Source organism: Pongo abelii, chromosome 10, assembly GCF_028885655.2.
Source record: "Pongo abelii isolate AG06213 chromosome 10, NHGRI_mPonAbe1-v2.0_pri, whole genome shotgun sequence".
Classification (NCBI taxonomy): Eukaryota; Metazoa; Chordata; class Mammalia; order Primates; family Hominidae; genus Pongo; species Pongo abelii.
The window spans coordinates 55,693,886-55,832,622 of NC_071995.2; the positions used below are offsets into that span (position 1 = coordinate 55,693,886).

At 48.6% G+C, this 138,737-nt stretch overlaps 6 protein-coding genes, 2 long non-coding RNA genes and 1 other non-coding gene across 16 annotated transcripts; 3 read left to right on the plus strand and 6 right to left on the minus strand.

Annotated features, from left to right (window-relative positions):
* Nucleotides 1-668: 668 nt before the first annotated feature.
* Nucleotides 669-6,947, minus strand: LOC100443915 (25-hydroxyvitamin D-1 alpha hydroxylase, mitochondrial). The gene is made up of 9 exons (XM_002823441.5): nt 5,202-6,947; nt 4,369-4,559; nt 3,658-3,860; nt 3,372-3,572; nt 3,115-3,287; nt 2,712-2,884; nt 2,432-2,510; nt 1,946-2,143; nt 669-1,590 (listed from the first exon to the last, which is right to left on the minus strand). Exons 1-9 carry the CDS (start codon nt 5,394-5,396, stop codon nt 1,477-1,479), a joined length of 1,527 nt encoding a protein of 508 aa, XP_002823487.1. The 5' UTR covers nt 5,397-6,947; the 3' UTR covers nt 669-1,476.
* A 12-nt stretch (nt 6,948-6,959) lies between these two features.
* On the minus strand, nt 6,960-10,857 carry METTL1 (methyltransferase 1, tRNA methylguanosine). Of its 2 annotated transcripts, none has more exons than XM_002823442.5 (6): nt 10,357-10,857; nt 9,479-9,642; nt 8,154-8,338; nt 7,947-8,060; nt 7,685-7,786; nt 6,960-7,533 (listed from the first exon to the last, which is right to left on the minus strand). In XM_002823442.5, exons 1-6 carry the CDS (start codon nt 10,464-10,466, stop codon nt 7,378-7,380), a joined length of 831 nt encoding a protein of 276 aa, XP_002823488.1. In that variant the 5' UTR covers nt 10,467-10,857; the 3' UTR covers nt 6,960-7,377. The 2 variants fall into 2 exon arrangements, with proteins under 2 accessions (XP_002823488.1, XP_054383298.1); XM_054527323.2 differs by lacking the exon at nt 10,357-10,857 and adding an exon at nt 9,865-10,316.
* Nucleotides 10,858-10,946: 89 nt separating this feature from the next.
* On the plus strand, nt 10,947-20,901 carry EEF1AKMT3 (EEF1A lysine methyltransferase 3). The gene is made up of 3 exons (XM_002823443.5): nt 10,947-11,283; nt 11,399-11,510; nt 18,619-20,901. The coding sequence occupies exons 1-3, from the start codon at nt 11,107-11,109 to the stop codon at nt 19,008-19,010; spliced, it is 681 nt and encodes a 226-aa protein (XP_002823489.2). The 5' UTR covers nt 10,947-11,106; the 3' UTR covers nt 19,011-20,901.
* A 183-nt stretch (nt 20,902-21,084) lies between these two features.
* Nucleotides 21,085-42,846, plus strand: TSFM (Ts translation elongation factor, mitochondrial). 4 transcript variants are annotated; one of them, XM_054527320.2, is made up of 7 exons: nt 21,085-21,219; nt 21,471-21,644; nt 24,534-24,662; nt 25,412-25,534; nt 31,326-31,413; nt 33,584-33,705; nt 34,636-34,747. In XM_054527320.2, exons 1-6 carry the CDS (start codon nt 21,163-21,165, stop codon nt 33,691-33,693), a joined length of 681 nt encoding a protein of 226 aa, XP_054383295.1. In that variant the 5' UTR covers nt 21,085-21,162; the 3' UTR covers nt 33,694-33,705; nt 34,636-34,747. The 4 variants fall into 4 exon arrangements, with proteins under 4 accessions (XP_054383295.1, XP_054383296.1, XP_009246231.2 ...); XM_054527321.2 differs by having other exon boundaries at nt 21,092-21,219; nt 33,584-33,657; nt 34,636-35,197; XM_009247956.4 differs by lacking the exons at nt 33,584-33,705; nt 34,636-34,747 and adding an exon at nt 40,992-42,846 and having other exon boundaries at nt 21,092-21,219.
* AVIL (advillin) lies at nt 35,834-56,690 on the minus strand. Of its 2 annotated transcripts, XM_002823444.6 has the most exons (19): nt 54,462-56,690; nt 52,627-52,701; nt 51,700-51,896; nt 49,494-49,602; nt 49,291-49,401; nt 48,824-49,026; nt 48,284-48,362; nt 48,069-48,167; nt 46,836-46,989; nt 46,635-46,735; nt 46,031-46,168; nt 45,772-45,930; nt 44,799-44,978; nt 41,956-42,101; nt 41,679-41,823; nt 40,597-40,785; nt 39,590-39,658; nt 38,244-38,369; nt 35,834-36,446 (listed from the first exon to the last, which is right to left on the minus strand). In XM_002823444.6, the coding sequence occupies exons 1-19, from the start codon at nt 54,525-54,527 to the stop codon at nt 36,333-36,335; spliced, it is 2,460 nt and encodes an 819-aa protein (XP_002823490.2). In that variant the 5' UTR covers nt 54,528-56,690; the 3' UTR covers nt 35,834-36,332. The 2 variants fall into 2 exon arrangements, with proteins under 2 accessions (XP_002823490.2, XP_063568249.1); XM_063712179.1 differs by having other exon boundaries at nt 41,679-42,101.
* LOC112136047 (U6 spliceosomal RNA) lies at nt 44,593-44,699 on the minus strand. Its single transcript, XR_002917247.2, has one exon. It is a non-coding gene; the product is annotated as a U6 spliceosomal RNA (small nuclear RNA).
* A 1,738-nt stretch (nt 56,691-58,428) lies between the features above and the next one.
* Nucleotides 58,429-85,599, minus strand: CTDSP2 (CTD small phosphatase 2). Of its 2 annotated transcripts, none has more exons than XM_024257326.3 (8): nt 84,993-85,599; nt 67,910-68,058; nt 66,018-66,056; nt 65,462-65,563; nt 64,846-64,902; nt 62,721-62,813; nt 62,398-62,583; nt 58,429-62,221 (listed from the first exon to the last, which is right to left on the minus strand). In XM_024257326.3, exons 1-8 carry the CDS (start codon nt 85,054-85,056, stop codon nt 62,096-62,098), a joined length of 816 nt encoding a protein of 271 aa, XP_024113094.1. In that variant the 5' UTR covers nt 85,057-85,599; the 3' UTR covers nt 58,429-62,095. The 2 variants fall into 2 exon arrangements, with proteins under 2 accessions (XP_024113094.1, XP_024113093.1); XM_024257325.3 differs by having other exon boundaries at nt 66,000-66,056; nt 84,993-85,553.
* Nucleotides 85,600-108,419: 22,820 nt separating this feature from the next.
* LOC134759508 (uncharacterized) lies at nt 108,420-132,722 on the minus strand. 2 transcript variants are annotated; one of them, XR_010135781.1, is made up of 4 exons: nt 132,341-132,722; nt 125,149-125,397; nt 110,564-110,656; nt 108,420-108,991 (listed from the first exon to the last, which is right to left on the minus strand). It is a non-coding gene; the product is annotated as an uncharacterized LOC134759508 (long non-coding RNA). The 2 variants fall into 2 exon arrangements; XR_010135782.1 differs by having other exon boundaries at nt 108,420-110,032; nt 132,341-132,698.
* A 2-nt stretch (nt 132,723-132,724) lies between these two features.
* LOC134759509 (uncharacterized) lies at nt 132,725-134,357 on the plus strand. Its single transcript, XR_010135783.1, has 2 exons — nt 132,725-132,954; nt 134,267-134,357. It is a non-coding gene; the product is annotated as an uncharacterized LOC134759509 (long non-coding RNA).
* Nucleotides 134,358-138,737: the final 4,380 nt, after the last annotated feature.

The window sequence follows — 138,737 nt, forward strand, 5'->3', positions numbered from 1 at the left end:
GTAATCTGGGATGCAGAAGGAACTGTGCAGTGTGCTGAGAGATTTATTTGGATGGAAGATGAGTTAATCTGTATACATCACAAGAGGAGAGCTGTGCCCAGCCTCTGGGGGGCCAGAGAATGCTGACTTAGGGTAACAGGCTCCCTCTGCCCACCGCCCTTATCCTGCCTCAGTGCCCCAGGGCTTCTGGCCACCCCCATACTCAGCTTTCATTCTGTCTGTCTGATTCCACTTCTCTGCTTGTATCCCTTCCTCTGAAGGAAATTATCTTGGAACAACTTTTCCAGAGGGCAGAGTGACCAATATAGGACTTCCTTCAATCCTGGCAGTCCAAAAGCACTTTCCTTACCAGAGTCAGCAACCTCTGCCCATGTCTGCAAATCCCTAGCTCCGGGCCCATTTTACAGCTTAGCCCCTGCAGTTACTTTTCACCCCCCACCCCCTTAATCTCTTACAGGAAGCCAGACTAGACTTGGCTGTTCCCACTACAGACAGAAACACGTCTGGGTTTGTGTTACAAACTACTCTTCCAGGCGTCCAGACCTCCCATTGTTATGGGGGTCACCCCCAGGACCTGAGAAACCAAGGTGGGAGATGGGAGGGTTAGGGTCTTGCCTCCAGGTCTTGTAGGAAGTGGGAATATGAGAGAAATAAGTCAAAGTCAAGAATGGAATATTTGATTTTTTATTCTAAAATTTATGAATATTTAAAAATTTTCAATATAAAAAAGAAGCCAGAGGCCTGGGCAGGGACAGGCCCAAAGACATCTCTGCCTGAGAACTAAGTGATGGGGCAAACCCACTTAATAGTGGCCAGAGAGCAAAGGAGAGTTATAAGAAACCGTAAACCAGGCTAGGGCAGATTCACCTTCCTAGGAGCAAGACAAAGAAGGAAGGGGGTAGACAGAGCCTACTAAGCTGCTTATCCCTTCTGCCACATGGTTCAGATTCAATCTAAGAATGTGTATGGTGTCACCTAATCAGAGACAGGCCCTGGCAGGGGACATAAAAAACAAATAAGTCTTCACCCTTCCTCTCAAAGAGCTTACATGCAAAGAGGAAGGACCAACCAGGTACAGACCAGATGCACAGTTACTGAGCTTATGCTTTGATAAATGCGTAGCCAGCAGCATCAATGAACACTATGAAAGCCCAAAAAGAGAGGCAGTTGAATCTTTCCTCAGGCCATCCAGCATTATTAGTTAAAATCTGATTTCATCCTTGGGGGATGCATACATGATCAGAAGGGCCAAGCAAGCAGAGAGACCATGGTTTTCTCACTTGGCTTCCTGAGTCAGGCCAAGTGCATACGTCACACATTGGTCAGGGCCGCCTCACACTTCACTATGGTGGTTCTATCCAGTTTGGTCAGATAGACAGGCATTAGGGGAAGATGTATACCTTGGTCTTGTGCCTACAAAAAATCTTATCCCTATGATGAATGAAAGGGTGATGATGACAGTCTCTTTCCATGGGACTATCTGTCCAAAAACTGTAGGTTGATGCTCCTCTCAGGTACCAGGACAGTCCGGGTCATGGGTCTAACTGGGGCCACACCTGGCTCAGGCTGCACCTCAAAATGTGTCAGGATCTGGAAAGGGAAGAAGGTGAGCATTACTATGAAAGATATCTATAATGGGGGAATTCATTGGTAATCCAATTGGTAAAGGGCATGCATTATTAGTGTTAGAATGGTCAATGATTGGGTGGCACCTGTGGCCAGTAGGGGACTTCTTGGTTAATAAAGGTGAGGGATTATGGTAGGGAAAAAATAGTTTGAATACCCTCACTTACACTCCAGGCCTATAATGGGCTTATCATATTTCAGAAGATTCATTCCACCAGGTCTTATATGATTTCCTATGCTTGTCAGGGGAAAGAGCTCACAACTTTAGAGGGTTAGGGTCTCTCCAGTCTGGGGAAGGTATAAAATCTAGAGCACTCACCTGGGCCAAAGCCATTTGCAATTCAAGCTCTGCCAGGCGTCTCCCCATACAGCTGCGCTTGCCAAAGCCAAAGGGAAGAGATGCAAATGGGTGGGGGGTGGGACCCTCCCCCAGCCAGCGAGCTGGACGAAAAGAATTCGGCTCTGGGAACTGGGCAGGGTCCCTTGAAGTGGCATAGTGACACAGAGTGACCAGCGTCTGGTGCGAAGGAAAACAAACTTGTCAGTTTGGGCTCAGAATAGGGCAGGCATGAAGAAGAGGATATTCAGACAGGGACAAAGGCAGGTCCTGGTGGGTGATGGGGAAGTTTTCTGGGGCTACTTTTGGAAGATCTCCCCACTGTCCCATTACATCCTAGAAAGGCATATCCTAGAGAGGGGTAAAGGGGAGTGTTTGAAGGGCTTTTAGGGGAGCGTTTGAGAACAGGGCTGGGGCCCAAGATAGTGAGGAATGGCTCAGTAGAAAGGGTGCATAGGCTCTACTCACATTTTTGGGGATAATATAGTCACCCACATGAATGTCTTTGTCTGGGACACGAGAATTTCCAGGTACCACAGGGTACAGTCTAGGTTGCAAAGCACAAAATGGAGACAGCAAGATGAGGCTAGGGGCTGCAGCCCCCTTCTCATTGTTTCCAACTTCCAAACCCTTTTTGGTCAGGAGTAGAGGGCCATTTTTCTCTGCTCTCTCCCTGCTTCCATCCACTATTTGCTTCCCCAGCCCTTCCTTGGCATTTCCTCTTGTTCCTCCTCTCCTTCCCCCTCACCTTAGCACTTCCTTGACCACTGCCTTCAGCAGGGGCAGCTGGGACAGAACAGTGGCTGGGGGGTAGGCACTGGAGCCAGGGCTCAGGGCAGCTGTGATCTCGGAGTGGAGTGCTGTCTGGACTTCGGGGTGCCGGGAGAGCTCATACAGAGCCCAGGAGAGCGTGTTGGACACCTGAGAAACATGTGAAAGCAAGAGAGGTGTTGGGTGTGGGAACCCAGCAGAGGGTGCAGATTATGGAAGAGTCTGGGGCTACAGGATTATGGAAGAGTCTGGGGCTACAGGGTGCTTAAGCCAAGCTGGTCTACGTGGCCATAATGGATCCCCTGCAGCAGAAAAATGGCCCCGGAGTCTGGGGAGGCTAAGCCCTGGAACCAGCTCACAGCACGGAGGGAGAACCTCACCGTGTCCACTCCCGCCAGTAGCAACTCTGTCACATTTCCCAGGATGGACTGGGCAGGCAACTCTTCCCGGAACAGGAAGTGGGTCAGGTGCGCCCCAGATTCCAGGTCCTTCTCGGGCTGTCCTCGGTTCCTCATGGCTGCCTCTGCCTCTTGCCGCTCGACGTGCCTCTGAGCTGCGTGGGTAGAAGGCACGTGAATACCTCGCTACCCCTGGACAGCTTTACATTCCCCCCTTCCCACCTCGACCTGTGCCTTACCAAATGCAAACATCTGGTCCCAGTCTCGGCAGAGGCGGCCCCAGGGCCCAGGCACAAGGTGGCGCAGCCAGTGGGGCATCGCCATGGTCAACAGCGTGGACACAAACACCGAGCCCACAGCGCGGATGAAGGTCTCCGTATCAGGCGGCACTTGAGCCTCCAGGCAGCCCAAGCGCGAGCCGAGCAGAACCGCGGCGATGCCTTGTCGGGAGGGGGCGCCGTGAGGGTTCCGGGAGGCTCCCGTAGGGCGCCCCCGACGCCTGCCTAGCTCTGTCCTGGGACTCACCTTCCAGTCCGAACTTGTAAAATTCCCCCGCCACGTCCCGAACCAGGGCGGGCGGCCCCGTGCCACGTCCCCGCTGGCGCCTCAGACGCCGCACAAGGTCGCAGACTACGTTGTCCAGGGTTCCGGCGTAGCGGGCGGCCGCTTGAGGCCGGAGGAGGAGCGGGGCCAGGAGACTGCGGAGCCTTTGCCATTCTTCGCCTTCCCTGCAGGGTTGAGGAGAGAGTGCGCATCGGGAAGGTGGGGACGGCTCGACGGGACCGGCTGCAGTGAAGGAACGCGTTCGGCTGCGGTGGCCAGGAGAGGGATTGCGTCTGCCCCCTTGGGGTACAGAAACCTGCACCGGCCTGCGCCTGTCTTCCAGCCCCCTTCCTCTTTACTCATTTCCTGCCCGCAGGGGCCGGGGTTTCCGGGTAACTTGAGTCACAGAACCTTACATTCATTCCATCCAGATCCTTGTACCCTAGCCCAATTCCTCCGGTTCCCCCAGTTCCCAGGATTCTGGCCTCAAAGGATTAAGGAGGTAGGCGGGGAGTGAGGTTGGGGCTCAACCCGAGTGTGGGTGAAGCAGACTGGGATGGGAACCCCAAGATGACCAATGGTAGAGTGGGACAGCCGACCTCCCACCATGCCCCCAGATTGATAGTTTCGGGACCCGCAGCAGGAGAGGGCCGCTGCAGGGCGTCTGGGCTTCTGGGGGCAGAGAAGACTCACGCAGTGAGCAGTCCGCAAGCCCGCTGGCGGCAGCGGCGGTGCTCCGTCCAGGGCGAGAAGCTGCAGCGCTCGGGCCGGGGTCCCTCCTGTCGCAGCAGCTCCTCGAAGAGTGCAGGGGCAGCCACGTACACGGTGCGCACTGTCCCAAAGCTGGCTAGCCACACCGGCCCGAAGCGCGCGGCGCCCTGCACCTGGGGGAGCGGACGCAGCGGACACTTGGATACCTGGGCGGGGACTTTCAGCTTGACCTGTGCCCATGCCAAGGGCGTTGACTGGGCTTGGGAAGAGGGAGCTTCTGCTCCTTTTCGGGTGCCCAACTAGTGTATGCCTTTGATACTGCAAACTTCTCCTCTCTCATTTCCCATCCCTAGAAAGTTTGAGTGTGATGGGCAAAACAGGAACTTTGTGCAAGGCAGACATTCAGGACCTCTCTGATCATCTCGGTCGAGGAGAAATCTCTAAAAGTTCCATGTCTGGACTGTCCATCTCAGGACGAGTCCTCAGTGAATGAAAAGGAACCCGTGTAGCTTTAAGCCGCACGCAGGCGGAGGGTACCGCGCACTCCGGCCTCCCGCGCACTTGTACTAATCTGCAGGATCTCCACACCTCAGGACAGCGAGAAGGTGCTTTCCCAGCGCCCTCTGCTATGAGTCGGGACGGACTCTGCCCGAGTCTAGCCACACCGCCCCCAGCCTCAACTCGCCTTTTCCTTAATTCATGGGCATCCGTTCTCTCTGGCTCTCCCACATTTGCTCTGCACTAGTCAGTCCTTTTTGACGCTGTCAAAACCAGTTTCCCCAGCACTCCGTCTCGGGAAAGGCGTCCCTTCCTACCTGCAGCTCGTGTAGCCTCGACAGCCCCCCCTTGCAGAAAAGTTCGGCCAGGAAGCTGGGCGTAGAGGGGCCTGGGATGTCTGCCAGGCTCCGGCGTGCTGAGTGGTACTCTCGGTAGCCTAGGGAGGCGCCCAACTCGGGCGCCCAGCGGACGCGATGGAACACTCTGGAGGCGTACTTGAGGGTCTGGGTCATGGTCTGGTTCAGGGTGCTCGCGAAAGAAAGCGCTTCTCCTGAGCATCTTGTCTCAACCCCTATTTAACCTTTGGGTGAGGTGATGACGCCCCCTCTCTAAGCTCCTCAGCCAATCCCTCCTCCTGAGTGGTCTGTGCTGGGCATTAGCACCCAGGAACAGTAGGCGGGGCTGGGGCTGACTTCGTAACTCCCTTGGATCTCATGTTGCAATGACCCTCATGGGAGGGAGGGCCTAAGATTTTCCTCCTGGGAGAGTGCCCTAGTCTAGGAACCTCAAAGTCTCATCCTAGGAAAGGCTATAAGGCTTTTTAGTAGGGACTAGGTGACCAAGCTACACTAGTCAGTCTCTGATATTCCCACCACTTCTACCAGTGAGCCCAGCCCCTTTAGGCCCATCCTCAGGAATTCCCCATCTTTCAGCTCCTCCGGGAAGGGAAGCAGGGGAGGCACAGCTGTAACTGTCCCTACATTCTTGGCTTAGTGGGTTGTATCTTCTCTGCATTATTTTCCTGCACCAGCCACACTTCCTCCTCCTCCTGTACCTAACATATACTGGGCAGATGGCAGGTGGGTTAATGGGCTAAAATGGCTCCTAGAACCTCCATCTTTCTTTCTTGAGGATAAGGGGGTCTCTTGGGTGTACAAACCCCCTCTTTCCAGACATGGGAATTTGCGGCTTGAGAAGCAGAAATGAAGAAACTTTTTGTACATTAGTTAAGTTCAAAGATTGTCTGTGGGGTGTTAGAGAAGCTAAATGGATGTGGATGTTCTAATTCCCCAGCTGACTCGGTCTCCTCTGGGGGCTTTCTGGTTAGCAGCCCCTTTCTACTTTTAGCCTCAGAATCCTCCACAGGGCCAGGCGTGGTGGCTCATGCCTATAATCCCAGCACTTTAGGAGGCTGAGGCGGGAGGATGGCATGAGGCCAGGAGGTTGAGACAAGCTTGAGCAACATAGCAAGACTGTCTCTACAAAAGAAGTTTAAAAATTAGGCTGGGCACGGCAGCTCATGACTGTAATCCCAACACTTTGGGAGGCTGAGGTGGGCAGACTGCTTGAGCTCAGGAGTCTGAGACCAGCCTGGGCAACATAGTGGAACTCTGTCTCTACAAAAAATACAAAAATTAGCCAGGCATGGTGGCATATGCCTGTAGTGCCAGCTACTTGAGAGGCTGGGGTGGATTACATGAGCCTGGGAGGTCAAGGCTGCAGTGAGTTATGACTGTACCACTGCACTCCAGCCTAGGCAAGAGAGAGAGGGCCTGTCTCTTAAAAAAATTAAAATAAAAGAATCTCCTACAGTTTACCTCTCTGCTCCTTACTCCCTCATTCCCCACTCCAACTCTATCAGGCTCTGTGCCAGTAAGTCAGCTCTGAAGTTCTGGAATTGAAGGTCAATGTGAAAAAGGAGAGGGTCTCCACCCCCACACCTTCCCGAGGACTCTCCAGAGACAACATTTAGGGAACACAGATTCCCCAGGTCAAGTCTTATGCAGGGAGAGGACAGGAGGATGGCAGAAGGCATATGATACATACTCTACCCTTTCCTGAGAAATGGCAGAATAGGCATGTGTACACATATACATGTTATCGCAGGATCCACAAAGCAAACAGAAGTGGTAATTGAGCCTAGCAAGCAGTTTAGATGGACTACATTCCTCATTCCAGCTGAGGAGAGATCTCACAAGGAGAAGGGAGTGCTAAGGGAGAACAAGACCCCACAGCCTTCCAAAGATCCCCTATGGTCCAAAGTCCTTTGACCATCTCAGTCAGCTGCTTTGTTTTCTGTTGGCAGTGGAGGGACAAGGTGAGAGGAGCCAGGGGTAGTCATGAACACCAGTGGGTTCTGCCCTGGGCAGCTCCCCACCTTCTTTAAGAGAGTACTGTGTCTCAGCTCCAGCAGTCTCAACTGGGAAGGCCCAGGACTCCTGCTCTTTTCTCTAGTCCCTGGGAGACGAGGTCCAGCTAAGGTAGAGTAAGCAGTCAGTGACCAGGCAGGCTGGTTTGGGGGGTCACTGCCTGGAGGATGGGATCTTGTATTCTTCGGAAGATGGCTGGGAAATTCTTCCCTCCATTACGTAGAACTTTCTTCCCCTCCTCAGTTGAGGTGCCTAGATGTCCCACAATGGGGTCTTCACTCTGGGAGAAGGAAGGGTCCAATAAGTCCTTGCCCACTGTTCAGACTGCCCCTGGCCCTTAGACACCTATCTCATCCTCCTGGCACTGAGTTAAGTTCAAATACAGAACCACTCTGGAAAGGGCCTCCACCTCCTGTAGGTCCCCTACTCACCAGGTCCTCCAGAGGCACACGCTCAAACAGTGGGTGCTCTTCGAAATGAGTGCACATCCAGTCGTGTAGCTCCAGCACATCAGTTATGGTATACACCAGCCCCTGCATAGGCAAAATCACCCTAGACAGGAGACTGCATGCAACACCAGCAGCCAGATGATGGGAGTGGTGGTGTGAGCCCCTAAATGCACCCCCACTGAATTCTTAGTGAAGGGCCCCTGAGTAGGCCACTCACCCCATCATCCCTCCCATCCCAACTCACCCCAACTCTTAGCACGTAGGCATATTCTGCTAGCAGGGTGGGACTGATGATTCGCCACTTGTGCTTTGTCCGCTTGAAATGTGGGTCGGGGAAGAGGAAGAACATCTTTGTCAGCTGTGAGATAGACACGCACCAACAGGGTTGTGAGAGGCTGGCCTCCATGCCCCCACCTGCCTACCAGCCTAACCCACCAGGGCCCCTCCCCACCTGGCCCTTGTAGAAGAAGTTAGGAAGGTGCTTCATGGCATTGCTACGGAGACAGGCGATGTTCTGGAAGCCACCTGCAGGAGCTGCGCGTAGGGCCCGAATCCGGTCTTGTACATAGTCTGAGACCTTCACCCGGATCTCCAGGCCCAGAATAAGTGTGTCTGGGAACAGCGGTGACAGTTCCACTAGACACAGAAATAGCAATGGAATCATCAACCATATACTTGTAGGAAGTGCAAAGGGGTCAACACAGGAAAGGAAGCCTCAATCTGCAACTACCAAAGTCCAGAACGGCAAGAGAGGACAGAGATACATATATGGATAGTTTTATGCTCAAGAGGCTGGGGGAGAAATGAAAATTGTCACCAGGACCAGAATGGGAGGGCTGAGAATACATGTATATTTGTCATTGCTTTAGAGTTTTCCACAGTGTTTTCACACATTGTGTTATTTCATCCTTATAACACTCTGTGGTAAATTGTGAAGATGAGGAAACTGAGGGTCAGATATGCCGAAGATCATAGAGTTAAGAGGGGGCAGAACTGGAACTTATTTATTTATTTGAGATGGAGTCTTGCTCTGTCACCCAGGCTGGAGTGCAGTGGCACAATCTTGGCTCATTGCAATCTCTGCCTCCCAGGTTCAAGCAATTCTCCTGCCTCAGCCTCCTGAGTAGCTGGTCTTGAACTCCTGGCCTCAAGTGGTCCACCTGCCTCAGCCTCCCAAAGTGTTGTGATTACAGGCATGAGCCACTGTGCCCGAGCAGAACTGGACCTTAAACCAAGGTTTTCTGCCTCTATGTACCATGCTCTTCTTCTCTATCAGGCTGTTATCTGTTTGGGAAGATCTAAAAATAGGGAGTGGCTTGGCATGCATGAGTGGGACAATACAGACAATACAAGAGGAACCCAAAAAACAGGAGAGTGGGGCAGAAGGAATGAGATCTGGCGAGGGAGGGGCAAAGGGGAGGGGAGATGGTAGAATCCCTGAGAAAGACAGTTCAGGATCACTGGCCACAATGGCTGATCTCTGACGCTTGTGCTGACCAGCTCACTGACCCGGAACCTGGCAGATGAAATGGCTCATGTAGGGACTGAAGCCAGAAAGGACAACCCAGGTTTTAAGAAGCATTTGAGGCAGCCCCCTCCACTCTCCAGGGCAAAGGTCACAGACCCAGAGTAGAGGGTAGGTGGAGACTCTCCATGCTGATGTCACCAGTGTCTGGACGAAAGGGGAAAGGCCAATTATGACCCCCCACAAAAGCTGCTGAGGCAGCAGAAGCTACTAGGCCTCTTCTCACCCTAGAGAGAGGGCCTGAGTGTTACCTAACAGGCCACCATAGCCACAGCCTATGTCTGCAAACTCCACTTGGGCCTGAGCTCTCTTTTCATTCTTATCCTTTGGGTCATCGTGGCTCTGATTTTGAGTGAGTGGAGCGAAGAACTCTGGGTATAGCTCAGACCAGTCCATCTCCTCTGGCTTCACAGGGCTATTGGAAAGAAGACATAAGAAGCATGAGAAGGTTGGTCACACTATTGCAGAAGTGGTACTGTGAGAGTGTGTGGGTGGGTGAGGGTGGGAGGTAAAAGGGAGGAGGGTTTCTCAAAAATTCTGTAACGCTGGGCCCTGTGGCCTCTAAGAGGGACAATGGAAACCACCCTTAACTCCCAGTGTGAATCATAGACCCATCATGAGGCCCATAAACGCTGACCTGCCCAACTCCACTTCTGGCGGTTGATGTGACCCTGGCCGGGTAGCTGCCCTTTCTGGGGCACAAGTTCCCCTTCTCCCGAGACTGGCTGCCTAATGCCCTGGGATCCTACTTTGTGTTTGTCCTCTGCGGGGAGGGAAGCTAAGGTAAGGCGCGGGCAGGATTGTGTATATGTTTGCCTTTTTATTAAATCCAACAAACAAAAGCAGAAGATGGAAACGACATTCTGCCTCTATCACTTCAGTCTCAGTAACAATTTATTTCTCTTCCCAAACTTAGCACGGCTACCCAGACTTAGGCCCGAACGCCACGCCCACTCTCAACCCGCCAACTCCTCTCTGGTCGAATCTCCCGGTCCCACCCCCAAAACTGACGTCACCCATCTGATCCTCCCGGGTCTATCCCAAATCCTCCCAGCAGTCGCAGCACAACTGCTCTCCCGGCTGCTTTGAGAATCCCGCCCTCCTCTTTCTTCCTCTGCCCACTCCTCACTAGCGCAGCGTGTGGTCCGCCATGGGGTTGGAGTGAGCACGTTGCCGGTAGTAGCGCTTCTGGGGCGGCGGGGCCTCTGCTCCGGCCACGTTCCAAGTCTCGGCTGCCATGATCCCAGTCCGGGGTTTCTCTACCAAATCCACGTGGAGGCGCAGGCCAGAGGCGCAAGTTAATGACGCAGCCTTGCGCGTTGGTGGCAGTTCCCGCCCCTTAAAGACCCAAGAGCAAATTCGGCTGGGCTGGGCTGGGCTGGGCTAGGCGGGGAGGGCTGTAAGGAGCGAGTGCTGGAGAGAACCTCCGCACCGTTAGCCTCCAACTGGGAGGGCGAGGCCAGGCCCAGGGACCCAAAGTTTTCTCTAAGCTTGCTTCTGCCTGGTCTGGGTTACCATCCTGGTTGCAGGCACCTGTGCACCCCACAGGTGAGAGGGGTCTAGAGACCTCGGCTTCCACAGTGGCATCAGTCCTCGCTCCTCTCCCTCCCCTTACTCCTGGTCTCGGACCAGTCCGCCCGGTCTGACTCTTGTGGTCCCGTGTGGATTTCGTTAAGTGTGCGCTCGGGGCCGGGGCGGGAGGGGCGGCTCCTCATTCCACCTCCAGGAAGTCGAACTGGAGGAAGGAGGGCAAACTCAGGGAGGCGGGGCTCGTGCCACAGGGACACCACGGCGGCTCGCGGCCCCCAGCCTCTACCCCGCTCCGGATCCGGGATCTGAGCGCCGGCCGCGGTGCCCGGGCACTCCCTTGGCGGGCCGGATGGCGGACCCCGGCCCAGATCCCGAATCTGAGTCGGAATCGGTGTTCCCGCGGGAGGTCGGGCTCTTTGCAGACTCTTACTCGGAGAAGAGCCAGTTCTGTTTCTGTGGGCATGTGCTGACCATCACGCAGAACTTTGGGTCCCGCCTCGGGGTGGCGGCGCGCGTGTGGGACGCGGTGAGGAATGGGCTGCGCCGGGTGAGGGTCCGTGGGAGGTCCAGATCCCGGACTCCGCCTCTCCCATATGGAGCCATCCTCACTACTGTCTTTTTCTCTGTCTTTTCTCCCGTAGGCCCTGAGCCTGTGCAATTATTTCGAGAGTCAAAATGTGGATTTCCGAGGCAAGAAGGTGATCGAACTGGGTGCGGGGACAGGCATCGTGGGGATCTTGGCAGCGCTGCAGGGTGCGTGAGCTGGCTTTTTGCGGGAGAGAGTGGGGACCCAGGGGCGCGGAGAAATGGTCACTTCGTGGATCTTTGGGGGACAGGGGAGAACTTGGGCCCAGTCCAACCCCTTCTTTTTAACAAACTTTTTTTTTGTTTGTTTTTGTTTTTATTTTGGCGCCTACTTCTGCGTGCCAGACAGCGCGAATTGCCTGTCAAAGCACCTGGGGTGGGTGATTGGGGAGGGCAGGAAATAAAACTCAGGCAGGCCTATAAGAAGGAGTTGTTTCTATCGTGTTGCTCTTTTTTTTTTATTTTTATTTTTTTGAGACGGAGTCTCACTCTGTCGCCCAGGCTGGAGTGCAGTGGCCGCGATCCCCATTAACTGCAACCGCCGCCTCCCGGGTTCAAGCAATTCTTATGCCTCAGCCTCCGAAGTAGCTGGAATTACAGGCTTGCGCTACCATACCCGGCTACTTTTTGTATTTTTAGTAGAAGACGAGTTTCACTACGTTGGCCAGGCTGGTCTCGAACTCCTGACTTCAGGTGATCCAACTGCCTCGTGAGGCACCTGGGATTACAGGCGTGAGCCACAACACCCAGCCTTGTGTTACTGTTTGTGATTTTATGGAGAATGCTGTCACTTAAAAGCGCCTTGGCTTTGGACATGGTCTTCTGTCAAGATGCACATATGGGGGTACTCTGTAGGGAGACTTGCAGACATTGAACTTCGTGAGTGCTTTATAACTTTATTATGAATATGTTTCAGATTCCTTAGGTTTTTATTGCTAAGAGAAACAAGCTTATGAGTTTCCAAGGGTTAGGATATGTTTTGTAGGAAGCAGGGGTAGGAATTAGACACTGCAGACTTGGAAAAGGAAAAGGTAAGGAAAAATTTGCTTCTCTTTTGTCAAGAACCAAAAACTACAGAGGAAACAGTTTCACAAATTATAATCTAATGGGCAGACAAAATCTCAAACTGAAAGCACTCGTTTAAAAATTCTTACAATGTCATCTCCCTAGGAATGTAAATTAACATGTCTTTGTTCATAGGGACAGAACTAGGTCACATTAGGGGAAGCCTAGCCAGGCGCGGTGGCTCACGCCTGTAATCCCAGCCCTTTGGGAGGCCAAGGTGGGTGGATCACCTGAGGTCAGGAGTTTGAGACCAGCCTGACCAACATGGTGAAACCCTGTCTCTACTAAAAATACAAAATTAGCTGGGCATGATGGCTTATGCCTGTAATCCCAGCTACTTGGGAGGCTGAGGCAGGAGAATCGCTTGAACCCCAGAGGTGAAGGTTGCAGTGAGCTGAGATCACACCATTGCACTCCAGCCTGGGCAACAAGAGTGAAACTCTGTCTCAAAAATAAAAAAAGGGAAATCTTCCCAGAGGCAGGCATTCGTTCTTCTATTCATTCAACCAAAATGTATTTCAAGTCCCCTATGTACCAAGAATCATGCTAGGTATTGGGGATTCAACAATAAATAAGACAGATATTCTCTCCCCAAGGAGCTTATGGTCTAGTGAGAGAGACAGAGGACGATGTCGTAGAACAAGAACTCTGGCGAGGTATGTGTGGAGCCTGTGGACATGCTCTATCCATGTCTACCATGACTCCCTGCGAATCCATCAAGGGAAGCTCTGTCAGGTGAGGAGGAGGTGAACAGTGTGAACACAGCAGGCTCAGAAACAGTGGAGGGTGCCGGCCGAGCTCGGTGGCTCATGCCTATAATCCCAGCACTTTGGGAGGCTGAGGCAGGCGGATTACCTGAGGTCAGGATTTCGAGACCAGCCTGACTAACATGGAGAAACCCCATCTCTACTAAAAATACAACATTAGCCGGGTGTGGTAGTACATGCCTGTAATCCCAGCTGCTTGGGAGTCTGAGACAGGAGAATTGCTTGAACCCGGGAGGCAGAGGTTGCAGTGAGCCAAGATTGCGCTGTTGCATTCCAGCCTGGGTAACAAGAGTGAAACTCCATCTCAAAAAAAAAAAAAGAAAAGAAACAGTGGAAGGTGCCAACAGCGGTTTTTGCATGAAGCATGGGTGGATGCAGGCAGTTATGCTAAAAAGGGGAGAAAAGGCATGCGGTATGGATGGGAACACCTAGCTTCACTTGATCCCAGACTGGCTTCTCCTTCTTTGCCTCCTATTTAGCTGTCAAGTCAGAAAGCTGGATGTCATCTTGTCCCTCACTTTCTCCCCTCACATTCCAGCAATCACCCAGTACTATGAGTTAAATATTCTTTTTTTTTTCCTTTTTGAGACAGAGTCTCACTTTGTCACCCAAGCTGCAATGCAGTGGCATGATCTCAGCTCACTGCAACATCCGCCTCCCGGGTTCAAGCGATTCTCCTGCCTCAGCCTCCCGAGTAGCTGGGATTACAGATGTGTGCCACCATGCCTCTCTAATTTTTGTATTTTTAGTAGAGACGGAGTTTCGCCATGTTGGCCAGGCTGGTCATGAACTTCTGGCCTCAAGTGATCCGGCCACAACTTCCAGTTGTCTGGGGAAGTATTATCTTTTCATCATCTCTAGTTCAGGCCAGTGGCATCTCTTGCCTGGATTTTCACAAGAGCCTTCAAGCTTCTTCTGGGGAAGTGTGACATATCCAACTAGATCTTGTGACCTTCCCCCACCAAACACATTTCTCCCTCAGACTTCCCTATCTCAGTGAATCAAATCACTGTGCACCCAGTGGGAAACCTAGACACCACCTTTGACACGACCCTCTTTCTCACCCACATGTCCATTATTCAGTTTATCTCCTAAAAATCTCTTAAATCTTCTCATGTTTTTCCATCTCCACTGACAGCTCCCCAGTCCAAACCACCACAATCACTTGCCTGGACTACTACAACAGCCACACTTGTCTTCCTGTTTTGACTCCTTGTCCTCACCTAGACCTCTGCCCTTCCACCCAGTGGTCAGAGTGATCTTTTCAAAATAAAACTGTAATCGTGTATTCCCGCCCCAAATCTTTCAGTGGCTTCTTGTTGCTTTCAGGGTAGAACCAACACCTATGGCATGGCCTCCAAGGTCCTGCCTCCCTCTTTCTGTGCCTCTTTCTCTCTTGTTTTTCTTGGGCTGCCTATTGCCTGTCCATCAGTTCCTCAAACCTACTCTGATGTTCCCTTCCTTGGGGACTTCATTCAGGCTTACTTTCTGTCTGAAACTTTTTACCATCTGCTTAATGGCATATGCATCCCTCCTTCCTCAGCTCAAACATCACTTCGAAGGGAAGGCCTCCTTGGCACTCCCACTCCTAGGCTAACTTAGACCCTCCCAGTACATACACAACTGTGCTAACTGGGCTAATTTTAACTTTGTTACCATTGGCCTTAGGTGGGTCCTAAGTGCTTCCCAGCTAGCCTGGTACATTCTCTTGTCCACTTTTTCTGCCACTCTCCTGAACAACTGTTTCTTACCTTCTTATTCCTCAAACCTCCAAATGCCTCCTCTGCCATCTTCACCCTCACCTGATGATTTTGTTTCCTATCTCTTTCCTTTCTTTTCTTTTCTTTTTTGAGATGGAATCTCACTCTGTTGCCCAGGCTGGACTGCAGTGGTGCGATCTTGGTTCACTGCAACCTCTGCCTCCCAGGTTCAAGTGATTCTCCTGTCTCAGCCTCCCAAGTAGCTGGGATTACAGGCATGCGCCACCATGCGTGGCTAATTTTTGTATTTTTAGTAGAGATGGGGTTTCACCATGTTGGCCAGGCTGGTCACGAACTCCTGACCTCAGGTGATCCACCTGCGTTGGCCTCCCAAGGTGCTGGGATTACAAATATGAGCCACCGTGCCTGGGCTGTTTCTTATCTCTAATGATTGCTTCTGTTTTCTCAGAAAATGTCCACATATTCCTATCACAACATCTACTTATGTAACTGCATCTGCATCTCTGTGCAGTGCCTTCTCTCCTGTTACCATGGATGAACACATTGTGCTAGCTAAGGTCAAGCCCCCCACTTGTCACAAGACCCCAAATCTTTCTGCCTACTCAAAGACATTATTCCAGCAACACCCACCCCCATCTCTCCTGCATTCTCAGTTTTTCCTTTTCTTTGGATCATTCCATATATAGTAATATATGGAATATAAAATGCATATAAATATGCTATGATTTCTTCTATTTCAGAAAAAAAATCTTGATCCTACATCTCCCTCCAGCTATCACTCCATTTCTATTCTCCACTTTAAAACAAAACTCCTCAAAAGAGTTAATATTCAGTGTCTAGTTCCTCTCCTCCTATTCTTTCCTTCAATCCAATTGTTCTAGTTAAGGTCGTGAGCTTCATTTCCAACTCCAGGTTGTTAAACACAGGAGTCAGTTATCAGCCTACCTTTGATGACTTTGCATTTGATGCCGACACTCCCTCCTCCTTGGAACAATTCCTTTGGTTTCCAGGGGACCACACTTCTGGTTTCTGCGTACCTGGCAGGCACTCCTTTTCCATGCTCTCTTGTTGGTTCTTTTTCATCTTCACAACTGAAAATGTGACTGCCCGAGGGCTCAGAGGCAGTCCTTTGATCCCCTCTTTTTCTTGTCTACCTCATTACTGAGCAGCCCATCACCTCATGCCTTTAAATGCCCTGTTGAAGCTGGATGCGGTGGCTCACGCCTGTAATCCCAGCACTTCGGGAGGCTAAGGTGGGCGGATCACCTGAGGTCAGGAGTTCGAGACTAGTCTGACCAACATGGTGAAACCCCATCTCTACTAAAAATACAAAATTAGCCGGGTGTGGTGGCAGGCACCTGTAATCCCAGCTACTTGCGAGGCTGAGGCAGGAGAATCGCTTAAACCCGGGAGGCGGAGGTTGCAATGAGCCGAGATCGTGCCATTGCACTCCAGCCTGGGCAACAAGTGCGAGACTCCATCTCAAAAAAAAAAAAAAAAAATGCCCTGTTGATGATCATGACTGTAAGACTATCCCATTTCTATCTCCAGACTTGCTTGCGTAACCTAGTGCTTACTCAGTATCTTCATGTGGTTGTCTGATGTGATATAGATGTCCATGTCAAACTTAACGTGCTCAGAAAAGGAACTCATGATCTTCCTGTCCAAATTGCGCCTCCTGCAACCTTTCTCATCTAAATGAGTGGCAATTTGGTCTTCTAGTTGGTCAGGCCAAACACCCAGAAACCATCCTGAGCTTTTTTTTTTTTTTCTCGAGACAGGTTCTCGCTCTGTTGCCCAGGCTGGAGTGAAAGTAGCACAATCATGGCTCACTAAAGCCTTGAACTTTCAACCTCCCGAGGCTCAAGCGATCCTCCGACCTCAGCCTCTGAAGTAGCTGGGACTACAGGATGTGCCACCACACCCAGCTAATTTTTGTATTTTTTATAGAGACAAGGTTTTGCTATGTTGCCCAGACTGGTCTCAAACTCCTGGACTCAAGCAGTCATCCCGCATTGGCCTCCCAAAGTGTAATCCAGAGGGATTATAGGCGTGAGCCACTATGCCTGGCCCATCCCAAGCTTTTTTCTCTCTCTCATATTTTATATCCAATCTATTGGCAAATCCTGTTGACTCTACCTTCAAAATATATTCAGGATCTGACCATTTCTTAGCCATTGCTACTGCCCTGGTTTAAATCATCATCATCTCTCACCTGAGTCATTGCCATCACCTCCTAACTGGTCTCCTAGCTTCTGACCTTGCCCTCCTGTGCTCTTCTCATCATAGCAGCCAGCATGCTCCTCCTAAGGCATGCCAGCATGTGCCATTCTTTTTTTTTTTTGAGACAGGGTCTCGCGCTTGTTGCCCAGGCCAGAGTGCAATGGCATGATCTCGGCTCATTGCAACCTCCGCCTCCCAGGTTCAAGTGATTCTCCTGCCCCAGCTTCCCAAGTAGCTGGGATTACAGGTGCCCGCCACCACACCCAGCTAATTTTTTGTATTTTTAGTAGAGACGGGGTTTCACCATTTTGGTCAGGCTGGTCTGACCACTCAATTTAAAATTTCATTCTCCAGCCACTCAATTTAAAATTACATTCAGGCTGCCAAGACTTTGTCCTCTATGCCCTGAGGTCTCTGGACCTTCCAGGTAGGAGCCGAGAACCCTTGGTTGGTCCCTCTAACTTGCATTTCTCCCCATCCCTCAAGCAATTCTTATCCCCCTTCCCTGCTTGGGGCTTCACCATGGCATATATTACCATCTGATGTACAGTGTATTTTATTTTATTTATTTTGTTTGTTGTTATCATCTGTTTCTTGCCACTGGACCATAAGCTCTGTGAAGGGGGATTCTTATCTTCTTAGTTCATCATTATGTTCTCAGCACTTGGCATATAGGCACATAATAAATATGAATGAATGAATGGATTCCTAGTACTTCTTGCTCCTCTTTCTATCATAGTCATCATGATTATGATGCAGTACCTAGTGTGTCTCTACCTCTAGAATGAAACAAAGAAAGCTGTGTTTTTGTCTTGCTCACCTTATATACCCAGCACTTAGAAGGTTCTCCAAATTATATGTACTGCATGAATGAAGGTTTCTGAGATGCTAATCTGACCATCTTCACCCCTGTTTCTTCCCTTAAAGCCTACTGCCCTCAGTATCAAACCTGAATCTCCTTAGCATGTCATAATCACTTTCCCTTTGTCTCATGTCTTGCCACTTTTCTCCCCCTTTCACATCCTCTAAGATCCAGCCTTTCTTGAATATGCCATGCTCTTTCACTCCCAGGCCTTTGTACTCACTGTTCTCTTCTTGGAAAGCTCCACCTGACTAACTCCTACTTGTCCTTTAGGGCTCAGCTGAGGTCACATTTTCTGGGAAGCTTTCCAGACCCTTAAGGCGAGCTTGTGTCAGTGGGGGTGGGTACAGAACCCATCTCCAGCTTAGTCCTGCCCAGGCTTCTGCTGACATCTGATTGTTGTGTGTTGGCCAGAGAGGTTGAAGATTAGCTCAGAGAGAATGTTGATGTTGTAGAATGTAGAGTAATGAGAATAGCAGTGGGTGAAATGGAGGTTGAGGCAACTAAAAGCCAGTGTGGGCTCCGGGCTGTCAAGGCATTGTCCTCTATGCTCTGAGGTCTCTGGACCTTCCAGGCAGGAGCCAAGAACACTTGGTTGGTCCCTCTGACTTGCATTTTTCCTCCTTCCTCTCTCTCAGGGGGGGATGTTACCATCACTGACCTGCCCCTGGCCCTAGAACAGATCCAGGGCAACGTCCAGGCCAATGTGCCAGCTGGAGGCCAGGCCCAGGTGCGTGCCTTGTCCTGGGGGATTGACCATCATGTCTTCCCTGGAAACTATGACCTGGTGCTGGGGGCTGATATCGTGTACCTGGAACCCACCTTCCCTCTGCTGCTGGGGACCCTCCAACACCTGTGCAGGCCCCATGGCACCATCTATCTGGCCTCCAAGATGAGAAAGGAGCACGGGACAGAGAGCTTCTTTCAGCACCTCCTGCCCCAGCATTTCCAACTGGAGCTGGCTCAGCGGGATGAGGATGAAAATGTCAACATCTATAGGGCCAGGCACAGGGAACCAAGACCTGCTTGACATCACCCTTGCTGTTCTTCTCAATCTCTTGCTCTAATGAAGGAACTGTGTATCTCAAAAACCATATTTCCAGAGCCACAAACACGAGGACCAAAAAGGATGGATTTCCCTGGCCTCTCTCACTTTTCTCCTTCCCTCTTTGTTACCCCAGATACTCTTGGGCAGGTGCAGTGAGGTGCCTGCTTACAAGGAATCCCAGAGCTCTGGCAGCACTAGTGTTAGAACACCAAGGAGGTTCCTGGCTTCTGTTCTCAGAGGAGGAGGATGGTAAGGTATCCAGGATTTGTAGGGGGTAAGGGAGATATATGGGATGTGAGAGCAGTGGTTGTAGAGAGACTGTCACTGATCACTTCCATTCCTGTTGCTGTTTACAAAGAATGGACTGAAAAAAAATTCTGTGGGATTTTTTTTCTTTTTCTTTTTTTTTGAGACAGGGTCTCACTGTGTCATCCAGGCTGGAGTGTAGTGGCGTGATCACAGCTCACTGCAGCCTCAACCTCCGAAGGCCCAGATGATCTTCCTGCCTCAGCTCCCCAAGTAGCTGGGACTAGAGGCATGCGCCACCACACCCGGCTAATTTTTGTATTTTCAGTAGAGACAGGGTTTCGCCATGTTGCCCAGGGTGGTCTCAAACTCCTGGGCTCAAGTGATCCACCCGCCTTGCCTCCCAAAGTGCTGGGATTACAGGCATGGCCCACTGTGCTAGCCTAGGATTTTTTTTTTTTTTTAAGAAAGAATTAAGCCTTAAAAATCTATTGTGCAAGAACTCAACTTTTACTCAGGAGCTGAGAAGGAAGAAGCCTCAAACCACCCATTTCCTGCTTTTTAGAGATAGAGTCTAGTGGAACCATGGCTCTAACTAAGTCCTCCTAGCTCTGAAGCTAAGGCTGCAGAGCTGTCCTTTGGACTGTAGTTTCTTCATGCTTTCCAGAGTTAGATCCTTGATCACAGAACATCATTCTGTGCAGAAGAATACTGTACTTAGTACTAAGTTCTTTTCATCTTTGATTTTTCTTTAGCTTCATCAGTCCTTCTTTCCTAATCTCTAGTCCCCTGAAGCCTAACACAGATCCTAATGTGTTTTGCCTTCACCTCTTTTCTCTTCCCACATTGGTACTTCTGGTTGGGTCTCTTTACTTACTGCTTAGTCACATAGTTACCTTCTCTGGACTTCCTGTTTCCATGCTTTCTCCTTCAGTCCATTCCGCAAACTCTTATATCTTCCAAAATTAGCTCTGATTAGCTTTCACTGCCTGTAGAAGCAAGAACAGGCTCCTCTGCTTGGTACTTGGTCTGTGTCCATGTGATCCCAAATTACCTTCCTATTGCATTTCCTACTCCTTTGCTACGTGTATTGGACCTCTGGCCAAATTACAAAAGATGCACTCTTTGTTCTCTAAAACCACACTAAAGTTTTCTGACTTCTTTCACACTCTTTATGATAATCCTCTGCCTGAAAGGCTATTGCCACCTGTCAAAATCTTCATTATTCTTTGCCTCTTTCCTGAGCCTCTTGCTTGAATGTGATTTCTTTCTCCCTGAGACCCTTTAACTATTTGTTCATCTTATGGGACCTTAATTTGTCTTGCATGGACATTTGTGATTCTCATTTTCTCACCATTAAATTACCTTGGAGGGTAGGGCTGTGGTTTACTCATGTCTAAACCCCTGAAGCCTAACACAGTTCCTGGCACACAACAGGTGTTCAACAGATATTGTGCTCATTCAATAAATATTTACTCGCTTTGTTAAATGGATTCCACTCTTGCCTTCCTAGGTGACCTTGGACAAATTCTTGAACCCATTCACCAACCACACAAGTTTGTTGTGAGTCATAAATGGATAATGAATATAAATGCGCATTGAAAATAAACATAAAATGTTACCCACATTTCTTGTGTTGTTGTTTTGTGACAACTTTATTTCTTGGTTTCTGTTATTTTTATCTGGGGTGAGAGGTGGGGGGTAATTCCCGTATGAAATGCGTCGTCTCAAGAAATCAAGTAGAGGCGAGGACTGTGTTCCTCCGGCCAGCAGGTGGCACCATCCTCGTTTGGTGCGTTCCGCTGGAGAATTCTGGCCCTTCCGCCGCGTCGTAGGTTTGTTGCCTCACCAGTGCGCCCGCCGGAGGGAGTTTACTGCCGCCAGGGAGATGTCGCTGCTGCGGTCGCTGCGCGTGTTCCTGGTCGCGCGGACCGGGAGCCACCTGGTGAGAAGTCCTGGTCCTGGTACCGACCTGCTATCCCTGCAGCTCTCCTGTGCGCCTGTACCTTTCCCTTCCTCCCAACCCCTTTTGACTCCATCTCGTCTTCCCCGACAGCATTGCCTCTGCCCAGTCCAGCCCCGGTGCACCCCCATTTGCACACCTTCCGCTCCCTAAGGTCGCTTCCCTGCCCGTGTACCCTCCACCCTCTGGAGTTTGCTGCTTCCTGCTCCTCATCCCTTTCTTATCCCATCTAGGCTGGGTCTCTTTTGCGTCAGTCGCCCCAGCCAAGGCACACATTTCATGCTGGGCCCCGTCTGTCCGCCTCGGCCTCCAGCAAGGAGCTCCTCATGAAGCTGCGGCGGAAAACAGGCTACTCTTTTGTAAATTGCAAGAAAGCTCTGGAGACTTGTGGCGGGGACCTCAAACAGGTGTGTGTGTGTGGAGGGGTGCAGGGCGGAGTACTAGAGCTCGACCTCAGACTCTTGGGGCGGTCACGCTGGGAAGCATAAAGTTAGACTGCTCTTCAGTGACCATAATGACACAGCCCTAAGTGGAAACCTGGCTTAAATGACAAATGACAACCTTGGTCTTGACTTTGTCTTATTTGGAAGCAATTGAGTATCCCAGGATTAACAAACCAGACTGTTACGGTATTTTTTGTTGCCTGGAGCTGAAAGGGTTTGTGTGAGCTTTGGAGTCAGATTGTTCAGGAGTCAAATTGTGGGGCCCACACACTGTCTGACTTTAGACTTTTTTTTTTTTTTTTTTTTTTTTTTTTTAGACGGAGTCTTGCTCTGTGGCCCAGGCCAGAGTGCAATGACACGATCTTGGCTCACTGCAACCTCCGCCTCCGGGGTTCAAGCGATTCTCCTGCTTCAGCCTCCCGAGTAGTTGGGATTACAGGCGTGCGCCACCACACCCGGCTATTTTATTTTTTATTTTTTATTTTTTTTGTATTTGTAGTAGAGATGGGGTTTCGCCGTGTTGGCCAGGCTGGTCTCGAACTCCTGGCCTCAGGTGATGCGCCCGCCTCGGCCTCCCAGAGTGATGGGATTACAGGAGTGAGCCACCGCACCCGGCTGACTTTAGACATCTTAATCTTTCAGAGTTGTGTAGTTTTTGTCTGTACGGTCATGCGTCTTTTAACTAGGAAGATACATTCTGAGAAATGGCATCGTTAGGAGATTTTGGCTTATGCACATCATAGAGTACCTACACAAACCTAGATGGCATATTGTACTACAACCTGGGCTATTTGGAATTGCCAGTTACTCCTAGGGTACAAACCGTTACAGAATGTTACTGGACTGAATACTGTCGGCAATTGTAACACAGTGGTAAGTATTGTGTATCTAAACATAGAAAAAGTACAGTAAATAGGCATAAAAGATAAAAAACGATACATCTCCATAGGGAACTTATGTATGGAGCTTGCAGGACTGGAAGTTGCTCTGGGTGAGTCAGTGAGTGGTGAGTGAATATGAAGGCCTGCCTTAGGACACTACGGTACACTACAGTAGACGTTAAAACACAGTACACATAGGCTTCATTACATTTATAAGAAATTTTTTTCTTTGATAATAAGTTAAACTTAGTTTAATGTAACATTTTTATTTTATAAACTTTTAACATGTTTTAAACTTTTGGACTGTTTTGTAATAACAGCATAAAACACATATTGTACAGCTGTACCAAAATATTTTTCTTTATGCACTTTTTCTATGAGCTTTTTTCTGTTTTTAAAATTTTAAACTTTTTTTGGCTGGGCGCAGTGACTCGTGCCTGTAATCTCAGCACTTTGGGAGGCCAAGGCAAGCGGATCACCTGAGGTTGCGAGTTCGAGACTAGCCTGAGCAACACGGAGAAACCTTGTCTCTACTAAAAAAAATAAAATAAAATTAGCCAGGCGTGGTGGCAAGGGCCTGTAATCCCAGCTACTCGGGAGGCTGAGGCAGGATAATCGCTTGAACCTGGGAGGCGGAGGTTGTGGTGAGCCGAGATTGTGCCATTGCACTCCAGCCTGGGCAACAAGAGTGAAACTCCGTCTCAAAAAAAAAAAAAAAAAAAAAAGAAACTTTTTTTATTGAAATATCTTTTTTTTTTTTTTTTTTGTGACGGAGTCTTGCTCTGTCCCCCAGGCTGGACTGCAGTGGCGCTATCTTGGCTCGCTGCAAGCTCCGCCTCCCAGGTTCACGCCATTCTCCTGCCTCAGCCTCCTGAGTAGCTGGGACTACAGGTGCCTGCCACTACGCCCAGTTAATTTTTTGTATTTTTAGTAGAGACAGGGTTTCACCGTGTTAGCCAGGATGGTCTCGATCTCCTGATCTTGTGATCCGCCCACCTCAGCCTCCCAAAGTGCCGGGATTACAGGCGTGAGCCACCGCGCCTGGCCAAAACTTTTTTTTAACTTAAAAAATTGTTTTGTTAAAAACGGAGACACAAACACATACATTAGCCTAGGCCTACACAGGAGTGGGATCATCATTAACACTGTGTTCCACTTGCACATCTTGTCCTGCTGGAAGGTCTTCAGGGGCAGTAACGGGCATGGACCTGTCATCTCCTATGATAACAATGTTTTTTTCTGGAATACCTCTTGAAGGACCTGCCTGAAGCTGTTTTACTGTTAAATTTTTTTATTTTTTATTTTTTTGAGACGGAGTCTCACTTTGTCACCCAGGCTGGAGTGCAGTGGCACGATTGATCTTGGTTCACTGCAACCTCCGCCTCCCAGGTTCAAGAGATTCAGCCACCCAAGTGGAGTACACTCTAAAATAACAATAAGGTATATATATTATAGTAAATACATAAACCAGTAACATAGTTGTTCATTATTGTTTCAAGTATCATGTACTATATGTAATTGTATGTGCTATACTTTAATAGGACTGGCAGCACAGAAGTTTTCTTTACACTAGCATTGCCACAAACATGTAGGTAATATGTTGCCCTACAATGTTAGGAGGACTACCTTGTCACTAGACAACAGGAATTTTTCAGCTCCATTATAATCTTAGGGACCATCATCATATATGCAGTCCATCATTGTCTGAAATATCGTTATGTGGCACATAACTGTATAAGGAAAATACAACTGTGTGCCCCATAGGTTGTTGTGAAGATTAGATTCATCCAAGGCACCAGTTATAATAATACCTGGTATTTGGCATTTAGTGGTAGACTGCCAGTAAATGATAGATTACTTTAGTTTCTGTTAGAGAATTTAGAGAATCAGGAAACCTGAGTATATCTTAGAACTACATTTAGTTCTAAATTCTGTGACTTTGTTGTCTGCTCTTTTTCCTCTCAATTTATAGGCAGAGATCTGGCTCCACAAGGAGGCCCAGAAGGAGGGCTGGAGCAAAGCTGCCAAGCTCCAAGGGAGGAAGACCAAAGAAGGCCTGATTGGGCTGTTGCAGGAAGGAAACACAACTGTATTAGTAGAGGTGAGTTGCTGGAAATTCCAGATACCAAGAACAGCTGTCCCTTGAGCGTAAAGCTTGTAGTAGGCCCTAAAGTGGCCTGTTCTTGAAGAAGAGATCTGTTTAAGAACCATAAAGCGTAGTTGAAGTTAAACTCATGAAACCTTGGGTATTAGTTACGAATTCGTTTAAGTATAGAAATGTACTGGTGTGTTGATGAGAAATGGCCTGGCAGTCTAGAATATTACTCCTGAATGTGAGTCTGGTGCAGCCTTACACCTTGTCACTGATTGTTTCCTGGAACAGTTAGATTACAAAGTTAATTATATTAATTGTTGCTGAATAGAGAGTAGGTATTTTAGAGGAGGTTTGGGGGCCATAATTGGTGAAGAGTCAGATGTGGATTAGTTTAGAGTGAGAGATGGGGATAAACAAGATAATAGCATAAGTGGTTTGGAGTTGGGATGGCTGGAGAATGAGGTGATGATGGTGTGCAGACATAGGTAAGTGGTGAACTTGTGGTGAGTCCTTCAGGACATTATTGAACCATCTTCTGAATATACAGGCTATTGCTAACTCACTGGCCCAACATGAATCACTTCATTCTGTTCCAGGCTAGGAGAGGAACTGTAGCTTTAAAATTTTGGAGTCATTTTTTTTCTGTTGAGTCTGTAGCTTGTTCTATCAGTATCTTGATTTACTCTCCAGCCTTAAGGCACTTTTGGAAATTATCATTAAACAGCTTATACAGCTATATCAATTTGTTCCCACAGGTAAACTGTGAGACAGATTTTGTTTCTAGAAATTTAAAATTTCAACAGTTGGTCCAGCAAGTAGCCCTTGGAACCATGATGCATTGTCAGACCCTAAAGGATCAACCCTCTACATACAGTAAAGTAAGTTTGGGGTTTGTCTCCAGTGTGCTGAATTTGCTCTCCTCATTGGGTCTTTGCTGTTCCTATTTTAGACATTCTCATGTCTCATTCCGTTAGTTCACATCTCTGCTTAAATGCTATCTCTTTGCATAGAATTACCCTTCCCCCGTTGCTATATCCCCGTGTCATGCTGCATTTAAAATTTTTTATTATGGTGCTTATATATTACATTTTAATTTATCTGTATGTTGTCTGTCTTCCCCAGTAGAATGTAAGCTTTATGAGGCAGGGAATTTGTCTTTTCACTGTTGTATCTCTGGTGAAAGAGAATTGGGCCCACTACTTAGTTGGAGCTCAATAAATCTTTGTCAGATGAATGAATGAATGAATGATTGAATGCATGCATGCCAGTGAAATGGAGTTAGCCAGATCAAGTGAAGCCATTTGAGGCTTTGTGTTCAGAAATTTGGAATGGTCTTAGGAAAAAATTTCTAAATAGATTGGAGCCGGGTGTGTTGGCTCACCCCTGTAATCCCATCACTTTGGGAGGCTGAGGCAGGCGGATCACCTGAAGTCGAGAGTTCAAGACCAGCCTGACCAACATGGAGAAACCCGTCTCTACTAAAAATACAAAATTAGCTGGGCGTGGTGGTGCATGCCTGTAATCCCAGCTACTCGGGAAGTTGAAGCAGGAGAATCGCTTGAACCCAGGAGGTGGAGGTTGCAGTGAGCCGTTGTACTCCCCACTGGGCAACAAGAGCAAAACTCCGTCTCAGAAAAAAAAAAGAGAGAGAGAGATTGGAAAAGACATGGTTTAGGAAAATAAGCATATTCTTATCCATAGAGGGATCAAGGAAAGGAATTATGTCATTCTGCCTTTGACTCAGCCTTATTGCCAAGGCAAAAATGAACCAACCACTCAAAGTAATTTTTTTGAGTTTATTACCAACTTTTTTTATCTTCTTTATCCTTCTCTTGAGATGTCTTGGTAAATGTTAATTATTATTGGCATTACATAGTCATATGGAAAACAATGTTGAGATTATTTTTTTAAATTGTATTGAGTAGGTAAGTCACTTGAACTAGAAATTTTAGCTTTGATTTTGCCAGTAAACACCAGTGTACCCTTTTTTTAGTTTTTGTTTTTGTTTTTTGAGACGAAGTCTTGCTCTGTCACTCAGGCTGGAGTGCAGTGGTGCAATCTTGGCTCACTGCAACCTCCACCTCCCGGGTTCAAGCAATTCTGCATCAGACTCCCGAGTAGCTGGGACTACAGGCGTCCGCCACCACACACGCTTACTATTTGTATTTTTTGTAGAGACAGAGTTTCACCATGTTGGCCAGGCTGGTCTTGAACTCCTGACCTCAAGTGATTTGCCCGCCTCCGCCTCCCAAAGTGCTGGGATTACAGGCATGAGCCACCATGCCTGGCCCCGGTGTACTCTTTTTCCAGATTTGCCATTTATTAACATTTTGCTGTATTTGCTTTATCACTACTTTTTTTATTTTAGAGACAGATCTGGCTTTCTTGCCCAGCCTGGATTGCAGTGGCACAATCATTGTTCACTGCTGCCTCAAATTCCTGGGCTCAAGTGATCTTCCCACCTCAGACTCCTGAGTAGCTGGGACTACGTGTGCACGCCACTATGCTAGGCTCATTTTTAAGTTTTTTGTAGAGACAGTCTTGCCATCTTGCCTAGGCTGGTCTCAAACCTCTGGGCTCAAGAAATCCACCTGCTTTGGCCTCCCAAAGTGTTGGGATTATAGGCTTGAGTCACTACAGCTGGCCCTATCACTTTTTATATACATGTTATCATCGCTTTTTTTTTTTTTTTTTTTTTTGAGATGGAGTCTCTCTGTCACCCAGGCTGGAGTGCAGTGGTGCCATGTTGCTCACTGCAACCTCTCCCTCCCGGTTCAAGCGATTCTTCCACCTCAGCCTCCCAAGTAGCTGGGATTACAGGCACCTGCCATCATGCCCCGCTAATTTTTTTTGTATTTTTGTAGAGACGGGAGTTTCACCATGTTGGCCAGGTTGGTCTTGAACTCCTGACCTCAGGTGATGTGCCCACCTGGGCCTCCCAAAGTGCTGGGATTACAGATGTGAGCCACCGCACCCGGCCATCATCACTGTTTAAAAAAATATTTTTGTAAGTATGTTGCAGACATCAGGATCCTTTATTCCTTCGGCATGTATCTTGTAAAAACAAGGACATTCTTATATAACCACAGGACAGTGATCACATTTAGGATTTTTTTTTTCTTTGAGACGGAGTGCAGTGGTGTGATCTCAGCTCACTGCAACCTCCACCTCACGGGTTCGAGCGATTCTCATGCTTCAGCCTCCTGAGTAGCTAGGATTACCGGCATGCATTACTACTTCCAGCTAATTTTTTTGTGTTTTTAGTAGAAATGGGGTTTTGCCATGTTGATCAGGCTGGTCTCGAACTCCTGACCTCAGGTGATCTGCCCGCCTCGGCCTCCCAGAGTGCTAGGATTACAGGTGTGAGCCACCGCACCTGGCCAAAATGTGTTACTTTTAATAGTTGTCATTCTACTGTTAGAAATAAATTTCCCTTCTTTTTATTTAGTGATTTATTCAGCACTAACATTGACCCATGGGTTCTTATTTTACACAATAAGTTATAACTCATTATTCGTTTTGATGCTCAAATTATCTGCGGATTTGACCAATGCAAGCTGACTGTAATGTCCTTTGATATGTCCTTATTATTTTCTGAGTATTTTCTTACTTTTTGGCTTTTTTGTTTATTCTTATCTTTTGGGTTTATGTCATACTTTCCTTTCCCCAACTGTGGAATGGGCCACTTCTTCAAGGAGTCCTGGTCGTTTTTAGTTGGGGAATGGTTTTTATAAACTAAGATTTGAATGTTAGGTGTGCTGATTTCTTTTTTTTTTTTTGAGACAGAGTGTTGCTCTGTAGCCCAGGCTGGAGTGCAGTGGCGCGATCTTGGCTCGCTGCTACCTCTGCCTCCCGGCTCCCGGTTCAAGCAATTCTCCTGCCTCAGCCTCCTGAGTAGCTGGGATTACAGGCACGTGCCACCATACCCAGCTAATTTTTGTATTTTCAGTAGAGACAGGGTTTCACCATCTTGGGCAGGCTGGTCTTGAACTCCTGACCTCGTGATCCACCCATCTTGGCCTCCCAAAGTGCTGGGATTACAGGTGTGAGCCACTGCGCCTGGCCAGGTGTGCTGATTTCTGCTGAGGTGTCATTTGTTCTTTCAGCAGACGGTGCAGGTTTATGTGCTGTGTGCGTGTGGTTCAATCCTTCCTTTTTCATAGCAACTTCAATATGTTTATTGTTTTTACTTATGTACTCATATGTACTAAGTGTTACAATATATATGCAAAATTGTTTCAGAATTGCTACCCCTGACCACTGCAAATAACAAAACTGCTAAGGAGTTCAAGATTTATTTGTAGTTCTTTTTGTCTTTACATTGAAGTTAGGTGGTCAAATGACTCTGTTTAGTTACTTGGATTTTTTTTTCCTTCTGTGAGGTTATGTTACTCATTTGAAATATAGTTTTATATTTCTTTGTAGTCAGTATTTATTTTCACCCCAAATATGTGTTGATTTAATTTTATTTAAAAAATTTTTTTTTTTTTGGCTGGGCACAGTGGCTCATGCCTGTAATCCCAGCACTTTGGGGTTTTTTGTTTGTTTGTTTTTTAAATCTTTTTTATATTAATAGAGATGAGGTTTCACCATATTGGTCAGGCTGGTCTCAAACTCCTGGCTTCAAGTGATCTGCCTGTCTTGGCCTTCCCAAAGTGCTGGGATTATGGGCATGAGCCATGGCACTGGGCCAGATTTTTTTTTTTTTTTTTAAGATGGAGTTTCATTCTCATTACCCAGGCTGGAGTGCAATAGCGTGATCTCAGCTCACTGCAGCCACCGCCTCCTGGGTTCAAGTGATTTTCCTGCCTCAGCCTCCTGAGTAGCTGAGATTATAGGTGCCCGTCACCACACCTGGCTAATTTTTGTATTTTTAGTAGAGATGGGGTTTCACCATGTTGGCCAGGCTGGTCTCGAACTCCTGAGCTTAGGTGATCCACCCGACTCAGCCTCCCAAAGTGCTGAGATTACAGGCGTGGGCCACCGTGCCTGGCCGGCCAGGTTTAATTTTATTTTTGAATACATAAGATAAATTAAGAAAGTCCTCAAAGTTAAAACTGTCAAAAAAAAATATATACTCAGAGGAGTCTTACTGCTTCTCTCCCTTCTACCCCATTCCCATCCATCCCTTTATTTAGATAACCAGTGTCATTGGATTGTGGTTATCCTTCCAGTATTTCTTTTTGCAAAAATAAGCATATTTATACAAATAGTTCTTTGTTGCACAGATAGTAGTAGTAATATGCATATACACTTATAATTTGCTTTTTTCACTTAATAATATATCCTGGAAATACTCCATAGCAATTCATGAAGGTCATCCTTTTTATTTTTTCCAACTATATAGTATTCTGTTGTGTGGATGTGCTATAGTTTAATCTCCTGCTATGTTTGGGCATTTAGGCTGTTTTAAAAATTTTATGATTAAAAATAATTGTTCAATGAATAATCTTGTGCAGTATTATTGGAAGTATATCATCAAGGTGAATTCCTAGAGATAGGATTTCAGGGTCAAAGGATAAATGCATATGTAGTTTTATTAGATACTACAATTTCACACCATTGGATTTGTACCATTTTGCATTCCCATCAAAAATGTGCAAATCTAGCTCTAACATTTTATGATTTTATGAAAATATTGTTCTTGGCCAGGCGCAGTGGCTCACGGCCTGTAATCCTAGCACTTTGGGAGGCTGAAGCGGGTGGATCACTTGAGGTCAGGAGTTTCAAGACCAGCCTGGCTAACATGGTGAAACCCTGTCTCCACTAAAAAAGATACAAAAATTTGCCAGGCATGGTGGCGCATGCCTGTAGTCCTATCTACTCGGGAGGCTGAGGCAGGAGGATCGCTTGAACCCGGGAGGCGGAGGTTGCAGTAAGCTGAAATCATGCCACTGCACTCCAGCCTGGGCGGCAGAGAGAGACTCCATCTCAAAAAAAAAAAGAAAATACTGTTCTTGGCCAGCTTACGCCTGTAATCCCGACACTTTGGGAGACTGAAGCAGGAGGATCTCTTAAGCTAAGGGTTCAAGACCAGCCTGAGCAACATAGGGAAACCCCATCTCTATATTTAAAAGAAAAAGAAAATGATTGTTCTTGATTTCTAGGAAATTACATTCTAGGAAGTTAGGCTGGAGGATGAGAGTGGAATGTAATTGGGGGTGGTGCAGTGATAGAATAAAATGTTTATAAAGATGGAACTGTTACCAATTTTTAACATTCTTGACTTAATGAAAATGTTGTCTACACTTAGTTGTCTTAAATAATGTTTTCTTTCTTTCTTTTTTTTTTTTTGAGATGGAGTCTCAACTCTGTTTCCCAGGCTGGAGTGCATTGGCATAATCTCAGCTCAGTGCAACCTCCGCCTCCCAGCTTCAAGCGATTCTCATGTCTCAGGCTCCCCAGTAGCTGGGATTACAGGCATGTGCCACCATGCCCAGCTAATTTTTGTATTTTATTAGAGATGGGGTTTCACCATGTTTGCCAGGCTGGTCTCGAACTCCTGACCTCAGGTGATCCACCGCCTCGGCCTCCCAAAGTGTTGGGATTACAGGCGTGAGCCACCACGCTTGGCCAATAATTTTCTTAGAGATAGACTATTTTTGCCTATTCTTTTGATAATTTGAATATTACAGAATCAGTTCATGTTTGCTTTCTTTGTGCACTTAGGGTTTCTTGAATTCCTCTGAGCTTTCTGGACTTCCAGCTGGGCCTGACAGAGAAGGCTCACTCAAGGATCAGTTGGCTTTAGCAATTGGTGAGTATTTGTAAAGGTTCTGGAAACTGGAAATTAGGGACTGGATCTCTTGTTATCTTGTTCCTCCAAATCTAGATCAAGAATCATGTGCCTACAAGGGTCAGATGATACGAATGTGAGAAGTGGTTTGTGTGTTAGATGTTAGGGAACATTAGGCATCTTTTTTTTTTTTTTTTTTTTTTTTTTTGAGACGGAGTCTTGCTCTGTCGCCCAGGCTGGAGTGCAGTGGCACAATCTTGGCTCACTGCGAGCTCCGCCTCCCAGGTTCACGCCATTCTCCTGCCTCAGCCTCCCGAGTAGCTGGGACTACAGGCGCCTGCCACCACGCCTGGCTAATTTTTTGTATTTTTAGTAGAGACAGGGTTTCATGGTGTTAGCCAGGATGGTCTTGATCTCCTGACCTCGTGATCCGCCCGCCTCAGCCTCCCAAAGTGCTGGGATTACAGGCATGAGCCACCGCACCCGGCCACATTAGGCATCTTAAAGAGCTCATACGCTGCTGGAGGAAGTCCCATTGCCAAGCTCTAACCAATTGTTATATCTAGGGAAACGGAGTCCCGGGGTCATCAGAACTTCTAAATTCCTTAAAAGAATTTAGATTTGTATCCAAAATCTCACGGGTTTTGGCTGTTTGCAACTAATTAAAATTATTTTTATCACTGTGCCAACAAAACAAAGCATGTCTTTAGGCAGAGATGGCCTTTTGACTTCCAGCTGAGTACTTTAGTATATGCCGTAGGGAAAATAGTACATTAAAGATTATTTCGTCTTCTTTATAAAAGGTGGTAGGACAATTGAGGAGCATTGTTTTTAGGAATTTGATCTTTCTTTTCAAAAAATCTGGTTGTGAATTTGTAAAGATACATTCTTTTAGAGCCTGTTGGCTATAGGAACCACATCTGGATCATTGTGGTGGGACTAGCGGGGATCTTGCTTTCTTCCTAAGTATCCTTGATGGAGGGAGGGTGGTAGGGAAGGGTTGGAGCTTGCTGGGAATTTACTACTCATCTGAAGTTTCCAGTCAAGGCATCAATTCCGTTTTTATCAGGTCATCTTGTATTATCTATGATGTTTCAATGAGTCATGGGTGAGAAACCAGGCAGACAGCTATGTATGAGGCTTATTAAGAAATTCTGGAAGAGCTGGGTGTTTCAGCCTTGTCAGTTTCTGGGAATTAACTATTGGGTATATGCTTTGAGCTATTTTAAAATTTGTTTTGGTTTCTGGATTCTCCTTTTTCATGACTTTTAGATATGACTATGGCTAATCCAGGCATACTTATACAGACCCTTTTGTTTATTCTCCTACCCCTTTCTACCTTTTGGCTTATTTGGACTTCTGTTAGAAGAGAATAACATTCTGAGAGAAAGGGGAAAAACTAGTTACAGTCTGTTTATGGTTCTCATAAATAACTCTTGACAATGTTATGTTTTCTGATTTTGATGACATAGAGCTTTGAGCTGTGGACTTTTTCCGGATAGAAGGGATGATCAGGAGTTGTCTGTGTCAGTTATAGAGTATTCAGGATGGTGGGAAAAAGCACTTAATTGCTTTGGAGTCAGATCTGAGTTCTAATTCTAACTCTGCCTTGTGTTACTAGGTGGGTTACCTGAGTTCTCTAAGCCTAAGCTTATTGTAATAGTAGCTAGCATTTGAGTGCTATGTGCCAGATACTATAGTTAATGCTTTATTTATTTATTTAATTTATTTATTTATTTTTGAGACGGAGTCTTGCTCTGTCGCCCAGGCTGGAGTGCAGTGGCACAATCTCGGCTCACTGCAAGCTCCGCCTCCCGGGCTCACGCCATTCTCCTGCCTCAGCCTCCCGAGTAGCTGGGACTGCAGGCACCTGCCACCACACCCAGCTAATTTTTTGTATTTTTAGTAGAGACGGGGTTTCACTGTGTTAGCCAGGATGGTATTGATCTCCTGACCTTGTGATCCGCCCACCTCGGCCTCCCAAAGTGCTGGGATTACAGGCGTGAGCCACCGTGCTGGGCCCTAGTTAATGCTTTATATATATACACGTGTATATATATATATATACACGTGTATATATATACATACATGTATATATACACACACACATATACGTGTATATATACACGTGTGTGTGTGTGTGTGTGTGTGTATATTTATATATATATATAAATTTTTTTTTTTTTTCGAGATGGAGTTTCGCTCTTGTTGCCCAGGCTGGAGTGCAATGGCATGATCTCGCTCGCTGCAACCTCTGCTGCCCAGGTTCAAGTGATTCCCCTGCCTCAGCCTCCCGAGTAGCTGGGATTACAGGCATGTTCCACCATGCCTGGCTAATTTTAGTATTTTTAGTAGAGACGGGGTTTCTCCATGTTGGTCAGGCTGGTCTCGAACTCGCGACCTCAGGTGATCTGCCTGCCTCGGCCTCCCAAAGTGCTGGGATTACAGGTGTGAGCCACCGCGCCTGGCTGCTTTTACATATATTATTTATTTCTCCCCAAAACCCTGAAAGGTAGGTGTTCTCATCTCTATTTTAAAGGTGAGGAAACAAAGGCTTGATAAATTTAGTAAATGAGATTATGTCATTGAGTCACTTGCCCGAGGTCATATAGTCAGTAAAGAGGCAGAACTGAGACCTGAGTCACACATACTTGTGTCACCACAACCTATACAACCTATGTTTGTTGTTGTTTTTTTTTTTTTTTTTTGGAGAGAGAGTCTTGTTCCCAGGATGGAGTGCAATGGTACGATCTCGGCTCACTGCAACCTCTGCTTCCTGGGTTCAAGTGATTCTCCTGCCTCAGCCTCCCGATTAGTTGGGATTACAGGTGCACACCACCACGCCCAGCTGATTTTTGTATTTTTAGTAGAAACAGTGTTTCATCCATGTTGGCCAGGCTGGTCTTGAACTCTTGACCTCAGGTGATCCACCCGCTTCAGCCTCCCAAAGTGCTGGGATTACAGACGTGAGCCACCACACCCGGTCTGTTTTTAAGTACCAGAGTGCCTGGCACATAGTTGGTGCTTCATAAAGGTATTCTTCACTTCCCCCACTCCCGTTCCATACCCCTTTTCCTCTTTATACAAAAACTGAAAATGGTATCTCTTCATCTTACTGCATATCCTGTGTAAATGCAAAGGGACTGTCTTCCAAACTGGGCCTCTTCTGTGCATATTTTGGTACCATCACAGACATCACAGTTTGTTAGTGTGTTGGTTTTTTGTTTTTGCTTTTTTTAATAGGAAAACTGGGAGAAAACATGATTCTTAAACGAGCTGCATGGGTGAAGGTGCCATCTGGGTTCTACGTTGGCTCTTATGTCCACGGAGCAATGCAGAGTCCCTCACTTCACAACCTGGCGCTGGGGAAGTATGGGGCCCTGGTCATCTGTGAGACGTCTGAACAGAAAACAAACCTTGAAGACGTTGGCCGCCGCCTTGGGCAGCATGTGGTGGGCATGGCCCCCCTCTCTGTTGGCTCCCTGGATGATGAGCCTAGGGGAGAGGCAGAGACTAAGATGCTGTCCCAGCCGTATTTGCTGGATCCCTCCATTACCTTGGGGCAGTATGTGCAGCCTCAGGGGGTGTCGGTAGTAGACTTTGTGCGGTTTGAATGTGGAGAAGGTGAAGAGGCAGCAGAAACTGAATAGGTTCCAGAGACTTTTGGCCCAGGAGGAATATTTACTTTTAGCTCTGGACATCATTACAAAAAGGAATATTTCCCAAGCCTCTTCAGACCGAGAATGCATGGGTAAAATTATTAAATAGTTATATAATAAAAATAATTTTTTCCTTGTTTGTGTAATACTGGATTTAGCTTTTCTGTGCCTTCAAAAACAACAGATGGGCCTTATTGACGTGATAGTGTCTTGGAGAACAGGCATCAACAATACTGCTGCTCCCTTCAACATAGATTTATTATGGTATTTCTGAAATTTCTAACTTACATGTTCTGTCTTACACCTTTTATGACATAGAATTCTTTTGTTCTGTTTTTGCTTTGCGACACCGTGAACCGTGCTTCTGCCTCAGAACCTCTCTAGTTATATTACTTCTGCCACATGGATTTCTTTGGGATTATTGATTCAAATCTAGAGTTGTCTGGAAAATGTGGGTTCTCTTCTTTGTGATTGTCTGTAGTATGCTTTGAAGGCACTCTGCAGTGGTAGACACACTGGTTCTGGCCTCATTTAATGAAATTAATAACACATGCCCCTATTTCTCTTTTGGATAATGTGTGGGTGGGTGGGTACTGAGGTTTCCTGGCCAGCTGTAAGGCAGATTTTGACGTTCTTGTGCCAGAAACAGAAATTAGAGTAGTCCAGTTATCCAGAGAGCTCACTTTACATTGCCTCTTTACTTCCCCAGTACTGAAACATTTCTTCCAGTATAACATAAAATTACCATAACAAGCAGACCCAGAATACTGAAAATAACTCCATTTGTTCATTATAGGTATCTTTATTTGAAAAGTTAAAAATGCTTTGACACATTACAGATCTGGGCATTTGGATTTTGCCTATGGAGTATATATATGATTCCAATGATTTACAGGTTAAATAGATTTTAGAAATAATGATCTTAAAATTGAAAACAAAGGTAGGTCCTGGTATATTAAACATAAAGTTATTAAACATTTTAAGCATTGTTTTTTGGTTCTCTTTCTTTTGATTTCTCCAGATTTATGCAGTTTTAGTGCTTTCTGCTGAGGCTTTAGCTAGAGGGCCACAAAACCCAAAAACTATATGGTTAACATTTTAGGTATATAACAAGCAAGGAATGCAAGGATGAGAAAAAATGGAGAACATGCTGTGATTTGCAGACTCTATTATATCTAAAGTAGCTGAATGTGAGGCAGAAATTGGTGGATAAATTATTTCCTGATATTGGCACTATCTGCTCTTTTCTGTGGCCTTGCAATAGGTATAGGCCTTCTTGCTTTAGAAAAGCCCCTTTTCTTTCTTCATTTGGAGCTGTTTCCAGCCAGGCAGAGCTGCAAATTGCCCTCTTGTGATGCCAAACACAGACACAAAGTCCTGTTCAGAGAGGTAATTCTAAGAGAGAAAACAAAGTTTCTAGTTAGAAGGAAGACATGACATCATTGCCAACAGAAGTTGAGAAAGTCGGAGCAAGAGGGAGTTCTAGGTGGATCCTTGAAGAGGGAAGTAGAATGAATTTCTCAGAAAGGCTGTTAAAGATTTAAATTATTCATTGGAGAGGTGTTCTTCAGGTCAGGGAGTCCCATTTTGGCCTGTGGCAGAAGCTTACTGGATTCACTGCTCTCACAGTGCCAGCAAGCACCAGTTTCTTGCCAGAAGGCAATAAATGGGTTATGTATTAAGGATGAATTACATCAAATTTTGGCAGAATGAAGAATTAAATTGAGCCATGGTTTTCCAGTACAGGCATGTTCTGCCTGTAACTACCATTTTTACCCAGCAATTTTCAAATGCATGATTGGGTGGATCTTATTGAGCATAAAATTCTTCTAAACATTTACTTGATGATTTATTGAATATTTATATACAAGTAAAGATTATTAATATATGGGCTGTGCTTTCAAGAAAATTGTAGTCCAGATACTTGAGTTGGCTAGATAAGACATTATGGAAAATCCAGAGTCCAGAGTCCGTTCCCAAATCAACTTCTTCAAGGGGAGAAGAAATTTATTCTTTTTTTTTTTTTTTTTTGAGACAGAGTCTTGCTTTGTGGCCCAGGCTGGAGTACAGTGGCACAATCTCGGCTCACTGCAACCTCTGCCTCCCGGGTTCAAGCAGTTCTCCTCCCTCAGCCTCCCAAGTAGCTGGGACTATAGGCACCCACCACCACGCCCGGCTAATTTTTGTATTTTTAGTAGAGACGGGGTTTCACCATATTGGCCAGGCCGGTCTCGAACTCCTGACCTTGTGATCCACCCGTCTCAGCCTCCCAAAGTGCTGGGATTACAGGCGTGAGCCACTGTGCCCGGCCAAGAAATTTATTCTTTTAACTCAAATATGTTAATTCATTCAAGAAAAACTTAAGAATACTTGCTATCTGCTAGGCACTGTTGTAGGTGCAGAGAAGCTGAGAATATGATGGTGAGCAAGACAAACAAAGGTCCTTCCTTTTAAGGATATTACTAGAGGGGGAAATAGGCAATGAACAAGTATAAAGGGACTGGAGCAGGTATGGGAAGCAGTATTAGGGTCGTCAGGAAATGCCTCCCTGGGGAGGTGACATTAGAGCTGAGACCTACATGATGAGAAGGTGCTGGCGCTGTGATGATTTGGGAGAAGGATGTTTTTTCAGGCACGAGCACTAGCCAGTGTAAAGGCTCAAAGGCTGGAATAAGCATGTTTAAGGAACAGCAAAGCAGCCGCTGTACTGGCTGAAGGGTGGTGAGTGATGAGGGTATTGGTACATGAAATGAAATCAGAGAGCTAGGTAGGGGCCAGATTGTATAGGCCTTCACATTCTTTTTTTAAATGTAGTGGGAAGCTATTTGAGGTGTTTTAAACAGGGCTGTGCCATATATTTTAAAGATCTCTTTGGCTGTTGTGTGGGGAACGGATTGTAGGAACAGGTGGAAACCAGTTGGATTGTAGTAAGTAGTCCATGATAGCTGGACCAGACTAGTAGCAGAGAGATGGAGAGGAGTGAACAGAAGCTAGCTGGTAGACTGATGTAGGTGGAGAAAAAAGAATCAAGAAAGAACCCTGTTTTTTTTTTTGGTTTGAGCTCCTGGGTAGCTCAGATGTCCATTGAGCGGCTACAACGTGCCGGAACTGTCCTAGGCCATTTGCTGAGCTGAGTTTTTTTACTCACGGAGAGCTCCACTTCCAACAGACACAGTTCCTTCAGCCACTCACCTCCTTTTTGGCAGGGTTTACATCCTCAGGTAGCTCCTGATTCTGGTTTTTCAACAGAACTGCTATAGGGTAATATTTTGGCTCACTGTCATTAGAATTCAGGGAGAGGGTTGCATTCTTCATGTCCTAGGTAAGATAAGAATATAGGCACAGGGAAAAGACTCCTCAGTGTCTTGTGTGGTTACAGTTCTGAATGTGTATAATATTTAACATTTTGACTTATGCCACTTCACCCTCTGTAATCATCTTTGATAACAATGCTCCCCAAACCTGGCTGCATGTCAGAATCATCTGGGAATAGAAAATATTCAGATTTTGGGGTTGTTCTTGGGAAAGCTGATTCAGTAAGTCCAAGGCAAGTCCTGTATAGCTAGTTTGGCATACATATTGTGCCTGAATCTCATTTGAATATTGGGATCACATACCTTCTCTTGGTACTTTTATTTAGCCCTGCATTTCCAGCCTTTAAATGACTTTAGGTTGTAGTCCTACTTCAATACAATTTAAAGATACTACATCAACATTAGCTTTGGAATCTGAGTTTGTAGAGCACAAAGGACAGAAATGCCAGATGGTTTGAACACCTGGTGCCATGCACTCCTCCTGAGGTTAAAGAACTGCTGGATTCCTGGCCAGAGGCTCCACTTCTTTTAACCATTAAAATAGGTGTAAATGGTGTAAGTTTCTGTGGACTTCACTGTCAGAAATGAATAAAAATGTCATTTGGGTTAGAAGCTTATTTCTGAAAAATACTGCCAATGACTTTAATCTCTCCTAAATGGCAGAGTTGAATAATAAAACAAATTTTCATTTTTTTTTGTTGTTTTTTTGAGACGGACTCTCGCTCTGTTGCCCAGGCTGGAGTGCAGTGGCGCCATCTCAGCTCACAGCAACTTCTGCCTCCGGTTCAAGCAATTCTCCTGTCTCAGCCTCCCGAGTAGCTGGGACTACAGGTGCATGCCACCACACCCAGCTAATTTTCATATTTTTAGTAGAGATGGGGTTTCACCATATTAGTCAGGCTGGTCTCAAACTCCTGACCTTAGGTGATCCACCGGCCTTGGCCTCCCAAAGTGCTGGGATTACAGGCATGAGCCACTGCGCCCGGCCCCATTTTTGTTGTTTTTAAACAGCAAGTCTGTTTGAAAATCTGGAAGTCAGGAAAATAAGGAACTTGGCTTTGAGACCTGCTTTTCTATTGATGACAAAAAATCTTTGCATCAAAAGAGACAGCTATGGTAATACTAAGGACATGAGTTTTGCTCATGAGCATCTGTAGCATTTGTGGGTTCTCTGGCTCTGGTTGCCCGTGTGGCTGGCTTCTCCCAGGAGCGAACCCGACTCACAGCAGTGATTCGCATGATAGCAGCAGCATCTCCCAGCTCTTCTTTTAATTGTTGGTATGTTTTTCCTGCCTGAGAAGGAGAGAAAACACAGGATGAGTTCTTTCTTATAGGGGAGGGACATCTTAGGTCTGGTCTTTGTCTTCAGGAAAAGCAAAAGAGCCAGGGAGTCAGAAGACATTTCAAGGATAAGTAAAAATGAAAATCCCCCCTTTTGGGTCCATGCAGGCTTGAAAGGTGCTTAAACATAATGCACATTCTTTGATGGTAACCCCTCAGTCCTCCCTATAAGATTTAAGAAAGAGCAGTTGAAGGCCAGGCACGGTGGCTCATGCCTGTAATCCCAGCACTTTGGGAGACTGAGGTGGGTGGATCACCTGAGGTCAGGGGTTCAAGACTAGCCTGACTAACATGGTGAAACCCCATCTCTACTAAAAATACAAAAATTAGCTGGGCGTGGTGGTGCATGCCTATAATCCCAGCTACTTGGGAGGCTGAGGCAGGAGAATTGCTTGAACCCAGGAGGTAGAGGTTGCAGTGAGCCGAGATTGTGCCATTACACTCCAGCCTGGGCAACAAGAGCGAAATTCTGTCTCAAAAAAAGAAAAAAAAAAGTTGATTAGGAGTCAGGAAACCTGGCTTTCTGTTGATTAACTGTGACTTTAGACAACTTATCCTCTTAGCTTTCCTATCAATAAAATAAGGAGCAATACTTCTACTGGCTATCAGGATCATTGTAAAGATCAAAAAGATGTTGTGTATGGATACACTTTATGAAACTTTATACTTCACAGTGCTTATTGCTGAGACCTGCTGTAAATTGTCTACCTGGACTTACTGCTGTGGCAGGTGAAAAAGAGGAGAAAAGCAAAAGGCAGGGAGCGGAATGGGAGTAGGGAAATGAGGTCCTGGTTTCACTGAGCCGTGAATCAGTACCCCACCTTCCTGCCCTGTGAGCTGTTCTGAGCTACCTGGCAGGAAGTTAGAGCTTCCCTACTCTCTTTTCTTACACTCCAAATGTTAGGGTCCCAGGCTAGGAACCAGCCTGTGAAGATGGGAGGCTCAAACCCCTGCTTAATGATCAGGATTGGTGTGTCGAGATCTCGGCCGCTGGGGTGAGTGTGCAGGTACTGCTGCGCTGTGGCAAGGGCACTCTCCTTCTCTGTGGCATTGGCCTCAGCCCCAATCCACAAGAACACCTGTTATGGTGGAGATTTAATATATGTTACTGTGTTCATACCAAGGACTAAGTACTAGATCATACACATTACCCTATCTTTCCCCTTTCTTTCGTGAGCAATTCACAGCCTCAGAAAACTTTCTCAGCCTAATTTGTTCACTAGAGAAAGGTTTTCCCAGAATCAGCTTGATGTTTATCATTTTAATTGCTATGTGTATCTTCCAGGTCTGCCTTTCCAAATTGGAGCTATCTCTGAACTTCAGCTTCCGGAATCCAACTTCTTGCAGAACACCTCCTCTTGACTGCTCTAAGCACCTTAAAAATAACACCCTCAAGATGTAGCTCTTCTTTACTAAACTTGTATCTGAGTCTCCACTTTTGATAGGTGGTATCCATCTAGTCACCTAAGGCAGAAACCTGGGAGTTTCCCAGAAGCCCCCCATATCCAATGAGTCACCAGGGCTGACCAATTTTACCTCCTAAGCATTTGTCAAATCTGTCACCATCCCTCCATCCCTACTCCACTGCCCTTATGTGGGCCCACAGTAGCTCTTGACCATGACAATAGTCTACTGACTGCCTTTGTTCCCCCAAAGGCCCATATCCTCTGCATGTGGAGTCCGTTGCTATTGATCCTAAGATTAAAATGATGATAGGATGATGATAGGATGGCTGGATTTTTCCAAAGCAAGGTGGGAAAATGCCCAGGATGGTGAGTTTCAAACATCATTCTCAAACATCACCCCTGGAAAAAAACCCAGGCTTTCTTTTGGTCACTGCTGACAAAGGTTTGATTGAGCTGGGGATGGTCCAGGGCTACCCTGGGTTTATCCTAGGGTGGGGATACTACACAAAAACAACCCTTACTGTGGGAGTCTTTGTCATGTTCTGACTTGTGCAGCTGTGTCTTACCTGGTCCCAGGTATCTAGGAGCATCACGTCACCGGGGTTAAGGTCATCCTGGGTGAAGTCTGTGATCTCAGTGACAATGAATTGGCCGGTCTTATTGGAACATTCAAAGAGACGGGACTGGACATCTAGGATTTCCTGCTGAAGTCTGCAATATAGTCCATTTAAGGGCACCGAGCTGCTTAGAAATGTTTTTAAAACTGAGAGTTTAGCCTTTGTGCAATTCACAAGCCTGGCAGGCAGGGGGAGCCCAGAAGAGGGGGAGGCTGTGTTCCCATACCTTTTGTCATTGGCATAGGGAGTTTTCCCTCCCAGTAGGTCCCAGAACTCGGCCGGCTCCTGGCCCTCGGCCACAGTGTTCTCGCTGCCATCACAGAGAAGGCTGGCCAGCTCCTTAGCCATTGCCCGCTCATCCCCACTAGACCCCTGAGAGTGGGGCGAGGAGAGCACAGGTGTTAGTTGCACAGGGGCACTTTGATGTGGAAAGAAAAGCATCTGAGACTAATAACTCCATGTGCCAGGATCAGCTACCAAGCCACAGTCCCTCAGCCTGGGAAGACAGACAAGTTTGTTCTAGTGCTGGGGAGTGGAGAGGAAAACAGTGTGGGGCAAAGAACAGGACTAGGCTTTGAAACCCACAGTGGGTGTTGGCAAAAGTCACCTTTGTTTCAGCTTCAGTTGGAATTTAAGCACCTACTTTTGATTTTTATTTTAGAGAAAAAATTTAAATTTATTCTTAAAAGTAAAATATACTCTTTTGACATACAATTCTAAGAATTTTCACAAGCCAGAATCATGTTATTACCACCACAATAAAGGCACAGAACAGTTTCTTCCTCAGTCCGTCCCAAAATTATCTGGGGCTGCGACCCCTTTGGAATCAAAGCCTCCCTGAGTCCTTAACCTCTGGTAACCATGAATCTATTCTCCATCACTATAATTTTACCTTTTCCAGAATGCTATAAGTGGAGTCATACAATATTTAGCCTTTGAGTCTGGCTTCTTTCTCTTAGCAGAAAGCATATGAGATCTCTGTTGTGTTTACCAGAGGCTCATCCCTTTTTATTGCTGAGTAGTATTCCATCATGTGGATGTACTACTGTTTGTTTATCCATTTTTCAGTTGGGTTGTTTCTGATTATGAATAAAGGTGCTATAAACATTTGTGCACAGGTTTTTGTGTGAAGATAGTTTTTTGTTTTACTTGAGTAAATACCCAGGATTAGGATTGCTGGATCATACGGTAAGTGTATGTTTAACTTTGTAAGAAACTGTCAGCTGGGCGTGGTGGCTCCCCACTGTAATCCCAGCACTTTGGGAGGCTGAGGCAGGTGGATCACCTGAGGTCAGGAGTTCGAGACCAGCCTGGGCAACATGGCAAAACCTCGTCTCTACTGAAAATACAATTAGCTGGGTGTGGCGGCACATGCCTGTAATGCCAGCTACAGCTACTTGGGAGGCTGAGGCAGGAGAATCACTTGAACCCAGGAGGCAGAGGTTGCAGTGAGCCAAGATCGCGCCACTGCACTCCAGCCTGGGCGACAGAATGAGACTCTGTCTCACACAAAAAAAAAAAAAAAAAAAAAAAAAAGTTGAAACTGTCGAAATGTTTTCCAGAAGCTGTACCATTTTGCAGTCCTGCCAGCAATGCATGAAAATTCCTGTTGCTCTGCATCCTTGCTCATATTTTATGTTGTCAATTTTTTTTAACCATTCTAATAGATGTGTAGTGGTTATCTCATTGTGATTTTGATTTGTATCTCTCTAGTGACTAATGATGTTAAGCATCTTTTCCTATTCAATTCTTTTTTGTAAAACAATTTTAGTGCATTTCACTTTATCTTGAGAGGGAGTCTCGCTCTGTTGGCCAGGCTGGAGTACAGTCGCACAATCTTGGCTTACTGCAACCTCCACCTGCCGGGTTCAAGCAATTCTCCTGCCTCAGCCTCCGGAGTAGCTGGGACTACAGGCGCACACCACCATGCCCAGCTAAGTTTTTGTATTTTTAGTAGAGGCAGGGTTTCACCATGCTGGCCGGGCTGGTCTCAAACTCCTGACCTCAGGTGATCTGCCTGCCTCAGCCTCCCAAAGTGCTGGGATTACAGGCGTGAGCCACCGCGCCCGGCCTTAGTGCATTTTAATCCACTATTGCAATATGAATTGACATATTTTGTGTTTTTGTTCTGTATTAGTGCCTGTCCGTTAGAGTCCACCAAACTCACATGGGAAGATTGACTTATCCAGCCTCCATCTGCATAGAAGTTTATGAGATTTCTGCTAGGTATAAGCAGGGCTTTCAGTGAGCTTTTTTTTTTGAGATGGAGTTTCACTCTTGTTGCCCAGGCTGGAGTGCCATGGCGCGATTTCGGCTCACCGCAACCTCCGCCTACTGGGTTCAAGCGATTCTCCTGCCTCAGCCTCCCAAGTAGCTGGGACTACGGGCGCATGCTGCCACACCCGGCTAATTTTTTTTGTATTTTTAGTAGAGACGAGGTTTCACTGTGTTAGCCAGGATGGTCTCGATCTCCTGACCTTGTGATCCTCCTGCCTTGGCCTCCCAAAGTGCTGGGATTACAAGCGTGAGCCACTGCGCCTGGCTTTTTTTTTTTTTTTTTTTTTTTGAGACGGAGTCTCACTCTGTCGCCCAGGCTGGAGTACAGTGGTACAATCTCGGCTCACTGCAACCTCTGCCCCCTGGTTCAAGAGATTCTTCTGCCTCAGCCTCCTGAGTAGCTGGGACTATGGGCGGGTGCCACCATGCCCAGCTGATTTTTGTATTTTTAGTAGAGATGGAGTTTCACCATGTTGGGCAGGCTGGTCTCGAACTCCTGACCTCGTGATCCGCCTGCCTCAGCCTCCCAAAGTGCTAGGATTACAGGCATGAGCCACCTTGCCCAGCTTTTTTTTTTTTTTTTTTTTAAAATATGGAATGCTTCATGAATTTGCATGCCATCCTTGCACAGGGACCATGCTAATCTTCTCTGTATCGTTCCAATTTTAGTATATGTGCTGCTGAAGCAAGCACTCCAGCCTACTCTAGGTCCTTTGACCTTGCTGACAGGAGGAGGGGAGTGCAGTTCTGGGCTCCGAGGGGCTGGTCTGACCCGGGGCCCAGCCATCCTACCTTGCCATACCACAGGTAGTGCTCTGCCTGAGTTCGCAGCAGAAAGACATCATTGGAGTTTAGGGAGGAGGCAAAGGCTGGAACCTCCACTGCTTTGGTGTTAGATTTGTCATTTCCATGAATTTGGAAGAGTCTTACTGGAGGGTCAGGCTCGACATTTCCCTTCCTGGAAGTCCCACCCTAGAGAGAAGAAAAGCAGAGTCTAGATCTAAGGAGCACCATGTGAGCAGAGCGCTAGAGGAGCTGTTGTGGGAAATGTGAATGTTGTAGTGTTATGTTTGCCCTTGAGGAGCTTCTAGACTCACTGGAAAGGGTCAGGGTGAGCTGGAGTTATGGTACCAATAACAACAAGCGTTCATGCTGAGAACTTTATCATATGCCAGGCTCTGTGACTGGTGCCTTACCTACATAATTTCATTGATCCTTATGATAACTCTTATGAAGTAGATGTCATTATTCCGCAGTACAGATGAGGAAACTGAGACTTGGAGACTTGACTAGTAAATGACAAGGCTAGGACTTGACCCCAAACTTGTGTGATATCAAGCATGTGACATTACGCATTGCTTGGTAGTGCTTCAGCCAGGGCTTCATGGAAGAAGTGGGACTTGAATTTGAAAGGGCACATCTGCAGCGGGAGGGGTATGGTATGGTACACGTGAGGTCTAATGAAGAGACCCACCTGACTGGAGTGGAGGGTGCAGGTTAGGGAGCTGAGGGTGGTGCACCTGCATAGGTAATATGGGTCAGGTTATGAAAGACCTTGAACATAATTTAGATAGTGGTTCAGACTTGAAGCCCTAGGCAGTTGGGATTCACTTGACTGTCTTAGAGGGATTAACCCCCTTCTTCCTCTGTCTAATCCAAGCCTGACTCCCTACCCCACCCCTCCTCTGCTCTCCAGTAGTCCTGTGCTGGTTTGTTAGTTTGGAACATTCCAGCTCATGGTGTAATTTTATCAGAGCATCCTCACCTCAAAGATAACTAGCTTCCCTTTGAAGATGGCCATGAAGTGGCGTGGCTCCGTCCCCATCCTGACTCGAACCTGCACAGCGGCCCCATCAAACTGCCGATCCACCTCCACTGCCTGGTATGCTGAGGCTGCCAGCTCATCCTGTGAGGCGTGGCGGCCCTGCAATGGTGAGAGGCTATGAAGGACCCATGTTCCTCGCCCCAGCCCAGTGGCCAGACGACGCATCAGGATCCAAAGCTGAAGCCTGTGCCAGGCCTACCTGCCAGATGTACAAGATGTGATGTGGCTTCCCGTTCACCTCGTATGTGTAGAGGACCAGATAACAGTCTCCCCCATAAAAGAAGCCATACCATTGATACTCCACAGGGACCAGCTCCAGGTTCTCAATTCTCCAGACCTGGGCATAGAAGGAGACACCATTTTCCAGAGATGGGGGTGCTGGGAGGGGCTAGGCCACGCTAAAGAGAGAATCCAGGTGGGGAAGGTGCTGACATTTACTCCATGTTCTCTTTCTCCTTCTGGTTCTCTCCCAGTGCTGAGGACTCATCACATTTGCATGATTTGAATCCTGAGATGAACTGGGCCATCCTGTTCAGGAGCATCCCATCATGGCTCAGTCTTTGCAAGGCTGAGCAATGATTTGAATATATCTTCCAGGTGAGATATTGATAGCACATTTGAGGGTGTGCCTTTCACTCCCCTGAAAACTCTACAGACTCACAAGACTCTTAAAGAAGACTCCTGAGGTGCCGGAGGGGAAAGGGAAAACAAAGCAGACACAGAATCACCTGCACCCCTGCCCCCAGCAGGACAGCCATGAAGGCCAGTGCTGCCTGCCCTGACATTTGAATCATTGGGCTTACCTCAACTTTTCCATTGCCATCATCGACCATTCTTTCCTGGGCAGCTACCTCTGGCTTGGTGTGTAGCAGAGTCACATCAAATTTATCCTGGAAAACTTTAGCTGTGGAGAAAGGGTTGGGAAAAGCCGAGTGAGTAAGAAGCATCTGTGCCTGCTTTTCTAGAGTCTTAGCAGTGAGAGGATGATCTGGGGGCAGTCTCACCAATTTTACCAATGCTGAATGTTTTCCCCAGGCCCATGGTCTGGTCCTTTACTGACCACTTCTGGAACAGCTGCTTGAACATGGCTGACTCAGCACCATCGTTGACGGTCTCCACATTGGTGCTGCTGGGGTAGCTCTTCATCTTGATGAAGCCCTGCAGAGCCACCCATTCCCAAAGGCAGGTCAGTGGTGGAATACGCTGAGTTCTTTGCTTGTCTGGTAATTCACCTCTATGAAGCCACATGATAAGAGTCTCTCCTTATCAGAGGAGACATGTGACTCCTCTGGGAGTCAGAGTCAAATTCTAACTCACTTTTGTCTACGGACCAAGGTACCTGCCTAAAAAAAAATGACTGAGTGGAACATTTTTGAATCTCTTTATTGGCTTGTGGTGATGATGATTGTTAATTTTTAGGAAGATTATGCTGTGTTCTTTCAGTACTTTTGTACTTACTGACTTTGCATCACATTTGTTTGCTCATTTATTGCTTCTGGCTTGGTTCATCTGCATGGATCTGCACAAATATAAGCTCCTTGAGGACAGGGCCATTAACCTTGATATGTGATATCCCCTTCAATAATAACAGCCACCTTTTTATTCAGCAGGAACTGTGTGCCAAGAACTGTTCTGAGTGCTTTTTTTTTTTTTTTTTTTTTGGAGACAGTCTCACTCTCACCTAGGCTGGAGTGCAGTGGTGCGATCTCAGCTCACTGCAGCCTCCCAGGTTCAAGTGATTTTCCTATCTCAGCGCCCCGCCAGGTAGCCTGGACTACCGGCATGCGCCACCATGCCTGGATAATTTTTTTTTGTATCTTTATAGAGACGGGGTTTCACCATGTTGGCCAGGCTGGTCTTGAACTCCTTACCTCAGGTGATCCGCCTGCCTCGGCCTGCCAAAGTGCTGGGATTACAGGCGTGAGCCACTGCGCCTGGCCCTGAGTGCTTTACAAATGATATTTAATCCTCACAATAACCCTAGGAGATGGGTATGACCCCCATGTTAGATATGGGGAAACTGAGGCCCACAGGTGTTAAGTATGTCTTCCCCAGAGCACACAGCTAGAAAAGACAAAACCTGGATTTGAATCCCAGTTTGTCTGCCTGACTTTGCAGTCCATATGTGTAAGCACAATGTTATATGCTCAAATACCTAGCATGGCTTTGTGAAGTGACACACCTGAAGTGCTCTTAGCAGAATTATTTGAACATTATTGCACATCTGTAGCTCCTACCAGCGCTTTAGACATGGCTGCCTGTTTTTCAGCCTTTGTGGCTCCTTTTCCTTTCCACACGTAGATTTTGGTTCCACTTTGGTCCAGGATGTAGCAGTCCTAAAGCAGCCAGAGATAGGTATGGTTGCTCAAGACCAGAAGGAAGATTTTGCACAGGGTCTGCTTCTGAAGCATGTCTGGCTACCCCAAGCTAAGTCCACCCAAACTCTACTTACATCATGGTTCAGTAAGTCCTGGACCAGAGGCCTCGTTGCTACCTCTGTGACTGCCAGCTGCCCAGCTGAATCTGAGATACTGGAGAAGGGGAGAGGTTAGCCTGTGCCTTTTCCTCTATAAAGCATCTTGTAGTCAACTGGATGTTGTTCTGGTTTGGTTTTAGTTTGGAGTTTCTGGGTAGAGTGTGACTGCCTAAGACAGCCATGGCTTGAGTGAGGACAGGAATGTGCAGACTCTTTTCTTTGGTGGAGACTTTTGTTCATCTCTCTCCCAGACATTATCCCTTCCACATCCCTGGGCATGTGTAGGCCAGAGTAAAGGAAAGGTCTCCTCAAGAGATCAGGAGAGTTGCTAACAAGAACAACTGCCTCCTTGAGTGGGGGATCTCCAAGCTTTCTAGGAGCTGCATTTGAAAAGGACTAAGAAGAAAACTAGACGGCTACACCCAAAACAAGGAGCCAAGCAGAGGTGGCTGGTGTTCTAGGGGACACCTTCCCCCCAACCCCAGCTTCCAGCTAAAGCCAGGTTTAGCTACTCACTGATACAACATGATATTTGATTTCTGCTGCTGATCTATGATCTCATCAGGGACTGCAGGCTTGATAATGGAGCATCGACCAAGGGTGTCTTGAAGGACCTTCATCAGCTCTGGGCTGGCTGCCTCCTTGTCTCCCTCGATCACTCCTATTTCAGCACGGCCCCCTCGCTCCCTGTCTCGAATATCCTTTGCCAGAAGCATAGCCTGTCAAAGAAGCCCAAGGAAGCCCTCAGCTCCTCTGGGACCCCTTTCTGCCTGATGTCTTTGGGAAGAGCAGCCTAGATCCCAGACACAGGAGTTACTCGGATGCTGAGGAGTCCAGGGTGAGTCACAAACTCACACACTTGGCCTGTCTCCAAGACAGATTCTACTCAAAGGCAGGGCTCCACCTTGATTCTTGGGGAAGAGCCAGCATGGAGGGAAGAAGAAAGAGGAACTTGAGAGAGTGCTAAGGCTAGGAAGCCATACCTTCAGGCGCTCCCCACTGTTGCTCTCTGGGCCATTCCATTGGATGATGACTTTCCCAAGGTCCAGCAAGAAGACATCACCTCGGTTGAAACTGTCCCAGCTCATTTCCACCTGTCGATGAGAGGTAAACATTGTTCAGGAGGAATTCTTAGGTGCCAGGTGGAGAAGCCCAGGGCCTGGGGCAGACAGTGTGCAGGACTAACCTCGGTAGCCCTGATGTTTCTTTTCCCTTTCACATGTAGCAGCCGCTTCACGTCGTAGGTGTTGGTCTCCACGTGCTTCATCCCAGAGGCGACACCCCCCTGCTTGTAGCTAAGGGAACATCCATTCAGTTATTTGAGTGCCTGCTATGTGCTAGGTTCTGGGGAGACAGTGGTGAATTACACAGATGCAGCCTCACTCATGTGATGATGACAGTACATCAGCAAGGTAAATACAGATGGTGGCAGCTGCTGCCCCACAAGTAGACTGGGTGAGTGACTTTCTGGTAGCGAGTCGGGGCAGTCTTCTCTGAAGAAATGACATTTGAGCTGAGATACTACAAGGAAAAATGAACCAATACCCAGAGGAATAGTGCTCCGGGCAGAGGAGACATCAGCGACGAAGACCCCTGCAGCACAGACGGCTTGTTTTGTTCCAGGAACTGTCTGAATGCCAGTGTGTTACTGGGAGAGGGATACAAGTTGGGCCACAGCAGAAGCATTAATGACTCCACGGCCTTAAGACCACCTGCTGTAGGAATCAGCTCGCCCGCCGTGCACTCAGCCCAGCCCAGCCTTGCCTCCGAGCCAGGGGTCCTGCACTTTAAGGGAATGCGGAAGGTAGCCCTGGAGCAGAGGGGCTCTGTCCTTGGGTTCCCCAGTGGCTCAGTGTGCTCCTCTGTGCCCAGAAGGGCCTCAGTCAGTGGAGACTGCTGACCTGCAAGAAGCTGATCTTGGCCCAGCCTCACAATTCTCAAGCTCATTGGAATTCCTCTTTTTGTTTTAATATCAGGGGCAAAGTTTTGAGTTAAACTTCTCAGTTGATGGAACATTATCATTGGCCTTTGCTCCCTCTCTAGTGTTACGTGTCTGTGCATTCCCTTTATCTGCCTGCCCTACTCCCATTCCTCTCCCCCATACGCTTCCATTCTAACTGTTGACCTTTTTATTTTCATTCTAGTAAACTGTGCCCCCCACCTTTTTTTTTTTAAAGACAGGGTCTCACTCTGTCACCCAGGCCAGAGTTCAATAGTGCAATCATGGCTCATTGCAGCCTTGACCTCCTGGGCTCAGGTGATCCTCATCAGGGACTGCAGGCTTGATAATTGAGGGCTCAATACCCTCAGCCCATGGAGTGGCTAGGACTATAGGAGTGCACTGCCATGCCTGGCTAGCTTTTTTACAAAATATTTTTTTGTAGAGATGAGGGTCTTACTGTGTTGCCTAGGCTGATCTTGAACTCTTGGGCTCAAGCTATCCTCCTGCCTCAGCCTCCCAAAGTGCTGGGATTACAGGTGTGAGCCACCACGCCCAACCCATCCTGTTGTTTTGTGTGCATGTTTTTGTTTTGTTTTGTTTTGTTTGAGATGGTGTCTTGCTCTGTTGCGGGGCTGGAGGGCAGTGGCACGATCTCAACTCACTGCAACCTTCGCCTCCTGGGTTCAAATGATTCTCCTGCCTCAGCCTCTCGAGTAGCTGGGATTACAGGTGTGCACCAGCACGCCCGGCTAATTTTTGTATTTTTAGTAGAGACGGGGTTTCACCATGTTGATGAGGCCGGTCTTGAACTCCTGACCTCATGATCCGCCTGCCTCGGCCTCCCAAAGTGCTGGGATTACAGGCATGAGCCACCACACCCGGCCATGTGTGTGCTTTTTAAAACAGAAATTGGTATTCTGTTATATGTCTTAGTCTGTTTCTTACTTTGTGTGCTAAGCACCATGTTTGTGAGCTCTGTCCTTGTGTTAGGTGTGTATCTAATCTGTTGCTTCTGGCTACTGCATAATACTCCATGGTGTGCATGTCCAGTCTCCGAGTGATGGACACCTACGTTGCCTGCAGCTTCCTAACATAATTAATGAGGCTGCTATGAACAGTCTGGTCCATGTGCCCCTATGGACCTGGATGCGTGAGGATTTCTGTGAGTTACACACGCAGAAGTGGGATTTGCAAGTGGCACTGACTACTCTCCAGGATGCTGTGCTAGTCCACACTTCCATCGGCAGGGCACAAGGGCTCCTATTTCCCCATAGCCTTGCCAACACTTGGCACCTCCCAGCTGTTTAATTTGCTGCTCTAGTGGGTGGAAGTGACAGCTTTGTTTTGATTTGCATTTCTCTGATTACTTTCTTGCTATGCATGTTGGCCTTTTGGGTTTCCTTCTCTGTAAACTGCTGTTTCTGTCCTTGCTCTGTGCACCCCTACTCACATGATGCCTTGCTTGAAGTAGCCACGGAAAGTGTCTGACTCGTGGTACTGGACCTCTCGGTGCTGCACAGGGCTGCCTCCCAGGTAGTCGTCCAGCTGTGTGGTATAGATGGCTGCGCAGCTTTGCTCATCCTGGGAGGAGTCCTTCCCGATCCAGACGTGAATGTCCTGGGATAGGAGACTGGCCACTCTCCGAGTCTGGGAGGTAGTTGGAGAGATCCGGTCAGGGGCCAGCTCACCTCCCCTTTGCTGCTGGCCCCTCTGTTATGGGGAGAATGCAGCACATGTGCCTGCCCTCGGCAGACTGAGGGCCCTCTCTCCTGCAGTGGATGCGGCAGCTGCCCTGGCCCCCGAGCAGACCTGCGATCATGGCATAGGCTTTGGCAGCCCAAATTCCTCCCCACATTTGGGGAAAGTTGACATCTTGTTGTTCCCCAAATAAACAGAGACCAACGGGGATCTTTTCCCAGCCGGGTTGCAGGCTTACCTCACAGGTCCCCTTGGTCCCTTGCACTCACACAGCTGGCACAGTGCTCATCTGTACACCTGCATGACCCTGTCAGCACCGTTCATGTGAGTCTCCTCCATGAGAATAGCACTTTGAGGCTGCAGACAGGCCTTGCATTTATCAGGCCTTCTTCCACACCACTTTAATGTGGGGCCTAGGCCCGGGAGAAGTGCTGCTTGTGGGTGGCTCACTGAGGTTCAGACTGAGGGTCCTACCCCCATCCTCTGATGCAGAATTAAAAACCCAGGCTTAATGATGGCCTTTGATAGTCAGACTGGAGGTCTGCTCTGCATAGCACTGAGGAACCATTGAGACCGATACCAGGGACCGACTACCTTCCCTCACCAGCACATCTCCCAGTAGAGCCCAAGAACTGGCCCCAGGGGAGAGGCTCACAGGAGTGGGGAGGAGGGTGCTCACCGAGAGGATGACGTAGCAGTCCCCCTCATAGAAGTTGCCATGGGCGCTCACAGGTACCAGCGCCAGCTCCATTTTCTGGAAGGACAAGGGGTGGGTATAGCCTACATCCCCTCCCGCCTCCCTTCCCCACAAGCCTCCCTCTCCTCTCTGTCATTCGTTGCAGGTGGTGGGGAGAAGGAAGGGAGATGTTCTCAATGACCTTATAGGATGTGAGGCAGCCAGCCACAGGGTTAATGTGGTCACCTCTCTGGCTTCTGTGAGCTCTGCTTGCATCACCCCGGATCTGAACCTTGGTCCCTATCCTGCTTTCCCTCACCCTGTTCTCCACTCCAGTTCCCACCCGATCTCATCTCGCACTATTGTGGGAAGCCTGTGAACCACCTCCAGCCCTTTGCTGGATATAAACGACCAAGTACAAACCCTTCTCTGAGCCATTGTGCCAGCACCTCCAACGCTCTTCCCAACGCCGACCACTGGGTGCTGGCCCAGGCCCATGTAGGAAAGAACACTTGGATTCTGCGGGGCCGTGGGAGGTGGAGGATAACATTTGGAGAGTGCCAGTGGTCAGCAGGGCTCTGTGCCAAGTGTCTTATATTTGGAGTCTGGGTCAGGGCCCTGATTTATCACTGCATGTATGGCTTGGCCCTGGAGGACTGTTCACACAGCCTTGATGTAGATTTTAATCACACTCTCCAAGTGAGGGAAACTTGCGGCCATACTTGTGTGCGTTCTATGTAAAATGTGATAAATGTTAAATACACTGCAAATCTGGTAACCGTGTTTTAGTACTTGTTTTTTTTTTTTTTTTTTGGTTTGTTTTTGTTTTTTTGAGAGGGAGTCTCACTGCGTCTCCCAGGCTGGAGTGCAGTGGCGCGATCTCGGCTCACTGCAAGCTCTGCCTCCCGGGTTCACACCATTCTCCTGCCTCAGCCTCCCAAGTAGCTGGGACTATAGGCGTCCACCACCACGCCCAGCTAATTTTTTGTATTTTTAGTAGAGGTGGGGTTTCACTGTGTTAGCCAGGATGGTCTCGATTTCCTGACCTCGTGATCCACCCACCTCAGCCTCCCAGAGTGCTGGGATTACAGGCGTGAGCCACCACACCCCGCCAGTACCTGTTAGTTTTTAAGGAAACTGGAAGCCTTCAAACAATGGAAGTGACCTGGGACTCACAATCTCTGCGAGGCTTGCTGGAGAGCTGACTCCCCCTCCTGGTTGAGGATAGTGAAGTGAGGCATCACCACTGGGTTTTAGGCAGCAGCAACTGACTGGGCTCAGGGCAGGGGTTGGGGGGAATCCTCGTATCTGGCAGGTGGAGCTACCCAGGCCAGGGTGGTTCCCAGCTATGGATTGCTGGAGCTCACAGCCACACAGAGGGGCCCAAGCCCAAGAGGAGATGGGCTGAACAGCTCCTCATCTCTGCAGTGCCCCCTCACCTCTCCCCATATTTTGTAGGAGCCAGGGTGCCCTGTGGAAGACATGTTCCATTTCTCTGATGGAAGCTGCCAGGAGTCTGCTGAGTAGGTCCCACCTGTCTTTCCAGGGTATTTCCTGCAAGTGCAGACTCACTGAGCAGGTGGCTGGCTAAAGGACAAGCTTGTTTTTGCCTGGAGCCCTGTTCTTCAGGGCTGAACATTTCCTCCACCTGCCAACCACCTGCTTTGAGCACCCAGGAGAGGTGAAGGATGGGAAATAGGTACTTGGATGCTGCCTCTCATTCTCCTCAAACCATAGGCTAAGGGGTGCTGGCGGGCTGTTGCCTAGCAGACCCAGGCAGCCAGACTCTGCTTCCAGATGCCAGTGGTCACGAGTAAGGTGCCTCCAGCCCAGCTCACCTCTATTCTCCAGACAATGATCCCAGGGTCGTTGTCCACAGCCCTGAAGGCACTGGTCAGAGGCATGATGCTTGTCTTTCCAGGACTGAAACATCACAGAACAAGAGGGGAGATGATACCTCTTGCCATAGTGGGCATCAATCCAGTTTTTCTGCTGGGCTGCTTCCCAGTCTGTTGTCAGCCATCCTGCCACACCCTCGTGGTGCATCCCTGCACCATTACACAATGATGGGGTCAAGGACTTGCCCAAATGCACATGGTGAGCCTGGCTGGCCTGGGGATTACCACCCATGAGTTCTGCTTCCCACCTGCCATTGCCCTTGAGAGCTCTGGTAATCGTCATGGTTATTTACCAAAGGGGTGATAAATATGTTAAGCCCTGTATTGATTCACTTTGCATATGTTACCTCTAATTTTCAGAAGGTGATTTTCGTCATCTTACATTGTGTGAATTTGAGGTTTAGAAAGGCTGAATAACTTGCACAAGATCACACTCTAGAATGAAATCCTTATCTGATCCCCAAACCTGTGCTTCTTTCTAGCCACTTTGATGTACTACAACCCTTCCTAAACCAATCTAAGTTCAGTGGCATTTGGAAAGAGAAGCTAGTCAGAAAAAATATTTCCAAACTCAGTTGTCTTCTCTCACTCTCATTCCAATTCTTCCCAAGTTCCCTGCTTACAAGGCCTTCTCCACAGTCAACTTTCACCTTCTCTTTGGCTTTTATCCCTTTTTTTTTTTTTTTTTTTTTTTAGAGTAAACTATTCTTAAACTCAAACAACCCTTCCTTCTTTTATCACTACCATATTCCCTGTGCTTTCCAGATGCAAAGGAAAGTAAAACGGCAGGGCTGGGCCTGGGACAAAGGGTTCTGGGTGCCAGCAGGGTGTGGCCTGGTCTGGCCTGCGGACAGATGGCTTCCTTTCTCCCTCCCACACAGACCCAAGCTTCTCTGTGGAAGTGTGAACCTCAGACACTTAGACGTCTCCAGTTCCTTCAGGATTGAGCAAGTCAGGTTGGGGAGAGGGGGTAAGTGGTAAAGATCTAAGTCTGTGTAGGTCATGTACCATCTGTATTCAAGGAGCATCCTGGGTAATTAAGCACCTACCCATATCCAAGGCCACGTAGAGGCTTTATAGAATTAAAATACCTGCTCTCAAGGAGCTTGAAATCTGATAACATGCATAATTAATGTAAAGCTAGATTAATTTCTCCCGAGAGGCAAAGGAAAAAGGATGGGGTTGATGGATTTACGTAAGATTTAAAAATTCACCCAGAAAGGACTGTATGGATTTTTGCTATTTGGGGACATACTGTGCTTGTTAAGAGGAACATGTCTGACCATTGTTTTCTTGAACTTTGATGGACAAAGCCAAGTTTGGAGAGCATGCGCCATCTAGTATGGACTTTGGCAAAAAACCATAAAGCACACAGCAAACTCGCTTTGTCTACTGCTGTAGCAGGACTAAAGCAAGGCAATGGTGCGGAGCAGCCAGTGTTTGAGAATTTAATTTGATAACTTGTGCTGCCCCACCCTGTGCTGCTCAGAATTGCCAGGAAATATGGTGTTTGGGTTTTCTTCAGACCCTACGTAGCAGTCATTAAAGGCAAAAGCCATGAGCCAACTAGGGGAAGGGGACAAGGGCCAGTGAATTCATTCCTTGGAGACAGAGAACTGTCACCCTGGTAAAAGCCAAACCAGCCGGCAGCAATTAGGACTGTGAGCCTCAGAGGCTGAAACCTGTCCCGTTTCCCAGCAGGAATTTAGGAATCAAGGAGCTCACTGGGCCAGGCACCCCGAATGCGAGAGGATAAGCTCCAGGAAGGGACTTCCTGTCACACTGGAACACACAGAAAACAGTTCTGACATCTAATCTCCCAAAGCTGGGTCTCTTCTTCTCTCCTCCCTAAATCCTAATTCAGCATCCTTTGAGAGGACTGCAGAAACCCCTTGGGTGTGGGGCACAGTTTTGAAATGTCTGTCAGGTTAAAAGCCAGTGGCCTGTAACTCTCAGAGATGCCCTTTTGGACGGACCCTGAGCAGAGGAAGCTGTTTTTTGTTGTTGTTTTTGAGACAGGATCTTGCTCTGTCACCCAGGCTGGAGTATGGTGGTGTGATCTTGGCTCACTGCAACCTCCACCTCCTGGGCTCAAGTGATCCTTCTGCCTCAGCCTCCTGAGAAGCTGAGACCACAGTTGTGCACCACCATGCATGCTTGGCTTTTTTTTTTTTTTTTTTGTAGAGACAGGGTCTCACTATGTTGCCCAGGATGGTCACAAGTTACAAACTCTTGGGTTCAAACAATCCTCATGCCCTGCCTTCCCAAAGTGTTGGGATTACAGGTGTAAGCCACCTCTCTGGGCCAGGAAGCTGGTTTTAACTCCTCCTGCCTTGCTCCATACCATTTTTCTCTAAGGATTGGTGAAAGGGGTCTGTCTTTCCCAGCTTTTGAAAATGTGCCCTATATGTTCAGCTGCTAGTCTAAGGGGTTCTTCTCAACAAGAAGTTTGCAAAACTGGCCAGCCAGACTCCTGGTTCATTTTAAAAGCCTCATCTCAGAAGACAAAGCCAAGGGACTCTCAAGCTCCTCTTCCTTTCATTTCTTCCTTATTCAGGAGTATTAACTGGCATGCCCCCGTAAATCAGAGACCTTACCTTGCCTTCTCGCTCACCAGCCTTCCCAGTTTCCCGGCGTGTAAGCAGCAGCAGTATTGAAGAACCACTCCAAAGCAGGAGGCTCCAGGTCTGCTGCCTTAGCTTAGTAATGGCCGCAGAGACACTGGGTTATATTTGCTTGTGTTTGCATCTTAACCGCATTTTCCTAGTCCTGGCCAATCAGAGCCAACCTAGCACTGAGCTTGACTTATTCAAACCAGAGGGAAAGCTTTATCTGTGCCTATTCAAAACAGCAAAACAAGAAGAGCAGACTTTTAAAGGCTTCTTTGAACTCCAGCTCCACGCCCTGATCTAATTGATTTTTTAAAAAGTGCACACAGCCCATCAATAATGCAGGAGAGAGGTTGGAAGGATATGAAATTTGCCATATTGTAGATATGCATGCATTATGGTGATGACAGGAGGCAGAGGCTGGAGCTGCCCCATGAGTGCCTGTGATGTCTAGGTTGGCAAGAGCCTCCCTAAGAAGCTTCTGGCATTTCTCAAAGGGAGGGGAAGTCTGGGAGAGGAGCCAGAATTTTATTAGGCCACAGTTTTGCTCGTTGGGGTCTCTACTAGTCATACAGTAAACCAATCAATATTTGAGTGCCTACTGTTTGCCAGGAACCATGCTGGGCTCTCAGCTTCAGGGTTCCCAGTTTGGAAGAATCAGTGAGGGGCAGAGAAGAATCAAGACTCCATTCCCAGGGCTGGGTGCGGTGGTGGCTCACGCCTGTAATCCCAGCACTTTGGGAGGCTGAGGTGGGTGGATCACAAGGTCAGGAGTTCGAAAACAGCCTGGCCAAGATGGTGAAACCCCATCTCTACTAAAAATACAAAAATTAGCCGGGCGTGCTGGCAGGCCCTGTAATCCCAGCTACTCAGGAGGCTGAGGCAGGAGAATCGCTTGAACCTGGGAGATGGAGGTTGCAGTGAGCTGAGATCGTGCCATTGCCTCTAGCCTGGGCAACAGAGCAAGACTCCATTTCAAAAAAAAAAAAAAAAAAAAAAGACTCCATTCTCTTAGGGCTTCTGGTTCATGATGCCCAGAAGTCAATAGGACATCAAGCATATACGCATGCTAAGCACCTGACTGCAATGGGGTTGATCACAGCAGAACTTGTGTAACCTTGAGCGGAAGCCCTGTGTGGCATCTGCAGCTGGCCTCCCGGTGGGTGCAACATCCCACTCAGCCCGGGGGTGCAGCTGCTTCATGATGGAAGGGGTTGCAAGAAGAAAGGCGGTGCTTGCTATGGGCCCAATGAACACTTAAGGGCCAGTGAAGGTCAGTGGCAGCTCACATTCCTGGATAGGTTTTTTAAACCCACTTTTATTAATTAATTGTAAGTAATACAAATATTCCAAAAATATAAACAGACACTTAATGGCGTCCTGCATTTCAAGTTTTTGAATACAACAAATTTATCAAACCATGAATCTGTAAGCAAGGTAGTCAGAATCCCATAGCCCAGTCACAGTGGGAAGCAGATCCCCTACCCTCCAAATGGCATCTTGAAGGGGTAAAGCGGCACAAAATGGAACATGATAAGCAAAAAAGCTCATGAGGCCCAAAGAGGAGGGTCCGCTCCAGGGGCAGGCCCTACAACGTTAAAAGAATGGGGCAGCTGGCCCGACCTCTGTCCTCCTCTTCCCTGGCTGAATGTAGATATTTACCAGCATTTAGAAAAAAGGATAAAAAGACAGAACTAAACCCCTGTTTAGGAAAAAGGGACCGAGGGACAGCAGTGGTTAAGTAATCCACTGAGGACCTCAAGGGGAAAATGGACTTACCTTTCTCATATACTTGGCCTGGCTAGGACACTGGGTGCCAGACAGCCTTCTGAGGGGATTTTCTTTCTAAATGAGGCCTCAGGAACAGGCAGGGGCAGCAGAATACAATAGCATCCATTTCCCAGGGAAAGACTGCCTTTACATTTCCCATGCTTTTAGCACAAAGCAGCATCTGGGCCACTGTTACCAGAGGTGAATTTATACATTTACAAAATGCTTAAAATCTTTGGGAAGCAGGAGGAAGCTAAACAGAAGGTCCCATGTTAACTGAAGGCAAATTCACTCAACCTCTCTAGTAAGGGACCCATGGGCCTACAGAGTGTCCCCTCTACAATGTGCAGAGTGGAAACCCTTACCTGACCCTTTTCCAAACTGGTCCTGTGTCCAAAGCTCCCCCTATGAGAGGGACACGAACATCAGGCTTTTGATTTAGAAGCCCAATCAGAGAGACACAGTGTGTCCCTGAAGAGGCACCTTAAAAGAACTGAACCTGGCAGGTAGGCAGATTCCTGGCATGGCTTGAATTGGTGCTGACCAGGCATGGTGGCCTATTGCCTCCCAAAGACAAGTCTCAAGTGGGAGGGGCTGATGGTGGGAAGCCCTAGAAGAGTCTGGGATGAAGCGGCCTCCTCCCTGTCTTGCCCTCCAAAATTGAATCTGGCCTGATTCCTCTGAGGAGCAAATTTTACAATCATCCCTCACCCTAACACACGGTGAAACTGGAAACCTGACAGCAAATAATGACTAGGCTGGCTCTGGTCCACATGAACAGACACTGGCTAGGTTTGGCTGAGTAGCTTCTCTGGGGCAAGTGGGAATGGCATTGCTGTGGGGGAGTTGCAGGTGGACAGGCAGGGTTCTGATGGGAGTGAGGCCTAAAAAGCAGGGGCTTCATGCAGATGCAGCAGGGACACTCCCACCAAGCCATCCTGGGCTTTGGTCATGGGTCCCACGCCAAGCACTTGGACAAGCCTGTTAGGAAAGGGGGTGGCACATGCTCTTCCGCCATCTGGAAAAACATGGAGATCCAAGGGAGGGCGGAAAGGGTCCTTGCAACTCAGTCAGCTTAGAGCCTCTTATTGCTTATTTAGTCAGAAAAGCCTGGCTGGGCCCAGACGGCAAAACATTTGGCCAAGGGCTAACCCTTAGGGTGGGGCTTGGAAGAGAGGCCCCTCCTGCAATATTAGGATAGCAGCCTAGGTCAGGCCTTGGGTCCGAAGCCACAGCTGGCTCTAAGAGTCTGAGCTCCTGCTTTCCTTCAAGAGACGGTACATTTCTGGCTAGCACATGGGGATCCTTCTCCCTTTAGGTATACCGGGACCCCACAGGCACCGGGGAGTGATGCTGGCAGAAATGGCCACACGAGTTCTGGGGACTCTGTTCCACTTTATGATTCCAAAGAGAAAGACAAGGCCTTATAACCTTGGGACAAGGAGGGAAGGCGGCACCACAACTCTAGAGAAGAATGCCAGCCAGCCACCTCTGAGAGCACCAAGCTGCTGCTCTACCGCCTGCTTTTCTCAAAACTTGTTAGCTCCTGAGGCTGGATCTAGGGTGTGGCAATGGCAGGGACGATGGGGAAGAGTCCTGAGTGGGTGGTGTCCCTGCACCTAAAGCAATTCACAAATGCTTTGTGATACCTGCCTCCAGGGAACACAGAGATGGGAATAGGAGCGCCCTCCCACCCCAGGAGGAGGGAGGGAGGGAGGAGAGAACCCCACCCACCCCAGGGAGGCCACGATTAAGGCAGTGATGCTGAGGTGGGGCTCCTTTTTGGGAGGCCCCTTGTGCTCCCAATCACAGCAGCACTTCCTCTTGCTTTCCACCCCGGGAAAACTTCCATTTCGTGATGACTTTAATTTTAAAGCATTCACTATTGAGAACCTTTGAAAGCAGGAGACACCCAGAGTGCAGGTCTGAGGGGCTCACTCACTCCGGTTACCAGAGGCAGAAAGCATGCGCATTAGGCTGGCAAATGGCAAGAACACTCATTCCCCCTCAGCCCAGGAAGAGCAAGAGTTCTGAGGCCCTTGAGAGGAAAAGCAACAGCCAGGAAGGATGAAGGCTGGAACAGACAGAGCTCGGTACAGGACAGGCCCTGGGGGAAGACACAACAGGAAAGAGCCCTGCCCAAGAAATGGGAGGGGCTGGGGCAGCTTAGTTCTTCCCAGCCTTTGGAACAGAAGTCCTTGCACCAGCACCAGCAGAGAATCCCTGAAGAGCAGACTTATGGAAATGATCCCGAGCTCAGCTGATCCACAAGCCACGGGGACACACGTCCACGCTTTGAGGATTTGTCTTTTCCCTGTAACCCCAGCACCGCCGACATTCATCACAGGCCCAGGACTGTAACTTTGTCAGAAACAAACCAGGCCCAACACTCTGTGTTTAGAAAGAGAATTTTAAAACACAGTCAAAAGAACGGAAATCAGTTATCTGTCCTCTTCCCGGGCAGGGAGAAAACCTCCTTCCCCACAGGTTCGAGACTATGGCTAGGTGGTGAGGAAGGCAGGCTCAGCACCCCAGCCTTGGGGAGACATAGAAAGGGCCCATCCCAGGCACTCAGCGGGAGGCAAGCATAGCCTTTGGGCCACAAGACCTGATGGCCACTGGGTGCTGGTCTGGAAACAAGTCCTCATCTTCCCAGAAATGTGACCTTTTGTCTGCAGCAGCTGGCTGGAAAAGGATTTCAGAAAGGTGTGTGCCTGGAGTACCCAAAGGCATACCCTTCCTTTATCCTTGGCATAGGCCTTACAACACTGAGGAAAGGCCATGGTTTGGCAATGGAGTCTTCAATAGTCTTCATCCCTATACAACTCAGTGGCTCTTAGGGTGACAGGAGAGGAGACAAGACAAGCTAACTTGGGAAGAGTCTTGGTCTTTCAGCTTCTCCTCCACTGAAACACTATACGCTGGGGCCACAGTTCATGGCCACACACACACACAAACACACTCTCACAGTCAAACACACATCTCAACAAGTTGGCGGCAGGTAGCTCTGGGTATCGTTGGTCTGGCATTCGCCCACTCGGCATCTAAGCTGTCCTAAAGCTCTTTCCAATTACTTCTCACTGTTTCCGGGCCGTGTGGTGAGGCACTCCAGCTTCTACTCTGTCACGCTGATCATAAAGGCACAGTGTGGGAAAGTCCCCTACTGGGATGGCCATCGCTTGGAAGCAGGGCAGGCTAAGGGGCCCGCAGCTGCCCAAGGCTGGTGTAGACGTCCTCTGCTCCGCTCAGCTCCTCAAAGATTGGGATCAGGTTCAGCAACTCAGTGTCTGCCATGTCATCAAACCAGGACTGCACAGGCACCTGGTGGGGGGAAGATGTGGTGTCAATCTCCCGACTGCCGCTTCCCCCTCCCTCGTCCCGGAGCCCTAGAGGGTGGCTGGGTCTTCCTGGAGGGGTGTACTTCTCTGGTGGAGCCCACAGTTCCAGTCTGCTTCCTCTCCCAATCCCTACCGTGGAGACGCATCAGGAGCACTCACTGCATTCTCGGGGTGGAATATGTAAGAAGCAGGCGAGTTGTCCAGGATGAGGGTCTTCCTCAGGTCCCTCCCCAGGCGGCTGAGGTCCTTGACGTAGCAGCCCTGGTGGAACACGCAAGACTCACGGAATAGGCGGGCCCGGAACACCCCACACCGGTCCAGCAGGTCTGTCACAGGGTCGGCATACTAGGAGGAGAGAAGATGCCTTAGTTTGGATACAGTCGTGGTCCTCCTGTGTAACCCTAGGGACCAAAAGGAAGCTGCTGGACCACCCCTGTGGCCACCACACCCACTCCCGGTTCTTCCCTCTCACCCCTAGGTACCTTGGCCAGGCTGGCAGTGAAGAGAACACATTCAAAGAGTTCCCCCATGCGTCTCAGGAACTCATCCACATAAGGCCTCTTGAGCACATACACCTGAGGAAGAGCAGAGCAGCCTGTTGGAGGCATCCCTGTGATGAAGGTTTGCAGTACTGGGTACCTTCACCAGTTACACAGAGAGCAGCAAGGAGCTCTCAACTCCTGCAGCCCAGCCTCCTGGGCTACCTGGCTGGAAGCCTGCGGCCCCCTGAGACCCCAGAGACCCGGAGAACTGGCTGCACCCCCTCACTGGGTTTCCAATGGATCAGTGGTCCCAACCTCAACCTGGCTCAGGAAGAAGCGCATACACCATGTCCCAGGAGCCATCTCTGTTTCCGGCGGTGGACCATCAGCTGCCTCCAGAAACAAGTAATCAAGAATAGGCCTCACAGATGGAAACAGCCTATCCTGGATTACTTGAATCCAGCCACAGCCTCTATGGGAGCTTTCTGTGCTTGGCTCCAACAGGACAGTCTGTCCAGGTCACGATTAGGTAATGAATTGCACCAGGGAGAAGTGACTTTTTCCCCTCAATGACCACAGACTAGACAGACACCCTGCCGAGTCTTGCTCTGCACCCGATCTTGTGCTTGCTTCTGCCAGCCACCCCTAACACCTTTGTCCACCTTTACGATCTTACACATTTTGGCAAGTCCTTTGGCTACCTGACCCCACATCGGTCTGCATTCTATTGCTTCCATGACTCTAGCCTACACAGCTGCTACTAGAACCATTTCCAAAAAGATCCTTTTTCTTTTCTTTATTTACTTATTTTTTTAGAGATGGGGTCTTGCTATGTGAGGCCAGGCTGGTTGTGAACTTGTGGGCTCAAGCATTCCTCCTGCCTTGGCCTGCGAGAGTGCTGGAATGACAGGTGTAAGCCACGGCACCTGACTCCCAAAGCTCCTTTACCCGCATTACTCCCGAGCTCAAAGAGAGTCGGCCTGCTGTGACTTTCCCTCCTAGAGTAGGCCTGAACTGGCCACCAACTCACCAGACCCCTCGGAGCTCTGCAGGAACCCTCTGTTCTAGGCAGCCACAACTTAGCTTCTGTTAGCCTGCCATTCCTTCGACCTCGAACAAGCCTCTTCTTCATCCCAGCTTTCATCAAGTCTGGCATCCTTTCACCCACCTTGGGCAGGTAGTGCTCCCTCATTTAAATCTCATCCTTTTAAAAATTATTCATACCCTTCCTTGTTAGCCAGGAGTTGACAGTGTGTATCTGTTTGAAAATATGCCTTCATCTTTTCTACAAGGGTTTAGCACATCCCTATACCCTCAGCTAGACTGTCAAAGGGCTGCTGGACCAAGCCTAGTCCTGACCGGGGCCTGGCGCTGGGCATGGCAGGCCTTCTGGGCAAGCAAGCTGAGTAAATGGTCTTTCACTAGCAGTGTCACATGATCCTTAACCTGGGACTGCCTGGGCTGCAGGCTGGAGCCTGGTCCGTTTAGATTTGAGTGCTCTTTACATTGACAGACACACACTGAGCACTTCCTCAGGCAGAATCCAATGGAGGGCCCCAGGGAAGGCAGTCAGAGAAGGCTTCATAGAGGAGGAGATGTCTGGGCTGGGAAGGAAGAAAGTCACTAGCTATTCACAGTGGGGGTGGCGGGGGGAGCATGGGCAAGAGGGCATTCCAGGCAGAGAAAATGGTTACTACTGATTTCCCTGCCTGTTACAGGCAAAGAGATACCTGGTTAAGGTATCTTAACAGGTATAGATACCTTTCTTAAGGAACAGAGAAATGTAATAAATCATGTAACAGTGCTGGCCACGTGAGGGGATGGTGGTTAACAAACGATAGCTATTATTATTATTAAATAAAATGTAAACTATTCTTTTAAACAGCTTGGTTGCAAAGAGAAAAGAAGGGAGACAGCTGGGTGGGATATGGGGCTGAAACTCTTTTTTTAAGATGACGAAGCCTTGAGTGTGAAAGATACCAATAAAAAGGGGAGGCTGGAGTTATAGAAAAGGGATCAACTGACAGAACCCAAGCCCTGAGACGGGTGGAGGACCCCAGTACAGGTGAGGCAGAAGGCAGACCCCCCACCCTCTGGGCTGGGTGTGGTCTGGCTGGCAGCTTACCTGGTGAGTGGTCCCCTCAATCTCTATAGGCACTATGAAGTCAGCATTGTTGATTGGCTGGAAGGCAGAAAAGTTAATGCTGTCAGCATGGTGGCAAAGAAACATGAGGCCCCCACCATACCCCTAGGTGGGTGGGGAGAAACAGGTCTTAGAGACTCTTGGAAGTGCCTCTGGCCACCTCATTAAGGGGTTCTCACTTTAGTTCAAGATGTGATATCCCATTCTGGTTTTCCCTACTCCTTAGCACCCCCACTCTGACAAATTCTACCTGGGCTGAGAGTTTTGGGGCCTGAGTTTCCTGAGGAGACAATTTAGGCCTGCCCTGTACAGAGTCCTCGTGGCTGGCTTTCTGTGCTATGTGGCTTGGGGGCAGATGCAGCCTGTTGGGAGTGACTGGAGATAGCAGCCCTGGTGGAACACACAGGGTTCCTACTCAACATTCTTCAGTGGGGCCTCTAGATACCCGTGACACCAGGGTGGCCAAAATGCCAGAGGCCTGGCCTTTTCCCTTGTAATCACTCTTCTTTCCTCACCTTTAGGCTGCCTTACACATCTGTTGTCAGATTCACAAGAAGGCCCAAGATAAAGGTAGGAAGGGTTCCAGACGTTGAGTTACCTTAAAGGAGCTATGCACAAGGGTTTCATCGAGGTCAATGACTACACAGATCCTTCCTTGATCTTCCTCTGTCACCTCTGGGAGCAGGCAGGTCCCTGGGATCTAAAACCAAGCCAGGTTGCTGAGATCTGCCTACCAAGAAAGCCCAATTGTACCCCTTGGCATAACTATGGGAAGAGCTGGGCTGTTTGTGGAGACACAATCACCAACCCAGGATAGGCACCACTTAAAGGCCAGGAAGAAAGGAGGTGGAGTTGTTTCCTTGGTTTCAGCCTCCCAATGGGACTATTAAGTGATCTGGACATTGGAGGTGGTGGCCAGGGCAGGTGTGGGATGGACAGCAGCTGTGGGAAGAGGGCATGGAGCACCAGCTGTCCCCTAAAATCTAACGCCTTGCACATAGCAGGCCCTCAACAAGTATGGGGAACAAACGGCTTCCCAGGTCAGGGAGGTGGCTGGCCAGGCACCAAGGACTATGCACATCACCCTGCCCATGGAGCTGGCAGGGATCACAGGGTCCTGGCTTCTGAGTACTTACCAGGCCACAGTCACGTACCTGGTAGAACTGGTACTGGAGACACTGGAGCAGATCCGACTGAGGAAGAGAAGGAGGTGCTCAGTGCCATCTCACCGCCTTTCCCACCCCATCCAAACCCACTGCTTCTGTCTTAAGCCTGGAGGGCAACTTTCTCCCCCAGACCCAGCCACCTGGAAGCTTCCCATGTCAAAAGTGACTTTTCCTAGGAGTGGGCCAGGAAAAGGGAAAGGCTAGAGCTTCCTTTCCACATTCGGCCTGATGAAGGATGGAGAAGACAAGTGTCCCTGTTCTCGGTTGCCACTGCCTCTCAATTGGACAAAGTGAGGAATAGGGAACTCAAGTAACTGATTCAGGGACACAGAGTCAGAGGCAGAACCAAAGTCTGAATTCCTCACAGTGGCAAACTCTCGCTAAGTCCTTAAACTCAGGCTTCTCCTTGAGAACATGTTGTTTTCCATGCCCTCCTTAGGAGTTACGTGGGGGAACAAGCCCTATAAAACATCAAGTAAGCCACACTGTGGGTACCCAAAATGTGAGGGGAGGGAGTGCAGAGAGATCAGCAAGCCCCCCACCCCAATTTTTGCTAATACAAATGTTATGACCGCTGGGTGCAGTGGCTCACACCTGTAATCCCAGCACTTTGGGAGGCCGAGGCGGGCGGATCACCTGAGGTCAGGAGTTCGAGACCAGCCTGATCAACATGGAGAAACTCCGTCTCTACTAAAAATACAAAATTAGCCGGGCATGGTGGCATATGCCTGTAATCCCAGCTACTTGGGAGACTGAGGCAGGAGAATCGCTTGAACCCGGGAGGCGGAGGTTGCAGTGAGCCGAGATCGCACCATTGCACTCTAGCCTGAGCAACAAGAGCGAAACTCCATCTCAAAAAAAAAAAAAAAAAAGTTATGGTTTTAAGAGTTCTTAATGAAAACTTTGAAGAAAAATTAAAATCCTAGCACTTAGATAAACAATGTGGCATTCAGTGTACTGCCTTCAAATCTGTGTCAGCAGACTTTTTCCAGAATGCTATATAATTACACACTCTGCCTTTTTACTTAATGTTGCAACTCAATACTTCTCCATGTTATTGAGAACTCTGTAAAAGCTAATCACTCAGTAATACTGTCATGTTGTATTTTATTTAACCATTTCCCCTACTGCAAAATGCAGTGATTTTTCACTGATGTATGTCTTCAGCCTGGTCTTGAGAAAAAGGAAGGACAACCAGACCTCAGTGTTTCAGAGAAGTACCACTGGCTTTTGGGGCAGAATAATTTTTGTTGGTTGGGGCTGGCCCCACCTGTGAAATACTAGACATATAAAAAATACCCACAAAATCCCAAATGCCTTGCATGAGTACAGGAGAGAATTGCTGACAGGAGTTATTAACAGCATGGTAGAGTTTCAATTCCTTGGCTCCCTGTAAGTCAGGTAACTTGGAAGTTAGCTTTGCATAGTTGAGAACAACAACACAGGCTTTAGAGCCAGAGAAATCTAAGTTCAAATCCTGACACTACTATTTATTAACCATGAACTCTTCAGGTGCTACATAAACCCTCTACATAAATCCATATCTGCAAAGTGTGAATCCTGTGATCTCCTTACAGGGCTGCTGGCTGGATCACATGAGACAATATATGCAAAGCACCTTGCCTAGTTCCTGGAACCTGGAAGGATCAGGATCACAGGGGCCCTCAGAAACCACAGTGGCATTTGAATGGCCCACACTGCAAAGGGGAAGGAACAGAAAGGAAATGAACTACTTATAGAAGGATGGAGGAAGGGCCCCCTCTCAGCCAGAAATCTTTGCAACCTCAGGCAAAGCTTCCTTGTCCGGTTGCCATCGTCTGCAGGGATCTCCCACTAACAGTCCCTTCATTGCTGGCATCTTACCACCCCAACCCACCTACCTTAGCAATGGTGTTTGCTTCCTCCTTATACGCGGCGAGCTCAGTGGAGGAACTTGACTGGCCAACATGCTGGGCGCGAAAACAGCAGAAAAGGGCCTTGAAGATGTTACGTCCACGAGGCTTCTTAGGAGAGGACTTGGAGACCAGACCTAGGGTGGAGAGAATGACAGAGGCTTTAGCTCTAGGGACATCAGTTTCTGTCCACAGATACTACTGTGCCCATAGCTCTTCTAGTTTGTAAGCTCTACTAGGGCACACAGTATACGGCTGGTGAACAACCACATACAGTTAATAGTCAAACATACATGTTTATTCCAGCCTTTTCTCTTTAAAGCAGGAATGTCAGGAATCCCCATTCTCTGGCTTGGGAGACCTGAGCTACAGAGCACTTGTTTTTCATTCCATGGGGGAAGATGGCGCCAGGCATAGAATCAAGGTGTTCTGCTGCTCCAGCTGCAGCACACTCAAAATTAATTCACGAAACCAAAAATCCTCCCTAACATCAATTCCCAGGAAGACCATCGGTTCCAGACAACGGAGAAACCTGGTCCCCTTTGAGTTAGTGGAGCTGTAGTTCTGTTCAGCATCAGCTTCCCTAGATACTGGGTTAGTGGAGGCAGAACTGAGCCCAATTTGCCTAAAAACTTCAGGCTAGAGGCCGGGCGCGGTGGCTCACGCCTGTAATTCCAACACTTTGGGAGGCCGAGGCGGGTGGATCACGAGGTCAGGAGATTGAGACCATCCTGGCTAACACGGTGAAACCCCGTCTCTACTAAAAATACAAAAAATTAGCTAGCTGAGGTGGCGGGCACCTGTAGTCCCAGCTACTTGGGAGGCTGAGGCAGGAGAATGGCGTGAACCCAGGAGGCGGAGCTTGCAGTGAGCCAAGATTGCTCCACTGCACTCTGGCCTGGACAACAGAGTGAGACTCCGTCTCAAAAAACAAACAAACAAACAACAACAACAAAAAAAACCACTTCAGGCTAGAAACAAGACACTAGGAACTCCAGAGCAGCCCCAGCCCCAAAGAAGAAACTACACTTTTTGTTCACAGCTTTGTCTCCCTCCTCCACTCCAGCAGCTCTCTTTAAGGCCCCCTCCCCTCAAGGATGGGGAGCCTAATTGGTAAAACACAGATACCACGGATTAGCCCCTTAGAACACACATTCGCAGCCTTAGGTTCCAGGCTGATAGCCTTGCTTCTGGACTGCAGCTGCTCAGTCCTACCTTGATAATTTGGGCGGTGGAAACAAAGTCATTTTATTTTTATTGATTTTATTTATTTATTTTTTTGAGATGGAGTTTTGCTCTTGTTGCCCAGGCTGGAGTGCAATGGTGCGATCTCGGCTCACCACAACCTCCACCTCCTGGGTTCAAGTGATTCTCCTGCCTCAGCCTCCTGAGTAGCTGGGGTTACAGCCATGCGCCACCACGCCCGGCTAATTTTGTACTTTCAGTAGAGATGGGGTTTCTCCACGTTGGTCAGGATGGTCTTGAACTCCTGACCTCAGGTGATCCGCCCGCCTCGGCCTCCCAAAGTGCTGGGATTACAGGCATGAGCCACCGCACCTGGCCACAAAATCATTTTAATAGGAGACTTGGCAAGACATCCCCAGAAAGGACAAGCAGATCCAAAAAATAAAAAATAAAAAAATTATGAGCATTACAGGATCAACTAGAAATGGACTTAAGAATATCTTTTGTGCCACGAGTGGTGGCTCACGCCTGTAATCCCAGCACTTTGGGAGGCCGAGGCAGGTGGATCACTTGAGGTCAGGAGTTTGAAACCAGCCTGGCCCACATGGTGAAACTCTGTCTCTACTAAAAATACAAAACAGCCGTGCATGTGGCACGCGCTTGTAATCCCAGCTACTCGGGAGGCTGAGGCAGGAGAACTGCTTGAACCCGGGAGGTGGAGGTCGCAGTGAGCCGAGATCATGCCACTGCACTCCAGCCTGGCCGACACAGCAAGACTCGTCTCAAAAAAAAAAAAGATTATTTTTTGCAAGTTCCTTTTGCTATAGATGAACTTTTCTGATGACTGTTGAGCAAGAGTGGAAAGATACAATTGGCACTGTGGCCAGGAGGTGGCGCTGCACAATCACTCACAGAATGGTCCTTGGTCCCAGGTCTCTTCTCCAGAGGGTCTTGAGTTTCCCAGAGCCTGAGCAGGACATGGGCCTAATGATTAAACCCAAGCCATTCCAGTTTAAAGCACAAGGCAAACTACTGTTCAGGAAAATGGATGCCAGAAATGCCTCTATCTTTGTGGGGAAAAGAAACGAAAGCAGAATGTACCACGAAGGACAAACTGCCCTGTGTTGTTCCTTGGGACAGAGATGAAGGGAAGAGGAAGACAATGTGGTAGGGGCTACCCAGGAGCAACACACCCAGAAAATGTACCAAAGTGGACCTTGCAGAAGTGGGTAATGGGAGAGCCATTTAACATCCAGTTACTGGGCTGCCAGTACCCCCTGGAGAGGAGCAGGGAAAGATCAAACTATTCCCCAGGACCAAGGGTGAGAAAATGGCCTTTACACAGCAGTTGGACAAGTACAGTCAGCATCACTTCTAGGATAAGGGACTCAGCTGTGCCTCAACAGAAAGGCAGAGGACTTCCTGCAGGTGCAGGCTCAGCCTCCCCAGTTGGCCGGTCCAGAGCTTCCGCGCGCGCGCTCTCTCTCTCCTCCCTGGGTTAGGCCAGATTCCTTAACATTGGTATGGCCATTGGAAACCTTTTAGAAAATGACTGGGCCTTTCCAGCAATTAGCCTGAAAGCCTGGACATCACTTTCAAGCTCCTGGCTCTGGAAGAGGAACCAAAATTTCCAGGGACAGGGATTTTGTCATGAAGTTGTGTGGGGGACATCCCCCAGAGCCCTTTTATCAAGGAGAAAAAATTCAGTAGAGCCCAGCACTCAAAGAGACCAGGATAAGCTGAGCACTGGCTCATATAGGAGGACTGCTCAAGCTCAGAAGTTCACGACCAGCCTGGGCAACATAGCAAGACCTCATCTCAAATTTAAAAAGAAAAGACAGGGCGGTCGTGGTGGCTCACACCTGTAATCCCAGCACCTTGGAAGGCCGAGGTGGGCGGATCGCCTGAGGTCAGGAGTTCGAGACCAGCATGGCCAACATGGTGAAACACCGTCTCTACTAAAAATATAAAAAGTAGCCGGGCGTAGTGGCACACACCTGTAGTCCCAGCTACTTGGGATGCTGAGGCAGAAGAATCACTTGAATCCGGGAGTCAGAGGTTGCAGTGAGCTGAGATCGGGCCACTGCACTCTAGCCTGGGCAACAGAGCGAGACTCCGGCTCAAAAAAAAAAAGAAAAGAAAAAGAAAAAAAGAAAAGAAAAGACAGCAAGACAGAGGTTCCTTGGACTTTCCCTATTTCTGTGCTGAAATTGGAGGGAAAGGACAGCTTCCCCACCTGCCTGTATGGCTCACATTAAATTCTAAGCTCAGGGACTCGGCAGACACAAAGCTCCAAGACCAAAGCTGAACCATCGCTTTCCCTTTGGTTTATGGTTTCTTCATGTAGAACCACAATCAGAGGCTTAACCCGGGCACAGAGCCTTTTTTAAAAGGCCACACAGCCTGGGCTTTTCCTGAAGAGAGGCCGTCAGGAATGCACTCAGCATCTTAGTGACAGACGCTGTGAAGGCTGAGTAATCCTGAGAGGTTGGGGGGGTGAAAGGGGCAGCTGGCTGGGGGCATGGAAAGGCCTGGCTTGCGCCTGCTGCAGGGAGCCCAACAGGCAGAAGTGCCTCAGTCCTAGACGGGGAGGGAGCTTGGACTCTGCAGGGGATGAGGGTCTTCTCAAAAACACAATGTGGCCGGCAGCCCCTGGGCCTCTGAGACCACAAATGCCTTGACCTTGGGGGCAGGAGCTTGAAGCAGAGTACCTCAGACCCACAACAGCAAGGTCAATACCTCAGGCATCCCTCATTCCCCACTCCCTTGATGGGGCCCTGCTTCCCTCCATCCTTTTCAAACAGGCTGGCTGTCCTCCTTTCCTTTCCAAATACTACTCCAGAGAATTCATCAGAATGCATCAGCCTCTCCCAGCATGGCTGCCTCCCTGCAAGGCCTACAATGGCCCCAACCCAGTGCATTCACCAGCCTCCGTGACCCTCTGCGTACCAGGTGCCCAGTAACTTTGCCTGGCTGAGTGAATGGTTCCAGGGGCCTCCAGGGCCTGTCACATCTACAGAGCTAGGACCTGGGGAAGCTTCCACTAGTTTGCAACAGCCCAGAAGAGTTAGATAGAGAAGCCTCCTTTATGTGAGGAGAGGAAGGTGAGCACTGAGGGAGCTGGGCCCCTGAGGCAAGCCAGTGAGTCTTTCTAGGCCACCGCCATGTTTACTGAGCATCAAGGATGTGCCAGGTCTGCGTTAGACACTTGACATCATTACCTCATTTAATCCTTACTATTAACACTTTGTTAGGCACTAGTTCCCCACTTTGCAGAAGGGAAACTAAAGCACAGAGAGGTTAAGTAACCTGGCTTACGGTCATGCAGGTAGTATGACAGCAGAGCCAGCATTCGAACTCAGATCTGCCTGAACCCAGAGCCTGGGCTCTTAACTATTACCCCGTATAGGGTCTCATACACATTTACTCATGCAACAAATGGGAGGTATAGGGGCACTCTCAAGGTCTCTTCTGGAAAACTTTTTTTTTTTCCTCTAAGACAAGAGTCTCATTCTGTTGCCCAAGCTGAAGTGCAGTGGTACAATCATGGGTCACTGCAGCCTTGATGTCCCAGGCTCAAGCAATCCTCCTACCTCAGCCTCCCAAGTAACTAGGACTACAGTCTTCTTGGGAACTTTTGCTCTCTGCCTCTCTAGGATGAGCTGGTAAAGGACCACTCTGGGGTCTAGCCCCTACCCCTTGCCCCAGGTTTTCTTGGGCAGGATGTCAAAGTTGGAAGGGGTAAAACAGCACAAGGCTCTGGGATTGCACTCCAGGGAATCCACCCCCACCCCTGCCTGCACCTGCTCTGACCAGTAGATACCTCTAGGGGATCAAGATGACAATGGGGCAGAGGAGGAAGGAGGGGTTGGAGCCAAGAGCTTTGGTCCAAGACCTGCATTGTTCCTTGGGTTTAAGGGTGAGGGAACCACAGAGTTCAGAGAGGGATCTGAAACTTGTGTCAAACAGCCTTTCACATGGCTCCTTTCAGCCAGCACTCAGCATTGTCCTTGACAGCCAGATGCAGGCCATCCCCTATCCATCTGTGTGTGATGGGGAGGGGCACAGCCTGCCTTTCCAGGAGAGGAACACTGGGCACAAGAGGATATACAGGCCCACAGGGATTTCCTTCTTTAAAGACAAAACAAAACAAAACAAAAAAAAACAGAGGCCGGGCATGGTGGCTCATGCCTGTAATCCCAGCACTTTGGGAGGCCGAGGCGGGCGGATCACCTGAGGTTGGGAGTTTGAAACCAGCCTGACCAACATGGAGGAAACCCTGTCTCAGCCAGAAGTGGTGGCTCACGCCTGTAATTCCAGCACTTTGGGAGGCCGAGGCGGGCGGATCACCTGAGATTGGGAGTTCGAGACCACCCTGACCAACATGGAGAAACCCCGTCTCTACTAAAAATACAAAATTAGCCAGGTATGGTGGCACATGCCTATAATCCCAGCTACTCAGGAGGCTGAGGCAGGAGAATCGCTTGAACCCAGGAGGCAGAGGTTACGGTGAGCTAGAGATCATGCCATTGCACTCCAGCCTGGGCAACAAAAGCAAAACTCCGTCTCAAAAAAAAAGAAAGAAAAAGAAAGAAACCCTGTCTCTACTAAAAATACAAATACAAAATTAGCCAGGCATGGTGGCGTATGCCTGTAATCCCTGCTACTTGGGAGGCTGAGGCAGGAGAATTGCTTGAACCCAGAAGGCAGAGGCTGCGGTAAGCCAAGATCACGCCATTGCACTCCAGCCTGGGCAACAAGAGCGAAAATCCGTCTCAAAAAAAAAAAAAAAAAAAAAGGGACGGGGTCTCACTATGTTGCCCAGGCTGGCCTTGAACTCCTGGGCTCAAGCAATCCTCCTGCCTCATCCTCCCAAAGTGCTAGGATTACAGGCGTGAGCCACCATGCCTGGCCCCCATAGAAAATTCATTGCACATGGTTTCCCCAACCAGGGAGGGCAAGACTCCAGCGGATGCCATGTAGCCCCACTATGAGCTGCTCTCCCTCCTTCATTCCCTGCTGCCCTCTGTGGACACCCAACCCTCCTCTCCTGCCCAGATGCAGATGTGCTTCTGCTTTCCCTGCCCCAAACATTTGGTTTGGGGCTAGATGTCTGAGAGGACTAGCACAGACCCAATGAGGGAAGCAGCTTAAGAAGAAAGTGAGCTGGTGGCTGAAGACAGGCAAGCCAGGCCAGCCATCCAGCTCACTGCTGTGAGGCTTCCTACTGAGGTGGGGTGTGAGGAGAAGACGGGATGTGTGGAGTATGCCCCCACTGAGGATCGTCAGGGCTGGGGTCCAGGCTCTGCCAGTTACTGACTCAGCCACACAGCCTTTTGGAGCCTTAGTTTCCTCATCCATAAATTGGGATAACAGCAAGCTCTCACTCAGGACTGAAAGGATAAACGAAGTTAGAGAGTAAGGCACTGTGCTAACTCTAAAGCTAAATGCTGTGCTTGTTTTAATTAATTATCCAAGGGGAGATGACCACTAAATGGCAACATCATGGGCCTCATTCCAGGAGGCCAGCAACAGACCAGGAGCCCTCCCACCATCATCACGTGGATGAAGCCCAAGAAGATGAGGGGAAGGTGCCTGAGAACTCTGATCATGAGCAGGTTTCAGAAAGTCAAAACAGCCCCTATACCTTCTCCCCAGTCCACAACAAAATTTGTTTTCCAGCTCACAAACTCCCTGACTGGGTATTCTGTGAAAAACAAAAGCAAGTAAGACTGTTTCACTTGAGACAAAAATCGCCGTCTCCCCTGGTATTCATCCCCACTACTCTCAAGAAGTACGAGGTGAGGACACTATTTGCCCCTATGCATGGGCTGGGGTAGGTGGCTCAAGCCTGTAATTCCAGCACTTTGGGAAGCTGGGCCGGTTGAATCACTGCAGCCTAGGAGTTCAAGACCAGCCTGAGCAACATGGCAAAATCCTGTTCTACCAAAAAAATTAGCCAGGTGCACCTGTAGTCCCAGCTTGGCAGGCTGAAGTGGGAGAATCACCGGAGCCCAGGAGTTCGAGGCTGTGGTGAGCCGTGATTGCACCACTGCACTCCAGCCTGGGTGACAGAGTGAGATTTTGTCTAAAAAAAAAAAAAAAAAAAAAAAGTGTGCATGTACAAACACGTGAACATGTGCACACATACACACAAATGAAGACCAGAGTGACCAGGGCAACACTGTTTTTAATCTTCTCCTGAAGGTCAGGTCCAGATACCACTTTTGTCAACAACACAGCTTTGTGTCCCAGCAAAGGAACTCCTCACACATCTGCTTGGGATTCGGCAGAAGGTAACCTCTGAGGCAATCAGATTTTAACAAGCCCATTCATGTAGAAAGTTGCTTTCTTTTTTGGTTCATCCCCAGAAGTACTTCCTTCCCCACCACCTCCCATCCCCCACAGCAAAGGACTTAGCCTTAGCCTGGCTATCACTATAAAATGGCCCCTCTGAGGGGCCTCCTTCCTCCCAGCTATTGGAGGAAGGAGAGTATTTGGAGCATTTCCGGCCTTTCTTGGACGGCTGCCTGAACCCTGCAGCCAAGACACATTTGACTGGGACTCCCCCATGGAGAGAAGTCCTCCCAGGTCCTCCGCAAGGGGCATCTGTTCCTTGGCTATGGACATGCCCTAAAGTGCCAGGTGGACGGAAGAGCTCCTGGGACCAGCAGGTGAGTCGGCAGGGAACAAAAGAGGGTGAGATGCCTAGACAGCCCCCACACACAAAAGACTGCAAACAATGGGGAGGGTGTACTGCTTTCATGCCCGGCCACTGACACTGTTCTCTACAGCTAACAAGCAAGGCAGGGCTGGACCCAGCTTAGCACCGGCTCCTGAAGTTCCAAAAAGTAGCTGTGAATCTAACTGCATGGGCATTTTTTGAAAAAAGCAGTTTTACACTTTGGGGGGGCAAAGGCAGTGGGGATCACTTAAGGTTAGAAGTTTGAGACCAGCATGACCAATATGGTGAAACCCCATCTTTACTAAAAATGCAAAAATTAGCAGGGTGTGGTAGTAAGCTCCTGTAATCCCAGCTACTCCGGAGGTTGAGGCACGAGAATCACTTGAACCCAAGAGGCGGAGGTTGCAGTGAGCCGAGATCACACCATTGCACTCCAGCCTGGGGGACAGAGTGAAACTCTGTCTCAAAAAATAATAATAATAATAAATAAATAAATAAAATTTAAAAAATTAAAAAGCAGTTTTAGCCATGCTGTTTGGCCCATACCAGCATGTTGTCTGCTGGTGCCCTCTCTGCACCAGCAACTGGGGCAGCTCTACCTAAGCCAGTGTCTCCATTAGTTCCCTTTCCCTGGGCAGGAGAGCTCCCTACATAGCTGTCTCTTCTTTCAGACCTGAGTCCTTAATGCCACCTGTGGGGCGAGGGTCACAAGTCACACACTTTCTTGTCTCTGCCCCTTCAGCAATCTGTTCTCTGACCTCAGCTAGAGAGGTAAGAGGACTCAGTTTTGGGAGCAGGGGATTTCTGGCAAGTTCTAAAGCATGCTGATTTCAGAATCAGCCTCTAAAGGAGGTATTGCCAAAACACCCTCCTGGGCAGCTCCAGTGTACTTTAAAAACGTGCTGGGTTGGGGTGGGCCTCCAGAAGTAGTAGATCCTGGACCAGAGACAGAGGAGGCATTTCCTCATAGACAAGTCAGCTGCAGGCTCAGCCCTGCAAGCCCCACTCCAGAGGGCTCTTGGGGGATGTCAGGAAGTGATCTAATAGCCCACAGGGCAGCAGGGACAAGCCTGAGATACCATCCAAGAAAACTCAAAGGACTGGATCCTGCCCCTGCCTCAGCAGGAGACCCTGCCCTATGTAGCACCAGCCAGAGCAAAGTTATCATTGTGAGGTACTGGAAACCACACTTGCCCACCTGGAGTTACCCCCTCCTTCCCCCTAAGGAGGTGTAGAACAAGCCCCTGCGGGAGGGGCTACACACAGACATCCTCTCAGTGAGTGTTTCAAGTTCCTGCCTTGGTGCTGTGCCCTTGACTCCTGGAATGCTTAGATATAGTTGAAGCCTAGGAAGAATCCACTGCTTCTTTCCCTTCCAGGTATGTAGGCCTGCTTCAGGTTGATACAAACATGAGCTGGAGAAAGCAGTGAGGACACAGGACAAAGCAAGGGTATCTGTTCTGACCAGGGAAAAATACAGTGGTGACACAAGGCACCCAGACTTGAGTTCGAATCTAGGCTCTGCCATGTGGAAGGTATGCAGCCATGGGCCTCAGTTTCTTCATCTGCAAAATGGGAAGACTACCTATTTCTCAGTGTCAGAATTGCAGGGAGCTCAGGGAGTGTCCTGGTCCTAACAAAAGCTTTGTAAGTGTCAACTGCTACTCAGTAAGTGCAAAGTACTTTCATACTCTTACCTCAGTCTCCATCTCAAAATGTTCACATTAAAGGGACCATAAAGATTTCTTCTAACTCATTTCAGAGGTAGTAACAGGGCCAAACCGGAAATGATGTTTTCTGGGACTCCACAAAAAAGCACTCCACAAAAACCAATCAGTCGCACACACACATACACACTCATTGAGGCTGGCCAACCAGTTCCTCCTTCATGTGGCTGGCCTCTGCAGAAGGAATGGAAGGAGTCTGCCAGGGAGGCACCCATCTCCAGGGACATTCTCCTGCTCCCCCCAAACCCCTCAGCTTCACCTAGGACCAGCCAAGCCATATAGGTGAGTCCACTTGAGAAAGCACTGATCTAGAAGTCAGGAAACCCAGCTCTTGCTCCAGTTCAACTTTTCAACAGTTCCGTGGCCTTGCTAGGGCAAAATTCTCTGGGGTTCAGTTTCCTCGTAAGCCAATCTGGAAAGGTTTCCCCTGCATGGTCCCTTAAAAGGTGGCTTCACCTGAAGCATGCACCTGAAGCATGAACTCAAAGGCACTCTAAAAAGTGAAATGTTAGGCCAGGCGCGGTGGCTCAAGCCTGTAATCCCAGCACTTTGGGAGGCCGAGGCGAGCGGATCACGAGGTCAGGAGATGGAGACCATCCTGGCTAACACAGTGAAACCGCCTCTCTACTAAAAATACCAAAAATTAGCCGGGCGTGGTGGCGGGCGCCTGTAGTCCCAGCTACTCAGGAGGCTGAGGCAGGAGAATGGCATGGACCCAGGAAGCGGAGCTTGCAGTGAGCTGAGATCGAGATCGCACCACTGCACTCCAGCCTGGGCGACACAGCGAGACTCCCTCTCCAAAAAAAAAAAAAAAAAAAAAGTGAAATGCCAGACAATGCAAATGTCTGGCTGACACTAGCCATGTACCCTGGGGCAAAGTCCTTCCCTCTCCCTGTGAAAGTTTTCCTTATCTGTAAAGTGAGGTTAATTCCTCTTATTGGAAAGGAAAAGTTGTCAGGAGAACTAAGTGAGATACGAGATATAAAATGCTAGGAATAGTACCTTGCCTATGGCAAGTACTCTATAAATATTGGCTGTAACCATTACTGGGTAAACAAGATGGATCATTACTCTGTCCATTTACTCTGAAAACTTTAGGACTCCCCTTGAAGAGCCACAGATCTTTAACATACAGTAAAACTGGACCACAAAGAGGAATTTGCCTGCTCGGGGCAAAACAGGCAGTTGGGGCCACTGCTGTGCCTACCTGGCTCTTCTCCAGGGGCACCTGTCAGAGCCACAAGGAGCATTTGGAACACATGCATGCCTGACCCACCTGCCCATGCGCTGATTCAGTAGATCCCAGGTTGGGGGTCTGTATTTTTAGCAAGTATCACAGGAGACTCTTATGTGTGTCCCTGGCTGAGTGCCAATATCTAAAGGTTGCCAGGGTCTCTGACTAACCCAGGGCTAGAAAGCAATTCAGCCAAAGTCCCCTTGGCCCCTCTCCCCACCATACCTGACTGGCTCAGTGTTTCTGCAAGCCTTGGAGGACTCATGCCTAGGATCCGGTTTTCTTCTCTAGGGACGTGAGTTCTATGTGACGTGAGTCAGAAAACCTGGGTCTGCTGTCTCTACCTGCAGGCCCCTGTTCCTGTGAAAGAGGGGTCCTAGCTCTATTCTGCTGCGGGAACAGAAAAGCTGGGATCTATTATCCAGGAAGCCTTCCGCAGGCAATTTGAGCCTTCCCATGAATCTGCTTGGCTCTCACTGGGATTGGGGCCATATTTGTTCCCTGGGAACAGTGCAGGTGGGAAAGTGCAAATTCAAGAGGATGGAAAAAGCTGTGGCAAGAAATAAAAGAAGGTATAGAATAAAAAGAGAGTAAGAGCAAAGTCTGATTTGGGGGGATGGGGTGGGGGAAGGACTAGAGCACCTAGGAGGGAAATGGAAATGTCAGATCCACTCAGAGATCAGATTCAAGGCTAACTCCTAGAATAGCTAACATAAAACAGGACATACACACTTTTGCCTAGAGGGAGGCTGTGGCGCTCACTGGAGTACCCTGTGATAACAGATCCTGGTGCAGGCATACTCAGGCCTGAAGGGCTGGGCATTTTGCCAGACAAAGAAACTCCATTCTATTTGGTCTCTGGTCCAGAGATGCTTCCAGTTTTAAGAAGTCAACTTATCCACTTTAATTTCTAGTAGTTTCTTTGTAAGATTTGCATGTTAATGTGCTCATCTGCATCCCAGTTCAGAACTACTCCTCCATTTCAGAAGAGTGAGGGAAATATGTCAGGGCCACACCCAATCCCACGTCCCCAAGACAAGTGAGTTAATTCCATGCTTCCCAGAGCTGGCCAGACTAAGACAAGATGAAAAGCAGATCAGTGCTGCTTTTGTACTTTCTTAATGTTGTACCCCAAAACCACAGCAGCAAACAAATAGCTTAAGAACATCTATTTCTCTTCAAACCCCATTTTCTTTTCCCCCCGCTTATTAAAATTACCTAAAAGAAACCTCAATCTCTCTGAATTCATTAACTCTCAAAGCAAACAGTGAGAGAATGTAGCATACAATTGTCTTGAATATTCGTTATATCCATATTTAAGAACCTCTAAGGAAGTTCAGACTTTAGAGACTCACAGGGGGCACATGCCTGGCCTTCTCCTACCCCCAGATGCCCAGGCACCGGACAGAATGGCCAAAGTCCCAAAGCCCAGGCAGATAACAAATCACATCCCAAGTCACATGACACAAAGAAGCGGTCTGTGCAGCAAGGCTGTTTGTAAGCCTCAGAGGTTGGTCCTTCCAGAAGGCCCAAGCCCCCACAGTCAGTGTCCCCTCTGACCCCCGGCCACCTGTCTTGAAAAATAAAACCCACAAGACTACGTGCTGTTTACACTGTGTCCTTGGGGGAATGGAGGAGGGCGAACAGAGTAGTCTCACTATGTAAAAAAGGAGGACATTAATATTTATCAAGCACCTACTAAGTACCAGGTATAACAGAAGGGTAGATATCATTATTACTATTTTATAGATAAGTTACTCAGAATACTAAAGTGATTTATCAAGTCTCATTGCAAATAGGAAAAGAAGGTATTTGAACCCAGGCCTGAAGCAATTTTGCTCCAGAAACAATGCTTTGAAGTAACAACGAAAACTTTAACCACCATCCACGACCCTGGTCCCCACTTTATCCAATCTAAGAACCAAACTTACCAAGATGGGAATAAAAGACAATACCCCAAATTACCCGAAAGCTAGCAGAAAAAAAAAAAAAATTGGAGGAGGAATTGGAAGGGAAGCTATGTATTGATATGTACACACATACACACAATCCCATATATATTTACATATTGTCTTTCTTTCCCATGCTTATTTACAAACACTTTAATTCTCCACAGTTAGGTTGGGAGCATCAATTCACGTTGGCTAGAAATGTGACCTCTTTAGTATTTACCATTTTAACAAAATCCATGATAAGGGATTTGGAAGGTCCCATGGAGAGGATGAAATGACACCTCTCTGCTACCCAGTTTCTTTAAGACCTCTATGATTGAGGAGAGAGGACAAAGGAACACCCCCACCTCTGCCATCCTCCGAGGGATTTTTCACAGCAATTCCAGTGCTGCTCAGTGGAAAGCTCTGCAAGTCAACTGCAAACCCCCAGCCCCAGATGTTAGGCACTTACAAACTTTGTTGCTGATTTATCAGCACTCCTCTGCGATTTTGGGAGCAGGAGCAAACACAAGCTTAAGTCACCAGGCAGGTTCCAACCCTTACCCGAAGATGGGGGAAAAACTCCAAAGGAGATGCAGGAGGGAGCCTCAGCAGTCACTGTGAGAGCACAAAGAGGCCAAGACCCAGGGTAGGCAAAGGAAGGTGAGAGGCACCAGCAGGGCAAGAGGAGGAGCCAGCTATAAACATGCAGGCTTCCCGCCCCACGCATAGCAAGCTATGGTAGGAAGCTCCAGCAAGATTCATGTCTAAGCTTTTCAAGTTAAAGTCTTGACTACACCTACAGTGAAGGGTGTCTGAACAACTTCTCGAGAGAATAAGGCAGAATTTCTCCCTTATGCGGATAACAAAAGAGCTAGCCATCCTGAAAACTTGCCACATCGTAATTTTCAAGGATGGTCAGTCTCTCAGAAGAATCCTTGCAGTTAGCTATCAGAACCTGTCTAGTTCAGCATGTGAGAAGGTAATCCCAGGCATCATCGAGAGGAAGGGGCATCAGGATTCATGGACAACAAAAAAATCTCTGATTCCTCCAAAAGGCGTGTGGGTCACTGAGAGCTCCGGAAGAGGCTGCCTCCACCAGGTCTCATTTCACGTTGGGAGGTTACAGCGTGGGTCTTGTTTCCTTGGCTTTTCCCCATCTAATCCCAAAGCCAAGGTCACAACCTCTTAGCAATGGGGTGACAATCTCATACAGAGCTGCAATAAACAGCCATTCTTGCCAAGCTGATATTAACATTTCTTTTTTCTTTTTGATGTTACACACAATCCTGTCCTTGCTGTACCAGAAAGCCATTTCACCCATCTGTCTGGGAAGATGATCCAATTTTGGTGCTTTTATCATCAATGCTTTCAGCAACTTTGTTCTACTTCCCCTACTGTAATTACTTTTGAATCATCAACACACCCAGACAGCCTTAAACCTCAGAGAACAGAATACTAAAAAAGAAAAAAAAAAAAACCCTGCAATGGCAACTAACTTCACTAAATAGCCACCCAAGCTAGGAGCAATTTGTTTCTTTCCAGAAATTTACTTATTAATAATAAGTACCTCACACTCCTTCTTCCCCTTTTTCCAAAGGCAGGCAAGGCATGGAGATGGGATATTGTGGAGAGGAGGGAGTGGGGAGAAGGAGGAACTCCAAAAGGAGCTAATTAAAACATCTGCTTCCTCAGTCCCCCAGCTTTTGTTTTTTGTTTTGTTTTGAAGACGTAGGTTTTGTTTGTAAATGATGTGGGACTCAGAAAGTTGGTTTAGTGGTTGCTGGGTGCCTAAGCAGCCCAGGAAGAAAGTATGTCTTCTCTGGAATGCAATCAAATTACATGGGGAGGGGCCGCGCGCGGTGGCTCACGCCTGTAATCCCAGCACTTTGGGAGGCCGAAGCGGGCTAATCACTTCAGGAGTCGAAATCAGCCTGGGCAACTGGCGAAACCCCTGTCTCTACTGAAAATACAAAAAAATTAGCCCCGCGTGATGGTGGGCGCCTGTAATCCCAGCTACTTGGGAGGCTGAGGCAGAAGAATTGCTTGAATTTGGGAGGCGGAGGTTGCAGTGAGCCGAGATTGCGCCACTGCACTCTAGCCTGGGCAACAGAGTAAGACTCCAGCTCAATTAAAATAAAAAATTACATGGGGAGGGAGAGACCCAGTGGCTGCTGGCTTAAACCACACACAGAAAAAAGGAGAAATATTAACTCCAAGAAAATCGAACACCAGCAACTTAACACTGTCAAGCCAGTTGCTTTGCTTTCTGCTGTTATCTATTCTGTAGCCTGCCATTCACCCTGGTGGATGAAACTTCCAGCTCTGATTTCTAAGACGCCCCGGCGCAGTCCAGCTTTCCCTTACTCCTCGCGTGGCCCCACGATGCCCAAGGCACACTGCCGAGTCCCTGCAAGAGAGGAAGACCTAGTCGGGAAGCACAGGGCTCCTCCCCCTACTCATCACCACTGCCCCCTCTTGAATCCCCCCACATCTAGGTTTCTTCCCCTCTGGCTAGCTCTTAGGGTCTTTTCCTGGGATAAGAAGGGAGTGGGAAGAGTCAGGAGTGAGCTATAAACACACGCAGGCTCCCTTCCTTTTTCAGCCGTCAGCACAGTTGAGCAGCCAGCAGAGGCGGTGAAGTTGCTGCCTGGGTCACAGCCTGGTTAGTGATGCAGCCAGGAGAGCAGAAATCATGGCAACACCGAGGTCAGGGAGGCCGGAGCCTTCTCGGGGGTTGGGATCTGGGTAGGCAAGGCTCATCCCTTCTCAGGGCAGGCTTATTTAAAGTCCGGCCAGTGATGCAAGAGGAACACACTGCCCCCCTCCCCCCACGCTTCCCCCCTCCCAGCTCCTCTCGTTCCACTGAGGGAATTTGGGAGAGGCTGACACCACCAACTCAGCGGCTTTGCCCCTAGGGAAGTTGTGGGAGCTCCTTGGAACGTGAACCCCAGGAATTAGTGACCTGCTGACTAATGTTGCCAAACAGGGAGACGTGGGGCGCACGAGACCCCGAAGCTGGCTGCCCACCAGGCTCTAGGCCTCAGTGTGTTCAATTGCAGCACCGGCCCCTCGCGCTCTGTGGAGGAGGGGACGGAGCGCTCCGGATTCGGCCCCAGGAGCCAGCTCCCGCCCCAGCCGCTGGGGCCAGGTGGCCCCCGGTCCGGGGGCTCTCCAGAGAAACGCCACACTCGTCCTTACACCCCGCGGAAATTCTGCCGCTATTTTGGACACATTCCTCAAGGCCAGAAGAAGAACGTGGCGGAGGAAGAAAGAGTTTCGAGTCCCCCACTGTGACCAAACTAAGAGGTTCCACCCTCGGGCTCCAGCTTTCTCCCGCCCCGGGAGAGGCCTCGGCCTCCGCCTCACCCCCGCGAGGGCGTGCGGGCCCCCTCGCGCCTCCACCTGACACTCTGGAAGGCGGGGGCCGCCAGCCGCTGCCCACAGAGAACTCGCACTTTTTCGCTGCGCGATTCAGAACCACGCCGGGTCTGATGCCATCCGGCGAATTATGTAACCAGGGACACCGCTCCCGGGCTAAACAAACGCGGCTCTGTGTGTGTAGCGGCGGCCCCGGGGGAGCGCACCGGGCAGGGAGGGGCTCTGGCCGGGCCTCCGGGTCGGGCTTGTTTGCTCAGCGAAACTGGCCAGAGGCAGCCGGGCGGGAGCCCGGCGCCGCCAAGGTCCCGGGGCCCGCGCTGGGCCGGGAACCCGCCACGTCTGGTGTGCCAGGGCCCGGGCCCCTCCCCCACCGCGACCGCCCCCGCCTCCAAGAGGTGAACTTGGTCCCAAGTCCCGCCGGACGCCGTCACCGCCAGCTAGCTGCCGGAACGACCTCGGGCTTGGGGGGGGGGCCTGCAAGTGCTGGACTCTAGTCCTGGCTCCGTTCCACCTGGGGGTCCCTCCGTCACCTTCCTAACCCCTCCCCGCGATCCCGGGGCAGCCGCGCGCGGCGGTGAAGGAAAGTGACGACCCCACCCCCAACTCCGGAAGGGGTGGATGCGGAGTGGCCCAGTGCTTCGAGAGCGATCCCTCCGTCTCTCAGCCCCGGGGGGAGGGGTTGCGGGACAGGGTGACAGCTGCGCCGAAGACGCCCTTTCCCCTCGGGCGCCGGGATCCCGGGCCCCGTGCAGCCCCCACGGAGGTCTGAGTGCCAGCCAGGATGCGGGGGCGGATGGACCGGAGGGGTCCGGTCGGGATAGCTGGCTCTAAGCCCAGGAGGTCAAGGGCCGAGACCTGGGTTCGGGGCTGTGCTAGCCCCCTCCGCGCCCGGGGGCGACGCAAAGTTTTGGGAAGTTGCTGCCCCTACCTTGCTTGGTGAGCACCAGGGCGTCTTCCCTCCGCGCCTGGGTGATGATGGAGCCGTGTTCCATCTAACAATCCCGCGGGCCCGGGCTGGCTGGGCGGGAGGACGGGCGGGCGCGCGGGCTGGGCTGGGCTGGGCTGGGGGGCCTGGGCGGGGGCCCGCTCCGGCTCCCGAGACTCCGACTTCCACAGCTGTTCACATCCCCCCTCTCGTTTCCTCCCCGGACCGGGAAGGGAGGCGGCCTGTACAAAGGGCGGGCGGCCCGGGCAGCGGCTCCCCCGGGTGCCCCCGGCCCCGATCCCCCAGCGGCAGCTCCGGGCTCCTCAGTTTGGGTCCAACATGGAGAATCCGGAGCGAAAACAAGAGGAGGAAATGGGACACGGGGCGGTTTCCAGGCTCCCCCCCTCCCCTCCGTACTCCAGATAAACAACCCGCGGCTGCAGCGCCCACCCCCGCGCGCCTCCCGGCTCTCGAGTCGGCCTCTTCACGGCCCCCTGGAGCTTCCCGCTCGGGGCTGCGTCCTAGGCCCCGGGACCCTCCATCTGTGCGCGGCCGGGTCTTGCGGACAGTCCGGAGCTTTGCTATTTTGTTACGGAAAAAGCGAATCCTCAAGGGGGGTGGGGTGGCGGGCGGGCAGGCTGGCGGGGGAGACTTGAAACCGTTCCGGTACTCCGATTGGCTCTCTTGGAGAAAAGGGGCGTGGCCCCTCCTTACTATGCGGTGAGAGGACCTAACAACATTCCAGGCGCTGCGGCCACGCCCCCGGGCCACTCCCCCCGCGCCAGACTGTGGCCTCCCAGTCTCCTCGGCCACACCCCCTTCCCAACTATTTAAAAGGCCACTCCGAAGCTCAGGTTCCCGTGCTCTGTGCTGGGGTGTTCTTGTCTCGGTGGGTGCATTCGGGGAAGGTGGAATGGTTCTGCCCTTCAAGGGTGACCAGGACAAGCCGCTAAGCCTAACCTGACTCCAGCAGGGGACGGGGCGGATCGGAAGTTACCTTACCCCCTGCTTAGCCCTCGAATCAAGGACGTACCAAGTCACATAAAAGTACAACCGTCGAGGCCGGGCGCGGTGGCTCACGCCTGTAATCCCAGCACTTTGGAAGGCCGAGGTGGGTGGATCACGAGGTCAGGAGTTCCAGACCAGCCTGGCCAAGATGGTGAAACCCTGTCTCTACTAAAATTACAAAAAAATTAGCCGGGCGTGGTGGTGGGCGCCTGTAATCCCAGCTACTCTGGAGGCTGAGGCAGAGACTTGCTTGAACCCGGGAGGCGGAGATTGCAGGTAGCCGAGATCGCGCCACTGCACTCCAGCCTGGGTGACAGAGCGAGACTCTTGTCTCAAAAAAAAAAAAAAAAAAAAAGTACAACCTTCGAATCCCGAAAGGGGTGTGTGCGTGTGGGTGGACCTAGGACTCCACAGTATAAGAGCTGGAACTGACCTCGGGACTGTGTCCCCCGCAACACTGAAAATGAGACCTGAGGTGCTGGGCTTTCCTCACAGCCACCGACTTACTCCCATTTAGGCGGCACCGACTTCGCCCCTCCTCCCTACCTTCCTCGTCCTACCCCTCTCTCTTTGCCCCCACAGTCCCAGCTTCCTTTAGATGGATGGAGGTCTCTCAGGGAGGAGCTTCAGCTTTGTGGACTCAGGCTGCCCTCCCCACTTGCTCTTTAGGCCTCCGGGCACGCTCCGCTGGCTACGGCTCCTGGAGTCTCTGCTCAAGGTTGTAGGTGCTTTTGTTCCCCAGAGGTAGTAGCTCCAGAAAGGCTGGTTTCAGCTCAATATCAGGCCTTTTCCAGTGATCTACATCTGTCCACAGGTGACATGGGCTGCCTTGGGACAATGGTAGCTGTTCAAGTCAAGGCTGGCAAGAGTGGTGTAAAGTGAGATTGCACTGGGTGACTTCTGAGCTAAATCCAACCCTAATATTCTGTGATTCAGTGGCACTCACCCTGCCAAGGAAGGGGCTTCTTTCCTGCTGCAGTTCCCATTGCCCAACATGCATCAGGTCTTACTGATGATTAGAGGACAACTAGGTCACAGCTAAACTTGCCAGGTACTATCAGACACCTGCTTCCTATGGTCCCTTCCTCATGAGGACAGGTGAGGTCATGATCTGCATATGCCTGTGTGCCATACAGTGATCATGTGTGCCTGTTTCTGCTGTTCCTACGCACGTATACAAAACCTTTTTATATAACACCGTTTTAATGGAAATGCTGTTTTTCCAAAATGAAAGTGGCTGTTACAGATCTGAATGATGCTTATGTAACTTTAAACACTGAATTTGGGTAGATCTTAATTCATTAACAGAAAGGGAAACGGAGGAGTTCTGACATACCCACCTCCCATCATTAAAACAATAAGATCTTTAAGGTAAATCTTCAATAGTCAGGTTGCTAGAGGGGCCTTTTTAGACCCTTCCCCTGCCCTCTTCTAAGGTAGATTAGTTGCAGTGGGAGGAATGCAGGCAGGAGCTGAGGACTGAGGATTTAGGGGGGCCTGCTACCCATAGCACTGTAGGTCAGGACACTTCACTTCGTTATGCTTCCATTTCCTCATCCATAGAGACAATACCTCCCCTTTTGTAATTTACAAAGTACTTTCACATATATTATCTATTTCATTTGATCTCTCACTTCTTTGAGGTTGATAGAGCAGATATTATGCCCATTCTTATAGATGCCTGTTTTGTAAATGAGGAATCAGGGTCTGGGAAGGTTAATTGACTCACCTGAGACCTCACAGCTTGTTAAGAAGAGGAAACAGGATGTCTTTGGACTTTAAGACTGGAACCCTTGACACTTTAACATAGTTCCCTTCTTATCTATAGGATGGAGGAGACCCTAGAACCTATCGCTCTCTTTTCCTGCTGTGAACTCCAATTGCATCACCTCTCCTGGAAGCCCTCCCAGATGCCTGCCCTCATGTCAGGGTTTTATAGCCTCGTACATACTCTCTCAGACCACTTGGCACCCTATCTTGCAACTGTGTGCTTATTGGCTTCCCAACCAGAAGGTGGATTGAGACTAGGGGATGTCTTATTCTTTACTGGATTTCTTGTGCCTAGCAGAGTGCCTAACACAGAACAGGTGACTTGTACATATTGCGATGAAGTCTCATCTGTTGCCCCAACTGGAGTGAAGTGGCGTGATCTTGGCTCACTGCAACCTTCGCTCCCCGGGTTCAAGCAATTCTCCTGCCTCAGCCTCTTGAGTAGCTGGGATTACAGGCATCTGCCACCACGCCCAGCTAACTTTTGTATTTTTAGTAGAGATGGGGTTTCACCATGTTGGCCAGGCTGGTCTCAAACTCCTGACCTCAGGTGATCCACCTACCTTGGCCTCCCAAAGTGCTAGGATTACCAGTGTGAGCCACCATGCCTGGCCTTGACTTTATGTCTGAACCAGTGTTCTTTTGTCCAGGGATTCGTTCAGTGACCTACAGCAAGAAACACATTTTATGTTGTGAGATAAATGATACAAAAGTTTCATGGACAATACTTACCCTGGCTATGTGTGCACACTCATATTTTCTATTGCATGTATTGTGTTCTATTTGATGGTTTTAAGGTGCCAGCCATGACCTTCTAAATTGAATTCATAAACCACCACCGGATTGTGACCCAGTGTTAAAACAATGCTACTTTCACTCCTGGATGCAGTAGATGCCTTCATGTGTGTGTCAGGGCTCTGGCTGTCCCTGAAAGATGCAGAGGAGATGGTCCTCAAGCATTTCTTGCTCTGAGGTCAAAGAAAAGTTTGTGTATAACAGATAGAACCCCTTCCAAGGCCAGAGGCACAGGGGTGCAAATAGAACCCAGCAAGGAGGGGTAAATGAGGGAGGAGGGGCAGTTCCCAAGAGGCCTGGTGAGGACCCCTGTGCTTCCAGAGACTACAAAAGCAGTGGAGGTGCTACTGGAGCCTGGAACCCCAAACATAGGTGGGGCTTGCTCTCTTGATGCCACAGGCTTCTCACTGCTTTGTCCACAGATGACTAGGAAAAGGTCTGCACTCTGGAAAGCTCTCTAGGGTCATGGTGGGCCTCTTTCCTGTAGTTGAAGTGGTGAGGGTGGTGGGAGGCAAGTGGACCTTCTAACTTCCGCCTAAAACAGCCTCAAAAATAACATCCTGCCTACAGGGCCTGGGCCAGTTGCTGGTTGTGTAACGTTAGGTGGTTCATTTTAGGTGGTTCAAGGGAGATAGCTGAAGGCAGGTCTAACAACTCTCCCAGGAGAAAGCCCACTGACTCTCACTTGGTTCCCTACCTGCTGTATCCCCTTTCCTCTGGCCTCTCTGCATGGTTGGTAAGAGGCAATTTGGAAACAACAGCAGTGTCCCCATTACCCCCAAATGCTAGAACGGGGGGCTAGGTGGGGCAAACATGGAGTGGCTGTCCCTGTCTGTCTCCTGCTGTGGCTACTGAAGTCGGACTCGGTGTCCCGAACCAAGGCTGGCGAAAGGGAAACAGCTGGAGGAGCTTCCTCCATGGGAGATGCCTAATTGCCCTTTTCCCCACAGAAAATAAGTACAAGGTTGGGCTACTGACCTTTCATGATTATCTCTGATGTCACTGAAATGTTACTTTTTTTCTTAAAACCTTTAAAAAAAAAAAAAAAAAGGAACATTGATTTTCTTGGTTTTTCTGATTGTCCCTGCAGTCTCAGTTCTGCTTTGTATTGTTCATGAGTAGGTGGATGTCAATGCCAAGATTCCAGAGCTTGGTGCCCTCCTGTCACAAGGCTTGTATGGTATGGTCCTGTCCTGGCTTCCCAGGGCAGAGTATCGGGGCTGAGATGGGGTGGGGTGAGGGAGAGAGACCCAGTGGCTAATGACTGAACTGCTGTGGGGGTGCCAGATGCTGAGGGCTGGAGAGGGAGGGAGGAGCTAGTGGTAGCGGGGATAGCTCCTCTGTGCAACAGCGTGGGAAACCTCACTGCATGCAAGGTGCAGGCATGCTCATCACTCCAACACTACCGCTTAATTAACCTCTAGACTCAGTTTCCCCTTAAGATGGAGACAGTAGTACCTACTTTGTAAGTTATTGTGAGGATTAAATGAGATGATATATGAAGTGTTTATGCCTGAAACACTGAGTGCTTAATTGATACTATGCTCATCATCATCATTCTCCTTTCCTCCAAAGCTGTTCCTTCTGCATCCATCATCTGCCCAGTTCCCCAAGCCAGAAACCTGAGGTCACCCAATTCTCTCCCACCTAACTCATGCCTACCCCCTATCAGTCCTGAAAACCAATGGCTCCTCCACTCCCAAAGATTTGTCAGGCCTTTTCCTTCTTTCCATTCGCATGCATGGCTGGCTGCTGTCTCAGGGGAGGTTGGCAACAGGCTTCTCATCAACCTTTTTCATTCTCTACATCCCAAATTCAAATCCATTCCCAGCTCTCCTAGAAAATGCAAATCTGACTCTGTCTTGTCCTGATCCTGTCTGTATGGAATGATTCAGCAGTTCCCTGAGACTTCCAGAAGGAAGCTCAGATGCCTAGCTGGGCACCCATGGTCCCCAAGATCTAGCTCCTGTCAGCCTGCCCACCCCATCTCCAGCACTTTCCTCCACAGCCCCCTGTGCTCCTGTCAGGAGGAACTAAATGCTTGGGATCCTGTTACTGACCTCCTATGCCTCCCTACCTTTGCACAGGCAGTTCTCTCTGCCTGGATGCCCTTTCCCCCTCCTCTGTGAGCTAACTCCTTATCCTTGAAGATACAATTCAAGTGCCACCTCTTCCTCAAATCCTCCCAGGTCCCAGTCTGACTTAGAAGCTTCTCGGAGCTCCTGTATTTTCGTTCTGGTTTACTTGTCTGTTCCCCCACTGCAGTGTAAGCTCCTTCAGGGCAGGCGCTGTCTGTTTTTTGCACACCCCTAATGCCTCTCACAGAGCCTGGCACACAGTGCTCTCTTGGAAACCAGTCCCAGCGGGCACCTTCCTTTCTGGGCACTGCTGATCTCCCTGGGGCACTGAGCCTGGGAGGCGGGATGCCAGCCTCCTAGGCACTTTCTTCACAAGCCAGTCAGTGATGGAGTTTCAATTCAGGGCACAGCCTGCCAGCACCCTGCCCATCACCCCAGGCAGCAGCAAGCCGCCCAGGAGTCAGATGAAACAAGACCGAGGCCAACTGAGGGTTGGAGAAACCCACAGACACACCTTGCCTTAGCATTCAGAAAGCGCCTGGGGCGGATGAATCCGGAGCAGCGCAGCCCCCCGACCTTCCCACCCCCACAGTCAGTGTTGGGGAAGGGTGCCATAAGGACAAAAATAACTACTGGGGGCCAGAGCCGGCGAGGTTGGCCAGGATTCCTGCCTCCCCTCTACCCACATCGGGAGCAGCCCCCTAGCCTCCCCCCACTCTCCGGTCCTGGGCGGCCACGTGACCTGCGCCCCAAGCAGCCACTGAAAGCCTGGCTCCAGCCCTTCTCCTAAATTGGGAAGCGACGAGACTCGATCGAGTTTCCCGGCCGGTATTTACATGTTCCCTGTTTACAGACCAAACCTCCCTCTTCCCACGCTCCTCCCTGCTCCGGCAGTGGGCAAAGGAAAGAAGGGGCCTCTCCTGTGCCCCATCCCCACCTCTCCAATCCTCTAGCCCGGGTGCTCTCCGCCCTTCCCTCCCTCCCTCCCTCCCTTCCCCGCCGCCTGCTGGCCCCTCTGGGGGCACAGCTTAGGTCGCTGTATTCCAAAGCCCGGGTGGCTCTTTGAGGTCAAGTGGCGTGGTGGGGGTGGGGAGGGGACCGCTCTGACCCGGGCGGGCGGCCTTGAGGCCTTTCAGTGATCAACAGATTGGGGGCCCTTCTCCCGAGACCTCCCAGGGGCCAGCTTCGTTCTGGCCTCAAGAACTCAGTGGGGAGGCAAGGCAGGTTTTCACCCTCCAGCGCCTGCGGTGCTAAGCGGTCCTCCAGTCCTCCCTGTACCCCCAGCCCTCCTTGTACCCCCAGCCCAGACTGCATACCCATCCTACTGGAAGACACTGGCTGGGAGTCACCGGGGCACGTGAACTTGAAGGACTAGAATCTCAACTCTTGGCCTGCAAAATGGATGGGAAAGTGAGAAGACTGGGAAGGGCCAGCCACTTAGTTTAGGCCAAGATCCATCCTTGTCAAGCAGGCCTAAGTCCAGAGCTAACTGGGTACCCTCTGTTGAGCCTGGGTCCTAGACCTCTGAGAGCTGTACTTTGGGCCTAGGGAAAGGGAAACTGAGAGAGGACTGATTTCCTTCAGAAATGGGTAGACAGATATTCCCTAAGCAGCTCGTTCCAGTATAGTACAAACTCAGATAGCTAGCAAAGCCCTGGAAAAAGCCAGCCCCCGTAGCTGAGGCAGGAGGATTGCTGGAGCCCAGGAATTTGAGGCTGCAGTGTGCCATGATGGGGCAACTGCACTCCAGCCCATGGGACAGAGCAAGACCCATCTCTAAAAAAAAATTAAGCCCTGTACTGGAGCTGACCCTGGTCACATGAAGGGGCCCTGGCTTCTTTATGGGGTTGAGGCAGGAGTAAATGAATTGGAAGTGGAGCACTGGCCACAGCCAACTTATCTGAGAGGGTGTGACCTTGTAGGAAAGAGGGAGAGTAGATGGTAGAATCGAGATGGCAGAGAGAGGCAGACTTTAAATATTAAGGGGGAGCCTGCATTTTTTGTGACTAATTAATTCACTCAAATCCTTTTTGAGCCCTTACTAAAAGTGAGTCATACATTCATCTATTTGCATAATTACTGACTCCTTAACCGTGCACCAGGCCCTGTCCTGAGCCTACAGTGAATAAGACAGAGTTTCTGGCCTCATGGAGCTTACAGTCTAACAGTGAGGGGCAGTTATGGTACAAAGTGCTAAAGGCTCCAGCAGGGAAAACAGAGGAGGAGGGGGCGGGGAGGAGCAGAGGGAAGGGGAAGAAGGGGAGGAAGGAGGAAGAAGGGGAGGAGTGCGAGGAGGGAGAGGGGGAGGGCAAAGTGGGGATAGCTCAGATGAGTGGGGAGAGCAACAGCTATGGAGGAAATGTTATCTGAAGTATAAACTAGAGTTCAGCATTTGGAAGGGAGAAGAGGAGGGAAAACTAGCTTTCCAGGTAAGGGGCACAGTGAGTACCTGTAAAGCCTTAAAGGCATGATGTAGACACTCACTTTTAATTAATTAATTAATTAATTAATTTTTGAGATAGGCTATCCCTCCATTGCTCAGGCTGGAGTACAGTGGTGTGATCACAGCTCATTGCTGCCTCAACCTCCTGGGCTCAATCAATTCTTCCTACTTCACTCTCATAAGTAGCTGGGACCACAGGTGAGCACCAACACACCTGGCTAATTTTTAAATTTTTTTGTAGAGACAGGGTCTCTCTGTGTTGCCCAGGCTGGTCTCGAACTCCTGAGCTCAAGCAATCCTCCCACTTTGGCCTCCCAAAGTGCTGGGATTACAGGTGTGAGCCACTGTGCCTGACCTCTAGAAACTTATAGTTCAGTACAGTCACCCAGTTGATGGCTGCTACAGGAACAGGAGGAGATGGAGAAATTGCGTTTGTGAGTGGAAGAGGGTTAAGCTGATGATGAATAATACCTGTCCAGACAGGGTGAGGGTGGAGGAATCCCTGCTCCTTTGGGTCCACACAGTGCTGCAGGTGTGCTGTAGTGGAGATTGTGGCACCAGAGTTATAGTTGCTTTAGAAAATCAGTATTTATTTTATCAAGATAATACATACACATAGCTGAAAAATCAAATAGTGCTAAAAGACTTGTAATGCAAACAGAAGTCCCCCCGGCTTTTCTCCCAGCCCTTATCTTAGTCCCTAGGGTCAACCGCTTTCAATTCTCAGCTGTTTTTTTTCTGGTATTTCCTTCCTTGTTTCTACTTTTTTTTTTTTTTTTTTTTTTTGAGACGGAGCCTTGCTGTGTCACCCAGGCTGGAGTGCAGTGGTGCTATCTCGGCTCACTGCAACCTCCGCCTCCCAGGTTCAAGTAATTCCCCCTGCCTCAGCCTCCCAAGTAGCTGGGATTATAGGCGCACACCACCATACCTGGCTAATTTTTGTAATTTTAGTAGAAACAGGTTTTTGCCATGTTGGCCAGGCTGGTCTCGAACCCAAGACCTCTGGAGATCCACCCGCCTCAGCCTCCTAACGTGCTGAGATTACAGGCATAAGCCACCATTCTTGGCCCCTTATTTCTAAATAGTATATGTACTGCCATTCTGGATTCATCTAATTTGTTGACTTCTTGTCTTGGTAGTGGAGGATTTTGATTCTCTACTTGCTTCTTCCCCTCCCCCACTTGTCAGGCCTCTGAGCCCAAGCTAAGCCATCATATCCCCTGTGACCTGCACGTATACATCCAGATGGCCTGAAGCAACTGAAGATCCACAAAAGAAGTGAAAATAGCCTTAACTGATGACATTCCACCACTGTGATTGATTTCTGCCCCAACCTAACTGATCAATGTACTTTGTAATCTCCCCTACCCTTAAGAAGGTTCTTTGTAATCTCCCCCACCCTTAAGATGGTTCTTTGTAATTCTCCCCACCCTTGAGAATGTACTTTGAGAGATCCAACCCCTGCCCGCAAAACAGTGCTCCTAACTCCACTGCCTATCCCAGAACCTATAAGAACTAATGATAATCCACCACCCTTTGCTGACTCTCTTTTTGGACTCAGCCCGCCTGCACCCAGGTGAAATAAACAGCCTTGTTGCTCACACAAAGCCTGTTTGGTGGTCTCTTCACACGGGCACGTGAGACACCACTCACATTATGTTAATATCATAATCTATAGTTAAATCCATATTCAGTGATTTCATTATTGAATTTGTAAATATTGTTTATTCTCAAGGCAAGTATTCTGGTTATATTTCCTTTTCTAAATAACTTTGTCATATACTCTGTTTATATTTCCTTTCTTGTACAACCTTTTTGTTTTTTCTGGAGCTAATTGCCTCATTTTTAATTTGCTTGGTTTTTTCTTTGAATCTCTGGCTCTGTCTTCCCACACCCTTCAACAGTTCTGTAAAACGCCCTCTCAGTACAATTTTGCATATGGCCAAACCTGTCATATAATCTTACTGGTTCTCTTTTTCCCTTGGAGACTTTTGTCCTGGGGTGCCCCATCCTTGCATTTTCCTCTGGACGTGTTGCCCTCTGGGCTGTGGTACACATGTCATCCTGGGTTTCTCATCACCTTTGCCCTTTTCCTCTTTCCTGGACTCAGTGTTTTCTTCTTTCTTGGTTTACTCCCTTGTTTTGATGAAGCACATCCTCCAGTAGCTTCCTGAGAAAGAGTGCCTGGGAGGTAACATTTTAGACTTTCATGTTACTTAAAATGGGTTTATTCCATCCTCACACTTGATTGATAGTTTTGGCTGGGTATGGAATTTTAAGTTGAAAATCATTTTCCTTCAGAATTTTGAAGACATTGTTCCTTTATTTTTCAACTTCTAATTTTGCAGTTCAGAAGTTCTTGCCATTTTGATTTCTGAGACTTTGAATTCACCTCCGCCCTTCCCCGAACCCCCACTTTTAGGATTGTTTTCTTTTATCTTGGCTATCTTGAAATCTCACAGTATATTGCTGTGGATTGCTTTTCATTCATTTTTCTGGGTACTTGTCAGGTTCTTTAAATCTAATACAGTGGTTCTTAAAGTGTAGTCCCAAGTCCAGCAGCATCAGTATCACCTGTGGGAACATGTCAGCAATGCAAACTTGGGGCCTCACCTCACACCTACTGAATCAGAAACTCCAGTGATAGGGCCCAGCCATCTGTGCTTTAACAAGCCTACCAGGTATTCTGATGCATGCTAAAGCTTAAGAACCTCTGTCCCAAAACAATTTATGTACTTTAGTTCTGGGAATTGCTTTATAATTTCTTTGACATTTCTTCCTCCATTTTCCCTGTTCATTCCTTCTGCATCTCTGATTACTTGGATGCTAGGCTCCTTGGATTGATCCTCTAATTTTCGTATTATTTCTCTCTTATTAACCATCCCTTTGTTCTGTTTTCTGGTAGATATCCTCTATGTTATATCCTAATGTATTTGCTAAGTATATTGTTATTACTCTTTTTATTTTTTCTTTATATAATTTTCAAGAGTGCTTTCATGTTCTCTACTTTTTCTTTCTTTTAAGATTTTTTTTTTTTTTTAAGAGAAAGGGTCTCACTACATTGCCCAAGCTAGAGTGCAGTGGCTATTCACAGGTATGATCACACTATTGGTCAGCATGGGAGTTTTTTTTTTTCCCGAGATAGTCTTGCTCTGTCGCCCAGGCTGGAGTGCAGTGGCTCGATCTCGGCTCACTGCAATCCTGTTCAAGCAATTCTCCTGCCTCAGCCTCCCAAGTAGCTGGGACTACAGGTGTGCGCACCACGGCTGGCTAATTTTTTTATTTTTAGTAGAGATGAGGTTTCATTCTGTTGCCCAGGCTGGTCTTGAACTCCCGATCTCAAGTGATTTGCCTGCCTTGGCCTCCCAAACTGCTGGGATTATAGGCATGAGCCACCGAACCCAGCCAGCATGGGAGTTTTGACCTGCTCTGTTTTCGACTTGAACTGGTTTCTTCTACCCTCTTAGGCAAGCTGGTGATTCCCTGATCCTAGCATAGCACACTACAGCCCAGAGCTGGGCACAAGTGATGTTTTCACATCAGCCTCTGAAGTCGCTGGGACTACAGGCATGTACCACCATGCCCAGCATTTCTTTTTCTTTCCTTTTCTTTCTTTCTTTTTTTTTTTTGAGATGCAGTCTCACTCTGTTGTCCAGGCTGTAGTGCAATGGCGCGATCTCAGCTCATGGCAATCTTTGCTTCCCAGGTTCAAGCGATTCTCCTGCTTTAGCCTCCTAAGTAGCTGGGATTACAAGGGCCCGCCACCACACCCGGCTAATTTTTGTATTTTTAGTAGAGACAGAGTTTCACCATGTTGGCCAGGCTGGTTTTGAGCTCCTGACTTCAGGTCATCTGCCTGCCTCGGCCTCCCAAATTGCTGGAATTACAGGTGTGAGTCATGGCACCTGCCCTCTTTTCTTTTCTTTTCTTTTTTTTTTTTTTTTTTTGAGACTGAGTCTTGCTGTGTCACCCAGGCTGGAGTGCAGTGGTGTGATTTGGCTCACTGCAACCTCCACCTCCCGGGTTCAAGCGATTCTCCTGCTTCAGCCGCCCGAGTAGCTGGGGTTACAGGTGCCCACCACCACGCCCGGCTAATTTTTGTGTGTGTGTTTTTAGTAGAGACAGGGTTTCACCATGATGGCAAGGCAGGTCTCGAACTCCTGACCTCAAGTGATCTGCCAGCCTTGGCCTCCCAAAGTGCTGGGATTACAGGTGTGAGCCACCACGCCTGGCCTCTTACTTTTTTTTTTTTAAGAAATAGTTTCACGTCCTTTGGACACATGAATTATCTCTCTGAGGATATTAACTTGAATTTTTCTTCCCCCTGTGTTTTGATTTGCATCATGCTGGAGGCTTTCCTCAGAGGTCTGGTGTTCCTTGGCTGTCCACTCCTGTTGAGAGGGAGGCTCTAGATATCCAGTTGGAAGCTCTCCCTGTGGGCTCACAGTAGGGCAATCAAGTGGCTGGCTGGACTCCTTCATTGGAGGGTATCAATTGTCAGTGTTAATAGGCTTTTTCTCTGGCACATTTTGTTTTTTTCCAGAAAAGAATGATCTAGTTTCGTCTCCTGCTTGAAGGTTACAAGCCCCTCACCCAGAGTTCTAGAGCCAGCTATAGTGTGGGAGTTGGGGAGAGGTGTGTGGCAGGGAGACCGGGTGTTATTGTTCAGATGCCGACTGTATTAGTCTGTTCTCACACTGCTAATAAAGACATACCCAAGACTGGGTAATTTATAAAGGAAAGAGGTTTAATGGACTCACAGTTCCACATGGCTGGGGAGGCCTCACCATCATGGCAGAAGATGAAGGAATAGCAAAGGGACTTCTTACATGGCGGCCGGCAAGAGAGAGGAGAATCAAGCGAAAGCGGAAACCCCTTATCAAACCATCCCATCTCATGAGACTTATTCACTACCATGAGAACAGTATGGGGGAAGCTGCACCCATGATTCATTTATCTCCCACTGGGTCCTTCCCACAACACATGGGAATTGTGGGAACTACAATTGAAGATGAGATTTGGGTGGGGATACAGCCAAACCATGTCACTGACTTTCCCTCAGTCTTTGATCCCACTCCTTTTCCTGCACCTCCCCAATCCCTAAGTCCAGAATCTTTCTGTTTCAATATCTCCAGAATCCATCTTCCTGTCTCCTGCAGGAATCGGGAGGGGACACATTAAGTTACCTGATTGTGCTGGGGATGGCTGGGGTTCCTGACAGTCTAATTGCTCTTTAAACAGATCTTCAAGCAATCCCTGGAGTTTTAGACCTTGCCTCAGTTTTAGACCTCTGCCCATCCTTCCATCTTACTTGCTACTTCCAATTCCCGAGCTTTCCTGGGTTTCCGGGGGAAGAATCAGCTTGCTTCTCGTGGGTCTGTGCCTCCAAATGTTTTTGGTCTGCCCTTCTTGGACTCTGTGGGGTCGTTTGCCATTCTTCTATCCATTTTCTGTTTTCATATGATGGGGGCCAGGATTCTAAATCCTTGTTTCATTGAAGATGAACTTTGGGTTCCTGTTTCTTATTTTCCTTATCATCTTGGGGGTGATTTTTGAGAGGAGAAGGGGGGCTTTACTCCACTATCTTGTGACCTGAAGGCAGAGATGTCTTCTTGAGGTGGAAGTGGTGGTGCTTGTGCCAGACACTCTTGCTGACAAAGTGGCTGAAAGTGGGCCATATGTTAGGAGGAAGGTGAGGAGGGGAGGAGAGAAGCTTCCAGAACTTAGAAAAGTTGCTGTGGGAACTTGATTTGGAACCCCTGGCCCCCGTCCTCCCAAGAGGGCCCAAGAGGAAAAGGAATACTAGGCCCCAGTGAGGCCTGGTTGAGGTGAGACCGTGAGAATCAGTGGTAGGTTCAGCAGGGAACAGGGATGGAGAGAGTGAGCAGTGGGCAGCAGCTTCTAGCTCAGAGGAGGGCGTGAGGGGATGGGGGCATTCAAGAGCCAGAAGGAGGGCAGTGAAGTGACTTTGAGGCAGGCCATTGGCCAGGGAGCAGAAGAGGACAAGACAGTGTTGACAGCCACTGATTAGATGTTGGTGATGTGCCAGGGACTGGGCCAGGTTCTTGAAAGCAGGCTTAGTGGGAGTGGGCAGCCAGGAGGAGAAAGGAAAGGTGGTCTAGTCAGCGAAGGAAGGGCTGAGTCTCAGAGGTGGGAGTGTGGCAGGTCTGAGTGATGATGGAGTCTCCTGCTCCAGAGGTGAGAGACTGCTCACGTGCAGACCCATGAAGCATTGTGTCCCTGAGGAGGGCAAGAGGTGAGGTGGGAAGAAGCAGTGGTATAATGGTTCAAGTCTTCAGAAAGAATGGCAGCAGGTGGGAGAGGCCAGTTGTTTAGATGGGTGGCCTCTTGGGAACCAAGGAAAGATACTATTTTATTTTATTTATTTTTTAGAGATGAGGTCTCACTATGTTGGCTAGGCTGGAGTGCAGTGGCTATTCATGGGCACGATCATAGAACACTGCAGCCTTGAACTCCAGGGCTCAAGTGATCCTTCTTTTTTTTTTTTTTTTTTTTGAGACAGGGTCTGGCTCTATTGCCCAGGCTGGAGTGCAGTGGTACAATCTCACTGTAGCCTCTGCCTCCTGGATTCAAGCCGTTCTCCCACCTCAGCCTCCTGAATAGCTGGGACTACAGGCACATGCCACCATACCCAGCTAATTTTTTTGTATTTTTAGTACAGATGGGGTCTTTCTATGTTGCCCAGACTGGTCTCAAACTCCTGGGCTCAAACAATTCACCCACCATGGCCTTCCAAAGTGTTCAGATTACAGGTGTGAGCCACTGCACTCGGCCTTCAAATGATCCTTCTGCCTCAGCCTCCCAAGTAGCGGGAACAAGAGGTTCTGACTACCACGCTTGGCTTAAAATTTTAAACAGGAAGGGTGATCACTTCAGTTCACTTTATTTTATTTATTTATATTATGAGACTGGGTCTCGCTCTGTCACCCAGGCTGGAGTGCAGTGGCACGATCACGGCTCACTGCAGCCTTGACTTCCTGGGCTCCAGGGATCCTCCCACCTCAGCCTCCTGAGTAGCTGGGACCACAGGTGCACACTACCAAGCCCGGCTAATTTTTGTATTTTTGGTAGAGACAGTGTTTTTCCCCTTGCTGCTCAGGCTGGTCTCAAACTCCTGAGCTCAAGCGATCTGCCCACCTCGGCCTCCCAAAGTGCTAGGATTACAGGCGTGAGCCACCAAAAGGGGCCTTCAGTTCACTTTAATACTTACTGAACATTTATGTAATGCACCTACCCCAGGTTACATAGCCTGGGGGTATAGTCACAATGAGTCACCTAAAATACATAGCCTCTGACTCTAAGCTGTAATAACTCAGCTCTCATGCATGACTCCACAGTCTTTTCCTGACGTCCTGGGACTATTTTCCATGTGCTTCTATATGGTCATTCTATGCCGCCTCACAGATGTGTGCTGATAGCACTCCTCCTGGCCGAGAAGGCTGCTCCTGTCATCTCATCAGGCAGCCCCTGAGTATAGTTTGGCCAGGCTTCTGTGATTACAGGCCACAGAAACCAACTCTGGCTAACTTAAGCAGAAAAACAATTTACTGGAAGGTTATTGGGCAGCTCATAGATTCAACAGCTACACTCTACCCTTTTTCTGTGCTGGTAAAGGCTTGATTTTGTCCTGAAATTTATGTGCCCTGTACCCAAGGAAGGAGACCCCCTCCTCAGCCACAGGGGATAATGTTGATGAGTCTCAGCCAACCAGGGCACTTCCTGCCTCTGTGCCAGTGATTGGTTTAGGTTTAGGCATGTGAGGCAGCGCTGGCCAAGGACACACAAGGGGAAGCCCGCTAGGCCAGGGCTTTCGGAAAGAATCACAGAGAAGCTGACTTTATTAAAGGTGGAATTAATGCTCTCTGCCTCTAAAAAATAATATACTTGCCCATTGTGTAAGGTGCTTTTAGTTGGTCTTCTGTGCTTTCAGTTGAAAGGTTCTGACACATGAAGGCTAGCTATTTTTCCTGGGTAGCAGGTAGGGCAAAAGATGGGAAAATAAGCTGATGGCTAAAGGGTGAAATGAAAAGAGTTTGCAAAATAAAGGAGCTGATGCATTTTTTGAAGGCAGAAGAATTACCTAATAGAAAAGAACTGATTGAAAATGCTAGAGAGAAGGGGACTAACTCAGGGAGAAGGAGGCCACCACTCATCAAGCAGACACTTGCCATATGCCAGGCACTGTGAAAGGGGGTGGGATACAGTGATGGACAGAAATACGAGGTCCCTGCTCTTAGGGAAACTTTCAGTCTGGGTGGGGTAGAGAGACAATGAACATGTAAGTAACAAAATAAACAGGATAAGATAATGGGAAGTAATTAATGGCAGTTAATTTTGATAGAAGATGGTCAAGAAAGTCTCCTCTGAAGAAGAGGAGATCCGCCCACCTTGGCCTCCCAAAATGCTAGGATTACAGGCGTGAGCCACCGAGGGGGGCCTTCAGTTCGCTTCAGTATTTACTGAACATTCATGTAATGCACCTGCCCCAGGTTACATAGCCTGGGGATACAGGGATGGGCCAGCCACATGAAGAAACTTAGGAGGACTCCAGAAGACATGTCAGGGCAACAGTGGGCTCTGTCCTGACTATAGCAATGGAAGTCCAATGTCCATTCAGCAAAGGGAAAGAAATGGCAGCAAAGTTTGCCTTGGAGGCTCCTGCAGGCCACGAATGACAGAGCAGCTGGAGAGATATATTTTCCCAGGGCTGGCATGGATATCACCTCCCCTGTGGCAGGACAGGCTGGGAACCCTGGTGTCGCTGACTTTCTGGAAGCTGGAGAGGTTTGAGTGGAATATTTGGAGTGCATTATATACCATAGGTGGCTTGTGCTGGCCACCTATGATCTATAACTCTGTTGGATATCCTTGATTTTCTACTGATAAATAGATTTGCTACTTGATTTTCTACTGTGGGTTTGAGGGAAGATACTTGGGGCCAGCAGATGAGTCACACCTCTGATCGTTACATGCCCAGCTGCCTCTGTCTCCCCTTGCCCATGCAGTCTGGAATTCCAATCTGCTCCCCTGTTTAACATCTCATCCAATCAATAAGTGCCTCTGAAGTCTTTACTTTGTGAGTAGCGTCTTTGACATGTTTGTGTCGGGTGGATACCATGACAGAAAGACAAGACTTGGCCTCAAGGAGTTTGCTGGTCAAATTCGAGAACACTGCATCTGAAACAATTTATCAGTAGAAAATCAAGGACATTCAACAGAGGTATAGACCATGGGTGGCCATCACAAGCCACCTATGGTATACAGTGCACTGGTTTATATACCATCTACTGCATTAGTCCCAGCCTCCCAAACTGGCACCAACAGTCCTCTTCTCCTTGCCTACTACTCCCTTCTTCCCTCCAAGATCCCTTTGGAGGTGATCCATCAAGTTGGAGCCTGACACATAATTTCTGCTCATCGTGTGTGGCCTTCCTTCAGTTTCCTGGGGATGTGAAGGAGGAGGGAGGGACCAGTCAGCTGGATGGAGACTTCTTTGCCCAAAGGTGATAGTACCACAGTGGGGCTCTTCACAGGCAGCCATTTTGAGACCTGTCCAGCACAAGGTTCTAGTTTTGGGGGTCCTGTCACTTAAATAAGAAACTATTGAGTGCTTGCCTTGTGCCAGTGTCAGTTTGAAAAGGCAGACCACTGGCACTTTTCTTGTATTATCTAATTTAGTCCACACAACAATTGCCTTTGGTGGGAATTTTAATTATTCCATTTTACAGTTGGGGAAACTAAGGTACAGAAAGATAAAGTCACTTAGCCTTATCAAACAACTAGTAAGTAGTGGAGCCACGATTTGAACCCAAGCAGACTGCCTGCAGCATCCCTGGTCGGCACCCCTGTGCACACTGCCAAATTGTCTTATTCTAGGAATTTCCCTTCCCTGTGCCATGACATATTAAAAACTCAGCTAGAGGTCATTTTGAGCAAGGAACCCTTCTCCACTCTGCCTTTCCATGAGAGGGAGTTGGGATCCCAGAGAAGAGGAATTCCAGAAGAGGCACTGCCACTTTGGCTATTTTTCCTGAATGTTCCCCAGGCAGGGAGCGCCAGCTTTTGATTCGCCAGGTGTCTCTCTGTTCTTCTAATTAATACCAGACCCAGCCTTTAGCCAGAGCCCTGCCTATAGCTGGAATCCACCACAATGCGGCTCAGGGGCCAGTTCGCTGTGACTGCCACAGAGGACAAAGCAAGTGCTAACTCCAGGTGGAGTCTCCTGTAATGATGCTCCCTTTGCCTCATCCATAAAAAGCTCCACTCAGATCTACCTCGTTTATGGTGGAGGCCAGGGTGGCAGAGTGTGCAGGAGGAGGCAGAATCAGGCTGAAACAGCTCCTCTTTGCCTCCCTGGATTCTTTTCCAAAATGCTGTCAGCACTGCCAGTTGGAAAATATTTTTCTCCCTCCCTTTGTCTTCTTTCTTATTAAGAAAAAAAAAAAAAAAAAGCCATCTGGTGTCAAATTCACTCCTGGCACATCATAAAGGGTAGCACTAAAAATGTCCCCGAAAAACTAAAAGCAAAACCACAGCAGTACAAATGGGATTTAATCTCAGCATCCTAGAATTTCAGAGTTGATAGGGCCCTCCGAGATCAAACCCTTCCTGTACACGACAGGAAACTGAGGCCCGGAGGGATTATGTTATTCTTTCAAAAATGTTTACTGAGCGCCTACTATGTTCAAGACACTCTTCAGGCGCCGCAGATGAATCACGAACACAACAGTGAGGCAGAAATCCCCGCCTCCTTGGAGCTTTCCGTGGGAGGTTCTTGCCTCGGCCCTCGGGCCTGCATCTGCCGCCGTTTTTAAACGGCCCCGAAGTTGGGAGCTCTGGCTGGGCCATCTCCGGGCTGGGGCCCCGGCCTGGGGCCGCCCCTCTTTTCCCGCCCGGAGCCGCAGTGTCCAGAGGGCGAAGTTTGCGGCTGCCGCCGGCCGTGCCGTCTCCCGCGCTTCCCCCGCCGGAGCGCCGGCCCCGCATTCCTCCGGGTTGAGCAACAGCTTTTCCTCCGAGGGCGGCTGGCCGGGCAAGGCGGGGCCGCTAGCGCTGGGGCCCTCGCGGGGCGCGGCCCGAGTGTCCGGGGCCTCTGGCAGCGCCCCGGGTTTTAGTGGAGCGCGGCCGCCAGGCCCTCCCCGGGGAGCCGAGCTCGGAGAGGGGGGCCGCAGAGCCCAGGCCCCAGCCTGCCCTTCCTGCAGCGCCGGCGGGATTGCCCAAAGACCAAGCGGGTGCCAGGCCTCACCCGACCTTGATGTTGGCGTTGGTCCGGGTTGACCGCCCACTCTGACGCTCTACACAGAGAGCGCCTTTGCTTCCGTTTTTACTCCAATCCTGGAAATTCTTTGTCGATGAAAAGAGGACAGTTTATAGTGAACTCCAGAAGAGGGGTCCTAACCTAACCCAGCTCTTTGAATTTAAATACTTACAATAATCATATGTGTGTGTGTGTGTGTGTGTGTGTATACACACACACACACATATATACATACATATTTGAGACAGAGTCTTGCTCTGTCCCCCAGCCTGGAGTGCAGTGGCAAGATCTCGGCTCACTGCAACCTCCGACTCCCGGGTTCAAGCGATTCTCCCACCTTAGTCTTTGAGTAGATGGGACTACAGGTGTGTGCCATGCCAGGCTAATTTTTTTATTTTTAGTAGAAACAGGGTTTCACCATGCTGGCCAGGCTGGTATTGAACTCCTGGACTCAAGTGATCTGCCTGCCTTGGCCTCCCAAAGTGCTGGGATTACAGGCATGCACCACCATGCCCCACCCTTCATATTTTTCTTTTCCTGCCTCTTAAATCTTGAGCTTAGGTCTTGAATTTTTTTTAGCTTTATTTTATTTTAGTATACTTTTTATTTTGGAAAATTGTTAGATGTACATAAAAGTTGCAACAATAGTGTAGAGAATTCCCATGTACTCTTCACCCCGCTTCCCCCAAAATTAGTATCTTACCTAACCATGGTATGTTTGTCAAAATGAAGAATTAACATTGGAACAATGCTATTAACCAAACTACAGACTTTATTTGGATTTCACATGTTTCCACTCCTGTCCTTTTTCTGTTTCAGGATTCAGTCTGGGCCATCACCTTGCATTTAGGGGTTTGAAGCCTTTTAGTATGTAATCCAGATTTCATTGTGTAGAGTCTCTCGCCTTAGCAATGAGGCAGGAGGCAGAGTCCCTGGCACTGGATTGACCTCCCTGTCCTTGTCCTGATGGCCCAGGAAACACCTCGAGCCCTGGATATCCTGAGAATGCTATTAAGGGTTTCCTGCTGGGTCTGCCTGCTGGCCCTGGTAGCACCCGGTATAAATCCGGATCCCAAGGCCTGCACCTGGTCCTACTGGATGGAGACAAGGAAGTCCATGGGGTTCTTTAGAGAACACTCAGAGCTAAGGAGGTAAGCAGGTGCATGAGCTCCCTGTCTTTTTTTTTTTTCACTTTTTATTTTTAAATTGAGATAGGGTCTCACCCTGTCACCCAGGCTGGAGTGCAGTGGTGTAACCACGGCTGACTGCGGCCTCAACCTCCTGAGCTCAAGTGATCCTCCCACCTCAGCTTCCTGAGAAGCTAGGACTACAGGCATGTGCCACCATGCCTAGCTAATTTTCTTTCTTTTTTTTTTTTTTTTTGTTTGGTAGAGACAGGGTCTCCCTATTTTGCCCAGGCTAGTCTTGAACTCCTGGGCTCAAGTGGTCCTCCTATCTTGGCCTCCCAAAGTGCTGGGATTATAGGTGTGAGCCACTGTGCCTGGCCGACTCCTACTGTCTGTAGGCATTTTGAGACCTGCTATAATTTTGGAAGTGACTGGAGTTTTACCTGAAGGCACTCCCTTCTGTTTGGTTATGGGAGGGGTCCAGATACCTGGAAACACCTGTATGGCCAACTCAAGTAGCTGGGAAGAAGCCTATGGTAGATTTCTAGTAACTACCCCTGCAGAAACCCCGATTCTTAGCTGAACACTGTCAGGAACTCTAAAGGGTCTGAGATTTTATCCTACTTACAAGCTAACAAATTAGCCCACCAGTGTCATAGCTTGTGATAGAAGCCCAGACTCAAGGTCAGAGATGAAGGACAGTTTATTATTCACAGCAATAGCAGTAGCAAGAGTATCAGCCCTAATTCCCACAGGATTTTGCAGAAAGGGCCTGGTGATGCCTGCACACACAGTAGATTGCATTTCAAGACAGGAACCCTGAACTTAGGGAACCCAGATCTTTTAAAATGGTCTACGTATATATATATATATATATATATATATATATGTGTATATATATATATATATTTTTTTTTTGAAACAAAGTCTCGCTCTGTTGCCCATGCTGGAGTACAGTGGCGCGATCTCGGCTCACTGCAAACTCCGCCTCCTGGGTTCTTGCCATTCTCCTGCGTTCTTGCCATTCTCCTGCCTCAGCCTCCCGAGTAGCTGGGACTACAGGCGCCTGCGACCACGCCCGGCTATTTTTTTGTCTTTTTAGTAGAGACGGGGTTTCACCGTGTTATCCAGGATGGTCTCGATCTCCTGACCTCGTGATCTGCCCGCCTCGGCCTTCCAAAGTGCTGGGATTACAGGCGTGAGCCTCCGCGCCTGGCTGGTCCATGTATATTTTATAAGGGGCAGCATGCCTGCCCTTTTGGGAGGGAGACATTGTAGATCTTCCAAGGCTGTCCACTATATCTTGAAAATGATAATCTGGAACAAAGGACAGTCAATGCCTCACTTGCAAGATGTGTAGAAATGGAATAGAACGATGGAGCATTGTCTCCCAACAAACAAACGGCCATGTAAGACAAGCATACATTTCTCAACCTCTCCTGCAGCTAAGTGTAGCCGTGTAACTAAATTGTTATCTATTGCGTGTGTGGCAGCTTCTGGGAAATTTCAATGACTAGCATGCACCCTGGGCGGCTTCTTCCCTTCTTCTTTTCCTGATGGCTGGAATGTGGACATGATGTTGGAGCTTGAGCAGTCACGTGGGACCAGGACTAGCATGCTGAGGACTGAGGATGGCAGGGCAGTGAGGGGAAAGGGGCCTAGGTCTCTGATGGTGGTGGAGCTCACAAACTAGGTCTGTACTAGTTATCTTTGGATTTGTTTACATGAGAGAAAAAGACACTCTCACCTAGTTTTAACTTTTTGTTTTTGTTTTTTGATATATGCGCCTGAACGTAATTCTCACTGATGCAGGGTTAGAGCAGAGAAGGACCAATGGAGGGTTAAGCCCGTCAGCAGAGAGAAGGGTCAGGGGCCCTGCTCCCCTTCCCTCCATCTCAGCTTCAGCAATGACAGGCGAGGGGAGCAGGGAGTCATCTCTGGCTTGTTCACCACCCACTGACGATGCCCCATTCACAAGGGGGCCTGGCTGGCCACGCGACCCAGCAGCATCCATTTGAAGGCAGCAAGCAACAAGCTGGCTCCATTCACAAACCCTGTCCTCCTTTGAAAACCAATCACCGTGCGAAGCGTGACTGGGTGGTGGCTGGTGTCGGCCCATCTGTCACGCCCTTTCAGGGAGCCTGGTGGCGGCAGCCAGCCTGGGCCGAGCCAGCCCCTCTTCCTTTGTACCCCAGGGACACGCACTGTAAGGAGATCACAGTGCCTACTGAATTATTCAGAGCTGCCCTGAGTGTCAGTTTTATTATAAACATGCAGATTGCTCCAGGCTCCAAACTTCCAAACCTCCAGCAGCCGTCTCCCTCCAGGATTTTGCAGTGGCTGCTTTGTGCCTGTGATTTCCCCAGGCCTTGATGGCCTAATTTCCCTTTGACCAGTTCCTACCTGCTGCTGGGCTTGAAAGCCCCGGCCCTTTACCCATTGCTTCCACAAGCCCTATTCCGTGCTTAAAAACTGTCCTCTCCACCGCCCCAGCAGTCCTGCCGCTGCCTCTCCCATCTCCTACTGGCTTCGCCGCCCAAGTGGGTGACATCAGACTTGGAGAGTGCAGCTCGCCTTCCTCTGCTGGGAACATGGATCCTCCACTCCTGTGGGCTTTGGTGTGATCTTTAGGCCCACTAGGTCTTCCTGCCCATCCGGGTGTTCTAGACCCAACTCTGTCCTCTGCCCTTCCCCATATGTCCCAGATCCCCGGTGCTCTCCGAAGTTGATCCGGAGAATACCCCCCAGCTGGTAATGAAGCAGAGATGGTAATGCACATTTAAGAGTAATGAAATGCAGTGATATTTCAGGCCTGACAGACCTATTTCTGGCAGCCTTAGAATTAAAGTGTGAGGCTTTGTACTGCAGCTGCTACTAGGAGCCTTCAGAGTTTTTCTAAAGATGTGAATAAAGCTTCCAGGGTTTCAGCTCAGATCACTGTGGCTATTTATCCTGCTGCTGCTTTCATTGTACCTTTTTATTTGAAATTTTAGAGCTTTTAGATGAAGGGAACACAGCAGTAAGTGCAAAGCATACAAAATATCCTGGTGGGGGAGAATGTCCCGGTTTTTCTCTCCAATTGTCCATGACAGCTCTGGGGAGGAAGAGCTGCTCACAGGGAGCACTGCCTCTGTCTCCCCTTTGAGTGGGCTCCTCCTGAATTCTTGCCCCGCTGCAGTAGGAAATGGGGCCTCCTGAGAAAGCTTTAGGAGGGAGTCCATGCCACCAAGATTGACGGGGCTAGGTGTGGGCTGGCCCTCCCCCAGCGCCTCAGTGCTGTGAGCTTGGTGTAGACTGTCCTTGGTTGGGGAATGTGGTGGACAGGAGTCGATCCACACTAGGCCAACAGTGAGAGCTCTCGCTTCAGTCCTCCAGTTAGGAAAGCTGGGCTGCTCTTTCCATCTCTGCACCCAGCTTCATCCATCGTATCCAGGAGGTTGGAGCCATTCGTGAGGAGAGGCCATGTAGGACAGTGGTGGAAACATGGGCGCCACTGGCAGATAAACCTGGGAGCAAAACTTGGTGAGACCGCCTGCACTGCCCAGGGCAAGCTACTTGCCCTTTCTGGACCTCACTGTCTCAGTTTCCCCACCAGTAAAATGGGGATAATAAAGCATCCATTGTCCAGATCCTCGTGATGCATGTAAGGTACTTGGCACATATGAAGTCACAATGTGTATTATTAACACTGAACAGTATGAATAATAGTCCCAAGACTCAGGCTAGCTAGACCTCCTTCCTGCGCCATCACTAATGTGCCAAGCCCCTTTTCACTCTGGGGCTGCGTAGTGCAATGAGAAGGGGCTCTGGAGTCAAACACAGCCAGGTTCCAACCCTGGTTCTGTCATTTTCCAGTTTTGTCAGATCAATTTGTGAGACTCAGATTTTCTGAGTCCCAGTTTCCTCATCCGTAAGAATAGTGATAATAAATATTCACCTCAAAGGGTATCAGTGAGGATTAAATGAGATCATGTTTATACAAGAACCCACACAGTGCCTGGCACACAGTAGGTGTTGATAAATAATTCCCTTCCCCCTTTCCTTCTCCCTCTGCTTCTGTTAAAAAGGAGAAGAGTTTTATAATCAGCCACCAGTTTACAGGAAATGCAGGAGGAAGATAGGGATGGTAAGTGGTGGTGGTGTTGGGGGGATTTCATCAGCAAAATCCAGAATTTGGGAAATTCTATAGGGCAAATGACGCAGAATCCTCAATGAACAAATGACAAGAGAGAAAAAGCGGGAGGGCCAAGTGAAATGTGAAGGCCAGTCAGGCACGGAGGCTAACACCTGTAATCCCAGCATTTTGGGAGGCCGAGGTGGGAGGATTGCTTGAGACCAGGAGTTCAGGACCAGCCTGGGCAACATGGCGAGACTCCAGTCTCTACAAAAAAGTTAAAAATTAGCTGAGTGTGATGGCTTGCACCTGTAGTCCCAGGTTGTTGAGAGGCTGAGGCAGCAGGATTGCTTGTGCCCAGGAGGTTCAGACTGCAGTGAGCCAAGATCGCACTATTGCACTCTGGCCTGGGTGACCGAGTGAGACTCTGTCTCTAAAAAAAAAAAAAAAAGAAAGAAAGAAAGAAAAGAAAAAAGAAATATGAGGACCTTATTCAGATCCCAATCCAAACAAACCAACTGGGAAAAAATAAAAGGGGCCATCAGGGACATTTTGATATTGACTAGATATTTGATAACATTAAGTAATCATTGTTAATTTTTAGCGTGATAATGGTATGGTAGTCATGTTCCAGAGAAGTTTTTATCTTTTGGAACAAATAATGAAGAAATTAAAGATTAAATGATATGATATGGGGATTTGCTTGAAAATAATTTAGTGGGGTGAAGTGAGGAGTGGAAGTGAAGCAAAATCGGCCATGTATGGATAACCAAGCTGGGTGATGGTATGTGGGGGTTCATTAAACTATTCTCTCTACTCTTGTACATGTTTGAATGTTTCCATAAAAGTAAAAAAAAAAAAAAAAAAGCAGTGGTCCTTTTAGATTAGAATTGTCTCTCCCATCTACCTCCTCCTTCATATTCTCCCAGCCCCTTCCTCACTTCAGTTTCTTCTTACCGCCTACCTGGACTATACTGCAACAGCCTCTTAGAGTCTCCCAGCCTTTGATCTCTCTCCCATCCAATCTTCTTCCCATTCTGCTGCCAAAGTTATCTTCCTAAAACACAAATCAGATCATGGTGCTTTCCTGCTTGAAAACTCTTTGGTAGTTCTCTATTGCCAATAATCTAGTAGGGTACAAAATTCTTATTATGTGATTCAAAGCCCTTCACAGTTAGGCTCAGCCTTCCTGCCTCCTTCCTTTCCTATCCCCTGGGATGGGGATCCCAGGCCAATCCCTATCCCCTCATTCAGCCTGGCTTTTGGTCATACCAGCCAGGCCATTTCATGCCTCTGTGACTTCTCTTATATAATTACCTGGCAGATTCTCCTCCCTGGCCCTTAACTTCATCTATTGAAGACTAAAATATTTTTCAAATCTCAGTTCAAATGTCATTCTTCCTTGGTGGTTTCTGGATGTCTTTCCAATGCTCACTAAATATCTGTGCCTCTCTGCCTTCTGGCATATGGTAGGATCTCTCTTCCTGGCTCTCTGTAGTTCGATGGGGCCATGTGACCAGCTTTAGCCAATGAGTTGTGAGTGGAGGTCATACATTTCACTTCTGGGCCAAGAATTCCAGAATTCAATTGCTAATTCAAAACCCTCTGAGCTGTCTTTCCCTCTGGCTCAGCGATGGGTGACATCCAGATTAAAGCTGTTCTCAGACCTGGCATGGTGGCTCACACTTGTAATCCTAGCACTTTGGGAGGATTTGGCAGGTGGATCACCTGAGGTCAGGAGTTCGAGACCAGCCTGGGCAACATGGCGAAACCCCATCTCTACTAAAAATACCAAAATTAGCCAGGTGTGGTGGTGCATGCCTGTAATCCCAGCTACTCGGGAGGCTGAAGCAGGAGAATTGCTTGAACTCCAGTGGGGTGGAGGTTGCAGTAAGCCAAGATCATGCCACTTCATTCCAGCCTGGGTGTAAGAGCAAAACTCCGTCTAAAAAAAAAAAAAAGCTGTTCTCTCAGGCTGGAGGTTCTGGAGTGCGCGTGGTGCCATGGAGTAGAATCTCCTGTCCACCTGTGGGTGCTATGTAGTGTGAGACACATAAATCTGAGGGGCCTTTTGTTTCTTCAGCACACCCGAGTCTACCCTAAGTCTTCCCTCTCTGAGTTGCAATCCACTGTGCTGTCCTCTGTGTTTTCACATTATATAGTGTATGTAATGTGTCCAGATGACACCCCCGTCAGGTTAGAAATCCTATGTTACGATCTTAGCATTCTGGCCCGCAGCACTCAGCATAGTGCTCTGCAGAGGGGAGGGGTGAATGTACAGCAGTCCTTGGCTGTGGTGGATGCAGCTGGGCGTACGTGTAGAGGTTGAGAGGTGTCATCCTTGCCAGGGGCCCCCGTACTCATTAGTCTTGGGGATCTTTTTTTTTTTTTTTTTTTTTTTAGACGGAGTCTTGCTCTGTCGCCCAGGCTGGAGTGCAGTGGCGCCATCTGAGCTCAGTGCAAGCTCAGCATCCCGGGTTCACGCCACTCTCCTGCCTCAGCCTCCCAAGTAGCTGGAACTACAGGCGCCCACCACCACACCCGGCTAATTTTTTGTATTTTTAGTAGAGACGGGGTTTCACTGTAGCCAGGATGGTCTCCATCTCCTGATCTCATGATCCGCCCGCCTCAGCCTCCCAAAGTGCTGGGATTACAGACATGAGCCACCCCGCCCGGCCAGTCTTGAGAATCTTGATGGTTTGGAGATGGAACCAGGACCTGGCTTGATATGAATGCCCAGCATGCCCAGCTTCAGGGAATGAAGCATGGTTGGTCTAGGCGAATCCTAATAATCCCTTTCCCTGGTGGCTATAATTAGTTTAGACATGGGAACACAAACCAGTTTTGGACGATGAACTGTAAAGGGAAAGTCTCATTTCCTCCTAGGAAAACAGAAACAGGTGAGAAATGCAGCTAGTCTATTCTAGTTTGGATTTCCTGGATTGCAAAGCCTGAGACAGATTAAAATGCTAGTTGTTTATGTGGTAAGGGATTCTAGGGAGCAGGGTAAAGGGAGGAGGGAGAAGGAAGTGGGGAGAATGAAACAGGAAAGGAAGACAAGCCAACAAAGGGCGTACTTTTGAGCTTACTATTATAATTGTCCCTCCAAATGGCAGGAGGCTGGGGCATTTGTCCAGAGACTTTCATTGGTTGCCAGTTGCCCCTCATTTTACTAAAACTGAATGTTTCCTGTGACTTCCTAGTGACAAGAATCCACTGGGTACATTTCATCTTGGCCTGCTCTGTCCACCACTTCCTCTTTTTGAACTCTCTCTATCCTGGTTTCTATGGCAGTTCTCCCTCCAGCGCTTGTCCAGCCTCTCTGGCTGCTTCTTGGTTTCCTTCCCAGGCTCCTTTTCCTTTTTCCGCTCTGTGGCTGATCTCCTGGATTCTATTCTGGTCTTCCTCACTTCTACCCACTCTTACTGGGCAAACCGTTTTGCGAAATGGTTTCCACTGTTACTGTTGTGATGATGCCAGCTCCTATGTCTATGCCCCCAGCTCTCCCTCCCAAGTCCTGTAGGCATATAGCTCTTCATCCACACAACACATATTCATTAAGCTGTTTGAATATGCCCAGAGTTGTGATAGGACAGTAAATAGGAACTCACCTTCTAGGAGTGCTAGCCAATATGGAGCTAGTGGCCAAAATCCAAGTAAACAAGTAAGTAAGCCAGATATTTTTAGATAGTGACAGGTTTTATGCAGACAATAAAACAGGTCAGTGTGATAGAGGGTGTATGCGTGTGTGTGCATGCACACTATTTTAGAATGACTGCTTTGAGGAGGTAACATTTGAGCCGAGATCATGTAGTGGTATCTGTCATTTGCGGTTATGCAAGTGCAAAGGTCATAGAGGCATGGAGGGCTTATCAGTGTGTTTGGGGAAGAGGAGGAAGACCAGTGTGGCTGGAGCAATGTAGGCACAAGGGAGTGACGGGAGATAAAGTCAGAAAAATAGCAGGGGCTCATTCAAGTAGGGCAAGGTGAGCATGCATTGAACAAGATCCCCAGGTGACACTTATATAAGCTTCTGCACACATTTGAAAACCATTAGGTAGATGAAGAAAAAATGAGAAGAGAAACCCCATTTAAAAGTTCTTCTTTTTTTTTTTGGAGACAGAGTCTCACTCTGTTGCCCAGGCTGGAGTGCAGTGGCACAATCTTGGCTCACTGCAACCTCCGCCTCCTGAGTTCAAGCGATTCTCCTGCCTCAGCCTCCCAAGTAGCTGGGATTACAGACATGTGCCACCACACCTGGGTAATTTTTGTATTTTTAGTAGAGACAGGGTTTCACCGTGTTGGCCAGGCTGGTCTCGAACTCCTGACCTCAGGTGATCGAACTCCTGCCTCGGCTTCCCAAAGTGCTGGGATTACAGTCGTGAGCCACCACGCCTGGCCTAAAAGTTATTCTTTAAAAGCATTTTGGAGGCCTGGTGTGGTGGCTCATGCCTGTAATCCTAGCACTTTGGGAAGCCGAGGCGGGTGGATCACCTGAGGTCAGGAGTTTGAGACCAGCCTGGCCAACGTGTTGAAACCCTGTCTCTACTAAAAATACAAAAAAATTAGCCAGGCGTGGTGGTGAGTGCCTGTAATCCCAGCTACTCGGGAGGCTGAGGCAGGAGAATCGCTTGAACCCAGAAGGCAGAGGTTGCAGTGAGGGAGATTGCACCACTGCACTCCAGCCTGGGCAACAAGAGCGAGACTCTGTCTCAAAAAAAAAAAAAAAAAAAAACAGAAAACAAAAAACAGAAAACAACAACAACAAAAAAACCAAAAAGTATTTTGGAAAGAGTAAGACACACGAAAGTATAACATTCTGTCACAGCCTCCTATGTACCCATCACCCAGCCTCAACACTAGCAACTTTATTTTACAAAGGAGACTGAAAGTAGTGGCCAGGAACGTAGGAGGAACACCAGGGAATGATTGTGTCGGTGAAGCATGTCAAAGAGAGAGATCAACAGTGACAAATAAAGGGAAAATGTTCTGTAGGTTGAGCAGAGGTCAAAACCCTGCCAACATCATGGCCCTGTGTTGTCCCATGGGCTTCTCACAGTACAGGTGGCTGTTAAGGTGCCAGCTGCCTCTCAACCTGCTTCTCCTCTTATTTTCTCTGTCAAAGAGTCTTCAATGGTTTCTGTTTGGGATGAAAGCAGGGACTGAGACTTGGACTTGAGCTCAGGGAGTTTATTTGGGAGATGATCCTGGAAGCAGGGTGCGAGAGCAAAACGAGTGAGGCAGGGAAGAAGGAAAAGCCACAGAGTATGTTACTGAGCTGGTTACCACGGTGAGCAAATGAAGCTCGATCTGGCTGGGCCCGTAAGGAACTGAGTAGAGTGCATCTCAGATTGGCCTTCAGCAGCATAGGTGGCCAGGGCACTTATTCAGTGGTCTCTCACGCCCTGTTTCTTGAGTGCTGTGCTGGGGATATTAACCTCCCTGCATTTTTCTGGGCTGCCCAAGGCAGAAAGCCAGCCATGTGGTGGCCATTAAGGAGGGAAGCTGTGAGTGCCTGGGGGGACTGTCTGCCACAGCTGCACCCGAATCTGAGCAGGGAGAGAGGGTATAGAGTACAGGACACCTAAAGTTGTCTGCTGCAGCTCCATCATGGCTTGATAGGATCTAACCTCCTTCTCATGACACCAGTGTTCTATTAACCAGGCCAGAAACATGGGAGTTATTCTAAATGTTTCCCTCATCACCCTCTCTCCCTCGTTTGTCTCTGCAGCCACACTTTTAGTTGAGGTGGTCATTTCTTGAGGACCATGGTAATGATCTCCTTATCTTTTATTAAATGCTAATGACACTAAAAAATGATATATATAAGAAATTGGAGGCTGGTTGCAGTAGCTCACACCTGTAATCCCAACACTTTGGGAGGCCGAGGCAGGTGGATCACCTGAGGTCAGGAGTTCAAGACCAGGCTGGCGAACATGGCAAACCCTGTCTGTACTAAAAATACAAAAAAAAAAAAAAATTATCTGGGCATGGTGGCGCGTGACTGTAGTCCCAGCTACTTGGGAGGCTGAGGCAGGAGAATTGCTTGAACCTGGGAGGCAGAGGTTGCAGTGAGCTGAGATCATGTCATTGCCCTCCAGCCTGGGCGACAGAGTGAAACTCTGTCAAAAAAAAAAAAAAAAATTAGAGGTGATGTGGAGTCTGTGGAGGGGTACATGACTCACTACTAGGGACTCAGAGAAAGCTTCCAGGAAGGAGTGACTTTTAAACTGAAATCTGAGGACCGAGTAGGAATTAGCCAAAGAAGTATGACGAAAGTTCAGTTATAGGGAAGACCATGCGTGAAAGCTCAAAAAGGGCATGGCAAATTTAAGACACTAAAAAGGGTCAGTTTATCTGAAGTGTGATGGAGGAAGAGAAGAGAGATTGGCCAGATCATACAGGACCCTGCCAACCTTATGAATAAATATTGACTTTATTCAAAAGGCAATGGGGAGCCTGAAGATTTAAGACAGGGGGGTGATGGGATTGAATCTGAGTTTTAGTAAGATCACTTTGACTAAAGTATGGGAAAAAATTAGTAGATCACACTCATTTTTGGCTATTTGGCTACAAACCCCTTGTTGGGTGCCTGGCCAGTGTCTGTTCCCTGCCTGCTGCCATACTCATGGTTTTCCTTTAGAGGATTTCACATCTTCAACCATGTGATTTGGGTGTGATGAGCTCTTCTTCCCAACCATTGCTAAGTTAATTAGTGCACGGACCACAGTGGCTGGTTCAGGGATGGGCACTTGATCCATTTTAAGTGAGTGAGAGAATGTGAATCTCAGGACTTTTATAGCAGCTACTAGTAAGAAGATGTAAGGTGTGAATTGCTATAGCCATACCATGACTATTATGGGAAAATCTGGAGCTGTTGGAAGACCACTATATGAAATATGATGATGCCATGAAAGGCAGAGAGAGAAGCGGGGGAACTGACTTCATGATAACATTGTATGAACTTTTGGATCAAGCCTTACTTCCTTTTTACTTTTTTTTTTTGAGATAGGGTCTTACTCTGTTGCCCAGTCTGGACTGCAGTGGTGTGATTACAGTCACTGCAGCCTTGACCTCATAGGCTCAAGTGATCCTCCCTCCTCAGCCTCCTGAGTAGCTGGGGCCACAGATGCATGTCACTGTGCCCAGCTAATTAAAAATTTTTTTTGTAGAGACGGGGTCTCGCTATGTTGCTCAGGCTGGTCTCAAACTCCTGGGCTCAAGCAATCCACCTACCTTGGCCTCCCAAATTGCTGGGATTATTGGCATGACCACCACGCCTGGCCTCAAGCCTTATTTAAAGCCACCTCTTCCTCTGGACTTCACAGTAAAGTGAGCCAATAAATTCTCTGTATTGTTTAAACCAGTTGAATTGGAGATTGGTTTACTGCAACCTAAAGATTCCTAACTGATACAGAAATGAGTTCCATAAGGTGTTTCAAGAGACAGGCCCTAAAAATGGGATTGTCCAACCAAAGAGGTAAGACGAAGGATAAAGAGCCCCTACATTTTCGGCTGAGAAATCGGCCATCTAATTAGCTATACAGTTTCCTGTTGTGACTTGGGGTGCAGATTGTGTGCCTACTGCGGCTGTAGCGGTATGCTACTTAGTAGAAAAATGTAGAGTGTTGGATTGGGTTGACTCCTTCTTGTTACTATTAGTAAAGTACTATAAAAAGGTAAGTTGCTGGCTGGGTGCAGTGGCTCACGCCTGTAATCCCAGCACTTTGGGAGGCCAAGGTGGGCGGATCATGAGGTCAGGAGTTCGAGGCCAGCCTGATCAGTATGGTGAAACCCCGTCTCTACTAAAAATACAAAAATTAGCCCGGCGTGGTGGTGCACACCTGTAATCCCAGCTACTTGACAGGCTGAGGCAGGAGAATCTATTGAACCCAGGAGGTGGAGGTTGCAGTGAGCTGAGATCATGCCAGTGCCCTCCAGCCTGGGTGACAGAGTGAGACTCCATCTCAAAAAAAAAAAAAAAAAGGGTAAGCTTATGTTCAAACTAGCTTACCCCAAAACAGAGAAGGAAGAAAATACAGCTTTGATAAGAGAAGCCCTTTCTGCCTACGGTAAAAAAAAAAAAAAAAAAAAAAGGCTGAGAGGACTAGAAAACTCCAAAAACTTTGTCCCAAGGTATGTTAGTATTAGGTTAGTGCAAAAGTAATTGCGTTTTTTGCCATTGAAAAGAATTGCAAAACTGCAATTACTTTTGCACTAACCTAATATGAACAGAAGCAGGGATGGGGGACTGCATTGTGTGGGATATGGGATATGAGATATGGGATATGGGATACGAGATATGGGATATGGGACATGGGACATGGGATATGGATATGGTCTATGGGATATGGATATGGGCTATGGGCTATGGGCTATGGGACATGGATATGGGATATGGGATATGGATATGGGCTATGGGATATGGATGTGGGATATGGATGTGGGATATGGGATGTGGATGTGGGATATGGGATATGGGATATGGATGTGGGATATGGATATGGGATATGGATATGGGATATGGGCTATGCCATATGGGATATGGGATATGGATGTGGAATATGGATATGGGCTATGGGCTATGGATGTGGGATATGGATATGGGATATGGATATGGGCTATGGGCTATGGATGTGGGATATAGGATATGGGATATGGATGTGGGATATGGGATATGGGATATGGATGTGGGATATGGATATGGGCTATGGGCTATGGATGTGGGATATGGATATGGGCTATGGATATGGGCTATGGGCTATGGATGTGGGATACGGGATATGGAATATGGGACATGGGATATGGGCTGTGGGATATGAGATATGGGGTATGGATGTGGGATATGGGATACGGGATATGGGCCATGGATGTGGGATATGGGCTATGGACTATGGGATATAGATGTGGGCTATAGGATATGGAATATGGGATATAGGATATGGGATATGGTTGATGGCTTATCCCTAGCCCTTTCCCAAGCACTTCCTGGTTTTTACTCCTCCTAAAACAAAGGTGACCATAACTTCCATGACAGATGTAAGTGGGACACAGCCTATAGGCAATGACCAGATTTAGAGTGCCTCCCAGGCAGTTTCTTCAAGTTGTTCAAAGGTACAGTTCGAGACTAAATGTAAGGCTGGGTATTTGGGAAGAGAACTAAGACCTATTTGCTTAGAGAAAGAAATACCCAGGCCAGACTCCAGACTCAAAGACTGGTCTCACAGAGAGCTCTGGTTTCGGCCGGGCGCGGTGGCTCACGCCTGTAATCTCAGCACTTTAGGAGGCGGAGGCGGGCAGATTGCCTGAGGTTGGGAGTTCTAGACCAGACTGACCAACATGGAGAAACCCCATCTCTACGAAAAATACAAAAATTAGCTGGGCTTGGTGGTGCCTACCTGTAATCCCAGATACTTGAGAGGCTGAGGCAGGAAAACTGCTTGAACCTGGGAGGTGGAGGTTGCAGGGAGCCGAGATTGCGCCATTGCACTCCAGCCTGGGCAACAAGAATGAAACTCTGTCTCAAGGGGGAAAAAAAAAGAGCTCTGGTTTAATATACTAGCTCATATAATCAACCAGAAGCAAATAAACTTGAAGCCCACAAAGAAACTTCAAGCCCAGATGACAATGGCTGGAGACTTTTCAACTCCTAACATAATTCTCAGGTCCCAAAGCACAACGAATTTGTCTTCACAGAACCACTGCTTTAATGTCTTCTGTGAACATTAAAACTCACACTTTTGTGTACATAAGACGTTTATTAAAAATACAGATTATTGGGCTTCATCCCCAAAGAATCTGATTCCTTCCATCTGGGATTGGGCTTGGGGATCTACATTATTAACAAATATCCTTGATGATTCACATGTGGGTGGCTAGGGAGCCCCGCTTTGGGAAACATTGCATTTAAGGAAATTATTACTTTTTTTTTTTTGAGACGGAATCTCGCTCTGTTGCCCAGGCTAGAGTGCAGTGGTATGATCTCGGCTCACTGCAACCTCTGCCTCCTGGGTTCAAGCGATTCTCCTGCCTCAGCCTCCCCAGTAGCTGGGATTACAAGCCCATGCCACCACACCTGGCTAATATAAATATATGTTTTTAGTTTTTGTATTTTTAGTAGAGACGGGGTTTCATCACGTTGGTCAGGCTGGTCTCGAACTCCTGACCTCGTGATCTGCTGGCCTCGGCCTCCCAAAGTGCTGGGATTACAGGTGAGAGTCACAGTGCCTGGCCTAGTATTAAATTCTTTAGGGATGATCAGCAGGACTCATTTTGTCCTGATAGTATCTGTGCACTGTGTAGGTCCCAGAGTGAGAGCTCAGCACAGCCTTGTCTATTAGACCTGAAAAGCATGGGTTTCTGGAACCAAGGTGGTTTTGGGAAGTATGCAGACTATGATTCCAGGAACTGATTTGCCCTGAGTCCCTGCTCCCTTACTCCTTGATCATGTTTGATTCTGCCTTGGCTCTATTAGGATTGCTTTGTCCAGACACTGACCTGGCAGTGAGTGTGCCTGGGATCCTCTGTCAGTGTCCCTTGTATAGTCAGAGAGTTCTGGACACATCTGTGGGAGGTAGAGAATGTGACCAACCCTGGGGAGAGTGTTTACTAGGCTTTTCCATGTTTATTTTCTTTCCTCCATCTCACCTTAGGACAAGGAGTATTCTGAAAGCCTTAGTGAAGCAGTTACACTTTTCTGGCACCTTGAATGACTCATATGTCTCAGTGCCACACACCCTCCATTGAAGGCCTTGGGATTGTCAAGGTCAGGATATTTAAAGTCACATTCTTGGGAGTGCTCTGGACATTGCCAGGTGAGCTCAGGATGAGGGAGGTGCCCAGAGACAGCTGTCAGTGTCAGTGCCCATAGTTTATGGTGAGTCTAATAGTAAATGCCAGTTACAGGTATGGTCTTATCATTGTTTAGTTATAGCTGGTGATGGCCAAGTGACTATGGGTTTCTTTCCATTCATTCTCCTAAACTTTTTTTGTTTTTTTAAAGTAAGTGTCTTGCTCCGTTGCCGAGGATGGAGTACACTGGCATGGTGACAGCTCACTGCAGCCTTGAACTCCTGGCTCAAGTGATCCTCCTGCTTCAGCCTCCTGAGTAGCTGGGACTGCTGGCATATGCCACCATGCTCAGTTAATGTTTTCACTTTTTTTTTGTAGAGACAAGGTCTTTCTCTGTTTCCCAGGCTGACCTCAAACTCCTGGTCTCAAGTGATCCTCCTGCCTTGGTCTTCCAAAGTGTTGGGATCACAGGCATGAGCCACTGCACCTGGCGTCATTCTCCTAAACATTTATTTTTTTTCTATTTTTCTTTCCTGTTTGCTTTTTCTTTTCTTTTATTTCTTTTTTTAAACTGAATCTTGTGTTTACTGAGATCTCCTAAACATTTAATTCAGCACCTACTATATGCAAGATGCCAGGGAGAATACAAAGATGTGTAGACATAACTGTACCCCAGATGAACTCACAGACTAGAAAGCAACTTGGTGGCCCTGCAGAGAGACTCATAAGCGATAATCATACTCACAGGTAGGGTATTATAAGCTCACTAAAGAAGAGCTTCCAACCTGCACTGGTAGAGATAACGGTGGGGCATAGGGAAATCTTCTGAAAGCAAGGTCCTGAGCTGAATATACAAATTTAAGCAGAAGTTATCCACAACAACTGCTGTTTCTGGTCAAGATGCAATAACAGGGATGGACTTTACCCTCCTTCCTGGAGCAATTAAAATGTTGTATAAAATATATGAAGCAATGGTTTTAGATATCAGACAGCACAGGACAGTGATCCCTGAGAGAGGGAAAACAAGTGAGCTGAGCTGTACATTTGCTCCATCCTACTGCCTTGAGAGAGTTTCCAGGCTGCTGTGCAAAGAGGAGCAACCCAGGTAGAGTCCAGTAGTCTCTCTGAGCTGAGGAGATGCAACAGGGAATTCAGGGAGGCCAAGGCAGCTACAGTTTTACATAGTGTTAAGGGCAGTGTACCAGACAGGAGAGAGCTACAGAGAGATGAAGGAGGAGAATAAGGGTGGGGGGCAGGAGGTGGGAGGAGAGAGAGAGCGAGAGAGCGAGGCAGAAATCTGCAGAGGGTCCCATTGAGTCTTCAGTTGAGTACTGATCAGAGCATATATGTGAGGAAAGTATCTGAGTCTAGGGAAACAACCACACAGAAGGAGGAGAGGAAGTAATCCCTGGAGTGTATGTTCTCACCAGCCCGTTGAAAAACCCCATAAATCACAAGACATCAGACAGAGTACTCAGAAGGGTATTATCTCAGTAGTGGGGCAAAGTTAGCACTAAACTAGTGGATATTACGGTCCTAACTAACAAAGTTTAAACACAATCAAACTTGAAAAGATCTGTTTCCAAATAACTGTGTCTCAGAACAAAGTTCAAGAGTATTTACAGAAATATAAAAATATGCAACACCCAACAAGGTAAAATTCACAATGTATACTATCCAGTCAAAAATTATTGGATAAAGGCATACAAATAATGAGGAAAATATGACCAATAACAAGGAAAATAAACCAATCAATAGAAGCAGACCCAGAAATGACACAGATGTTAGAAAAAGAACATTAGTAGACAAGGACATTAAAACAGTTATTACATGTTTAAGAAAATAAAAGAAAGATTAAGTATGTTAAATAAAGGCATGGAAGATATTAAAAAGATCCAAATTAAACTTCTAGCAATGAAAAATATAATGTGAAATAAAAAATATACTGGATGAAATCGATAGCGGAGTAAACACTGCAGAAGCAAAAACAAATGAACCTGAAGCTATAGTCATAGAGACTATTCAAAAGGAAACACAGAGAAGAAATATTGAGGAAAACAAAAAAGAGCAGAGCACTTGAAGTGGCCTAATCTTTGTGTAATTGGAGTCCCAGGAAAAAGAGGAGAGTAGAAAAATATTTGAAGACATAATGGCCAAATATATTCAAAATTTGATGAAAACTGTAAGTCCACAAATCCAAGAAGCTCAATGAACCCCTAGCACAAAAAACTGGAGAACTACACAAAGACACATCATAACCAAACTGTTTAAAACCAGTGTGAAACAGAATTTCTTACAAGCAACTAGAGGAAAACAGGATACACTATGTACAAGGGTAGAACATTAAAAATGACAGCAGGCTGGGTGCAGTGGCTCAAACCTGTAATCCCAGCACTTTGGGAGGCTGAGGCGGGGGATCACGAGGTCAGGAGTTTGAGACCAGCCTGGCCAATATGGTGAAACACTGTTTCCACTAAAGATACCAAAAAAAAAAAAAAAAATTAGCCAGGTGCGGTGGCTCACGCCTGTAATCCCAGCACTTTGGGAGGCCAAGGTGGGTGGATCATGAGGTTAGGAGTTCAGGACCGGCCTGGCCAAGATGGTGAAACCCTGTCTCTACTAAAAATAAAAAAAATTAGCCAGGTGTGGTGGCAGGTGCCTGTAATCCCAGCTATTTGGGAGGCTGAGGAAGAGAATTGCTTGAACCTGAGAGGTGGAGGTTGCAGAGCCGATATCACGCCACTGCACTCCAGCCTGGGTGACGGAGTGAGACTCCATCTCAAAAAAAAAAAAAAAAAAAAAAAAATTAGCCGGCCTTGGCGGCACGTGCCTGTAATCCCAACTACTCGGGAGGCTGAGGCAGGAGAATCACCTGAACCCAGGCGGCAGAGGGTGCAGTGAGCCAAGATTGTGCCACTGCACTCCAGCCTGGGCCACAGAGTGAGACTCTATCTCAAAAAAAGGCTGGGCGTGGTGGCTCATGCCTGTAATCCCATCACTGGGAGGCCAAGGCAGGCAGATCACGAGGTCAGGAGATTGAGACCATCCTGGCTAACACGGTGAAACCCTGTCTCTACTAAAAATACAAGAAGTTAGCCAGGCGTGGTGGCGGGCGCCTGTAGTCCCAGATACTTGGGAGGCTGAAGCAGGAGAATGGCTTCAGTGAGCCAAAATCATGCCACTGCAGTGGCGGAGCTTGCAGTGAGCCAAAATCATGCCACTGCACTCCAGCCTGGGTGACAGAGCAAGACTGTCTCAAAAAAAAAAAAAAAAAAAAAAAAAAGAAATAGAAGAAAAAGAAAAACAAAAAGAAGTCTGCTGTCATTCTGTGGCCTAGGCTGGAGTGCAGTGGCACGATCTTGGTTCACTGCATCCTCTGCCTCCTGGGTCCAGGTGATTCTCCTGCCTCAGCCTCCTGAGTAGCTGGGATTACAGGCGTGGGCCACCACGCCCAGCTAATTTTTGTATTTGTAGTAGAGACAGGGTTTCAGCATGTTGGCCAGGCTGGTTTTGAACTCCTGACCTCAGCTTATCTGCCCTTCTTGGCCTTCTAAAGTGCTGGGATTACAGACATGAGCCACTGCACCTTGCCACAGACTTCTTTTTGAAAGCAATGAAAGCCAGAAGGCAATGGAGTAACATCTTTTGAATACTGAAGGAAAAAACTGTCATTCTAGAATTCTATACCCAACAAGAGTAGCTTTCAAAAATGAAGGGGAAATAAAAACTTTTTCAGATATTTAAAATATCAAGGATCACCAGAAGACTTGTATTATAAAAAACAATGACATGGCTGGGTGCAGTGGCTCACGCCTGTAATCCCAGCACTTTGGGAGGCCAAGGCGGGTGGATCATGAGGTCAGGAGATCGAGACCATCCTGGCTAACATGGTGAAACCCCGTCTCTACTAAAAATACAAAAAATTAGCCGGGTGTGGTGGTGGGTGCCTGTAGCCCCAGCTTCTCAGGAGGCTGAGGCAGGAGAATCGCTTGAACCGGGGAGTCAGAGGTTGCAGTGAGCCAAGATCACGCCACTGCACTCCAGTCTGGGTGACAGAGTGAGACTCCATCTCAAAAAAAAAAAAAACAAAAAAAAAAACAGTGACAGAAGTCCTTCAAACAGAAGGAAAATTATACTAGATAGAAATCTGAATCTATACAAAGCAATTTAAGAGCACTGGAAATGGGGAATTCTTTCTAATAAATGAATAAGTAATGACAGAACAGAGTAACAAAATTTTGTATGCTCTTACGAATTAATGAATGTAGGCAATGATCAACAATGACTGACAATGTGACAAAAAGAGAGGCAACCAGGTGTTATATAACACCCATGTGAAGTAATATTGTCAAAAAATAAGAACAAAAAGAGATAATAATAACCAAACCTGACCCTGGCCACTAGATCTAACTATCAATTTACTGGCTTTACAAGAGACAGAGAAACATGTTAAATGATATCACTGTGTTTTAATTTTTTTAAAAAAATCCAGATATGGGAAATTCTGTAAGATAAACAATCAGATTTTTTTTCATTAAAAAAAGTGCAAGGGGAGAGAGAGAGATTTACAAAGAGAGAGAACTATAAACAAGAGACTTCAGAGACATATCAATTAATCACAATATATAGATCTTGTTTAGATTCCTACTTCAAACAAACATACTAAAAAAGGAAAAAGAATTAAAAATCATTCAGGGAAATGTGAACACTGGCAGGTATTTTATAACATTAAAGAATTATTGAAGAAAAAAAAGTTACCTATCCCAATAGAGGAGGAAGCTCGCTTCAAGGGGTGGGGACAGCGTAGGCAAAGGCATCCTCTTTAGTGAGGGGCGACAGTTTAGTAGTTACAGGAGAAAGGACACCTGCTGCAAAAACATCCTCTTACTTTCCCTCCGGGCTAGAGCTGGCTGTGGTGCTCTGGTTTCTGAGAAATGAAAATGCAGCATATTGACATGGAGACTATTTCTGTCCACCTCTTCTGGCCTCCCTGGGTGTAGCAGGCACCTAAGGGCAGGGGAGAAGTGTTACTGAGGGTTTTCAAGGCCACTCTCAGCAACAAGGGAAAAGGACCTGGTGGTTTGGGTGGAACAGAGGCTTTGAGTACACTGATCTCATCCCACTCTCCCAGCTCGGCCCTGGGATTAGAAGACAAGGAAGGAGGAGAGGTATAGCACAAAGAACAGGGAAGTATGGAGGGAAGTGAAGAGAAGAAGGGAGGAGGAGAAGAGGGAAGAGAAGGAGGGGCTGAAGTTAGAGCTCAGGATGAGCTGTTTTAAAGTAGCAACTGACTTAGGGCCCCTAAACAGTAGGTAGAAGACGGGCATAGTGGCTTGTTGCACTTGTAATTCCCATGACTCAGGAGGCCGAGGCAGGAGGATTGCTTGAGGCCAAGAGTTTGAGACCAGCCTAGGCAACATAGTGAGACCCTATCTCTAAAAAAAGTTTAAAAATTAGCTGGGTGTGGTGGTGCGGCCTGTAGTCTCAGCTACTTGGGAGGCTGAAATGGGAGGATCGCTTGAGCCCAAGAGTTAGAGGCTGCAGTGAGCTATGATCACAACACTGCACTCCAGCCTGGATGACAGAGTGAGACCCGTCTCTAAAAGACAAAACCAAAACCAAACTCCAGTAGGTAGAATGCTATCCTGTCTCCTCTCCCTACTTGCAGTTCAGGTCAGAGGCAAAGTAGGGGTGTAAGGAGGGATAAGGGGGATCCTCTGGCTGCAGAGATTGAAGAGTTTGCTCAGGGTCGACAGGACAAGCCAGGGGACCTGACCCCGTGTGTCCACGGCCACCCGTGGTGAACGATGTATGCCATGGTACCTTTGTTCTGTGGTTTCGTGTTGTACCAAGATGCCCAGTGAGAAATAATAATAATCTTATTAGTTAACATTATTGAGTACTTACTATGCCAAGCCCTATTCCAAATGTTTCCATATTAACTCTTTCATCTTGTCAGGAACTCTTTGAGGAAGGTACAATTATTATTAAACCCATCTAATAAATGAGGTAACTGAGCCCAGAGAGGTTAAGTAACTTTCTTAAGCTCACACAGATATTAAGTGGCCCAAATGTAACTGAACCTAAGAAAAGTCTAGTTCCAGAGCACATGCTCTTCACAACTACCCAGAATGGTAGTGGTGACCTGGGCCAAGCCTAGTGTGACCTCAGCGCCCTCCCCCAGACAGAGCTTTAGAAAGGCTCCACCTTCTTCCTCCAGAGCAGTTGGGGCCCAGGGCTAGAATTAAGTCTTCCCAGTGTTCTAGAAGAGACCTTGGAACAGCACTAGAAAAGCCACCCTGAGCATGAAAGGCTGGTAGGGCCTCAAGCCTGGGGGAGAGTTTGCCAAAAACAACAGCGTGCCTGCCCTAAACTGTTCTGAGGTTGCACAGCCTGGACATCAGGCTAGCTGGTTCATGATTCTTATCAGCTCTCCACAGAGCAAGCGCTAGAGTCTGCAGCATTCCCATCTCGGCATATTCCATACTCCCAGGGCCTGGGGAAGGCACTGTCCCAGGCAGCACTCTTGGGAGGCGGGGAGCTCGGGAAGGTCTGTATGTGAATCCCAGCCTGGCTCTTGGTGGGCAGCTGGGTCCCCTCCCCAGGTTCTGGCAGAACACCCTTGAACAATTTAGCCTGAAATAGCATAAGAACTTCTTTCCTATTTTTTTCCAGGCTTTTGGATGAAATTATATTTTACAAATGACTCATTATTATATTTATAGCTTCTCTCCAAATGATTCAAATTGTGGTTTGTCGCCTCCCTGTCTCTCAGCTCCCCCCAGCTCGACAGGAAAAAGTGCTGTTTACTGTATGGCCAGGTGTGGCTGCAAGAGCGGCTTTGCCTCTCCCTGTAATTACGTTTGCCTAAGCCCTGACAAGCACCCCGGCACATTAAGTCATGAGCAGCCTTTGTTCCAGCATGTTGTTGGGAGGCAGCATCCGACATTAACTGGGCTTGGAATCTGCTCCTGTAGGAAGTGCATGTGTGTGGTGTGGGGTGTGGGGAGTAGGGATCGTGGGGGAGGCTGTGACAGAGGGTGCCTTTGTGAGGGCAGAGGCTGGAGAGGCTGGGCTGCAGCTTCTCCCTCAAAGCACCCTGTGAGAAGGCTGGGATGGGCTACGCCCCGGAGGGCCTCAGAAGAAACATTATTCCTTTCCACCCCCAGCCTCCGTGGCGGAGCTGAGAGGGCCACTGGTGGAGAAGCTGGTGGCTCATACATTCCAGGCTGTGCTAGTGGTCCAGCCAGTGACACTCCATGGTTTCTTGTGAGGAACCACTCTGGCTCTTTCAAGAATGGGGAGTTCTTGAATTCTCTCCCCCTTTCCAGGGAGCTCTCAGCCACAGTGATTGCTCAGCTCCCCTACCCCTCCCCTCCACCCAGCTCCCAGGAAGGTGTGGTAAGGTTACCACAGCTTGCTTTTAAACAGGCCACCTTTGAAAGAAGGGGTGGAGAGGAGGTTGGGATAAGGCCCCATTTGTAGAAACAGTTTATTCCATTGGTCGTCCCTGGGATCAAGGTCCTCTGGGTCTGCCCTGGCTGGGTAAAGTTAAAATCCCATAAATTTTGCTACGCATGGTGACATTCTCAGAGCCCGCAACAACCCTCTGCCCCTCTGGGTCCTTGGACCTGGGGTGTGGTGATACGCAGACACCCCTGGCTGGCTTGGATTGAAGGCTGTGGGGCCGCAGCAAGGACAGGCCACCCTGAGTGTCCCGAGGCCCAGAGGCAAGCAGGGAAACAGGCTACCCTATGAGAGAACAGCTTTGCGGGAAATCTCTCCGTTCCCCTCCCTTGGCTTTAAGTGAAAAGTGAGCTCCTGTAGGTTGCAGATTCTGCAGCTGTGGTGCGGCAGTGGCTTGGGAGGCTGGGCTGGATAAGGTCGGAGCCTGAAGTTGTCCGTGGTCCAAGCCCTGGGCCCTGGTCGTGTCCCCAGACACAACCCCAGCCTGGGTTCCTTTGAGTCTGCTTCCATTTTCACTTCTTGGCACTGCCTGTGTGAGTGGGAAGAGGACTCGGAAGGAGGTGATGTGGGAATGGGTGTGGACAAGCATAACGTCATTGTTGGTGAAATCAGTCTGAAGCCCTAACCAGATGACTTCCATCTGGGCTGAGCTGGGTTACTGTGAGGTGTGTGAGACGGGCCTGAGTGTGGCTGGCTGGGGCCAGAGACGTGGAGAACAGGGACCTCTGCGTCTGGGCGTTCCCTGGAGGTGGGAAGGGATAGCTGAGAGAAGGACAGGAAAGGGTCCTGGTGAGGCAGGGGAGGCCAGAGGGAGGAAGAGTGTGGACTCACTTGGGCTGTGGGGACCTGAACTTCTTCCTAAGGCCTGAGGGAAAGAGAGACTTCCTGACAAGAAGTGCTGCCTCTTACATCCCAAGGGACCAGAGCCAGGGCAGCGGGACCAGCTGGCAGCCAGACTGAGGGGCAGCCAGTGCCACCATCTGAAGCCACTATGAGGCCACTGTCTTTTATGGGACTGTAGTCTTGTATCCACCCTACTCATGCTGTCACCTTTTCGTTTGTCTTTTGACAGTCAACATGCCCGAGTGCTGTGAACGTTATGAGAGGGCCCTGCTGGGAACACGTGCTCCTGGGAATCAGCCCTTCCCTCTGTCCTGTTCCCACTCCTCCCCGACAATGCTCCTGCTCGGAACCCACTCCTCACCTCAGTGAAGCAACGCAGCGGGCACCCTGTGGACAAAGCTGGATATTGGCTCTGAATAAAAGCGAATCATGGGGAAAATCAGTGTCTCAGTAAAATGGGGTTTTCTTAGTAGAGACCAGAAGGACCTTGCTTCATTCCATCTTTGAGGAGGATGATGATTTAGGGACATTGGCCCAAGATCAAAGTGGTATTTTTAGGTTGTATTTACTGAGCTATTTGCCGTCTACCTCATTTCCAGGTAGCAACTTCCTTCTTATATCTGAGATGTTTAAGAGATGATGAAACCAGCTTGCACACACTTCTCAAAGTGTGTTCACATCCATTATTTCACTGGGGACCGGCTATTATCGTCTCCATTTTCTTTATAAGGATATTGAAAGAGAGATTAAATAACTTGCCCAAGGCTGCATAGCTAGTTAACAATTGAACTAGGCTTAAAACCAACGTCTGAAGGCTCCTATTCCAGTGGCAGCTGCTGTGTGCTTCCTCTGTTTTCCATCAGTTTGGAAGGGAGCATAAAGTCTACAGCCACATGGGTGGGGTCAGCAGAAAGATGATTGACCACCAAACCTGAGGCAGGTGAGGCTGATCTCCTGAGCACAGCCTCTCTGCACAGGAGTTCACAGAAGTGATATGATCCAAAGTTGCTGAGGGAAAAGCCCTTATTTGTGGAATTAACTGCAGGTCTCTCTTGAGGTCAGAATGAATGTTATTGACGTTATTGTTTGTATTGTGGTAAGGTATACATAATGGAAAATGTACCATTTTGGCTGGACACGGTGGCTCACGCCTGTAATCCCAGCACTTTGGGAGGCCAAGGTGGGCGCATCACCTGAGGTCAGGAGTTCGAGACCAGCCTGCCAACATGGCGAAACCTCATCTCTACTAAAAATACAAAAATTAGCCGGGCGTGGTGGTGGGTGCCTGTAGTCCCAGCTACTCGGGAGACTGAGGCAGGAGAATCACCTGAACCCAGGAAGCAGAAGTTGCAGTGAGCCGAGATGGCCCCACTGCACCCCAGCCTGGGTGACAGAGCGAGACTCCGTCTCAATAAATAAATAAATAAAAATAATAAAATAAAATGTACCATTTTAACCATTTTTAAGTGTACGGTTTAGTGACATGAAGTACATTCACACTATTGTGCAACCATTATCATTTTCCATCTTTTTTATCTTCCCAAACTGAAACTCCACACCCACTAAACAGTAACTCCCCCTTCTCCCCTCTCCCCAGCTCCTGGTAACCACTATTCTACTTTCTGTCTCTGGGAATTTGGCTACTCTAGGTACCTTATGTAAGGGGAATCATACAATATTTTGTGCTTTTGTATCTGATGCATGCTGACTTATTTTTAATTAGATCACCATTTCAACTGCAGCAGGAATGCTGATCAGTGATGTGCCATGCCTATAGAGGAGTAAAGAAAAGAAAAAGGAAAGAAAGAGCAAAAAGGAAAAAGAAAACAGGAACATTTTGGGGTGGATTTCTTGACTGTCAGGGGTACCAGATGTAAGGGGGCGGTGGTGGCGGGTGGATAGGAAGAAAGTGTTACATAGAAAACAAAATGCTGTGCTTTATCATTCCAGGGGCGGGCTGGCATCTATCCTGGAGGTAGATGCCTCTGTTTTGAGGATTATGCTATGATGAACCCTGATAGGGAAGCGCTCTGGTGAGAACAATGAGACTTTCTGGGCATGCGGAAGGCAAGACAAATTGTTTTGCAAGATGAATCCCCAGGAACTTGGAGTTTGGGTAGAAGGGTCTAGAAGAGAAGAGGAAGGCTGGAGAGAAGATGGTTTAAGTTGGGACTTAGGGGACAGTGAGAAGTTTTCTGAGGTGGGAGACGGTTGGTGAACTTTCAGGGTAATGTCTATTCGTAGATTCTCATTTGCTTACTGTCATTTCCTCTCTATGACCCCTAACCTTGAGTAAAAGTCTGCTGCCGTGTGAGTTGGGGGTGGCTGGGGCAATGCAGGGATGGGGCTAAGCAAAGGGTAATAAAGGGGGTGGGAGAGGAGAGCAGCTGCGGGAGGAGAGGTGCAGATAGAGGGTGAGAGGTGGGAAGCAAGGAATCCCAGGCAGAGGTCACCAGAGGAAGCACAAACCGTCTGAGAATCTTGGCACCCAGAAGGTGGGGGATTGTGGCAAGATTTGAGAGAACTGCAAGCTTGGGGGTACACAATGATGGAGTCCCTACCCTTAGGGGAATGGGGCTGGGGTCACTGCTTGGATATTACAGGGCAGGCACGCCAGTTAGACAGCCTGAAGGAAGGAGTGGATGGATTTCTCTTCTTGGAGACCTTTGGCAACATTTGGACAAAGCACAGCCTGGGTAATGAGGAAGTCCCTGCAACAGAGCTCACTGCCTCCAAGATTTCCAGATACACAGAGAAGAGGACTGTGTTTCTCAAAACAGAGATAGACGCAGAGCCAAAGCCAAGCCCAGAACATGTCTCGAGCTTTCAAAACACCTTCTCTTTAAAATCATCTGAAAGCAGAGATATATGGCAGTTGACTATCTCTGATGGAGACATATACCTTTATTTATTTATTTATTTATTTTTAAGACAGAGTCTCGCTCTGCTGCCCAGGCTGGAGTGCAGGGGCACAATCTCGGCTCACTGCAACCTCCGCCTCCCAGGTTCAAGTGATTCTCCTGCTTCAGCCTCCTAAGTAGCTGGGACTATAGGATGTGCCACCACGCCTGGCTGATTTTTGTATTTTTAGTAGAGACAGGGTTTCACCATGTTGGCCAGGCTGGTCTTGAACTCCTGTCCTCAATTGATCTGCCTGCCTCGGCTTCCCAAAGTGCTGGCATTACAGGCATGAGCCACTGCACCTGGCCAACATAAGCTTTCTGTACCCCCCAGACATAGCAGGAACCCAGTGAGAAGGCCGGGCTGCTCCCACCCAGAGACCCTGGAAGAGCCTGGCATGGAAAATGGGCCGTGCATCGTGTTGCCGGGAATGCTTGGTGATTCTCTGGCCAGGTCCTGGGCTGAGTGTGGGCCGGGGATGGAGCCCTGCCTGGAATCAGTGATGCGTCCTGAAATCTCTGGACCAGCCTGCATGGTGACGGAGACCACGGTGAGGCTGGCCGAGGACATTTCCCTCTGGTCCTCTCCAGCCTTGGCCCCGAGAACCAAGGCTCTAGGCTCATCTGGCTAGATAGATCCTGTTTTTGGCCCAGCCCAGCATCCCTTTGTTACTTGGGACTTGGGGAAAAAGGCCTGGCTTGGCTCACACTTGAGGAGGTTTGCCAAATGTGTTACTTACCACTAAAAAGCTTGTGAACCTGGGGTGCAGGATGCCGTGGGGGCCTGGGCTGGCTCGAGGATGTGCTGTTTAGAAGTTCCAGAAGTTCCCTGCTGGCTGGGAGGAAAGAATGTCCCTGCAGAGTCAGAGGCGAGCCTGCCCTGGGCCTGGGCCAGCTTTCCCTCTCGCGGGCCCCTCTGCTCTGGGGGAGCTGTGTGTTTCCTTCTACTCAGGCAGCTTGGGAAAAACCAGAGGCCCTTTCAGGGAAGGGAGAAAAAGGGAAACAGGCCTGAAATGACTGTCGTGAAAGCCCACTTCTGAGCTTCAGCCCAGAGCACAAATGCATTTTCTTCTCAGTTATGAGAATGTGGAGAGTTCCAAGAGGTTGTTCAGGGGAAATACAGAGCCTCAGAGCTCTGGTACTAGGAGGACCTTAAAGACCAGTTAGGACAGCCCCCTCATTTTACTGGAAGGCTAATTTGAAACAGAATGGAATTTGGCAGGGGCTGGGATGCCTTTTTTCTTCGGAGGCTTCATTTCCTGAAAGAGACAGTGTCCGTGATGAGCTGATTTCACTAATTCACTCATTGCATTTTTTAAAAACCTCAGCGGTCCAGATCTGGCTTCTTTTGAAGGTAACAGAGTTTGTGGCTTCCAGGGTGTTTTCAATTTGGGGCCGTAATTTCTGTTTGTTCATTAAAAATATTTGTTCACCACAGGCTTACTGCCAGGTCTTCCTATGCACAGCATCAGGCTGTGCTTGTGAATGGCTGAGGGAAGCTGGAAATAGGCGAAATCAGGAAAATACTAGAATAAGGCAGGGGCTGGTGTGTTCTAGGAGGGTTAGAAGGCAGAGGCTGGCAAACTTGTGATTAAGGGTGGTGTTTGGGCACCCTCAATGAGGAGGCCTCATAGCTACGGAAGAGACCAAGAGACCCTGGGTAGACATCTGTGCAGGGCCTAGGGACTCAGGACCCCCTGTGGATGCAGCTGAGCTGTACCTGGGAGGTCTCTGAGGTGGACAGGCCCCTGGTGGCACAGGAAGCTTCAGAAAGAGGAGACTTGCATTGGGGCAGCCAGGCATATCAGAAAAAGATCTAAAAAAAAAAAAAAAAAAAAAAAAGAGAGAGAGAGAGACAGAAAGCAGGTGGGACAGAGTGAAGTGGGGCCTGAATTAATGATAAATGGTGGTGGCTATATCCTTTTTTGGGAGGGGCCCAGGAGGCTGCCAACTTTGATCTCATTTTCTGGACAGGCCTTTAGGTTACCTCTTCTATCCACCACCCAGTCACCAGAGAGTTAGTGCCTTCTGACAGAAGCAGCTCTTGGCAGAACACACAAGACATAAGCAGCTGGGGCTGGGGGCAGCACCTGCTAGGGGTGGGCTGGGAAGGAGACAGACATATGCTGGTGCAGGAGAGGAAAGTCTATCATAGCCTTCTGTCCTGGGAGGCAGAGTGGAAGGGCACGTGGCAGGGTTCGGGGAGGGGCCATCTCTGTCTTATTCATGTGGTAGCCCCGGCGCCTAGCTCAGTGCCAGGCACACCCTAAATAACAAAATCACTAAATAACGGAATGAGTGAAGTTAGCATATGCCTGAACACACAGAGTGCCATCCTCTTGAATCCTTATGTTAACCTATATTTTTATTCTCCAGGATTTATGGAATAATCAGGAATCTGCCTACCGTGAGCTTTCCCCTTTAGAAAGGTTTTCTCATTGTTGGTGTGACAGAGTGCACTGAAGCTCTGTTCCTCCAGTGATCTCAGCATAAAGACCCTCCATCCGACAGGGAAAGGACGGGTGGGAGGAGGGCCAGGAGGACCTCCCAGGGCCCAGCTGGCTGTGCAGGATGCAGAGGGTGGGCTGGTACAGAGGCTGAGGGCAGAGGTCAGGGTGAGAGAAGGCATTAGCAGCTTTGTTAATTGCATCATGTCTTTCCTCCAGGTGACAACACTAGGCCTATGCCTCATCCCCAGCAGGTGACCAATGGAGGAAAATAAAACAGAACTTCAACATGCTCTCTGACGAACTTGAACCCCTGGTACTGGTTGCTCTGAGAAGCCACGGGTTTCCTTCCTTGGACAATTTCAGAGCCCGTCATTATGGTTTATGGAAAGGAAGTGGCACTGAGAGAGACCCTTGCTTCTCCTGGCAGCTCTTCTCCCTTGAGAAAGCTCCTCAGCTTCTCCTGAGCTTGGTTTCAGAAGTGATGGTTCATCCTCTCCCATTGGGAGTCCTTCTGGGATGGGCTCCATATATTCCTCCAGCCGCAGGGGGATGGGCGAGATGACCTTTTCAGGTCACTCAGGAGATCCTCCAGTTTCTCAGGATGATCTAAGCATCTCCCTTTCCTTTAGAAGCTGTCAGAGCTAACTCAGCGTGGGTGTGGGCTCTTCGCAGCTACACCACCTCCCCTCCAATATTTAAAAGCTCTTTGCTGGTTCTTAGGGTCTCCTAATCACAGGTCTTTTTTTCTGGGCTCTGCCTGAAAGGCCACATCTGTTTTCTCCCTGAAAGCTAGCTAGGTCCTCTGGGCTAAACACCACCGCCCCTCAGCTCTAAAAATGGCTGATTTTCATTACGCCCTTTGCCAACCAGATTATTTCTTAAATTGCTCTCCCCCCTGCTGGGTGTTCTGGGACACAGACGCCAGTGTGTGGGGTCCCCGGCTTTCCTTTCTCCCTGAGCAGCTGGAGGAGAGCCTCAGTTTCTCCACCGCACACCCTGGCCTGAGGGCAGCAGCCGACCCAGCCGGGGGAGTGGGCCTCGTGCGCCCTCGGAGGCCCAGGACCGCGGGGCCCCACCGAGGACCCCCTGAACCGCAGCCCGCCGCGAGGCAGGGGACCAAACTGCCGCGCCCCAGAGCCCGCCGCCGCCTGTCCCCGCGTCTGAGGTCCACAAGGAAGAGCTGCGGGAATGCACGCCCGGGGAAGAGGCTTTGAGAACCGAGGCTCGGCGCGCCCCCCGCCCGCGCCCCTCATGGGCAGCCGGGCCCAGCCCGCCGCCCGGGCCCCTCTGGGAAGGGCTTGGAGGCGACGCGGGGAGGGGGTCGGGGGAGGAGGGAGCGTTCCTGCAAATCACATGATTTTCCCGCTTATATAAATCACAGCTTGTTTTTCTCAACCGGCTGCAGACTTAAAGGTGCAGCGTCTTCTTTCTCTCCCAAGGGCAGAGGTTCCCCAGGGTGCTTTTGACGTCCCCTGAGCTGGGCTAGAGTGGTTTCACCAAGGAGGGGTCAGGGTTCAGGGTTCAGGAACCCCCACCCCATCCCCCATCCCCGGGATGTTTCCTTTTAGCTCGGGACCAGGGAGGGGCATGGAAATCCGGTCGCCAAATCAGCAGGCAGAGCCGAGCTGGGGCGGCCTCCAGCGCCTCGCCTAGGTCAGCGATCACTTTGGAGACCAGCGATCGCTGTGGGGGACCCTGAGCTGAGGGGTTGCAATGAAATTGGCCTGTGGCAGATTTGCGGTGGCCAAGAGCAGACTTCTAAGGGTGATGCTTACTGTTCTGACAAGCCCTGGCTATTTGTTTGAGGCTAAGTTATGTGGGAAGAAAAACGAGCTCAACACATATATCCAGCACCTATCATCTACCTATTAGGCACTGTAGGGAGAAACCAAGACCTTTTAGACAGTCGTCACCTTCAAGTGGTTTATAGGATTTAGGTGATGAGATATGTAGATATAGACATAGAGGCAGACATGAGATATAGAGATTAAATAGCACTAGTCAGTTTCACTGCCTGTTCCAGGCTAAACAGAAGAGCGTTACAAGGCTGTGCATAATTACTTGATGATCAACAGCACAGATAATGGGTCCTTCAGGCCTTGGGAGGAGGGCTCTGGAGGCCCTGACTGAGAGGTGGGCCAGAGGCAAGGCAGGAGAGGGACAGGCAGCTGGGGAGGAGGGACGGCATGTGTCAGGAGGGGAGAAAGGAGCATGATGTTGGAGTAATCCCTTTGCTAAACTGAGGAACTGGAGAGAGGAGGAGTGGGGGATGAGGGTGGGAAACTGGGGGGGGGCCAGGTGCAGGTGGCCTTGAGTGCAGGGCTGAGTGTGGACTTGATCTGGTGAAGGCAGTGGGCGAGCCTGCAGAGGTGGGAGGGCGGGTGAATGGTATGATGAAGGGGGTGTTTTTAAGGACCACGAGTCTGGCAGCAGTGCGCAGGATAAACTCGAAGCATTGATGGAGACCCGTTGGAGGCTTCTGCAAGGAACCAGGCTGACATAAGGTCACAGTGCTGGGGTGTGAAGAGAAAAGGTGAAAATGAACAGCGAGAAATAAGATATTTTGAAGAAAGAATGGAGATAATTGATTGTGTATACAGCAAAGGGGAGAAATCACCAGAGATGATGTTGATTTTGAGCACGGATGGCAGGGAGAAGATGGCAGCCCTGCAGCCCTTTGGTGAAGGGGGGGTGTGTGAGTGGCCCAGGGGAGGAGCTCCTTTTGGAGATGGCGTTTATGAAGACAATGGGCTCTTAGCTGGGAAATGTCCAGTGGGCTGGAAGTCAGAGGAAATAACTCAAGGGATGAAACAGATCTTGCAGATCTTACAGGGAGATCACAGAAAGGGAGAAAGAGAAGTAGGGCCAGGGGACACCCACGTTTAGGAGTAGGAGCCGCTGGCAAGGCTGTGGAAGGAATATTCACACCCCAAGGACAGACCAACCTGGGCGCGAAGTGTCTCTGCCTGACCTTGGCCAAGTTGTTTATTCTGTCTGCACCTCAGTTTTCTCATCTATAAAATGGCACTAACAGCACTTGCATTACTTTCTGTGAGGACGATGTGAAATGTCTGAAGCATCTCACACACTGCACAGTGTCTGGTGCAGGGCAAGCACCAGCTGTTCTTCCTTTCCACACTTCCCTTCCTGCCACACCCTCTATGTCCTTTCATGGCAGGCACCTGAACACAGTTTCTCTCCTTTTAAACTGTTGTTGTTTTTCTTCTTACCCCTCCTCCTCTTCATCTCCTTCTTCTTTTTCTAGAAGAAACACACGGTCTTGTTTGCATGACTAATTATTTGAACTGGAAATACCCTCCATTATGAAGGAAGGAAATAATAAATTTTTTTCCTAAGGGCCTCTTAGCTGAAGCTGGCTATTACCTCACTGGATCCTTCCAGCTGCCCTGCAGGGTTTGGGAAGGCAGGTATTATCAGGCCTTTTCCCCCGCTACAGCTGAAGAAATGGAAGAATGGTTGTAAAAAGTTTTATTATTCTGTTGAGAACCACATGTCTAATCAGTACTCTCTAGCTCAGAGCTTTCTAAACTTCTATTTGTAGCCCTTTATTTTTGGAAATAATTTTACTCAGTAGTCAAATAAAATAGATATAGGCAACCCAGTTCTGGTTTCAGTGCAGTGGGGAGGTTCTGAGTCACGACTGCTTGGCTGTGCTCCCACTCCCAGCCCCAGGCCAGGCTGAGAAGTGGGGCTTTCCTTGTGGGGTAACCCAGCACCCAGAGCCTCTCCCTCTACACTAAGCTTCATCCTTTTCCTTTTCAGCCACAAACTTCCTGAGCGTGAAAGCCAGGCCCTAGCCCAAGAAGGCTTCACAGACCCCTAGGTGTGCCGTCTGTGTGAGCCAAGTGTTGACTCTGGTGATGATGCCAACAGCCCGGCTCTGCCCAGCTTTCAGCCGCACGAGCGTGAACCAGCTGAGTGGCACCAGCTCGGGGCAAGGCAGAAGGCCAGGTGCACTGTCTCTAGTCAGGCAGGATGAACAGCAGCACCTGATGTCACAGCAGCCGGGGAACCACCCTGGCTGGGGCATGCTAACCCACCCTGCTAATATGCTTTGGGTCCTAATTTCCTTTTTGAATGAGTTTCTTAAAAAAAACAACTTGTTAGGTGAAAAGACAGTTTGTGGTTTTTAGAACGATGATTTGAGTAAGGCAAGTATTGGTAAAATGCTCTGCAGATAGTTACCGCATACGCTAATGCTTACGTAAGATAAACTCCTGGCAATGGAATTAGATGAAAGTATATATACATTAAGTTTTAAAATATACACTATTTAAGGCATATGAATAGACATAAAAAATAAAAGCAACTTAAAAAAATGACACTGTCAACACAAGCAGAATGCTGCTTTATACAACCTTGATCTTGCCATCCCTTCCCTTCTACCTAGAGGACACCAGGATCCAGAATTTGGTGTTTATCATTCCTATGCAATGCTTTGAATGTTTTTACATTTTATGTAAATTATATTTTACTGTATGTATTCTTCTGAAACTTGCATCTTTTATTATTGTGATTCAGGGTGTTGTTCTGTTGCCCATGCTGGGTAGTGGTGTGATCATGGCTCACCATAACCTCTAACTCCTGGGCTCGAACTGCTATCTCAGCCTCCCGAGTAGGTAGGACTACAGGCTTGCGCCACCATGCCTGGCTAATGAAAACAATT

Excerpts from the sequence above, each read along its gene's own strand:
- METTL1 (XM_002823442.5), bottom strand. The coding sequence starts at position 10,466 with ATGGCAGCCGAGACTTGGAACGTGGCCGGAGCAGAGGCCCCGCCGCCC. Across the intron at positions 8,339-9,478 it reads TGGCTATGGTGGCCTGTTAG|TGGAACTGTCACCGCTGTTC; the intron begins GTAACACTCAGG and ends TTCTGTGTCTAG. Across the intron at positions 7,787-7,946 it reads CCTACGTGCTAAGAGTTGGG|GGGCTGGTGTATACCATAAC; the intron begins GTGAGTTGGGAT and ends TTGCCTATGCAG.
- CTDSP2 (XM_024257325.3), bottom strand. The coding sequence starts at position 85,056 with ATGGAACACGGCTCCATCATCACCCAGGCGCGGAGGGAAGACGCCCTG. Across the intron at positions 68,059-84,992 it reads CCTGGTGCTCACCAAGCAAG|GTCTGGTCTCCAAGTCCTCT; the intron begins GTAGGGGCAGCA and ends TCTCCACCCTAG. Across the intron at positions 62,584-62,720 it reads TCACTGCCAGCCTGGCCAAG|TATGCCGACCCTGTGACAGA; the intron begins GTACCTAGGGGT and ends CTCTCCTCCTAG.
- TSFM (XM_002823446.6), top strand. The coding sequence starts at position 21,163 with ATGTCGCTGCTGCGGTCGCTGCGCGTGTTCCTGGTCGCGCGGACCGGG. Across the intron at positions 21,645-24,533 it reads GTGGCGGGGACCTCAAACAG|GCAGAGATCTGGCTCCACAA; the intron begins GTGTGTGTGTGT and ends CTCAATTTATAG. Across the intron at positions 31,414-34,635 it reads TCAGTTGGCTTTAGCAATTG|GAAAACTGGGAGAAAACATG; the intron begins GTGAGTATTTGT and ends TTTTTTTAATAG.
- AVIL (XM_063712179.1), bottom strand. The coding sequence starts at position 54,527 with ATGCCTCTGACCAGTGCCTTCAGGGCTGTGGACAACGACCCTGGGATC. Across the intron at positions 39,659-40,596 it reads GGGACCCTAACATTTGGAGT|GCAGGAAAAACATACCAACA; the intron begins GTAAGAAAAGAG and ends TCTCCTTCTCAG. Across the intron at positions 38,370-39,589 it reads CTATCATGCGAATCACTGCT|GACATGAAGAATGCAACCCT; the intron begins GTGAGTCGGGTT and ends TATCTTACCTAG.
- EEF1AKMT3 (XM_002823443.5), top strand. The coding sequence starts at position 11,107 with ATGGCGGACCCCGGCCCAGATCCCGAATCTGAGTCGGAATCGGTGTTC. Across the intron at positions 11,284-11,398 it reads CGGCGCGCGTGTGGGACGCG|GCCCTGAGCCTGTGCAATTA; the intron begins GTGAGGAATGGG and ends TTTCTCCCGTAG. Across the intron at positions 11,511-18,618 it reads GATCTTGGCAGCGCTGCAGG|GGGGGGATGTTACCATCACT; the intron begins GTGCGTGAGCTG and ends CCTCTCTCTCAG.
- LOC100443915 (XM_002823441.5), bottom strand. The coding sequence starts at position 5,396 with ATGACCCAGACCCTCAAGTACGCCTCCAGAGTGTTCCATCGCGTCCGC. Across the intron at positions 4,560-5,201 it reads CGAGGCTACACGAGCTGCAG|GTGCAGGGCGCCGCGCGCTT; the intron begins GTAGGAAGGGAC and ends CCGCTCCCCCAG. Across the intron at positions 2,144-2,431 it reads ACTATATTATCCCCAAAAAT|ACGCTGGTCACTCTGTGTCA; the intron begins GTGAGTAGAGCC and ends CCTTCGCACCAG.